This window comes from Drosophila elegans, unplaced genomic scaffold (genome assembly GCF_018152505.1).
Source record: "Drosophila elegans isolate 14027-0461.03 unplaced genomic scaffold, ASM1815250v1 contig_476, whole genome shotgun sequence".
Lineage (NCBI taxonomy): Eukaryota > Metazoa > Arthropoda > Insecta > Diptera > Drosophilidae > Drosophila > Drosophila elegans.
Window position 1 is genome coordinate 6656380 of NW_024545863.1, and position 102590 is coordinate 6758969.

Below are 102590 nucleotides of genomic sequence, written 5' to 3' on the forward strand. Positions count from 1 at the left end.
GGGTTAACATCGATATTCTTAGACATAGACACACTCAAATCGAGAGATAAACACATCTAGATGCGGTTGCTAGCCAAATAACTTGTATCAGAAGCCAATTGGGTTAAATGCTACACTTCAAACGAAGGGTGGGAAAGTGTGTCGGGTAAGAGTATGGGTATGGGTATGGGAGTTCGAGTGCCTAGTAATAGAAACATACGAACGTAGCTAAATATATGTATGTGTAAAATAATCACAATCGAATCGGAAACTATTTACATAAAATACTCAATCCAAGCCCCATCCTTTCGCGGAGCATGAGAACCCAGCCCGTTGTCCAGTTCGTTTTGGGCCTACAACTCAAGTGTTCAGCTTAAGCTTTAGCTTCGCCGCGGCCTGATGATTATGCCCGCTCCGGGCACTTGGTCTGGACGATCGGTGCCTTCACCTGTAGACCTGTGGTGCCGGCCTCCGCCAGCATGGCCGTGTGCACAATGATGGCCGGCTGGTCCTCGCTCTGGGGATGCAGCTCGTGCGACTCGCCGGGCGTGAGGCTGGCCAGGGCGGCCAGCAGGTCGTGGTTGACCAGGGGCTCGCCCTCCTCGCGTGGCTCCCAACCGGCTGGCGGCGAGGCGGGCGGCGAGATGAGGAACTGTTTGACCGGCGCCGGCGGCTGCAGGTTCTTGTTGCTGACCGGTGTCACCGGCTGGGCGAAGTAGCAGGTGATCACCGTCTTCTTGTTAAACTCGTACTGGTGCAGCTTGATCCGCGCATTGGCCGCCGCAATGGCGTTGTCATAGTTCACCCGCATGCGGCGGAAGCTGCGCAGCCACTGGAACGTGGCCGATTCGCTAAATGTGCGGAACAGCTCCTCCATGGCGTGCTTTAGCTCCGGATTGGTAAACACCTCCGAGTGGATGTTGGTCACGATGATCGAGGTGGGTAGGTCGTCGAACGAGTCCGCGTCCACCTCCGGCTCCGTGTCGCTGTCCACGTCCCCCTCCTTCGGCAGCGAGGGATGCTGGTTGGGCAGACCGTCGGCGGCGTTGATGAAGATGTCCTGATCTGGCGAAAGCTTGTCAATGCTCCCCCCGCCGCTGCTGTTCTGTGTTGACTTCAGTTTGTTCTTGCTTTTGCCGCTGCCGCTACCGTTGGCGCTGTTGTTGTTGTTGTGATTGCCACGTGGAGTTGTCGGAACGGCGTCATTGGCCTCGCCAGGTCCTCCAGCGACATCAGGAGTGGCCGGATCAGGTGCACCGGCAGACGCATTGTTGTTGGACTTGGCCGCGTCGGACATGATTGGCTGAAAGCAGAAAATAACAGTTTTAGGCCAGTTTGCTGAGCTATATCTACAAGCTTAAAGAGAAAACCATAAACTAGGTTAACAGAGTAATAATTCGCAATTGTAAGAATTTCCACTTAACAGCTTTTTAAACATTTTCATAACCTCTTAAAACATGCCAACAAAAAGTTGAGCATTATTATACCAGCTTTAATCGTGGAAAAGAAAATCAATAGTGCACTAAATACATTTTGCATAAACAGTTCACTTAAAATAAGTTATTAGCAAAAAAAAAAGGCTATTAAAAACAATTATCATAATTTTAAGGCAAATCGCTGTGGGAAGTCAACTGCTGTTTGAAAGTGTTATTTTTGTGAGCGGAATTACTGCTATACTTGGACACATACGGGGCCTTTAATTTTAGCCCTAAATGTAAAAACTTTACAGTAATTGGATTCAACAAGTCAGTGACATTTTCCGTAAATAGAACTGTCAGTGGGCTGCCCTTCACCTCCAACCATCTCTAAAAAATTGGTAAACAGTAAACAGCGCTTGCAAATTAATTTTACGCAAAAGCCGATGGTGTTGGGTAAACACCATCGACCAGCATTGTGCTAACGTTTTAGTTTACGTAACACCGTTTGTAACAAATTTCAAGCGCCACGCTACGACAATAAAAATTGCTTACTCCTTCCACGAGACCCGCAGCCCCTCAACCAATTACGGGACCGAAAACTACAGACTTGTCTGAGTTTGGTGAAAGGGCGGGAACCGGAGGAAGAGGAGCTCTGCAAGGCTCCTACTTAGGTATCGACACGTGAAGCCAATCAATAGGTCTGCCTTGGGGTTTGAGTGCCAGGGGGATCCGATGGTGACGCACTGTTGATTCACAACTGCTCTTGATTTTATTGTTATGCCTGTGTGGCACAAACTTACATTAACAGAGAGCGGGGAAAGCGCCAGACGGGTGATTAATAGTGGCCAATTTTTTGTGAATGAATGAATGAATGAGGAACTGGCGCCGCGTTTTAGGCGTCAGAACGAGAATGGTGACGTGTGTCAGCGTTCGCACCTGTGACCGACATGAAACCCATTCCCCGAAAATCCGCGGGAACTCTTTGTGTGTTTTATTATAATAATAGAACTAACTGCCAGTCGTGCTTCTAGATGGGCGCCCATTTGTATGCTATAAAAATAACATTTCTCCTATTGTTTTATTTTGACCCATGAATCAGCAATATGCAGTGAGTTAATTATACGCTATTTACTCCTGGAACGAGGCAGCTATTTTAGTTAAATGCAAATGGTTTTTTGTGTCTGTTTGTCTAAACCAAATTGACTTAGTTTCGGGCGAGCATTTTGCAAAGTTTTTCTGATTCACAATCACAATAATGGGTTTGGGGCCATGTTTGATATTCCTAGATTGAAACTTTTGCCATAAATTGAGACCCCGTTAATAACCTTTTTAATTTGCTTTTGGATTTTGTTGTTGTCATAATTAAATAATAATAATAATTCTTAATATTTTCAATTTCTTAAGAAAATTTAAATTGAGCCTTATAATTTTATTAATCTTAATATGCCATTAACTTTGTTTCATATGAATTTAATTTCATCATTAAGTTATCTTTATAAGTTGAAAAGTACTATGAAAAATAAAATAACTTCACAGTCGCTCCTAAGTAGTAAGTATTTTTCACAAGATCTTGATCAAAACTAAGCACGCAAATAAACGGTTCTTTCTGTGAAGTGGCTTGCTTTTTAATTTAATTAAACTGTAATAAACCATCTTATTTATGCACTCCGAAAAATGAATATCCACTTGAAGGGATGACAAGTCCAAGAGCTGGGTTTTGAAGCGCGCCAGACGGGACTTAATACCCCTTTCCCCAAATTGTTTTGTTCTCGTTTTCCCTTTCCTTTTTATGGCATCGTTTTTTTGTTGACTTTTACCTCAACACAGGTAACAGCAAAGCTTAGCTAACAATAAAAACAAAGGCCAAAAAAAGAACGCAACGACGAGTTGATCTATTTCGGGATGATTGATTTACTTGAAGGGACACACCCACACAATGGCTACTTCTGCTACCAGCGGAAATGTGGATGTGGTTGTATGGGTTTTGAATCCAGGGAAGTGGGTGAAACTTGTTCATGACGTGTGCACTTTGTTTGCAGAGGGGCTTGATCCCTATTTCAGGAGCAGGACGCGGACGATGGCAACTGCAAGTCAGCACAAACGAGCTGCTGGCATGCAAATCGCTTGTGACGTCATCGTTCCTGCACGCAACCCATAGACAGCGGGCCGTAAGCGCACTTTAAACTAGACAAAAGTAGCTCTCAGCCCCGCCCCCAAATTCTGGGGAGGCGGTGCCGTGGTTTCGGCATAATGATGAATTGCCTGCCGGTCGTTAGCCAGCGACCTTCACTCAGTCATAATTGCTGTCATCATTATATCAAGTGGTCGCCGCCCGTCCCAGGAATCCTGCTTCCTATCCAACCATACATATTTCCATTCATTCGGCAATCCATCCATCCTTCTGCTCATCCCGCCATGTGAGACTTTGCAGATTTTTAGTCGTAAGTAGTCTGCGCGCAAGCCACCGCAAATACACACAAGAGCTCTTTCAATCATATGAGACGGCTTCATTGAACCACTCAAAAAAACACAATACAATTTTTAAAGAAATATACAAAGCAAATTATAATCTGGGCAACAAATTTAAAAGCACACATCAGTAAAAACAGGAACAATAATGTATAATGAAAATGTCTTCTGATAAAACTATGCAAGGCTTTTAAGGAACCAATTAACCAAGCTATCCTTAAAATCGTTAAAATTTAAATCCTTGAATCGATTTCATTTTTAAATTGTAGTTTAATTGAAACTCGTCCACATTTAATCGATCGTCTGTGTATGTGAATATGTGTGAATTGTGGCCTTATTTACATTATCGTCTAGTTTTCGTGCCAAAAGGCAAATCCCACGAATGCATTTCCACTCTCAATTGCAACTGATGCTGAGTTTACCCTATTTCAATGCAAATACAAATATTGTAACGTTGGGACAAGATTAATTTGATTTTCTGCTGAAATTTTACAATTTCCCTCGATACATACTTCGCCTGAGCCAGATATTTGCGATTGATGTATTCCGCTTGGAATTTAATTATATTGTTCCTGGTCTTTTTGCAGAGTTCAAAGCGTGGTTTCGTTATTACAGCTCCTAGCGGTTACTGTGCAGGCGGTTGCTCATATTTAAGTCTGCAAGTGTCGGCTTCGTTTGCCGCATGTCACATACTGCTGTAACCGGAATCCACTCAAGGCGAACGCAAAAGGTCAGGCGGTTAGGTATGGTCTCTGGTCGTTAGACAGGTTAATCACGAGATTTGTGGCAGAGAAAGGTTCAGAAGTTCACGGGAATCATAAATGAAACTTAAACCACTGGTGAGAGCTTCTTTCAATTAATTAAATCCTAATTAGTTTGAAACTATCCTGGCTTATTTCACTTTTGGTACAATAGAAATTCAAATGCACCTACTTTTGCTGCACCCAAAAGTATGCTATTATTCCTACCATACAGCCCTCGGTAACTGAGCTCCACAAAAACCAACTTTGCTTGCACGGCTGCTGTGGTTGGATAATTACTGCCAAAGGTGAAACGTTCACCAAAAGCTTAGATAGCATGGGCGGTTTTTGCGTGGGGGTTACACAACCTTGGTGGGCGGTTGTAAGGGGAAGGGAACAAATACCGCTGATTGCCAGGACATTGATTGGTTGCATGTACCATGTGTGTAAAATGCAAAATGGCTGAGTTTGGGACTACGAATCAGCGGGAATTGAGTGCGTGCACAGCGTTATATTAATGTAAGGCCAATGTGAAAATTAACATGAATATCAAAGGGTAAGCTTAATGTATAGTGCAATTTATGTGAACTGCTAAATGCTTAGAGCAAATGGGAACCCATGCACAAAAAATATAAATGAAATGAATCGCTGTATTTAATAACATTTAATTTTAAACCAATTTCAGTAAGACTTTTTTCCCCTTGTATAGGAAATTCCAGAAGAATACACTCAGAAAATACCAATACCAATGGTCATTAAATCCCTAGCTTACATTATTCAATACACGGATTAATTAGGTTGAAAGTTAGCCTTATCTTTTCACGATAAGCTTTAATTTGCCTTTCAGTAACGCCTCGGACTGTACGTACTGAATGCTCTTACTAATTCAATAGGGAACTGAATGGCTCTGTATTGCGGACTCATTAAACCTAATCTCCGTATTCATTGGATAGCCAGTCACAAGGGGCATCCCTGACAACAACTGACTTTGTTGATATTGAGACAACTGTTAGCTGCGCACAGCATCCAGAGAAATATTACTGAATTTGCTGGAGTTACCTTTGGCATTGCATGACAATATCAGGTTTTCGTAATAACCCGACACTTCCAGGCATAAACTGTTAATTAAATCATTTACACGTCGTTGGCTTGCACCGCAAAAGGTTTGTAAACAAATTCGCACCAAGTGAGTATGAGAAATGCTTTTGGCCGATTGCCTTCAACTTTTCGAGTCGAAAATGCCTGGCATTTCCACTGACCTTTAATCGAAATTGCAAATACTGATGTGGCCCACACGCCCATCAAATCGCCACCCACCCCCGCCCACCACTTTTACAAATTGGATTGTTATCACTCAAAGTCCTTGTGCGATTCCAAGGAGTTCTCACTCGCCTCAGACCAGCCCCTTTGTTGTCGGCTGTCACCCGCAACTGTGCGCTTCCATGTGTTCATTTGTGGATTTCTGTGTGGGCCTGTCCTGTCAGCGATTTGACACGAAAATAGTTTGGCCAACTTAGCTATGCAAAAGCGATTTATATTAAGAGCAGCCATCGCCGACATGTGTTGCCGAAAAGTCGGTGATTTGCGGATAGCGCTTTTTGGTTCCAATATTGCCCCCAAATTTAAACTTTCTGTAAGCCAGTGCTATCAGCAGTTCAAGGATGGGTTCAACCAGTTTAAACCCACTGGTTATCATCATAAATCATGGCCACGGTAGTCCCCTTTTTTCTTATCGCTGACTGTCCCCACTGACGCACCTTCTAGCCCCCTAGTCCACAAAGATAACATTCGACCATTGTTACTATCGTTAATTGAGAGGTTTACGGCCCGCATATACCTCAAGTTCAGCCAAATCGCAAACGGTCGAATTGAATCGACGGCGATGCCTATCAAGTTGATGTGTTAAGTGAGTTAGGGGCACTTTTGCTGGGACGTGACGTCAGTGCAAGTGCAGCTAGATTCAGTCAAACCAATTGACGAAAGAGCCGACGGCAGCGGTCTGTACTCAATTCATCAATTGGCAGGCCCAGGCAAAAAGGCAGCACAACGGCAAAGAAGCTAGAAAACAAAACAAAAGCGAACGCAAACAGAAATAGCATAAAATGGACAACAGACGCGACAACAGATCCCAATCGCAAGGGGAAAAAGATGAGTTGCTTTTATTTTAAAATCGTTTCATTTATTTTGCGTCAGCAGCGCCGCTCAATGAGGAAACGCTGCGTATACATAATTTTCTGGGCAAATATACGCACTCCAATATCTGTCCGCCGCCGATTGTGGTCGGTCCCAATCAAAAGCACAGACGAGTGATCTTTCCTTGGCCTGTACGGCGGTCCATACACAATGCTGTATGAAATGCTTTTTGCAGGCTCTTAAAAATGGGTTCCTAGTATCATATTAATCGGAATGGTTTTAGGAATTTGTTTTTCAATTCCACCTCTATTACCATTTTTGACATATGGAAATACATTAAGTGACTATTTTTAAAAAACTACTTTCACACATATTTAGATTTAATCGCAATAATTGAGCTTTAATCAGTTTCTAATAATACTTGTATGATAGTAAAAAAGTTATTCACTCTTCTATACCACTTGAAATTTGTTGATTTTAAAATTACTTTTTTAAAGTATTTTAGCCCACGAATTTATTCAGATTAAACCTACCCAAATTATAATCTTAATTTTTATTGTATTTAGTTTTGTTTTCGTTTTCCTGATTTGAATATTTGGATTAGGCATTTATGATTTATGCCTAAGCTCAATAAAATAAATTTCTTTAGTAATGTATGATAATTCGTAAAGGTAGCTCTTTAAGTGTATGTAAGTGGAAGGAAATAATTCTAAAAACAGACTGAAAGTATAAAACCATGAAAAGAAATAAAACGTGTAATTAAACCAATTTTATTGTTCAAGCCTTTAATGTAATAATAACTTAATAGCTATCCACATATCTTTGCTAAATCTAATAGCTGGTATCAGCTGATTGTTGTTTCCCAGCTGCCTTCTATCTTTTTCTAAACATCTTTTACGCATCTGCCAGCCCGACACTACGATTAGCCCTTTTATTCTCAAGTATTAATTTGTCATGATTCTTTTGAACGTGCACTTTATCTGAAAGTCTGAGCAGCTGGCTGGGAAATGGAATCCGGATTGAAAATGGCGAGTGAATCTGTCCACGCCTCAGCGAAATGTGCGCCACTGGGCATTCGGTGGATATTTGTGGCATTGGGGATAAGGACAGAGCTACGCAAAGGTTGCTGTGCAAAGCCAAGGTCGAGTTTATAGCCAGGTCATTGTGTTGCGTTTCAGTGGCAACGCCCACGCAAACGACCATGTCAACTAGCCGGGTAAAAAATAGAATCAAATACATAGAACAGAACAGGAGCCACAGCAAGCAACGCTCGCATTTTATTTGCATTTATGAATGTATTGCTTTCGGTTACGCTTCGCATTGCCATTTTCCAACTCGATGTGCTGCTTGGGGAATTTTCGGAAACTCGATGGAATTGGGTTTGGAGCAGCCTGGGGCTTCTACTGTTGCTCAAAGCAATTAAAATTACAGAAAAACGAAAGCAGCAGCAACAAAGCGACCGCAACATTGGCAACAAACCCCTTCAATCGCCTCTGCTCATACGTCTTCATTTTTCAGGCCAGGACTTGGCACGTTTTAAAATCAGGCAGCAGTCGCAGAGAAAAGGCCGTGGACAGTGGGCGGAATTTCAAAAACTTGTACTTTATTGTTGACATGCTTGGCCACCTTTCGATTTAAGTCATCAACCTTAGAAATGTTTCTTTTATTAAAGACGCACAAGTTTATATACAGTAAAGGGAGTTTTCAACAAATTAAATCGTTTTAAATTAAAGCTTTGTTACAGATCTCTTGAACGTCAATAGTTTAGAAAGCATTTATAACACTATTTTTTAAGTACTCATTTTTTTATAATCAATAGCTAATTGAAACCAGAAATGTCATTCTTTTGTGTTTACATTCAAAATAGAAGCCCATATAAATGGTAAACGAACTCTTGGAATTTTAAATTATATTTTTGAATATGGCTAAAAGGGTGCTTGGAAAAACGTTTAAGCACTTCATTTATATTGGCCACAGTGCAGTGGTTGCAAAAGTATGCGATAACAATAACATCGGCCACTATGTGGTAGGTGTTGGGGTTACGGGCTGTCATTCACGGTCACGGCTGCCACCCCTCCCCTCCGCACCATTTGGGTCCGGCGAACAATCGCTGCGGGCAGGACGAAGGAGGCACAGCGGATGATGACCAAGGACGAAGGCGGGAAATTCAATAACAACAGCAACAAAAACAAACATTCTGCACCCACGCAAGAGAAGCAGGAACTGTGGCAACAACAGCTGCTGCATGATCAACGAAGTGGGAGTGGTTTTGACTCAAAACACGAGCAGGCCAAAAACAACGAGTTAGTTCAAAGCCAGAACACTCTGGGAAGGAGATTCGCTTGAATCATGGGGAGTTTTTAAAGTACTTGTACTGAATAATAAAGAATATCAAAGTTTAAACTGCTTTCCAGAACTCTCTAAAGATGCATCAGGATTTTAACTTAAACACTACTGGAAAAATGTCAGATTTGTTTCGAGAAGAATTCTTTAAGTTCTGTTTTTAGAAGTTTTGTTAAACCCTGAATATTTTATTTTCTTTGAAGAGGTTTCTTTGAAATTTTTGTGTGAGCCACGAACAAGTTAATTATTTAACCGTATAAGTAGTATAAGTATTTAAGCTTTATTGCTTAGAAATTAGTTCGAGAATCTTATTGAAAAAGTCTTCTGGATATTTAAAACCCCCTTTGATGACCTGCTGTGCACGCCACTGAAAGAGTGTAACATTAGAACAACAAAAACAGCATGGCATTATTGTTGGCAAATAATGGCGTGTGCATAGAAATGAGCAAATTGTGGGGTATGAAGGCTGCGGGGGATGTGATAAGCTTGTACTTCTTGTGATAAAAACAATTCGGGATTTTCTGTTGTTGCAGCGGCTTTCGTCTGAATGTTTATAAACAAATCGAGAGAGAGGGACGGCGAAGGTGACGAGAAGTGGTGGTTAAAAGAGGGTGACTTTTCGCAGACACTGCGGCACCAACACAAACACAAACAACACAGTGGCGCAACACAGCAACAATTTGCACGTAAAACTCAGCTGCTGCGTTACATAAGAAAACTCTTGCAAAAAATGCACAGTTCAATTCGGTATGTAAATGGACCGCAGCCCCTATTTACTTACCGTTTTAGAAAATGTTCACAGGCTAAATTGCGATTCTGCTTTATGCGTCAATAACAAAATTCCGTTCTTGTGTTCTTTGTTGTTGTTGTTACTGCTTTGCCGTTTGTCGCAGCTGTTGTTGTTTGCAAAGCTCGATGCAACGGTAATTTGCAAGTGCCCCACTATTGTTGAATGTTATTTAGCCGATTGTCATCCAAGTGGAAGCTTTTAGTCTGCGTCATTCGCGGAGGCGCGCTATTTTACGACCGACGACCACAACCGCTCGCTAAGAATTTTTTTTTGTTTTGCTATTCGGACTAGAGCTGGATTAGAAGGAAATTGCGACAATCGATAGTTCTGAAGTTTCACGGAAATTTGAGTAATATCGATAAATTAACCATTTTTGGTTTCATAAACGGTCACACTGGGAGTGTGCGATAGTAAGCCGGAATCGCATCGCTCCGCCGGCGCTTACCAACACTGTTTTTTTTAGGGAACAGCAAAGAGAAGCCCAAACATTGCGGATTAATAGTTAATTTTGTATTAAAACTCAGGAAATAGTGTAAAATTAAAGCGGATTTTAAAATCATGGCCAACGTGGAGTCAATGATAGTGGAGGAAAAGACGCAGGTCAAGCAGATTGATCGCGAGAAGGTTTGTTTGGTCGCCCGGCGATGTTTACCTCGCGTTTCCCCTGGAGATTTATTTCGTTTATATTGCTTTCTTAGACATGTCCGCTGCTGCTCCGTGTCTTCTGCTCTACGGGTCGCCACCACTCCGTTTCCGAGTACATGTTCGGCAATGTGCCTACCAACGAGCTGCAGATCTACACCTGGCAGGATGCCACCCTCCACGAACTGACCTCCCTGGTGCGCGACGTCAATCCAGATACCAGGAAAAAGGGCACCTACTTCGACTTTGCCGTGGTGTATCCAAACTTCCGGAACAACCACTTCCAGATGCGCGAAATCGGAGTGACCTGCACGGGTCAAAAGGGAATCGACGATAATAAGACGCTCGCCCAGGCCAAATTCAGCATCGGGGACTTCCTGGACATCTCGATAACGCCGCCCAACCGCCTGCCGCCCACTGCCAGGCGCCAACGCCCCTACTGATGCCGCATTACACTCTATTCTAATCATATTTAATCTTTCACTTGACACTCAATGGAGTATGGACATAATTATAAGTGGAATACAAGTAAGACGACCTACGAGCTGCTTGACTTAAGGGACTAAATGTGCTGGGGAGGATCAGTTCCTGTAGATGCCATTCGGGCGCTTTGACTTCTTTTTGCCCAGCTGCGTCATGTCGATCTCCAGGCCGTTGGGCAGCACGGCGCGGTTCTCCTCGTAGTTGATGAACCCGTTCTCCTGCAGCTCCTCCTCGTTGTTGCGGTTGTTGGGATCACATTTGATGCCCGTCTCGTAGTGGTACTCGCGTTTGTTGCCATCAGGATCGATGTATCCATATGTGCCCCTGTTGGTAGAAAATTTATGAGTTGCGCTTATATATCTTTTCTGAAGACTTATTCTAAAAAATATTATAGGTTTTGAAAGATCTAAATGATCAAGAGAAAACAATTATTTGTTTAGCATTCCGTTTAAAATGGGCATAACTTGCTCAGAACCACAGCAGACTTTCAATTCAGATTCCAATCAACTACTCACTTGGTGATGCAGTCGGTGCCGATCAACTCCTCCTTAAAGGAGCCATCGTCGTTCTCGTAGCCCCAGGTGATGCTGCCATCCTCGTTCTCCTCGCGCCACTTGCGAATGGTCTGGGAAACGGGTTGCCGGCGTCGCTGTTGCTGCTGCTGTTCGGCGCGGTCGTCCTGCAGTTGATTCTGATCAATAATGGGACGCGGCTGGACGGGCTTAGGGCGTGGCCTGGCCACAGGCTGTGGTGCTGGTGGCTCAGGACGCAGGGCTGCGGCGGATGCCGGTCTCGTTCGAACCACGGTGATCCGTTGGGGCTGAGGAGGCGGTGGTGGCGGAGCAGCTGCAGTAGGCGTTGGACGCTCCAGGCCAAATCTCTGAGAGTTCTCAAATCGACCGATGCCAAAGTCGTTGAAGGCGGCCGGACGGCTTAAAGGCGTCGGAATGGAGGGACGTTCGGCGGGGAAGCGAGCAGGAGGGGGCAAGATAGCGGCCGGCTGCGAGTCCTCGGTTTGGAGAAACTGCTGCACCGGCGAGGGTTGCTCAACGGGTTGCTGGCCAGCCAAGAAGGCGGCAGCTGCCTGCTGGAACTGCGACTGTTGAGCCTGGGCCAGCTGTTGCTCCCGCAGAATGTTTGGCAGATATGGTTCCGGTTGCTCATCCTCCGCCGACTCAGTCACTGGGCGCGGTTCCTCAAGGGAGATGCGTTGCGTAACCGCTGGTAGGATAACATTTTGCTGGCGCAGTGAAGGTCCAGGTCGACGGACCCTTAGCACAGGCTGACGGTGGGGCTGTGAACCAGGTGATGCAACCGCTCCGGGAATGCTTAAGCGTTGGGGATAGTTTTGGGCCTCGACCAAAGCGAGGGCGCCGCAAACGAGCTGTAAAATGGATGTCATTAGTACAAGTGGAGACCATATAGGGATCGACTGTCCCAATTGCCGGAACAAGTCGTTGCAGCCGCTTTGGCAACAGCATGCCGCACGTGGCCAATTTGCCAATTCATGGTATCTCGCTTTAGGCTTTGCCCCTCCTAATTATTTATTTATGGCCAGTTTAGGCATGCTGTTTTCCTAACGGCTTCTTAGAATTTTCATCACTCGACGACGGTTTTGGGGGTGGTCAACCCCATCGATTATGGTAAATGTGCACAGAACTTAATTGGTAAATGAGTTCACAAGAGGAACAGAACAACCAGGGCTTTTTAATAATGGATTAATGGATTTGACTGTTAATAGAGACCATTTAATCAAAAGGATTACCCGTCTTTTAAAACATTATCAAATAAAATGCAGCCATTATTATTTGGGTATTGCCGGAACTAACTCCGCAAGCTCTTTATGGTAGACTATTCATTAAAAAAAAATGTATTTTTGTGTTGGCATTGCGCTATTAATTAAAAAACTTCGTCACTTGCAGTCACCCATTTTTGTGGCACTTCTTGGTTAGCTGCTCACCTCACAACTCTGTAAACTGGTTTCAAATTTATCAATTGCTTATGTACTGGCGCAGCAATTTGTAATTGTAACGGTGTGGCGGCGGCAACAACAACAGCAACAACAACAATTGTGGCAATAGTGTAATGCCTGTAAATGTGGAACATAAAACAAATCGCGATTTCTGCCCCGCCTCGCTGCCGATCGATCATAAAAGCCAAAAGCAAAACCAAAACCAAATCCAAGCCAAAAGCCAGGCCAAGACAAGCCGAAGCCAAAAGCGAGACCAAAAACAGAAGAAAAACGAAAACATTTCAGTCTTGCCGCCTGGATTGCGTAATTTGCATGGCCGGAGCCGGAGTTATGCGACTCTCGTGGCGGCATGTGGCATGTGGCAAGCACATTGGTCAAAAGTTTCCGGTTCGCGCGAAAGAAGTCAAAGTCTAGGACAAGTGACCAACCGACTAGTCCGATACTTTATTTCTCGCACTATTTTGATGTGTGAACTTTTAATGAGTAGCCGCCATTACAACACAATTCTAAATTCATATATACCCGTCTTATGGTTTCTCGCCCTCAGCTTCGGTTTCCATCTGGCCACAGATCAGATAATTTTTTCCCTACTTTGCGGGGTAGCTTATAATAAAAGAACTAATGGCCGGGGAAGTGAATAAAAGTCGATATGGAATTATGTTTTCCATTAGAGTTCTTGACACAATTGGAAACCTGAGCTGGGTATTAGATACAAATTATTGGCCTATAAGGATTTATTTATGGGGTTTTTTAAGGCAGTATTAAGTTTGAAAAAATTCTTTACTTTTTTGGATTAAAATTCCAATTCAGGTTTTTGGGGCTAATAAAACTTATTATAGAATCCTAAATAGTTTTTAAGTCAACAACATCGGTTTTTATAATAGTGAAGAACTTCTTCATTGTACATATCTGACATTATAAATCCCTTACATTAACTAACTATTTCCTGGTACCAATAAAAGCGCTACAATTGGAGTTGTCGCCCATAATTCAATTGTTCAAACATGAATAACTATTTCAGCTTATGATAATCGATCGAATCAATGAAGCCTTCGGCTCATGCAGATTTTGTTATGCATGGAGTCAACACATTTTTCTGCTGTTGTTGCTGTGCTATTATTATCCATTACTTTCCTGAATCTGAGGCATTGGCTCTGTTTGTGTGCGGGGCCATTCAAGCCGAACGAACATTCCAGTGGCCAGCGGCTTGGCTGGCTGCCCAACTACCTGGTCAAGTGAACTACTTGGCTTTAAAACTAATGAAAAGCCAAGCCAAGCCAGATAAAGACAGAAACTGAGCAGCAACAAGGCCTGGCGCAGACACTTGCAGCTATTTATTTGGGTGCATTGCTCGGCAGGGGAACTTGATTTGATTTAATTGCTTTTATGACTCCGCCTTGCGTCTGCGTCGCAGTTCAAGGAAACCCAAAATTTCGTAGGCATGTGTGTAAGTGTAATGGAAGGTGTTCCCAACTCGAAACCGAAACTGAGACCGAAACCGAACCAGGTGAAGCAAAGCCAGGCCAAGCCCAGTTGGATACAGGCGTGGGTGTTCCTCTTTCGGAGCATCATCATCATTTTCATAATCAGTGAAAGACAACAATGTATGTTTATGCGTTGAATGGGGCTCCTGGTCATTAGTAACAATAACTTGGCTAAGGATATCTGGCCCGGCCTTGACTGCCAGATGGCCATTGACCGAACCGAGCGAAATCGAAAATATGTCCTATGCCAGCCAGGCATTCGCGGCTTTTTTCGTGTTGGCCGGACTCGTTGAGCTGGAATAGTTGTCAGTGCACTTTCGAGCCGGCTTCGGTCTCAAATATGTAACACTTTATGCATGTATAAAGGCTTATTTATGCAGGCACATTATTTACCCGTTCATTACGTAATCCCAGCACACTACGCCCAAATGCGTCGCGGTGTGGGCAAGTTTCTGTATCTGTACCTGTATCCGCAGCTAAATCTGCTGCAGCCACACCACTCCAACTGAATGGAGTGTGCGTGCCGAGAATTTGCATCGCCTTGGGTGCGTTTTGTGGATGTGGATCCCAATCGCCCATAACTAGTTATTAGCTGCGGTCACCAACGACCTTGATACACATAATCGGGGCTAGCACAACAACAACGTCTCGTGACGAACTGCACCCGAACAATACTCTCCGCAAATTGCCGGCAAATTAAGTGTTTCTTGTCATTAACAATTCATTTTCGGGTCCGAATTTTGGCAAACTCATTAGGCCGTATCCATAATTTGGCCAAGTCAATCAATCAATCAAGCAAAAGCATGAAAATCTGATTAAAGACGCTGATTTATGGTGATCTCAAGACCTGTTTTGGATTGAAAAATTAGAAGTAAAGCAGTTTTAAGTTTAATATTTATTAAAAATCTGTAATATTTTTAAATAACGTTTTCAGATTTATCCAGTGGGGATGACCATTTTTCACTGGATATTTTAACTTGACTGTTTTTTTAATGTAACGTATAATATTCAATGTGGCTATACACAATTCAGTTTTTTTTTGAAAGGTACAAAATTTAAATATTTTTGACACTTTTTAAAAATTAATCATAATCATAATTTTTCGATTTCACCGATTTAGTCGAAAATAACAAATATTATTTATCCCATAACTGACAATTGATCAGCTTTGCGCAGTAGCAAAATCCTTTGATAATCTTTGGCTGCACAACAAATTGAACTTAAGGCAATTGTAAGTCTATTTCGAGAGCCCAATATTCAGGTTAATAATGGAGGTTGAGAGGAATTTTGCAAAGTTAAGGCGGAGCTGGGCTTAAAGCCAACAAATGCTCGTTAAATTTCTGACCCGAGGGCTTGGTTTGGTAATTCCTCAGGCGGAATTCTTTGGCCACACAGTGCAAAACAAAACAATTGCTGGGTGATTGTATCGCATATTTATGATGCGAGTTCCTTTGTGCTCTTGCTCGATCTTTAGTCTTATGATGCCGAATGGAATGAAATGTCAATTGGCCAACACTAATTGCTAATTGCATTGCATTGAAACACAGGCACTGTCACAACTCGCGCACTTTCTATAAAATGCAAATACTCGTAAATAGCAATGTCTCAATCTGAAATCGACTATGGATCTTAAGCTGGCAACCGACCGATCGACCTTGATAGTCGCATATTTATGATTCACTTGCATGCATAGTTGTTGACTTGACCGAGATCACAAACGCGTTTGATCCTTAGATGGGTTTTCCTTTTAACTTACCGCAATAAGCTGAAGTTTCATGATGGAAATGGCCTTGGTATTCCCTCTTCTCTTTCCTGGCCTTTGGTTACAGTTCCGCAAGAGGAAAAAAAGCACTATTGATGGCGGGGAGAACAGACTTGTCCGCAGGGCACCTGGCTCTTATTGGCCAACCGTTGATCGCTCAAATGCTGGACCCGCCAGGTGCGCAGGCGGTTTTATAGCTCCAGCACCGTCGCCAATCGGAGCTTTGGCAAGCAGCGGAAAATTTATGTGAGGCATGTGTTTTGCATGGCGAGGCAAATAATGACCAAGCCGAAAGTGGAGCGCATCTCCCGATGAAGTAACGAAAGTGACAGGGCAGCCTTTTTTTGTTTTGCCCTCTTTTGTGGACATGAGAATGGTTGGTCTCGATCAGCTCCGGGAACGTGATTTAGTTTTAAATTACTTTTACCGCCTTTAACGGTCTGCTCAAAAATGTGTTTGGCTGGCAACGCTTTAACTCAAGCTTTAAGTTTAATTTTGAAATTCAAAAGTCTATCCAACATAGCGTATGCGTAATGGTAAGTGTATTGAGTAAGCTGACTTATGGAATGTTAGCAAGGTTCCCAACCATTCTTTTTTATAGGAACTTTTTAATTTTTTGGTAAACATTAATTAAATCCATTCAAAACATAGTTTTAATAAAATTCAACCCAAATTAAGAACTCATTCATTTTGCAAATCATAAAAATACTGCGTTTTTAGTGCATTGAAAGCATAAATAAAATAAAATCATAGGTTATGCTAGAATGAGAAAAACGATTTAGTGTGGGTGCGTAATGTCCCCCCAAAGGTCCAATATATATCACAGTTAGGCATGTCAAAACGGAAAGTCAGCTCCAGTTCCTCTAAAAAATTCCAATTCAAGCTCTGGGTTATTGCACATCCTTCATAAGACTAATGGCAATGGCGCCAATCAGGCCGCAAACTCCCATAACATTTAAGGGCAGCAGGGGATCAATGTGCTCCTTTTGAAATATACAGATACAGATTTGTAAAATTAAGATAATGGAGGAAAACGTTTTGAGGACCCACCAGTTGCCAGAGAAAGGGCACAAGGATTAGGGCAATACCCGATGCGAGGTTGCCCATGCCAACGCCAAAGTTTCGAACGATAGTGGGATACTGCATCGCAGTGTAGGTGGGAATGATGGCGTTGTTGGCACCAATAAGGCACTTGGCTGGAGGAGGTTAGTACATATTAGAGAAAAAGCTTCAAAGAAAGAATATAACTTACCTATGGTAGCCAAGGCAATCACACCCGTCTGATTCGGCACCAGGTTTGTGGCCAGACAACAGAGCCCCGGCAGCAGCATGTAACCAATTAAACTCCGCCGAATTCCGACCTTCAGGACCACCAGGATGCTGATGCAGATGGACACGGCCTCCACGGCTCCAGCCACGGCACTGTTGATGTAGATGTTTCCGCCCAAATTGCTGAGGTGCAGAGTGAGTCCGAAGTAGATGATGATCAGGGTGAGCCAGATGATCAGGGTGAGGCAGGTGGTGCGCCAATACTTGGCGCTGAACACCACCAGCAAGGGATTTACATGACCACTGGAGTCCGGATCTGGCGGATCCGCTTCAACTGCCTTCACCTCATCGCCAGTTCCCTCTGGTGGCGATTCGACCGCCCGTGGAACCGCCGCCTCGAGGGTCTTGCGATAGTTTCTGGGCAGGCTGCCGCTGGTGCCGTTCATTTGGGCCGCTCGCTCAATTAGCTCACACAACTCATCCAACCGGCCCTGGGCCAAAAGCCAGCGGGGCGACTCCGGCAGCCAGTACCTAAAACAGATGGAAAGGGCGGTGAGAATCAATGCCATGCCCCAGTATTTATTGGCTGTTAGGAATTTTTTCATTTGATTTCGAGAGCGGTCAGCTAATGTGGCTTGGCACCCAAGGATAAACACTGAGGAATTTCCTGGACAGGGGTTTCTTTGTCCCTGCCGGAATCTAATTGATCCCAAGCATTGTGTTGTGCTCGGTTTTCTGTTGTCAATTCATTTAGTTGACTGCCTGCTAAAAATGTAAACGCTTTGAAGTTGAAATGCTCTCGGCAAAGGGCCAACCAATAACAAATCGAAGTAACTTTTAGAAATAGGGTTTGATTTTTAAGCCCAGACTGGTTTTAAAGAGTAATCATTTTAGTTAATTTGCCATATAAAAATGTTACCATAATATATTTTAGCTGCAATTTTGGCAGTTATTGCATGCTAAAGACACAATTTTTCACGAATATAATAAACTTAAATAAATTATACAATATTATTTTTTTCGTTTGCAAATGCAACAAGTTAAAGTGATGAGTTAACATCAATTATAAAATACTTTAACACAAATCTTTAATTGAAAAAATTAAAGGAAGTGTAAAAAAGTACATTTTAAATTGAATTTAAAGTGTTTATCCATGCATAATAATTTAATTAATTAAGTAAAATATCATTAGGGCATTTATGAAATCAGAGCTGAAAGCAAAATGCATGAAGAGACCTCGATTTCCCTCCAGTTGGTTTTTCAATTACCAATTAAACGCCTCATAGTTGCAGAGCCTTCTGCAGGACTTAGCGCGCAGCCCAACTTACCAAATGCTGAGCATGATTAGCCATGGCCAGGAGATGGCCAGCTGCAGGTGACGCCAGTCGCGGATGAGGTAAGCCAGTCCGGCGGAGAGGACATAGGAGATGGCCACGGGCAGAATGTTGAGAATGCCGATTACGGTGCGCCACTTGCCGGAGACCAGCTCCACCACCAGCACGAAGCTCACAACAGTCACGGTCATTGATGCGAATCCAATTATAACACGTAGCGACATGAACATGGCCACCGATGTTGAGAAGGCCAAAATTCCACCTGTAACGGAGAGCAGAGAATGCAGGTGGCGGCCAAAAGGGTTTGGGCCGGGGTTGCAGAATGTGGCGGAATGTCAGTGGCAAGGTCGGGCACGTAAATAAGAGTGTAAAGTCAATTAAAATCCCAACCACCCGGACCAGGGAGCAGGACAAATGCAAATGCAGCTGTTAGCCCAACGATTCACGGACAAAGCTGCATATAAATGACAATTAGAAAATGGATTCCCACTCAAATTGCCATGGTCAAAGGAACTCTTTGTTCGGACAGTTGCAATTTTCCCTGTATAATCTACACAGGCAAAATGGGATCAAACTTTAGATCATTGAGAATAAAATTAAATTAAGTCATTATTAAGTAGATATACTCTATAAAATATTTTATACTCTATAAAATATTTATACTATTATATTATATAATTTTATTCACTCTGGTCTTTATTTTATTAAAATCTGGCAACTTCACTATTGTTTAACATATAGACATAAAAACCGGAATATTATTGTCAAAAGAAATATTTAATCTTTGCAAAAGCTGCAAGGGTATATAAACTCAAATTTACACAAAATAAATGCGTTCTTGGATACTAAAAAATTAATTTATTTAAGGAATAATGAATTTAACAGAGAATTAGGAAAAAATGACTTAAAAATGTCTAAAGCCGTCCATATAGCCTTTGGTAATTATTGTATTTCCCATTTACTCACCGAAAACGCTCTGGATAGTGACGAATGCCATAAGCGTGTGCCTTCTGCCGAAGCGGTCTGATATCCATCCGCTTAGTACCGCTCCCGCAGCAGCTCCCACCAGGAAGCAAGTTTCCACCAGGCTGAGGATGTCCCTGCCGCAAACCAGCTCGAACTCCTGCACCAAAGTCTTGGCCGTTCCTTCCTCGTCGGAGAACTCGAAGTGGCGGCATTGTCGGTAGCCCAACTCCGTGGCATTCGCCGGCCAGTTGATCAGCTGGTTATTCTCGTAGATCACTTGGGAATAGTCCATGTCGAGAAGCAGGCATCCATTGGAGGACTGACTCATGTTTCGCCATTCAGAAACGCTCATCTGCAGGAGGTTGTCCGGCCGGGCACACCAAAACTCTTTTGGGGCAATCTACAAAACGTAAAATATGTGGGATTTCTCAGGAAATCAAAAGTTAATCCTTAAAAGCAATTAGAGATAGCAATTACCATTAAAATATACTTATCCTAGTTTCAATATACTATCAACACATATGTTTCGGTTTTTTAGGACTCCAAAATTATTGCAGCAATCGGCCGGACACCGATTCGTAAAATACATATCTGTATTTGCCTAATTTAGTTTTTCTATGTGTGCTTTTAATTGCTGATAGGACCTTAAATTTATCACAACAACTTTTTTTTAATAAACTTGCTGATTGCAAATTTTAATAAACAAATATGAAACTTGACAACTTTTATGTGTCTATTAAATTGAGCATACAAGAACCACAAAATCATTATGCCAACTCTATAAAGGTTGATTATCATAAGCTCATAAATAACTTTGCATATAAATTATTGAGTTCTGAAGAAATAAACTTTTTCTAGAATTTTGGTAAAAACTTCTGATAGTAATTCTACAATTTGGCTTGCTTTGACATTCGATTCACGTTTGCAATTACGTGCACTACATGAGACATTTACTTCTTCCATACTTCCACCACAGCCAATCAAAGTTTAAGTGCGAAGCTATAAATCGAACCGGAGATCAGGCAGATTGGAAGCCATTTACCGCACAAATTTAAAATCGGTAGTAAGCCGTTTAAATTTCTTCCGCGTGTTGATTGCTGTTGGTTCGTAGTTAGTTTGTTTACAGCAGCCCCATTTGTCATTTGGGTTTCGATTGCGAATGTTTCGTGACAGGTTAACACGGCTGAAATTACTGAGTGTTGTTACAAAACGAACATCAGATTGATGATCGAATCAATGAGAGCGGCTTATCAATCGCGGGGTGTTGTTCACCACCGACCACTCCGATACCCCGCCCCATAAACAACTGCATACAACCCACAACAGGTTGATAGCCTCGGCCGACATTGAACGTGCCTCAATTAAACATTTAGTATGCGCTGCGAGGAAATGGTTTCAAGTTCAAGTTGAAGTGTAACAAGAAAGCGAAACATTTTCAATAATTAATGGTGAGTGAGAGCGGCGGTAAAAGGCGAGCATGTCTGGTTACGTTTTGGGTGAGGTTTTCCCCCAGCCTTTCCCCTGGTTTATGGCCAAAAGTCGACAAAAAGGCGACCGTTGATCGCGTGGCAGGCTCTGATGTCATTTGTGACAGCCGTGGCAGTTGTTCTCTTGCCAGTCGGTTACATGTCACGTTTCAGGCATTTGCATAGCGAAACAGACTCTCGGCAACAATATGATTTTGTGGCTTAACGTGGGCAGGTCTTGGTTTGCAGATATGCACGAGCTGCACCTGACATTGCGCTTTTTCTAATGATAGGCACACTGGTTAAGGCGTAAATTATTCCTAATCTTTAGATAGGTACTTTTAAGGCATTTTATTGCCCTTTAGTGATCACCACCATGTAGAATATTTAGCAGGTCAAGCACCCTAGCTTCTTTTTTTCAGCATAATAGAAATGTCAATTTAGATATTCAACTAACAGCACGATTAGCGACAATACATGAACTATTGTTTTTAACAAAAATACTGGCATATCCGTAATTGACTAGTTTGCTGAAGATCAATAAAATTTGCATTCAATTGCTTAGAAATGGAATGCTGAGTTATTAACTTATACCTAGAATGTTAAGCAGTCATGGGAATAATTTCCTGGTTCCTTAAAAAATAAAATCTATCTTATCCGTTAAAAGATCTTGCTCATAAATTTTGAATTTAAATGTAACAACATACTGAAATGATTTGGGATTCCCAAAGAGGGCATTTACCGGTCAATCACTTTTTCAAACTATTGCTTCTGAATAAAGTTTAAACTTAATCCGGAATTTTCTGTTTCCTAAAAAAAACACAAGCTCGTAGATGTTATTATATTGGGTTTCTTATTGTACATTAACATCTCCTACATCTTGGACTTGTCATGGCTTTTTAAATACAATTTTAAACAAATTCAATGTGAAGATCTCCTTGTAGTTAAATTAATTTTATACAATTAAATGGGAAAAAGGCTTGTCTAAAAATATTTCTATCTAGCCTTCTAGGAGATTTTCTGTTAAGATTGAACCGGACTGTTAAATATAGTGGAATACTTAAGTGGTTCAGGTGATCGTTAAGTTAATCGTTACAGGGTCATCTACTGACCCTAGGTAAGAAAGTATTTAAATTGCCATTTCAAATCTGAGTTCCAATCCGATTTGGTTTATCTAGCCGATTGAATGGAGACCAGTGTGCCAGGCTGAGTGTGGCTCACAAAGGTATTTCTATGCATTTTATTATTATTGTTTAATTAATATATTTAGACAGTTAGCGGTCAATCTTGGCCAATGGCAGAGAGTAACCATTCGAAGACAACCTTGGGCTGACTCAAAGTCGGGGCAAACCACCGACACCAACGGCACCACCTGATATGGATCAGTTGGGAGTGGAAACTAATTGAAAAGTCTTGCCAGCTCGATGGGAAATCGTGTTGGCATGGTGTCCGACCACAGAGCATAATCCACAAAACTGTCGTCTTCTAATAAATAACACAAAGCGTGCAATTTGCGAACATGACCAATTAAGATAAGGTAATCCAACACAAAGACTTTGTCAGATATATGGCATTAAATTAGTTTAAACAAATCAACGACTTTTGGGGTGAAGGGTGGGCAGATAGCAAACTCGTTTCGGCTTAAGCCAATTCAAATTTGCCGGTAAATATTGTGTGTCAATAATTAATGCCGAAAGTGGAACAATTAAAGTGGAAGAGTGCAAGGCGCATTTTAGTCTCATGAGTAGAAGTAGCTAATTACAAAAATAACATCAAGTATAACGTTTTTGCGGTTTTAAAACATGTTATAAAATGAAGTGAGCAACCACTTTGAAATTCGAATTTAAACTTGAAACAAAGAAATAAACAATTATAAACATTTAAGAGTTATACTAGGCCTCTTATTAACCGTATTAGTAATAATAACAAGTTAGCTGATAAAAAATAATATTATTAATGGGTAATATATTGAGACATCTAAGCAATGACTGAATTTTTATAAAACGTAAATTAAGGCCTTCATGTTTTCTCCCCCACATCAATCTTTGTAGTACAGGCAGTTCAATAAACACATTAATCGGGAGGCAGTTAAATGTATCTGTATTCCGCTCCCAAATTCGCTCAATGAAACTGTATCTTTTGCGGATTAGTAGGTAGCTGCACAGCTCACAAATAAATGGGGAGCGCGAACAGGGGCAACAGGTTTGAGCCACACACACACCTGCCATCCGAGTCACTCGAATTCACGTTATCACGAGTGCTGCCCGCTGATAGCTGACATTGGGGGAGGTACTTTATAGGTTGGCAAACAGAACCTTGTCAATTGTGTTGTTGTGGTGTAGTTGGCGTTGTCGCTGTCGCTGTCTTGATGCCTCAGCATTGGCCAGCATGAGTTGGCAGTGGCGGCGCCATGGTGCACATGTGGCAGGCGATGGAGCGCAACGATGGCTATTGTGGGTGGCTTGAGGCCGAGCAATCAACCCGACTCACCTGGAACACGTAGACGAATATGTGGAAGGTGCAGATGGCTTGGAAGATGGAGAGCAGGGCGCACCAGAGACCCTGCCAGGGACTCAAGCAGCCCAGGAGTCGCTCCAGCAGCTTGGTGTGCAACTGGTCCAGCTCCTCGATATCACTGGACTCCAGCATGGGCGAGGCCTCGCCTGGTCCAGCATCAGTTAGCTCCATTTTGAAACCGCCTCAAATTGCAACCACTTGCGCCTTGCAATGCAAGTGAACTGATTTAGAATGTTGGCTTTCGAAAATGTATCTTATGAATTTCAAATGGGTTTCAGATGCAAGTTTTTGGCTGGCCGGGGTATTGCTCTGAGGTGTCGTGAGCTGAGAGTGCGTATGCCTGAGAGTCTCGAATGCCGGGTCTCAGGTTTTTATGCAGGCGCGGCGTTATTTCAGATTTCTGTGGGGGCCCTGAGATAATGTCCAACACCAACCGCGATGTTACGATAGCCAAATTGCTTGTTAACTTCGTCTTCACACCCGACTAACTGAGTCATTAAAGAACCACTTGATGACTTTATAACTGTGGACCGACGACCTTTTTCGGGGAGTGCCTTGACCAACTCCTCCCACAAGGTTGATGCACACTTTTCGACACGTCAACTTCATTTGGTCTATCCCGTCAACATAAATATAACTCTTATAGAACCGAACTTTCTTTAGTGCGGCCTCGCAATCTTATCTACGACTGTCTATATTTGATTGGTTCATGTAAATAAAACGATGACTTGCCAAGATTACATTTTCTAACTATTGGTTAGTGTTTGTCTTCCCAAGATAACATTATGCTTATCAAGGAAATAGCACAGAAGCAATCAAATCAAAGTAGACCAACTCTTACTCTTATGCATTAAAGGTTATCAGAAGTGCTTAGTTATTGTATATTTCCCTACTTTTCAATTAATTCCCTATAAATTATTAAAAATACTTATTTTAGTTTGCATTGATAAAAATCCGGTGGCGTCTGGTAGATTGAAGTGCTTAGATTTTTTAATTTTAAGCTAATTATTTTATTTCTTAATTAACTTTAAAATTTTTTTTAAATTGCGTTCGAAAACTTGTATGTATGTTTTTGGTTCTAGCTTCTGCTAAGATATTCTTAGGCACCAAAACAATTATTTTAATTTTATAAGCACTGTGGTCAAACTTCAGAGTATTTTCTAAAACAACTGATCAAACACTTCCTCCCTCTTGCATCACACACGGTTTCTAAGGTTAACCAATCTCTATACTTGTTCCCCAATTCATGGGCTCTAAATTGGTATAATTAACCTCTGCAAAATAACTGTGCTGTAGTCGAACTTCTTGGGTTCTTGAATGACTATTGCAATTTCCATTGGTTCTTGCAAAGTACTATTAACCACCGATCTACCGATCCACCGATCGTGTGTGTCAAGGTCGCATGTGGTTTTTGCGCAGCTCCCTTCGATCTGGGGTTACTTTTTGTTGTGTGGGACACTAGCACGCTAGGCATTGATTACCTGGATTACCCTGATTGTCATTATAGTAGCATCGAACCGTTGAAAAATGATGCACACGCAACCTGTCCACCGATAAATGGCTCCAAGTGGCTGTGACAGCCTCCCCGAAAGTTGGTCAAAGGTGCCCGAAGGTCGCGAATCGCTTTCGAGAGGCATTTCAAACAATTCACTGGCGAAAAGGTTAAGTCAAGTGGGCCTGAAAATGTGTGGCCGAAATTGGCAAGCGTGTGTGGCTTTGATGGTCGGCCAGCCAACTCAAGTGGTGGCTCTCCAGAGTGTTATCAATAGTTATTGTCGTTGTTTACCATTTATATGTTGCTTGGCTTTGATTCAACGTTACTCATTTAACGCAAACTCATTTTCTGATAACGTTTTGTAATTTTAGACGCTGTTTCGCTTTTCACCCGGCAATTACTTCATTGTCAACACTTGCATCCAAGAGATACACAACCAATTAGCTGCCTATTATTAGTGCAAATCACTCACAAACTTTACAGCTATAAATCAATCAATCAATTGCACAATGTTTTCTTCCGGTCTAAACCCCAACTGGCCTACATCCGGGGCAGTTTTGTTGAGGGTGGTGAGGGGCTTACCTACCAAAATATTTGGTTTTGGTGTTTTCGTCGACGCAATCAACTTGGCAAATATTTGCGCAGCCATAAAACCGAAACTCACCTGGAAGACAAACATGAACAGGTGAAAAGTGGTGGGCAGCTGGAACAGGCAGAGGAGCAGGGTCCACAGGAAGCTCCAGCGAGTGTAGTGGCCCAGGAAGGTGGATATCACGTCGCTGTCTGCATCCTGGCTGAGGTCCCGGCTCGGCGGCGGGTCCCTGTCCGCGGAACCCTGCTCCGCCTTGGGCTTCTTCAGGTCCTCGGAGTAGCGACGGAAGTCCAATGCTATGACACTGATTTCCGGGGTCTTCGGGCCGGGCCTTGTCTCGCGATATCCGCCATACAGGTTCGCCTCCAGGCTGCCCCTGCCCTTGTCGCGCGGCCCGCCCACACAGTCGAAATTCAGGGAACCGCGACGCAGCACGCCACTCATTGCGAGGAGGTTTGTAAACGATATCTAACGATTTCCCAAGATTTCCGATTTTGTTGCTCCACTTTGCGTTGCGCCGATCGATAGATTGGAAATAAATAAAAACCTGCGTTGATAGTTTGTATCTCAACCGTCGGCGTCGATCTGGAACCGTTAAATGTTCGGCGGCTCTGTTATAAGCACTCTGTAAATCTGCAAAAGAGCGAAAGCTAAGGCCGAGGCATTGCCAGTATCGAAAAAGCTCAACTTAAAGCTCCAACTACCCCACGATCGATCGATTTGGCATAGGCCTTAGCAAGCTTTCGCTTAACTTGTTTGAGTTATGCTTCTTCCTTGGGAACCTTTCCTCCATCATTTCCAACCAGAAAACGGTCAATTTCAATTATTTATTTATTTATTTATATGATTTATTTTGACACTATAATTGCGTTTGCTTTGGTAATTTTGATTTACAACAAGTTGTTTCAAGTGTTTCGCTTAACAGTGTTGAGCAAGTGAGCTTTCTCCACCTTAACGATTAATTTAATTTTGTTTTAGATTCGGGTATTCCGTCTATTTGAAGCTTAAACAAATCTCCTACTTATGACAAATACATAACGAAGCTGATCGGATCCTAGCGGGTAAGTACAATAGGCAACAAAAATAAACTTAAAATAAGCGAAATAAAAATACGGAAAATAATACAAAATACAAATGAGCAAATAACAACTTGGTAGGTAAGTACAACAAGTAATTCAACAGGTTTGTTTCTTCTAATTTGATTGTTTTTTTTTCACAACATATACATACACAAACGCACACATATCCATATACACATAATTGTATACATTGTTAAATGCATTATATTGGAAATTTATTTTGTTCATTTCATATACATATAATCTTTGATGACTCCAAACAATAAAACTCCTTGTATGTTCTGTGTCCCTATAAACAAACACATATATATACAAATCCATAATTGACCGTTACTTACTGAGTGATCTGTTGTATATAAGTTTAGGGGTACGGATAGACTAAGGATTAATTGACTACAATTACAAGAGATTAGAATTTGTTGCTTGAATCTGAATCTGACACTTTCTTTTCTCTGGAAGATTTTTATCCTTTTTAATTGATCTCGTATTTGGAAAACATTTATTAATAGACAACAAGAAAACGACGACGACGAGATTATGCATACGTTGAGATATTGTCAAGTCATATTGACAACAATATAATTTGAGTTTTGCATTGACTTGTGTTTGTCTGTGCGAACATTGATTCGTTTTCAATTATAGTAGCATTACAGAAGTAGTTATCTTTATAGTCAGCGTTTTTAACTGGGAAATTTGAAAAATTTGTATCAGGTAAAATTTTCCTAGGGAGGTGCCAAATATTACAATACAAAAATAAAACGAAATTTAAAATTAAGCAACAGGGTAAAATAAAAGTGATTTTAAGCAATGCAGACAGAGGTATACAATTAAAAACCTCCCTATTATCTTCGATGGAAACCGAAGAACTTAAGCTACTTCGAGTGCTTCTGGTGACATTTTGGGTGTTGTGTGTGTTTTCAGTACTTAGACTATGACATAAGCTACAAGCCATTGCTGTTAGTTAATTGTTAAGATACATACTCACTACGTGCTACGCAAACAAGGTCCTGCCTGACATATGACATTCTCTAGCGAATTGGCATTGCTCTTGGACATTTCATCGAAACGATGCCATACATTTGAGGTGGCTTCAGGCGGTGGATATGTCGGGGGGCTTGGCAGGTCAGGGGTTAAGTGGGTTAAGAGAGACAGCAGCTGCGATGGCTAATCTGACTTCAAATCGGCATACTTTGGACCAGCCAAAATACTTTGTTCCTGGGGTGGCTTAGCAGGTTGGGATTGGCCACAGCGGTCATTACACCTGTTTGGCGGCACTGGCATTGACATTGGCATTGGCATTGGCATTTTCGCCTCCCTGGTTGGTGGCCTTCGTACGCACAGCGGTCTCGGGCAGGAAGAGCACCACAAAGCCGCCGAAGATGCTCCAGGCGGTCAGTAGGGTCATCAACAGGTGGCCCTCGATCTTGTTCTGGAAGAGATCGATACAGGGTTAATAAGACTCCTTAAAGAACCATCTGTTAACCATCATAACTCACCAGCAGTGACAGATAGGGAGTGAGGATCAGGGCCAGACCGGCGGCCACATTGCAGGCACCCACGCCCACATTGCGTATGGGCGTGGGATAAAGCTCCGCCGTGTACACCGGCATTATGGTGTTGCCCGCACTAATGGTGAACTTGCCCATCATCAGGAATGTGATCTTCAGCCAGAGCAAGTCCGCGTGCCCCTCGGTGATCGCCGCACAGCAGCAGGCGACGCCGGCACAGATCAAAGTGGCGCAGAAGAGCCACTTCTTGCCCACCTTGGTGATGATGTACATGGCCACGGCGATGGCGGGTATTTCGACTAGGCCAGCTAGCGCCTGTGAAAGAGGAGGAGGAGGCGATGGATCAGTGGGTGCTGAGGCGGAGCAGGGCAAGCGAACAAGATGTCAACTGTCGGCGGGGCGCATTAAATCAGAACGGCATCAAAGGTGCGCACGGCGTTGTCAAAATAAATTATGCTATAAATTAGCTGAAAAGCTCGCTGGCATGTCCATTGTCGGTTGCTGGACAGTGGTGAGCAATTGGCTCGGAAAACTTATAAAAAATCTAAGAAGTTGTTTGAGTTTAAACAACCGATGGATTTATTAGGAATTATAACTTTTGATGTTTGTTGCATATTTTTAGACATCTGTTTTTTTCTCTGGCACTCCTGCCTAAACAGGATTAAGTTATAATCAAAAGTAACTCAATTAATATCAATATGGCTTACAACTTATTGCAGGATATTATAACGAAAAATTACAAATAGTTTAATTAAAAAAAACATTTCGCCAATTTTTCGGTATGTAAATTTTTAGTTTAAGATTTTACACCACTTATTTCATCAAAGTGCTCGTGCAAAAGCAAACAAACATGGAGATCAGACAACATTAAGCACCTTAGCATTTTAAAACAATCAAAATCCTGAACAAATGCCAAACATGTTTGGCATGCTGTGTGTGATCCAAGGCCCATCAGCACTGTGCTCAACATTCTGCTGGCCAACTGCCAGATGGAGGGGCTGAGGCTGGGGATGAGATAGCTGCGGCTGGCGCTGCGGCCGCGACAGGATTTATCTACTATATTATAGATTGTAGGAGAAGTGGGGGGCCGTAACATCATAATTCGATTGCAAACACATTTTCAACACATTTTCGCACCGTCCAGCAGTCGGACGGTCGAGAAACACTTGACATCGGACAGACAATCTTCATTCATCGGCTAATGGAATTGCTGACAAATTCAATTAGGCGGCCATCAGCACCAAACGCTGCCGGGCATTGTGCACCACTTGTCACTTGCTAAATGCTTTATTGATTCTATATGCTGACAAGATTACGGATTTCGGATGAATTTATCCATGCTTAAGTGGCCCACGATGCGTATACTTAATTCTGAGAAACAAAACTCACCGAATTCAAGTAGACATTGCCGCCGAAGGAGCTCATGTTGAGAATGATGCCGTAGTAGACCAGATTCATGGTGAACCAGATGCAGAAGAAGCAGATGGAGATGCGACGCAGGTAGCTGGAGCGGAACAAGTAGGTGACGTCCTGTGAGCTGCTCTCCTGCGTCGGCGGCGTTAGCTGATAATCGGCGGGCAGCTGGCGACCATTGAACTTGGCGGCCGCCTCGATGATGCGACGTACCTCGTCGATTCGACCCTTGACCAGCAGCCAGCGTGGCGATTCCGGGACCACAAACCTGCCGAACAACAGAACCCAAGAAAATTTAAAGTAAATCAAACGACGATACAAGGTAGGAAACATGTGCGGCGGCAATTATGCCACTCTGTTTATAGTGGGAGAACACCCACGCTCTTTTTTTCCATTTATTCACAAGTCTATGATCTAAACACGCAGGGGGATTTGTTTGCTATATTTATATGCTGTTTGTTTACCTGATACATCGATCAGAGTCTTACCAGAGGAAGCACAAGAAGATCCCTGGAATTCCGATGCACAGCTGCAGGCGCTGGTAATCCTGAGTGAGATAGGCCAGACCCGAGATAATCATATAGGAAATTGGCAGTGGAAAGAGGTTGTACATCCCGGCAATAGTCCTCCACTTGCCATCCACATACTCGATGGCCAGGATAAGGCCCGAGTAGGTGACCGATACGGATACCAAACCCAGCAGTGCGCGAAGTGTCAAATAAAGCTCAAAGGAGTTGCAAATATAGAGCCAGAGACCTGTGTAGGAAATAAAAGGACCATTTGCTTACATTACTTAAATGTCATTTTGTAGAACTCATCTAGGGAATGGAATTAAATAAGTAGAGTAGTTCATGGCACTTTGTTGGACAAGTTAATCATATGTCAAATTAACACGAGCTAAATTAATTAAATAAATATTATTAAAAAGGTAAGGTAATATTTTCTAAATGATTTTAAGTGAAAAAGCAGGCTATTTGCTGCAATCAACAATTATACATAGCTAAGAAAGTTAAGGTGATAATTAGCTTATAAGTTAATGCAAAAATCATTACAACATTTTATAGAATTTCCCTAGTTTTCCTCATACGAACCAGCCTTGCAATCAAAAGCCATTCCGCACACGTGCCCGCCCTCGATTTCGGTCCCTCATTAGTAATGTCTTTTTGGAATGCAAATTTCAATTATACATTGTGAGAGATTTAATCAACAAGGACAACAAGGCCGGCAAGAGCCTGGCAGCAACAACTGCAGCTCGAGTGCCCAACCGACTACGACTACGACTACGACCACCTCCACCGCCACCTGACAGCCAGACCCCTCAGACCCTACAGAACCCACAAAGAGGCACTCGATGTGCTCGTGCTGACCCCCGACATGGCCAAGTTCACAGTCACCGGAGGAGGACATCGTCAGGGCCAACGTCGCAGTGACTTCCGCATGTTCAGGGGTAAATGTAAGTGCTATGATGGGTGGGGGTGTGTATGTGGAATGGCAAGGAATGGCCTTTGGGAGCCGAGAGCCTCTCACCGAATATGGTCTGCAGCACGGCCGATATGAAGAGCATTGTCTTGCGGCCGAACTTGTCCGATAAATATCCGGAGATAATGCCACCTGTTGCCACGCCCAGCAGGAAGAACATCTCGGCCACGTTCTTCAGGTGCTCCTTCTCGCACACCAGATCCCACTCCGATGTCCAGGTGTTCCCGACGTTGTCGTTGGTTTCGTACTCCCACTTCTCGCAGGCCACCATCTTTCTGTCCACCTCCATTGATATCTGTAAGAATAGTAATTCTGCTTTTGAAAGATTTCGTTCATTAATGAAAATAAAACAACCAGCAGTAATTGTGAAAAGGTTTACTTTAAACTCAGACACCTAACTCAAAATGATTAAAATTTCAAGCCAGATAGATTACAACAGGTACAGTCGACTCCATCAGGTGCAGTACTTATATATATATTTTATGTGCCAAAAACCGAATTCCGTGATTTTATAAAAAATTATGCTCTCATGTTTATTAAGAAATAATTACCTAAAAATTGAGCTGAGCCCATATGGCTTGTTAATTTAACTTTAAGACCATGTTTGGTCCTTTTTTTCTTAAATTAATGAAATTTGCCTAAAACTAAGGAATTTTCGATTTTTTTGAGTGTAGCCCAAACTTACCTTCCACTCCGATGGCTGCGTGGTCTCATTGCCCACCTGACTCCAGTCGATGCCCGCCCATCGCTGGCAGTTGTCGACGGAGCCGCTCACGTTGCGCCAAATGGCCACCGGCATCTGCTGGAATTGCGCCGGTCGCTGGCACCAGAAGTCCTTGTTGGCCGCCTGGTAGATGGAAGATGATATGTGGAAGGTATTCGGGACCTGGAAGAGCGACAGCAGCACCGTCATCAGCAGCTGCCACTTGCCGTAGTGGCCCATCAGGTCGCCGATCACGTCGGTCTCGTCCTCATCGTCCGCCGGAACCAGTCCGCTGACAGCCGCCGCCGCCGCCGGCGACTGGGCCGTCGCTGCCTGCTGTTTGGGCGGGATGGTGGGGCTGGTTGCGGGAGACGGCTTGCCGGAGTCGTGCATAATGCACAAAGGAACTGGAAAAAGATGTGAGAAACAACATTAGCTCTATTTTGAAAATTTAATGTGAAATATAATTTTGAAGAAATTTGCTCTGATGCGTTTAGTTAGTTGGATTCTTTTTTGACAGTCAAAATCGAAAACAGGACCGCACAACAGAAAATAGAACTAGTGTTTACAATTGTTTAAAAGAATGTATTTTGCTGTGCAAACAAACGTATGGCTATTAAACAACTAAATAAATTATTTAAGTTTCACCTACCGGATCAACGGAATCGAAAATTTATTATTAAAAGCGTAACGGTTTAAAATCTGTAACATCACAGTAGCGTTTAAAAACAAAATAACATTCGACGTAAAAGCAAACATGTATCAACGTTGTTTATAAGCATTTTGGCCCATTAAAGGTATAGAGATTGCTTCCGTTCATGGTAAAGTGAAACTTGTTTTTATTGCCTGAGCCAACTGAACCTTTAATGTGTTTACTGCGTACAAAAACATCTGAACATTTGTTGGCAAATATCCAACAAAAATCACTGTTCTATTAGTATTAATTTGAGAAGAGGACTTGTTGACCGTCTACAATATTTTTAACGCCAATTAGAACGAATTGGATGGTCTTTATAACGCTGTCGTATCATGCAGTATTCTACATCGCTTTAAAGTGGTGACGATGGATTTGATTTAACCATTTAAATGGTAACTGAATAAAATTTTTAATTTTTTTAATTGTATTTTGGAAATGCGCAATTATATTATTTTGAAATCATGTGTGTATTTCGCTAAGGTCCTTAAAATAATAAAAGATAAACATTTGAGCTAACAAATCTTTAAATTATTAAATTTAATTGATTTCGAATATATTTTAATAATGTATATTTTTAAAATTCTAAAATTGTATGTTTTTTTATTTAGTTTTTTTTTTTTTTAATAGAAAAAGCTCATTTGTAAACATTTGAATCACAAAATTTTTTTGGTTTGTTTCTAGAAAAATTTTCCCATTCGTTAACAACCAAAAATAGTTAAATGCCGAGGATGCAGATTTTTCAAATTCGAAAGAGGGGAGCATGCAAATAATTGACTTAGATGAAAGCGGAACGGATTCTGCGGGCGGGGGAATTAATTTTATTGCCCGTGTCAGGAGCACACAAAGGAGCAATTAGTTAAGTGGCCAGTGACTGGACATAAACCAACTGGGAGACTGAGTCTGAGTCGGAGTCGGAGGCGAAAGCCTCTTAGAAACAGTCCGAATGCAGTCAAGTCAAGCGGCTCTATTTCATTTATTAGGACAACCCCCCGCGTCCCGCGAAGAATGCCCGAGTCCGGTCATTGGTCAACCTGCGTTCGATGGAATTCAATCACGTTGGAGGCGATTAACTACAGCAGCCGGAGACCGGCAAAAGTTGCTGCTGAGCACCGAGAACGAACCGAACGGAGCCAGCTCTACAAAGTAAAAGAATAATAGCCAAGATTTAATGTAATTGCGTCGGGATGGGCGGAAGGTGGAGGTTGCTCCTGCCCCTGCTTCTGCTCCTGCTCCTGCCACTTTCATGTCCTTTGCTCAGTTTGCCAGTTGAACTTTCCCCTCTTCCCTCCCCCTCTCCTACTGTTCGCATCCTTTCTTCGCTTTGCCCTGTTTGCGTTTTTCTTTTGTGGCCCTGGCCAGCGAGTCTTTTGTAGCGTATTGGCTTTGTCTGGGATTTGCCCGGAATGGGTCCACACACATACTATATAAGTAGTAGAGTATAGTTGAACCCGGGGGCAAAGTAGCCAAAGGTATCAATGCCCAAAAGTAGGCAGCAGACTAGCGAACTTTCCGACTTTAGTTGGCCGGACTTAAATGCTTAATTCTTTTCAGTTGATTTACCAGTGGGGTTTTATTAAGCCAAATTAAGCGATTCCCCACACGGAAAAGGGGAATCAGAGGGAGCGTTAGTGGAAGCGAAGAGAATTTGGGGACCATTTAGTATAAATACTTTTGGAGACCAAAGCAAGTCTTAAAACTAGTTTGATTCAACTTGTCCGTTGATAGCAATTACTACTAAATTATACTGGGTACTTTATGGAAGCAATACAAATAAAAATAAACTAGGTATAATTAAATACTCAATATTTTATATAAAGTGTAGCCTTAAAAGTAAATTAAATATATTTAAATAACATAAAACAAAAAAAAATTACAGACTAAGTTAATAAATGTCAAACTTCGGATTTATGCACTAATCAACAACTACCCTTATTGTCTAAACATAAAAATGCATATAAATAAAAATTTATTTAATAAAGTTCTTAAATGTAAAGCAACTACATAATACATAACATACATAATACATTCTATAGAAAACTGTATTGCTGATTTATTTTAAACTCTATTATTCACATAACTTGTCAACAGACGCTATACACCACATGAATCAAATACTCGCACATATCAATCAACAAAGCTAACATTTATGGCACATGTCCTGGGAGCCGGAGCTGGGAGTTAAATTTGCATATGCCCAAGCGCGGGGGGCGTGTCCGAGCCCCCCGAAGAGATATACCATTTAGGAGGGGGATTAGGCACATGTGGCCACTGGGCATTGCATCGCACCGCACCGCACCACTGTGGCAGCAGCAGCATAAGCTGCGGCTGTGGCAGTGGTGGTGGCAGTAAAATTCACGCCATACGCCGCACGTGATAAGCAGTTGAGCGCACATTTTCACGCACTTGTAAACAGGAATAAGCGAAGCGTGTTCGCGAAAGCCGTGGGCTGGAGGAGCCCTCCGCCCCGACACAGTGCCACTCCCATACGCAGGAACCCTATCCCGCTGCCAGGCAGGATAATTAATTATCAATTTTATAGGCAGCCCCTGCATTTGCAGTCGGGCTTAGCTTTTGGACAGCGGAGTTACTGGGCGGTCGCTGCCGCAGATGCAACTGCTGCTCTGGTGTCCACCGAAGGTCGTCGCCATGTCGTGTGGGCACAACGGCTCAATTTCAATGCTATAAACTACGTCGTCGCCGTTTACCTTCAACTAGTGGCGCACATGGCGTATGTGCAATATCATGGCACGCTGAAAATAACGCTAATTGCATTCTGCAGCTGTTGGCGCCCTGGTCACACCCCAGCTGCCCATTCCTGGCCCCCTTCCTGCTCTCGGTTCCCCTTCGCCAATAATTGCTGGTCTGAAAAATCGACAGGTTCCTAGTTTCGAGATTAAATTATTTTAATAAATTAATTGGAAGCTGTCGAAGATGAAATACTTTTACACGTGAACTGACATTCAAAATGAATAAATTAATTGGTTCGTAAATCGCAGATTTATCTAGGTAATTGGGAATTACTCTAACTACTTAGACACACAACAAGAGACATTTCGAAGTAAGCATTAAGTGGTTTTATAGTGATAAACAATTCACTTTCAAAGTGTGGTCTTTAATTTTAATTGAATTTAATTGTTTTTATTTACATTAAGTTATTCCAGCAAAAGGTGAATGTGTTCTACTCAATCAATTGCCTTTCTATCTATCTGACAGCTATCCATAAGAAGCAGTGCTAGTCACTGACGCAATACCTACTCAGTCTAGTTAGCGCTTTTTCATGTTTTGTATGCATATCAGGGGCTCATTGTACTACCAAAGATAGTACTATAAAGACAGTTTCACACACTGTTCAAATCCAACTGCAATGGCCCATGTCCAATTGGTAATTACGTTTACATTGCAGCCATAAATAACGAATTATAGTGCCAGGCACGTTCATAATAATGCATGCTCCTATCCGCGGCCCTAAATGTCCATATATCGGCGGGTTCCCAGGGAGATTCACCAGCTCTGGAGGCGGATGCCTTTGGGTGCGATCTCTTGACACGCTCCACCAGCGCCAGGGCGCCCCAATTGAACACGATCCACACAAGCTCCTCTAATAATGAATTGTTTCAATTGAAAAGTCAATGCCAGAGCTCCCTCTCCCACTGGCCATTAATAATTTGCTTAGCTTCCATTCGTGGTTAATTAAAAATAGCGACGAATAAACGGCGCTAAAGACAATTGACAATGGGTGAAAGAGAGTGCGAGGCTTTCTTGTTACTCATATTTGCATAAATATGCGAGAAATTGCTCCCGCTGGTCGTAAAATATTTATGAATATTAAATTTAATTAACCCAAAGTTTGTACGAGCGGAGTTTCCCTCACTTAAGTAATTTTGTTATTCACACACATTTTTCAAACTTTAGCTAATTACAAGAATTTTACACCATTTTTAAATTTTAAATTTAAATTCTAGTTAAACAAAAGAATTATTTCGACAGAATATATAAACAATTAAATTATATTTAAGCTTAATTAATGGTTTGAGAAAAATTTAAATTTGTTTGATATAAAATTACTTATTATACCTATACGCTTAATGTTAAATAATAATTTGGCGAGCTTCAATCATTTTGTGTTTCTCGTACCTCTATATTTTAAATTTAATCCAAGTCCATGTTTTCACATGACTAACTTTAATGCCAGAAGAAGAAACCATGTTTTTTATTGCCTCTAATTCATTTAATAGATTACTAAAAAAATAGTTCATTAATGAGCTGATAATAAGAAGCACCTATCAAATAATTTCTTTTGAAAATTGTTTATTTAATCACAGCCATAAATAATGGGATTAAAAAAGCCATCTCTTAGCATTTACCTAACTATTCTACATTACTGCTTCGTAATACTTCAGCTAAATTCTCTGGCAGTTTAAGCAGCACAATGATAAATCGAGGGGGGTTTCCCCAGACAATTACGACCGGCCGAGTGAAAATATACAGAAATGGGAAGGAAGGAATCTCGCAAGCGTCATAATCACAAAAGCCGAAATGTGCTAAATATTTTTAATACAAAGGCAAGCGTTTAGCTCTGGGGAGCCAAGAGATGCGCTGGTCGGGTTTGGATGGCAGTGCCAGAGGCAGAGGCAGACAAATTGCCGCTGTAATTAGCCGTCATGCATATAAAAGTGCATTCACTTTCATGCCATGATAGAAAAGAAAAAAAAATAGTGCGGAGGGGCGTGATGCGGTTGGGTGGGCAGATTATAATGATGACGCCTGCATCTGCATTTGTGCAAGTATGGCTCGGTGACGTTGCCAACTAATTTGCACATTTATAGGATTTGATTTGTTTATTATGCATTCGCCTCTGGGGAGGTGGGAAAAGCAAGGGGAGGACGCGGCGGCATGGCACACAGAGTGCTGCCAAGTGGGTAATAGTAATCTTCAGACACTTGCACGCAGCAACGAGCTGCGCTTCCGCTGCGCCGACAAGTGCCCTCAGTGCGGATGAGCGATGGCGATGGCGATGGCTGGGAGCCGCGGGGGTGGGAACAACTTGTGAGCCGCCGGATGTCGGCTCGTCATCGTATAGCATTGGCCAGCCACACTTCATCACTCGTCAGACTAATTGCAGCTGTATGACAGCCGCTTTCGGATAAGTAACAGCACCATTATACCACGGGGCGTATGCGCAACGTCTGGCGAATTGCATTTAATGCGGCGACCCGCGGCGATTGTAAATAATGGCAATTCAAATTCGATTTTCGCCCGCGCATCGCACCATCCTCATGGTAAACAATTCAACATTAACTTACTATATCGACGATTTGCGCACGAACGTGCCTGAACTGACCATCCATGGCGAGATCTTTCGGTGGGTGAAATTTACGATTTCACGCCTTGCCATTAACACAATTGATTTTGGCACTGGGTAAACAAATTCAAAAACGAACTCATAAACAACACGAATTCGATCCGGCCGCTTGATTCAGAAAACTAATGCGACTAATTGCGAAGTAAATCAGCCAATAAACGACCTAAATTTTTTCTATGTTTCGCACAAGCCTTGTATTTTATGACTGTTTTCCTGAGAACAACAAAGCCAACTAAAATATACAAAACGAATACCAATAGACTAGTATCGCGTACAAAGAAAACTTTGAAAGTCATTAAAATGCAGATTTTAGGCATCATTAGCTATGATAGAAGCAAATCCATGTAATTTTTCACACTCAAACCTTAAACATTTATTCTACTCTCTACTCTATGAATAAACTATTTACAACTGTAAACAATTTAAAATGCTAAAAATAAAGTTAAGTTATAAACATTCCACACCTAAAATATTTTTCTAAATAGACTCTCAAGCTGATGAGCAATAAAAATACCATAAATTCCCGGCAAATGAAGACAAGACAACAAAAACGAGCAGTTGTCAGCGATTTTCATATCGATACGAGAACACATTTGCAACTTTATAAGCCCGACAAAAGCCACAAAACCCCTCGAACACATTTGATTGCCACAAAATGGCGGCAGCTTGACATTTTTTGTGATCGGATTGGTAAAACGGCACATTTTGACAAATTTTCAAATGCCAAAATCATTACAATGAAGTGGGCTTCCCTCCACACGCACACACAAGGATCAAATCAATTCGAATCAATTGAAAGGCAGCCACAAAGTATTATAAAGTTTTTATGAGGTGGGCGTGCTGCGTCCCCTCGTTTCCACATGTGTGTTTGTTTGCTGATGTATTATGCAAATTTTAGCTACCTTTGGGTGGCTCCCGCCCTATCATCCCCCCTGAATTTCATCTCGAAATCGTTCATCTGTGGATATCTTTTATTTAGCAAGAATGACGAATCCAGCAGAAGGGAAGAGGGTCCGGGGGAAGGTAAAAAGAAACATTGCAATACGGCAATTCCGTTTCGTTCTCGTTCACATTTAAAGGGTCCTTACTGGCTTCCTTCCGCTTGCCGCCTACCTCGCAGCTGCTGCTGCTGGAATGTGCTGCCCGGTTAGTTCAGTTCAGTTCGGTTCAGTTGAGTCTGGCCATAGCTGCATTTTGCTGTAAGCAAAGTCAGAGATGCACAGGATACAGCCGGACTCGCAGCCGGAATTGGTCCAGTGTTGTAGCGAAACAAAAGAATATAGGTCATCAGCCATGGGCAAAAATGCGCTAACAAAAGGTATATAGGTACTCCATTTAAATTTCAGATGCTCTCTATCAAGTGTGTTAACTTTAAACTACACCAATTGTAAATAAATTATAAACTAAATAAATAAATGTAAGTATTTGCATATTTTAAATGCTTGCTTCTAAGAAACAATAAAGTGTCTTAATATTAGCACGCTGTCAATCAAACACTTCTTTTGCAGAGGGTATTCCCAATTTCGTTAGCCAGACCATTTAGAGAATCATATTTGGTTTCTATTTAGCTTCACTCTTAATGTAAATCCGTATGGATGTTTAAGTGAATGCTGCTGCTGATCCATTGTTGTCAACATGAATTCACAAATCTATTTCCATTTCGACTTGTCGGTTGTCGGCTCTGATGATGGGTCCTTTCCCCGCGGCTCGCAACCCGCAACCCGCGGCTCGCAACCCGCAACCCGCGGCTCGTGTCTTGTTAATCGAATAGCAAATCGTTTGGCAATTTCAAATTTAGCCAGCTAAGCAGCAGGGAGAGCCCTCTGCCCCCACCATCAACACCACCCATCTATTGTGAGGAAGCGCGCCTTTTTGATTAGAATTTCCATTTCAAAGTGCGCACTGATTTGCTACTTTTATGCGCTTCCAATCAGTGGCAAGTCGAGAGTCAAAGCATCCGCCATTAGCATAACCTTACGGCAAAGAGTGGGTGGGGCAGGCGCCAGGTGATTGCCAGTAATGTTTGTTTGTTCCCCCTCCCCTTTGACCTCCGCCTGCGAGTCCCTCGCATGCATTGTCAGGATTCCCATGCCCATTCCGATATGCTTATGAGCTACTCAATATGCTCAATGCTTCTTTATGAGGCTTGGCGCTCAGCCATGTGGAGTTTTCAATTTCATTTTCATTGGGGGCCTGCTCGTGTCTCTGGCTACTTAGATTTTCGCCTTGAGTAACCTTTAATCCTCAGAGAAATGGTAAAGTCTTTTGAGGTGGAATTTTATCTGAACATGAATCCATCGACGTCTAAGTAAACTGTGTTTATTCAGTTTATTCTAAGGAACTTTTATTTTCAAGATGCTAGTGAAAAAAACTGCCTGTTCATAAATAGTTTAACTTTTAGATTTGAATAAAGCAACTCATTACTTTTTTTAAATGATAGTACACAATTTAGTTCCAATTCGATGAAATTTCGTAGATTCTTAAGTTTTAAATTTAAAACAAAAAGAATAATACGTTACATTTTTTTTTGATCGAAGAAAATTGTTAATAACAGAACCCTTTCAAGCACTTTTACTTTCCTTACACATCAATTTATTCTTTATTGCTCTTTAATGGAAAGTTTTCTCTTTTTGCATTAGTGCACTCTTAACCATGCATCCATTACATGTTATTAGTTCATAAAAGTATACAACATTTTTAAAATTGCTTAATATGGGCCGACTACTTTTAAAGGTCATTTCCGTTTATGTCATTTACGGTAAACATTTGCAGGAAAATCCTCGAAGCAAATTCTGATGCCTGGAGTGGGCTTGCAGATTCTACCAGAGGGCCTAAAGCTGGTTTCAACAATCTGTCAGGATAAAGTCATTGTCGTTGTCCTTGTTGTTATCCTCATTGTTGTTATCCTGCCTCTGTAGTTGTTGTTGCAAGAGCCAAACAAATAGACTCGGGCGGTGAAAAAAAAGAAAGACACGGACCCACACACAAAAAAAGAAAAAATCAAAAAAGGCGCATAAATAAATAAACAAAGGAGAGCGAAGCAAACGTCGCTGGCGGCACGTCCGCGAGCAAGAATGCCAGGACTCCACCACACACACACAGTGGCATTAATTCACACATTCCCCCACTGAATTCAGTTGAGTCCTGCCGTGTTGTCGACGTCGCCCAGCAGCCAGTGTGCGTAATGAGCTTACCTTATGGATAGACAAAACAAGTTGCTGTTGTGTTGCTGCTGGTGTTGCCGCTGGTGTTGCCGCAGGTGTTGCTGCTGTGTTGCCACTGATGTTGCTGCTGTGGCAGACTCAGGCGCAGGCAATCCTGCAGCACGCGTCCTGCTGCACAATTGGCAGTGCTGATGGCAACTTCCTAGCCCGTTTCCTGTTGCTGGAGCTTTGTTTTGATGGTGTCTGTCTATCTGGGCGCGGAAATCCGTCGCACGTTCCTCGTTTTTTTTTTACTTTTGGAATAAATTTACAGCCTGAAGCGCTCTAAACGGAAACTGACACATAAAACGCTGTCTGATTTTACGAGCATCTGCGGCTGTCTCTGCGGAATATACGATACGTTTAACGGCGTTACGCCTTCGACACGTGGTCAGGTGGGGTGCACGAACTTCCTAATTTTCGATGCATTTCGCGGATTGCTCATACGCAACGTGGTACGGTGATACGCGGGCATGGGATGGGAAGTAATTCGCGCGCGTTTTCCGCTGAAACAACAGCAATTTGCAATGTGATGTGGACAACGGCAAAAAAGAGGCAGAGAGCAGCAGCAGCACTCTAGTAAATAATAACGTCAACTAATAATAATAATAATAATAAAGTGATATTATGAAATTTCAAGCTGTTCTGTGTGGGCTGCTGCCCGCTCGCCTTATTTATGGGTTGTCCAAACATTGTCTGGCGGCCCGTCTTCAGACGGAATCATGGGTCCCAGCGTCTATATATTAGCACATCTCATCTGAACTCAGTATATATAGAGCATTATTGTTGGCACTCGCATTTGTTGCTGTTCTTTCGTTTGTTTAATTTAATACTATGCGCACTCACGCACCCACACCTCGGACACCTCGGGGATCTCGGACCTCGTACCGCACTCGTACCGCTTGTCTTTGGCTGCTCGCGGCAACAACAACACGCTTCCTGCTCTTGATTCGCACTATTTCCTAGGCGCTGAGGCTGAGAATGCGATTCGACTGGCGACGGCGAAGGCGATGGCGACGGGCGGCTGTTGTGACGTTCAAGTTCATCACACAACGACTGACCAAGAGCAACTGAGCGCTCGTCTCCACAGCGAAGAACTTTTATAACCTTCCCCCCATTGCCGCGTCCCTTTTCTCCGCCGCCCCCAGCCGACTGCGACGCTGACAGCGACGCCGGCAGTGGCTGATGCTCGGATGCTGCCAGCTTGGACCATTCTTTGCCAGCCGACGACGTCGATGTCGTGTGTGCTTGTGTTGTTGCTCCTGCCGCTGCCGCCCCCTGCTGCTCCTGATGTGCATTCTCTTCCGCCGCTCTCTTAAGCTCTCTTTGGCTCTCTCTTCGGCTCTCGTTTCGCGTGGCGCGCAAAACTGTTGCTGTTGTTATTAAACGCCGGCACGGCACTTACTGGCTTACACTGCCCCCAAAGCGGAGTCCCCCGAAATGTCGATGCTCTCGAGCAGAAAATAACTAACCGAAATTATTTATGATTTTATATGCAGTTCTTTTAACCATTTTTAAAAACAATTTAGTAGTAAACAAGTTGTGTGACAATTTTATTAAGAATATTTACTGAACTATGAAGCGCTTCCGGTATTTTTCTTCATAAATTATATTTTATTAGGCTGATGAACTGTATTTATATCGTTACATGTACATTTTATATATCTTGTAAATTTGGTTAATTTGTCATGCTACTATAAATTTCTGCGCTAATTCCAAGACCTATGTATTAAATATTTTAGCTTCCACAAAAAGTAAAGTAAGAGTGTGCGCACTTCTCCATCATAGCAAGGTTATTCTCCTCTTGCATTTCCGTCTGAGGTGTAATGATATAAATCAACTGATCAGGGGGTATTACTATAGCCGTCTCCACTGTGGGAACTGCAGTTACACTGACATTAGACCAGCGGAATGGGGTAGAGATCCGCGGCAAATCGGCGGAGCGTGCCGATAGATCGCTCGACACTCGGTGATCTCGGGTGTTTGGGCTAATGTATTTGTCGGTCGGCGGTTGCGAACAATTTGGCTGATAGATCACATCAAATATAGTTCTGACAATTTGTTGACACTTTTGTATGTATTTGGGCCTTTTGTTTTGTTTGGCGTATTTATTTTGGGTTGGTTAGTTGACGATGGTTGTTTAATGGCAAACTGGGCCGCGTTGTCCGCAGCGTAATGATTACACGATTGACAGAGAGATCTCTCCATCATTTCAGCCTCATTTTTCTCTCGGCGATGGCCGAATAGTAGCTGTCGGAATTCGGCAACTGAGTGTGCCGGTTTATGATTGATTTATTACTGTGGGGTCCGTGGGGTCTGTCGCATGTTTATTGTTATTTTGTCTTATTACGCGAAAATTTGTTATTTATTTGCTTTGAATAAAACGAATGAAGACAAAGTTGCCGAGGCAGCAACGCTCTCGTCGAAGATAACAAACAAGACTCTTTGTTCGGTGGCTAAATTGTTGCTAATTGAATGCCATAAATGGTGCTAATTGTGAAATCAAGCCTGAAGTCTAAATAACTATTAGCGAAAAAGATTAGGATATCTTCTGGCGGTTTATCTTCATTAAATATTTCCAAGGGCTATCAGACTGTGTGCTAACAGTCTATCTTTAACATAAGGTCAATGCTTTGATTAAATGTGTCATTCACTTTAGACTAACCCATTTATATTCAACGTAAATGATGTCATGACTCATGCATCCTGTTGATTTCGGAAACGCCCTAATTCTGAAGGTAAATATTTTCAAAGAAAGCCGAAATGTTCTTTAAAAAATGTGAAATAAATTTGTCATCGCCTCGGACATTTTGTCAATAGTGAATTTTGAGTGATTAAATATAGAACTCAACATAGAATTTGAATTGACAGAATTCTAATTAAAAATTGTTAAATGATGATTGATTGGCTATTAATTCAAAAATGTATAGTTTTATTTTAGATTAAATGTTTAAAACTTATTTTCTTCAATATTAATTAAGTGTGCTTGGTATGACTTCTTAATTTGTATTTATTTATTTATTCCGTTTCTATTCATAAGCATGCTTTTTAGTTTCATATCTCATTTTCAATCACAGCGGAAAAACCAATTTGCAAAAAATATCGCATGCAATTTTCAGCATTGCCTGGGATAAAAAGTTCGCCTTTATATCGTTTAAATGCTCATACAATAAACGTTTATTATTTTATTTGCAGTTGTTTTTGTTCGATTTTATTGTTTTTGTAGCTGGACAAATAATATGCAAATTGTGCAGGGTTTATTTATAATTCACCAACGACAGAAATAATTAGCTATTGAGTGGGAAAACAAATGACACCGAGCTTTTATCAATGAACCAAACGAAAAGGGGTGGGGTGTTTCGATATAGGATATAGGAAAAGCAACAAGGGAGGGGCTCGACTTTGCTTAGCTGCTTGAAACGGTTCAGTTTCAATTTTAGGCGAGAGTTACTTTTTTTTATTATTTATCCAATATTCTAATTGGATTGGCGCTACACGGTTTCCATAAATTAAGTGTTATTCAAATAATTCGCAATCACAGTCGATCGGGGGGAACAGGAATGAATATAAGAAAACAAAGTCCGCAGTGGAGTCGGCCCCTGCCTGAATCCCCTGCCCCCAAAACTCCGGCTATAATGCAACGTGCAAGTGTCACTGATTTATGGACAAGTGTGAGCGTGTGTGTGGTGTGCCAGTTAGCTTGTTTTGACCAAGTTAACTGGTTTAATGGCCCAGTGGGGAGGGCGAGGACGCAACGGTGCTGGCATACTCACTTGTTCCGCTCCTGCTCCGCTGACTCCGCTCCTGCGGCGCCAGCAACGGCAGCTCCAGTTCCAGCGCCGGGCTGTCATGGGTTAAGCTCGCACGCTTAGACATCGTACTTCTTCGACGCTCTGTTTATACTTTTAATATTGGCTTTGATTAATTTGATTTGATCGTATACTAATTATTGCGATACGCGGAATGGCAATGCCAGTGCCGATTTGATTTCGATTTCTATTTCTATTTTAGTTTTAGCAGAGGCAGAGGCAGAGGCAGAAACAGAAGCAGAAGCTCGCTTAATTTACGACTTGGCGCCTTTTTGGCGCTCTTATCACGCTCGCGGCGCTTATCAACCCGGCATTGAGTGGATTCCGCTGGTGACTGGACCGAGCAGCTAGGGCACTGGGAATCGGAACCGCACTCCGTTGCCCCACATAAATCACGTTCCAATTACCCGAAATTGGCCAGACGTGTTGGCATTCGCTGGCATTACTATCCAGTAGTGCCAGAACAACGGGTTAATGTTTTCCCGATAAAACTCGGGATGAGCCAGTCACTCGAACTTGGGTACTTTGGAGCGGGATTGCTTCTGTTCGCGACGTGTGAACTGAACGGCGGACGGTGGCTAACTGACTGAGTGGACTGGCCAGCCAGCAAAAGCCCCAGAGTCTGAAACGATTGGCGTCGCCTTCGGCTGTGGCTACCGAAATTTACGATTCAACGGCGACATGCCGCTGCAGAGGGTATGGGTATTATGGGATTTTCATTTGCTTGCAGCACACCGAATCGAAACCTGGCTGACAGCCTGGGTTATTAACACTTCATCAAAAACTAAAAAAAAAAATACTAAAATTTGTGCAAAATAATCCAGCTAGGGTATTCAACAGTGTCTAAGGCATAGTGCGATTCACATGTGTCGTATGCCAAAGACAATAACAGTTAGTTTAAGCGGTCTTCTTTTCACACAATCAGCATTTCTTTACTGGATAAATACACTAACAATTTTATGAGAAAATAATAACAGACATTTATTCAACATCACTTTCCTAATCTATACAAAATTTCAAATTTGTTTTTTTTTTCAAGAAATCTAAATAACTAAGAGTATTTAATCAAAGGAAGATCTTACTTTAATAACTTTTTTAAATAAACATAGAGTTGGCTAGACATTTGAGAGTATTCAAACTTCGACAAGGATTAAAGGTGCATACATTTTTTTTGCACGTCTTGTTTGTTTTGTTTCTGTTTTATAATTAACAACACAAAGAACAGCAGCAAGTTCGTTTATTTGGGGGTTCATTAAAATGTATTTACACGTTCATTGATCAATAGTTTTGAACTGAAAGCTCGCTTGTTTGCCCATTGAGAAGTAATGTGAAGTGCGCAGGCGACAGCTGAATGTCAACCCCGAGTGAATCTGTGAACCTCATTGAACCCGGGCATCAATATTTTCCTGTGCTTTAAGTTGGTCTGAATGATCGCGACTTGACAGGCATTTATCGCAAGATATGCAAATTTTAGAGAAGCGCGTTGAAGTCAGCCAGCTTCGAGGACAGGTTAATCTACCTAAAAACCTAGATATTTCCGAAGTATTTCTCTTTGTGTTTTGTTTTTTGTACTTTGTTTTTATTATTTAGCTTAAAATATGCCCGTAAGATTGCGCAGTTTGGGCCTGCAAATTTAGTTCTAATAATTATTAGTATTAATCTTTTTGTTTGGGAACCTGTTTTCGGAAACTTGCCGGGATAGTCCCAAGTATTTGCCCCAGAAAGCACAGGAATATCCCCTGCATATAAAGCTAAGGCGAAACCCGGAAGATAATTTGCCAACCAATTTTCCTTTTTTAAGCTTTCGTGAAAAGCTTTCACTTTTCGAGCTGAAACTCACCTCAGCCGCTGGCGCCAAGGATGTTTGCTTTTCCCAGGATACTCTGGCACGGCGAATCCGAGCGCATGAAATGGCAGGGACTTAGCACGCATTAAACAACATCAAAATAAACAAACAATTTCGCAGACAATTGCTCCGGGCAGTTTGAAGCAGCCGCAGCGAATTGCGGTCGAAGTTCCGCTGGGGGTTGGGGCGGGATTATCCTTGCGGAAAAGTGGTCGTGTGCCGCTACAGAGATTCACAGAATGGATTTACTCTGGTTTGGATGCCAGGCGCTAATCGATATGTACCAGACAAGGGTCCTGAGCCCTGTCAGCCACTCCAGATGGGGTGGCCTGCGGTTGATGGCTGCGTTTGCAGCTCCTTGACACTATCAATCTGTTTTACGTACTTGCCCAGTGTGTGAGAACCATTTGATTCAATTATGCCAACTGACTGATCTCAGATAATCTTGGGGTTTTCACAACAAAAAAATCTCAGCTAGATAAAGCTAGTGCCAACCTTGATTACCATTGCACTTTGAGTTAAACGCTTGCGAAATTTAACTCTTTTATTAGCTACGTCAGCTCTGGAGATGATTAAAAAATTTGTACTCAATCAACTTGATTATCAAATTAAAAATACATAATCTGATTTTAAAGTTCAAAGTTGGTTTGATTTTAGTGGGTGGTTTGGTTTTATTTTAGATACTTCTAAGTTAGTTTTAAAAAGATTATTGGATTAGATTCATTTAGTGTTGATGTTTAATTATTTTTAAGCTAAAATCATATGAAGGGCAAAGCAAACTAATTTTTGCACTTTAACTTATTCCCACAAAGTCTGCTACTTAATTATCCGCCTCACTTTAAGGTTATAGCCCTTACTTAAATTAGCATGTTCCGTCCAGCTTAGACCCATTGGACTTCTCCAGTAATACTCTTATATGCAAATCAAATGGGCTCAGGATATTCATTCTATTTATTTTTGGTTTTCCCACAGTCCGCGATTTACAATTCTTTCGGTGCACTCGTTTTGAAATGCGATAATTTAATTGTGGTGCGATGACAAGTCCACCTCACTGGTTTAGGGTTAGGTTTAGGATTAGGGGGAGGCTATACGGGAAGTACCAGTCTATAGGGCGGTTTTCCTGCGGCAATTGCAAAAGTTAAATTAACAATCGTGTTTACATTGGTTGGTAACAAGATTTCACTTAAGGATGTCAGCTTTGTTCGCGGCACCACACATTCCTATCTGCCGCTCAATCGCTTTGGACTTGAATTGTGCCCCGGATTCGGGCACTTACCCTCCATCAGAACTGATTACTGTCATCAGACCCCGGAGTTCTGGGTGCGAGGGGTGTGCGAAGTGTGCGCCGACGCGTGCGACAAGCAAATTTGTCTGGTAATGAAAAGGTTTGCGCATCCGCCCTGACATATTGCCGGCTCTTTGTTCTCGGGATCGGACTGCTCGGGATTTTCGCGCCTCGGGTTAGGGCACGCGACCTGGTCGCCTGACTGGGCGGGGACCTCTCCGCTCTGACGTGGCTGACGAAACTGACGTAGCTAATTTGCGACAAACCAAAACATCAAATAAACATAATTCAATTTCAACAATTGCCCCGTGACGTCTGTTGACAAAGACTGCGGCTTCGAGTGGTTCCTGATCCTGATCCCGTTTCTGGTTCTGGTTGGGTTAAATGATCCGTGAAATGTAGCGACCAGTCCTATCTGCGTTGGATCTAATTGCCCTGGTTCTGCTTGGTCCGCATCCCGTGGGAATCAAACTCCAGTTGAGTCGGATCAACAGGTTCTCGGACCCCTATATCGCACTCCGATTACTGGCAGACTTTTCGACTCCCATTTGCCCGTAGAACTGTACTTTAAGGGGAGCACGATAGGGTTATCTGGGGTAGGTCCCCCATCCTTAAAGCATCCTTTCTTGCTCTCCCACGTCATCAAAGCGGTGGACACAAACATGGCGGCTCCCTGCTGTGCGAAATATAATGGCAGTCTGTCAAAAACAGGTGAAGGAAGCACAAAGCGAATGCTGGAGCTGAAGCCAAAACTGAGGGGGAGTGACTGGAATTTTGGAATGTCGGTAAGAGCGAATTAAAGATACCCTCCAATCAACAAGGATATGTTTGATGTTTGGATTAAAAGTGATATAAAAAATTATTAATATTTCTAAATCTACTGGCTTAAATTAAAAAAAAATTATTAAATGTTACTTAGGAAAGAAAAATGCAAGGGACGAAACGCCACTGACAAGCGCTTGAAATAATATTTTACAGCTTTAGCCCAAGATCAAATAACATATCTAATAAACCCAAGAAATCAATTATCATAATTAACTCCAAATCCAGAACTACGCCCAGCAATCGACGGTCAGCCAGAGGCGAGTAAATCCTGCGAACTTCCCACAGCATCCGCTCCCTTTACATGGGCAAACACCCTGTACTTGGCAGGCTCCGCCCATCGAGTTCAAAACGCACGGCGACTGGCTGCAAGGATACTTAGGGGTTGTTCATGTCCTTACCAGAGTTGCGGCATTTCCAATTGGATCTGCAGCACTATAAAAGGCTCGCAATTCCCGGGAGATGGACTCATTAAAGTTTTTAACTTATTGGACAGCGGAAGTGCGTAAAGGTGTCGGAAAAAAAAAACTTTTAATTTATTAAATTAATAGAATAATCTTAAGTAAGGAAAGTTCAAGAAAAAATGTCGCGAAACCAATTGCCGGACTCCTCTTCCTCACCACCCATAAGGTACGGTCTTTAAACACACAAAATTAATTATTAAAACATAAAACATATATGGTCAAAAAGTCAGTGATTGAAGTACGACATGCGTAATGCTAGATCTCAACAATTATAACTTATTAAGTATTAAATAATGGAAAAACGTTATGAACCAAAGTTAACATTGATAATATTCCTTAATAACTAAGCTTTAACAAAAGTGCGGCCACGCCCAAAAACTGTGTTGACTCTTGCTGTGCCGTCGGAAACTCAACGAATTGCAGTTTTTAGAAAAAATGTATAGCTGTATTTTTGAATGAAAAACGAATTCTAAAGTGGCTACTACCACTAAAATACTATTTTCATGACCGCAGCTACATTACATGAATTAATTATATATATATTATAACGGTTTTAGGTCCTATTTTTTCAATTAATAGTTGAAGCTTACATTTAAAACAAGATTTTGCCTTTTTTAAATAAACCATTCCTTATTTTTACCCATAGTCATTTACCCTTTCACAACTTTGACGATGATCTGATTAACGATCTGCCCTCCTGCATTTATGCGGGCCAGCATCAGGGTGGAAGCGCCACCGGAGGAGGCGGCGGTGGGTCAGGAGGAGCCGGTGGCAACTCCGGGCTACGTCTCAGCTCGAATAATCTACGTCACATCCAACAGCATTATATGCAGCACAGCGGAGGTAAGAACTTAATATATATTTACAATGAATTTTTCCTCAGGTGTATTTAAATATTCCAGAGAACATGCTAGACTCCTCAACGAATCCCATGGGGGTGCACAATTCCGGGGGTGGAGCACCCCTGATGTGCAACAGTCCCAGTGCCAGCAGCAGCGGAGGAGGCGGCGCCAACGGAGGATCAGCCACTCCGGGCGGAGGAAGTGGCCCCAATCCCGGGTACGGATCCGTGGGAGCCACAGCTGCGTCCAACTACAAAATGCAGCGACAAGCGGCCAATGTGCGGGAAAGGAAACGCATCCAGAGGTCCGCCCCAACTGGGTACACCAAATGGTCTTTTCCATTTTACAACTTCCTAACAACTGCTATCCATAACATGGATTTTGTAACTAACGGGCTTTCCTTTTTTTTCGAATTTTCCTTGCGCTTTGCAGTAGCATCAATTCGGCCTTCGATGAGTTAAGGGTCCATGTGCCCACTTTTCCGTACGAGAAACGTTTGAGCAAGATCGACACTTTGCGCCTGGCCATCGCCTATATATCCTTGCTCCGTGAAGTGCTCCAAACTGACTACGACCCATTAACCTATGTGGAGAAGTGTCTGCGGGGGGAGATCAAAGCGGATCGGGCTAACTGGAATACAAGTGGTGAGTGGAGGAGTTCTCCGGATTATCAATGTTTGTTAAACTGTTCGATTTGCAGATCTAACAGCACGCCTCTCCTGGATCAATTGGGAGAACCTCGGCGTCCATCCTGGCAGGCGAACGCTGCTCACATCACTGGCTTTATCCTCGGATCCTCTGTGCGGTGCCCACTGTGGAATGCCATAAATATATTCTGAAATTCATAGGCTTAGCCTGTCGACTGCTTAAAGCACTTACCACTTAAACTTTTGATCTTCCCTAGAATACACCAAAGTCTTCCCTTTATGGTTTTAATCTCCCAATTTAGTTAAAGACTGTATAAATTTCTACAGTAACTAACAGTTAGCAATAGTTTTATTTGAAAAGCATGTAGGCTGCATCAAATACAAAACCCATCAGCCATTGAAACCCTCTTCCGTGTAAGGAAATAGTTTTGGGTTCAATGACTTGCGGGGTAATGCATTTACAAATCAATTCCTCAAATTATATTTCAGGATAAATCTTTTGTAAATAGTATTGAGTATTGGGCAACCGATTCGAGACAAACCGGTTGCGGCTAACAGACGTTTTACAGTTAGTCAACTATGTAACAACTTTAAAAGCATTTATATATATAAAAGTAAATACATGTTTTATCTAGACGTAGACATTTACATAGCTTCCTATCAAAGTACATACATATACTCGAAAATAAATACTTCATTGATCAACAAGATAACTTAGAACACAAATTGTTTGTTGTTGGGTGAAACGTGGGCTAAATGCGCTTATAGTCTACATGCGGAAGATATCAACTAGAAACTTTTGGCTACTACTTCTACTACAAAAGGTACGTACACATGCGGTAAAACTAATCTGATCTTTTCTGTTCCATTTTAAATTTCGCTTTGGTAACTCAATTTGATTTCGTTGGCTAATACTCGAATTATTTTGGCCTTAACTACAATTGGGCTACAATGGTAATACAAATGCGCGCACATATAAATACGTTCTATATAGAAACGATTACATAATGCACACTCACAATCATGAACATAAAAACAATGACACGGGTGAACTACGCTCCTAATAATTGAATTTTTCGATTGCTTCTCCAATTTGATTTTGGGTTTGTTGCTTTTGTTTGATCTGTTGGTCATAAAGCCCCATTCTAATGAGCTTTTTAGGCCGGATTGAGCACAGCTACCTTGCGCAGGCTCTCCAGCTCACTTTTTTTTAGGCGCAGACTGAACATGGCCTCCACAAAGCCATGACAGTCTGTCACGATGCTGTCCTGGATCATGGTGTCCCGGAATAAGTTGGCCAGGGCCGCAATGTCGTCGCAGGCCAGAATGTCATTCTTGTGGGTGACGAACATGGCCAGGGCAGCACGGAAAACAATTTTATAGCCCTCAGCGAAGACGCAGTCCCAGATACGCAGCACCGTCTCCACGGGCAGCACTTCGGCAAAGATGCAGATAAACCATTTGCTGGCAATCACCGGATAGGGCAGGCCTTGAAATAAAAACGAGTTATAAATGAGTTGGCAAAGGCAGAGAGTAAACTTACCCAAGTTATCCACTTGTCGGTTCACAGCGGGAATCCGCCGGATGACCAACTCCCGAAATACGGCAAGGTCCCTCAGCAGATTAGCCATGTTGTGCGAGTGATACTGCGGCACGATGTTCTCCACGATATGCTTGAGCAGCCAGAAGGACTTTTCCTCGTCGTCGGTGACGATCAGCAGCAGGCCGGCTATGTAGTTGAGCCCCTGGCAGTAGCCCACGTCCCGGTTGTGGTGGGCGTAGGCGATGAGGATGTTGTACAGGCGTTGCTTCTTCGTGTCGAAGTGAATATTGTCGGGGAAGGTACGAGGTAGATCGATTGATATGGAATCGCTGATTTCCTTGTCGAATGGCTCGATGCGCAGCAGGTTGCGAAAGAGATCCGGAGAGCGTCGTTGGGCGGCGGCGGCGCCGGATATCTTCATCCAGACGTCTGGACGGTACGGACCAGGGATGCCCTTTCGTATGTACCGCTTCAGCTTGGCGTCCATTTGGGTGAGATCGGTGTTCTGCTGGAGTATAGCCTCCCATTTCATGCGGCGTCGCGTGAGCGTCTTTAAATAACCATCCATGAACTTGGAGTAGTTGTTGTAGTCGAAGTGGTCGCCACGCTTGAAGCCATACTCGTCCACATCGCTAACCACGTGCGGTTAGGGTGGGGAAAATAGTGAAATTAGTGAAAATGAGTGAAATTCGAAGCTATAAACGGGCTGCTCACCTGAACTTTGAACTTGCGGTAGCATCCATATGAACTAATGACTAGAGTTTCTATTGCTCACAGTGAGGAAGTGTGGTTTTGTTTGGTCGCTGGCCACGATTTCCTGTCAGCCGCTCGACGTCCGTGGCATTGGCATGGCCCGAAAAAAAAGGTTTTAGTATTCAGGGCACGTTGCGCGGTTACGTCGCTGCTTATTTCGCTGCCGCTTCCACTTCTACTGCAACTGCAAGCAAATCGAATTGAACCTGCGTTAAACGTCAATAAACATTGCCTGATACTTGGGCCCTTCGTTTATTTATAAGACAAGTTAGCCTTGCGGGCACTACCTTTGCCTACGCCTCGTCCTTGAGCGGTGGGTGGCCTTTTGTGCGCGCCCACTCGATGTTGCTGCCTCTGCTGCAGAACTGATAACATTAACGGACCGACGGCCGAAGTGGGTGGGCGGCCGACGCACAGATGTGGGAGTGTGGGCGGTCGGACGGGGCTGTTCCGCTGGGCGTGCGCTTGCAGGTGGTCGATGGCAGTTTATCTGACGGTAGTGATTTCATTGAAGATTGCTGGTCCGCTTATCAGTGGGCTTAAGTTGGTTTATTTTGGTTTTTATTGTATAGCGAATAAAATAGAGGTGGAGAAACATGGCTGTCATCGACGATATCAAAACATCGTTAATATCGATGTTCCTTTCCGCGATATATCGATTAGCATAAATAACCGTTTTAAATTAGGCTTGAATTGAAATATAAACTAGGTTTTAAAACAAACTAATTGTATTTTAACGAATATTTTTAGAAGAGTATATAAGAACAGTAAACAAATATATATTTTATTATATTGGACATTAAAGTGGTGGCATTTTAAGTGCTTCAGTTAAAATAAGTATATTGAACGGTTTTCCAAATCTAATATTTTAGGAATTTGATTTAGTATCTATAAAATAAATTTTAATAAGCACCTGATTTTTTATTAACCATTTTGTGTTAAACGGTTTGACTAACCGTATGCCGATATATCGGAAACGGACCACCCACACGTGACCCCAGCGAACATCTGTTGCACGAATCACCCGATGCCGTCATTCCGCGTCATTCAGTCGTATCGTGCCCTGACAAATTACGCAATGTCTAACAACTGATGTAAAACATAAGCAATTTTACCTAACAGTTGACTAAATTCCGTGTGTACACACGCTCCGATCGACCCAGCGAGGCACTTCATCCAGCGCTGACCACTTCGAGATGCTGCGCACGACGGCGACGATGGGAATCATGGCGGCGGTGGCCGTGAAAGCGGCTGCCGAGCCCCAAAAACCCGCCTCCAGTGCGGCTGATTGCAGCCTGGTGTGCCGGCCCAGCGAACTGCCTATCTACGGCAGTCTGCGCAAGACAGAGTGAGTAATCCGCATTTGGACAGGATCGCATTCTAATCTTGCCTCCTTTAACTTCCCCAAAGACCCAAGCCAGAGCGGCATCCTCCACAGGATTCGGTGCTGCACAAGAACATTGAAGCCGGAGTACGTTTCGTCCGCGAGGAGGTCCAGTCTGGCTACAAGGCTGTGGCCGACCAGGCCGGCATTGTGGGACATTACGTGGAAACGGCCAAGGCTCACACGCAGCACACCATCGACCTCCTCAACGAGCCCCAGAACTCGCTGCACCGCAGCGGAGCCATCGTGGTGGGCGGCCTTGCCGGATTCATCTTCGCCGCCCGCGGAGGCTTCATCAAGAAGGTGGTGTACACCGGCATCGGAGCCGGAGCGGTGGCCTCCCTCTGCTATCCCCGCCAGGCGGAGGAGAACTGCCGCGTGGTGCTGTACGAGGGCCGCAAGATCTTCGCCGTGGCCTACAACTTCATCAAGGGCGTCAAGCCCGGCGAGGAGGTGGCCATCGAGCCCATCCAAAAGTTCCCCACATCGCTGGAGGACCTCAAGTATTTGGCCGGTGACTTGTACGATGAGGCCAAGGACCTGATCTTCCCCAAGAAGAAGTAGGCGAGCCCCCGAAAAAACCTCCATCCGGCCGTGAAGTGTGCATCGATTTAAGTTCAGTGAAGCTTGGATTCTTTCCGATTATGTGATCAAGCTGGAAGTAGTTATCTCTTTTCTTGTTGCCAGAAATAAATGGCCTCGCGTCGAAAAAGTGAAAACCCCCCGAAAATATGTTGGCTTATGTGTGTGGGCCGTGGCCAGAACCCGCTGCTCTCACATGAATCTTCGAGTGATTAATTGGGCGGCTGACCGGAGGTGTTGGGTGTCAAGTCAAATGTCACGCCAGTGAGCTGTTGAAAAGTGAAATCCGGAGGAAAGTGGCCACTGCGGATGATGTCTCACATCTCGCATCTCCCCACGTGCAAATCGATTGTGCCAATCATCTTCAATGGCCCGCAGCCGAACATGGCGATGGCGATGGCGATGACTGCAAATTGTGTGAATGGTTTTGGACCCTCGGGGCCTAAAATTGTTGAGGAGGAAATCGGCTCTTATGGCGATGGGTATCTGTATCTCCACTGGACCAGTTCACCGAGGTCTGCCTTATTATTTATTAGACTATATTTTCAGTAATCTTTTATTGCTCTCGAGCTTTCGCATCGCTATAGATAAACTTGTTCTTTGGGCAAGATACAAACAACGTTAAGATGTCTGCATGCATTTGTTTACAATAAATATAGATTTAGTTAATTGTTAAATATAACTACTATTTCTAAAATACCAACAACTTGTGGACATGCAAATGACTCTCCATCTCCCCTTCCCGTTTCCCATTCCCATCCCCCTATTCCCGCTCTTTTCGGCTATGTACAATTAGAGAATCTCCCGAATCGAAATCCGACCGTTTTCCGTGTTAGACAACTTACGGCTCTAACATTTTCGCTAGACTAACTTAGTGGGCGTTGACTGTGTTTGTGTGGGTGAGTGAGTGCGAATAGGGGTGTGGCAGTGGCCCACAAGGCCAAGTCAAGGTCAATGCTGTTAAAATTGTTAAATTGAAGCTAACTACGCTTAACATTCTTTTAAGATAAATCACACAAGACTTAAAGCTACAACTGATAAATTAAAACAATAACAAAAGTCGAGCTGCCATTATCATAATCGCCACGATCTCCAGACTGATCATCATCTGACATGCTCCAGTATCCACGGCGTGAACTTGGAGATGCGCGTACAGACCCCGGGCAGATTGGCCTCGGCGCAGCCAATGCCCCAGGATATGATCCCGGCCAGAAAGAAGCGGCCATCCTGCGACTTGGCCTGGAGTAGTAGATTAAGATTTTGGCTTAGCAAACATTTGATTGGACTAACAGTTTCCAGACACTCACCTGCAGTGGTCCTCCCGAATCGCCCTGACAGGAGTCCTGGCCTCCGGTCTCATAGCCCGCACACAGGAATATATCCGGAATGAATTCCTGGCGACCGGCGCGCATGAACATAGATTTGCAATTGTCGTTACTTACAATCGGCACAGAGACCTATTCGTCGTGAATTAAGTGAATAAAATGGATTAGAATAATACTACCAAAAAAATATTACTAATTAAAAACAAAAACTTTTAATAGAATGACACAATTTTGAAAATATCTCGAATTTCGTCATCTTTAAAATTGGTTAATATAACATTAGGTATGAAAATAGTATTTCAGTTTTGGTTTGAAAATTCCTTAACCATTATTTTGTTAGATTTTAAATGTAGTACGTAAGTAATTTCATCCAATTTAAAGCTTTTACTTGTTTGAGGGTCTTTCTGACTTATTGATTTTCTTAACACTATGTCATATTTTAAGTTCTCACCCATTTATTTACATATATCTCAATTTGAAGTTTTTACTCCTTAGGTTCGCAATGTGTAGCCCTTGACTATCTTTAATTTTTTTAAAAATATTTTGTCATACTTAAAGTTATTACACATTTATTTTCATCTTGTTTGAAGCTTTTGCTGTCCATGTAAATCCTTTTATGATCATACTGTATAACCCTAATTGCTATCTCCCCCATCATACCCATACCCCACCCAAGACATTCATTTGCCTGCACAGCATTCGCTACGGTTTTCATTGTCGCTGGGGTTTGAAATGGAGCTTAAGCCGAAGCAATACTCACCTCTTGGAGGACGGAGGGCAGGGTGCCGCCCTCGCTGAGACGACCCCAGCCGGTGACCGTGGCGTTCATGCCAATTAGAAGGCTCTCCGTTTCGGGCAGGCAAATGGGACTGACATGCGGAGCGAATTCGAGCGGCTGCTCCAGCTTGACCAGCGCCAGGTCGTACTCGTACGTGAGGAAGCTGTACTTGGGATGCACCACCTTCTTGGCCACCCCGCGCTCGATGTAGGGCAGCTGCTCCTGCACATGCGAGAAGTCGTACTCGCCCACGCGGATGCGTATTTGCGAGATTAGTAGGCTGCGGATGGAACAGGACAAAACAGAACAGATTAGCTCGATCTGGATCTGGATCTAGTCCGGTTTGGGTCGCTGTCGATCCACTCACTCGTCCACGCAGTGTCCGGCGGTGGCTATCCAGTTCTCGTTGATCAAAGCGCCACCGCAACGGTGGGTGCTGGAGAATCCGAAGAAGGAGGTGCGCCGCACCGACACCTGCCAGGGCCAACGACCGAAGGCCGCGCTCTTGCCGCCCACGATCCGCGTCTCTGGACGCGCCAGCGTCGGCACTCCGCACTCTGCAATTGCGGCAATAACAAATTGCATTGTCAGTTGGGTGCTTGGAACGGCCTGCACATACTAGCCACTACATATCAATTCGGACTTGTCTCTGCTTTTTGGGAAGCTGTATCTCGGACTTCACAAATTGAATCTTTATCTGTCTAAGAAATTACTTTTTCGCAATCAGAAATTGCACTCAACAGTGTTCAAATATTATCAAAATTAAAGTAATTTTGGTTTATTTTTCACCATTTAACAAAATACTCACATATATATATTACCGTTTAATATATAATTCAAAACTAAACTAACGATTTTAGTTAATACCCAATACTTGTATCTTCATTTGACATTATTACTGTTAATATATTTCAAAATATATTAAAATCAAGGATCAAAAATGATCGCTTTTGATATGTAAATATCTCTATAAAGGAATTGAGCTAGACCTATGTTCTAAAAAATAACTATAATCGTTACGGTCAATGCTTTTTTACATGATCTGAAATTTACTCATTGCAAAGTTATGGATTATTTCTTTAAATTTTAAGAATGAACCTTTTCTGAAATCCTCCAGAGAGTACTATTAAAAATTGCGAGCCGATATTCTTTTGTTTTGTTCTTTTTTCTTTTAGAAACCTCTTTCTATTTCTGTGAGTGCAGGGGCTTGGCACTTACCGCTGCGCGCCGCCGAAATGGTCTTCACATGGCCAAGAGCTCCGGAGTCGGGGCTGGAGGAGGAGGAGGAGGAGGAGGAGAAGGAGGAGGAGGAGGAGGAGGAGTCCGTTATCTCGTTGGTCTCGATGCCGGTGGTGGCCAGGACCGGCGGTCGGTGCGTGGGCTGCGTTGGCCGTTGGCTAGAGCTGGAGCTGGTGACGATTCCGCTGCTGCTGCTGCTGGTGGAACTGGAAGCGCTGGGGATCGGCCTGGTCGTGGTGGGTGTCTTGCCCGAGGTGGAGCTGGAGATCGCCGTGGTGGGCCGCTGGTAGGGTCTCGTGGGCTTGCTGGTCGTGGTTCTCCTTGATGTGGTTGCCGGCGTGGTTGTTCGTCGAGTGGTGGTCGTCGTTGTTGTTGTGGATGTGGATGTGGATGTGGATGTCGTCGAGGTGCTTGGCGATGGCCAAACCGAGGACGAGGATGCGGCTAATGATGTGCCCGGCGACAGCTGCAAGGCAGGCCAAAGTGGTAAACATTATGCTAAAATACTCGACCAGACTAGAGCGGCAAATCATTCTCCATTGCCATTCTCATTCTCAATCCCCATTTCCATTGCCATTCCCATTCCACGCAAAGAATCAATTTTTCATTTCGCCGCTTAATCTGCATTAAGTGGAAAACTTTAAAGTGGTGAAATCCGGATGCTCTTACTGGGTTCCCAACTATTTATGGATTAAAAAATTCCATCTCAAAAATTAATGAAATCTAAGGCTATTTTTTTCAGACGTATTCTAATTAAAACTTTTTAATTTTTTAATATTATGCTTAAACTATTTTATAATCAAATATTTATCTAATATCTAACCCAAATATTTTAATGGGTTCAATAAAATACAAGGTTATTTTTGTTTTTACTTGTCTACTACTATTCAAATCCTTTTCATTTTTAATTTTATGCTTAAACTATTTTACTTCCAAATATTTCTGTACATTGATTATTAACTTCATGACTAAAATGATCTATGTAAGGAATAGTTGTGTTTTATCTTAATAATATTAGGCCTGAGTAAGTAACAGAGTGAATAACAAAGTGAGTAATTATTACTCTACAAATTTATTGCTATTTTCGTATTAGCCTGTAAGTGATCATTTATATGTTTCTCGAAACCGAACTTTATCCCTTTATGGAATTCGCACTAGCAAGTTGCTTGTTCTGTTTGTGGTACCCTTTCATGGAAGAGTCCTAAATTCCACACACACCCCTGAGAGCGGCAGGCGAATCTTACATCAACTTTTGGCTCCGGCTCTGCATTGTGCAAACAATAAAATGTCCCCCAAGGCTGTGGCCTGCCATTATGGGGCTGAGGTTGGGGCTGCGGCTGCGGCTGCGGCTGAGACTAAGACTGAGGCACAGTCCCAGTCGAGGAGTAAATGACCTCGTGGCTCGTTTGTTTCGCTTTCGACATCAATGCATCACCCAGACTAAGTCAAAGAACCTGAACCTGAACCTGAAACTGAACCTGAGCCTGGACTCGTATTTACATACCTGCGGCCTGGTGGGGAGTTGCGGCTGGGGGGGATGCGTCTGGTCCGGCCAAATCAGCGACGTCGATGTCGTCGAGGTGGACGGCAACGGCACGGCGGTCGGAGGCGGCGGTGTCCGCTCGTAGACAATCGGTTTCTTTGTGGGCTTCGACGGCTTGGAGGGTCGCGCGGGCATTGGCAAATTGACGATGCCGGGCTTGGTCCAGCCGGTGGGTCGCGGCTTGGTAATAAAGCTCGGCTCGGTGGTCATCTGCCAGTGGTTCTGCTGATTCTGCTGATGCTGCTGCTGCTGCTGGGTCGATGTATGCCAAATGCTATCTGCGGATGGTATTTGTTTGTTACAATTCCTGCTAACAATGTACCACAGTTGGGCGGGGGCGCCAGGCCCCCTTTTCTATAGTCCATTGCCAATTTCACTTACTTTGACTCGAACTAGAACTGGAGCTGGAGCTGGAGCTGGAGCTGGAGCTCTGCGAGGCAGAGCTCTGCAGATCCGAGGCCGTGGTGGGCTTGCTCAGATAGGGCGGTGGATGCGGGCGCGCCAGAGTTCCCTGGTGGTGTGGGCCCGAAGGACGAATCACGAGGGTGCCAGCGCCATGGGGACGCTCAATGGTGGTCATACCGCTGGAGATGATAAGACAACGGAATCAATAAGTAAGGCACAGAAAAATTCAAAGTTAGTTGACTCTTCTTGTTAAATTATTAATTAATAAACACACAAATTCAATATAAAATCATTGCACTTTGCACTATTCAAGAAATGCAATAACATATGTTTATTTAAATTTAAGTGAACCACTAACCACACTTAGAAAAATCCTTAAGTCCAATGACCTAATGAGTATCAAAAGGACCTAAAAAGTGTCTAAACTTCTCTAACTACCTAAAAAGTAGGTAATTTAAATACTCTTTTGGTTTTTGAGTGTTTTCTGAGTGCTTAGCTATAGTTATCAAGATTATAAAACCCTTAAATCAAAAGCTTTGAAAAGTTCTTTCGTACTTTGAAGTAATAAAATTTAAAACTCCTAAGCTGATTGTAAAAGTAGGTCAAAAGTTATGTCATAATTAAATAATGTCATCATTATTTAAATTAATAAAATGAGTGATTTTAGTTCAATGCATATTTAGTAACGTGCTTAATGCATAATGACTAGTTCCTATTGGGCCATAATATAAAAGTTACTTTTTTTGATGTATTAGTATTACACAGCAAAAACTAGCTAGACTTTTATGTGCAAAAACAGGATCGGAACATTTTGAAAAGTTTGTATTCAAAATCGTTTTTAAGATTTGTAAAGTTCCGTTTTTCTGTGCAGCTATAATTCGTTAGTTAGGCTAAAACCTTTACTAATATTTATTTAGTACTTATTTATAAATAATTTGTTTTGGTTTTTTTTGCCATCAATAAAGGCAGTCGCTTACCTGATCATGGGCTTGTAGGGCGACGGCGGTCGCGGGCGGAGCGTGAGCGGCTTGGTGGGCCTCGTGTAGGAGAAGGCCGTCTGCGGCAGGACGATGTTGTCGGTGTAGTTGTGCGTGCAGCAGGAGCCGAACATGAAGGAGTCGACGCACATGCCCACGTGCCGGCCCTCGGACTTGATGCACTCCCACACGAACATGCAGGTGCCCTCGACGCGCCCAAAGGAGCACGGCTTGGGGCTGATCTTGAAGTTGTGGCCGCGCTGCAGCTGCTGCATCTGCGGGTAGCCCTCCAGGCGGTGCGGGCTGCGGTAGAAGCCGCCGGTCATGTCGTCGTCCTCGGAGGAGGAGGTGGATGGGGAGTCCAGGGACAGCGACTCGAGACTGTCGGGCGGTGTGATCAGCACCGCTGCCGCCGTGGCCAGGCAATTGACTAAGACTAAGGCTACTAATACTTCTACTATTTGGTCTAGACTGCGCCTGCTCCTCGCCGCAGCTCCTCCAGAGCCTCCCGATCCTCCCGATCCTCCGGAGCCCGCTGCTCTGTCGTTGACTAGCCAATGCCGTTTGGGACACATCTTGGTGGTTGCCGCTGTGCTGCTTCTGCAAGGAACAAGGCATGACAGTTTTCGGACATTAGTCTTGTTTCGCCTGCCGGAAACCATCCACCAGAACCCTGTTTGGTTTGGCCCTTCCCTCGCCGCTTGGTCCCCCCTCCCCCCACTAATTAAGCGCACTTGTCGCAACAAAAAGTGGCAGAAAAAAGCCAAAGTCAGGCAGCGATTTCTACTCTTTATGATTGTTGCTGCTGCTGCTGCTGTTGCTGTTGCTGCTGCTGCTGCTGCAGTTGTTGCTGCTGTCGCTGCAGTTTGTTTTTGTGTGTTGTTGCTGCTGGTGCTGTGCAGTCAGTGACTGGTTTAATTACAACTTTTCACTTTTGCTTCATAATCAGCTTTTTTCGTGGCTGTTGTCTTGTTTTATTGTTGAACAAGACTGGAAAAAATTTATTGCGATCGCACGACGGCGACGACGACGACGACGTCAAACGACACATGCTACAATTAATAATTTCTTGTCCCAAAAGCAAGTGCACTGCTGCCCAACCCCTTCTCAGCCTTTCAGCTTTTCAGCTGCAGCCCATCAAAGCGGAATCGTTGTGTTCGTTTTTTCTTGGTTATTTGAGCAAATTTAATTAAAGTTTAGCCAATCCATTGCTGGCCAAATTAGATGTTTGTAACCTAAACTGGTAGCACACATCGCTGCCTTCGGTTGCACCAGCCGCAACTTCACAATCCCCCCTCGGGATGTCAACTCACCTGTGTCTGAGACTGGGTCTGATTAAAGTCGCTTGCTTCATCGGTAACGTGCCGGGCGCATGTCTGCAATGGATTGCACGGAGAATGGTTAATAATCAGTATGGTTAGCAGAAGTCGGCTGTTAGAAAATCGTATGCTTTTTTTATTGTACCTTGTCTATGCTCTATGCTGTCGAGAATGCCGGGCAGAATGTGCCCGGCTGTAATTAGTGGTGTATGGGTATCTAACTATATGCGGTCATGCATACGGTGCTGCAGGCGGCCCACCCACCAGACAACCCACACTCACGGGATTGCGGTTAGCCGGCAACAGATCGTATTCACAAGATCGCCATCCATATGAATGTGATGATGATGATAATGGAGGCTTGCGGAAGGAAATGTGACAGGAGTTGGGGTCCGCGATGTGGATGTGCTGACAACACTTTGTGGGCGGGTTTGGGGCAATTATACGACACATGGGGGTATTACGCAATTTATGGAAGTTGAGATGAAGGATCTTTCGATTGGGAAGAGTTGGAGGGGTCTTAATGGTTACTGATCTATAAAATCATACATAAATTATTTAATTGACACTTTTATAATTTATAGATAGGCGATGTTGTACAGATGTGATAATTTTAGCATTGCCATTGATAATTTTTAAACTGACATATATAAAGTAAAAAATATTAAGTTTAAAAAAAAAAATAAATATGTATTTAATACGTCTTATTCTTGAACCTAGTTTTTAATTATTCTATTCTTTCCTTGGTTATTTTTATTTTTTACAAATCAACAAACCCTTAAACAAAAAAAACGTATCTGTAATACGTTACTCACGACCTAGAAACAATTTTTAAGTTTAAGAATTAAGAAATTTAAGCTTGCAATTTTAATTCCGCTATTTGTAAAAGTTTATCATGGTGTTATTGTCAAAAAAATGAACCATCATTTTTGATTAACCCAAGCTATAATCAAATTTTTAATGATGTTCATTAAACGTTTATTGGAAAATGCATATACCCCAAAATGTTACATTCGACACACTCAGACAAGATTAACTCATACAAGATGTTGCTCAAAGCTGGCTCCAAACAAATCCCGTTTATCGCCTCATCATCTTTATATTGATTATAACTACAAATCGTTTGAATGCAATTTGATACCAAATACTTTGTGCACATCATTGGCTTGGAAAACGCTTCATGTCCATGTTGATTGAAACCGAAATTGATATTGATGTTGATGTTGGAGTTGAGCTGGATGTGGATGTGGATGTGGGCTGTGTAGCGGATGATCATGTGCCTCGAGATTAATTTCAGCTTTAGCCCCGAACATATTCCCCACATCACGGTCGACTTCGTGCCGAGTTCTCGGCGGGCCTCTCGAATCGTATCGTCAATTGACCGACCGGCCTACCGACTCCGACTGCTCACTGGAGTCCAATGAGCCAGAAACGTAAGCGAAACGTTAGCGTTAACGCTCACTCCTAATAACTCTATTTCCAATTGCGGGCGGCCAGGGGCGGGGGCGGGGCTGGGGTAAAGATGTGCTTGCTCCGGCTGCACGCCGGCTATATAGCGATCCATTCGGCGCATGAACCGTTGGAAATCGATTTCGTTACGTTTTCATTTCCTCAACGAAAGCGGCAGCGGCAGCATTTAGTTGTTACTTCTTTGCCTTCTGTACTTTGGGCTTGGTTTTTTCGCAGAGAGCCGGTCGAAAAATACCCGAAACATAATTACCCCGTTTAAACGCCCCAAAACAGAAGCAGGCGAAAAGGTAGCAAGTCGGAGTAGCAACAGCAATCTCTCGTGCTAATGACTATCTTTAAGAGCCCAAAACGAGCCAAAGACGGGTAGCAGCAGCGGACTGACACAGTCAACAGTCAAATGGCCAGACATCGACTCAGGCCCAGACCCAGACAGACAGAGACTCAAATCCAGCCAGAGGCCAAATAATTTTACAGCAAAATGCCACAACTATTAGAAAAATGTTAACCGAACTTGGCTGCGTTTCGGCATGACCTGCCGGAGTTACGGCACTCACTGCCAACAATTCTCTAGGTTTCAATTAATTAGAGTTAAGAAATGGAAATAATACTTAAGATCCGACAAATATAATTTGTAATTAAAATTTCTTTGGGTTCAATCAGCATTGAAGCGCAAATGGGAGTTTTTTTTTGAAGATTTTAATAAATGGTTCTGCTCTGGTTTTCACTTTCATTAATTGTAAAATAAATTGATAAAAAAATGTTAGGTCCGAGTTTTATAACTTTAAGTATGTTACTTGAAGTTATGGAATCGTCTTATATATTTTTTTTGTATTATTGTGTGACTAAAACCCCACTCTTTCGCCCAGTGCAAGTACGTGCTGAGTAGCTGAGCTCAACTCAAAGTTGGGCCTGCAGCAGGAGGCAACTTAGTGGAAGAGAGTAATTGTAATAACAATTGCGCAATTTGCGTCAGTCACTTAACTTCCTCCGCTTCCCCGGCCCTTCCCCACCGCTGTTGGCGTGTGGTAAGGCGAGGAAAAGTCTCAGCCCGTTTAGTTAAGAGCACTAGCACTAGCACTCCTGGCCGGGGGCATCGGCATCTGGCTGCAGCATCTGGTATCAACTTTGGAGGCTGAGGAAACGCTTACCCGGTAGGCGTTTTGTCAATCGGCTGGCGATCGACAGGCGACGGCACAGATGACAGGCCGCCCAGGCTAATGAAAAAGATAAACAACTGGATCACACAAGCCACGAGCGACTTAAACAGCCTGACACGCAGCCAACTGATGCACGGTACGAAATTGCTCATTTCTCATAATTTAATTTATTGTTTTTGGTTTTAAGAACGCGAGTATGGCAAAAAAAAACCGTAACATATCAGAAAATATAAATTAATAAGCTAAAAATACTACATTTATTACATTTATATTCTAAAAGTCTTCTAAACAATGAAGTTATGGTTTTTAAACATTGTCTTAAGAAATTTGTTTTTTTTATTGTTGATTTTGATCAATAAGAAGTTTGTATTGAAGCAAAAACTCCAAAGACATTCAGAAATAATGACTCTGCTTTTCTCTCAGTGAAGATGAGAAGGGCATCTTTCTAGAGGGCAGGGGGCAACTCCAGCTGAAGCTGTGGCTGGCGGCATCTTTTGAGATAGTGACTGAGGGATGGTGAGCGAGAAAAAGTGAAGAAGGGGCTCGGAGCTTGTTATAATCACTGCGCGTAACGCAAACACATTTTTTGAGTGGCCGGGCCATGTGAAATCCATTCCATCCATACCTGGAGGCGGTCACTCGATGCTGACGGTACGACTACAACCTCGGACTGGGAATACCAGTAAGAGTAAGAGAATCTCAGGGAGTGCGACGTGTGAGTACTGAGAACAGTGAGGGGGAAAAGTCGTTGCACCTGAGCCGACCGCTTATCAATGTGAAAATCAAAAAAGCTAAGCGAACGAGTCTCGAACAGCGGAAGCAGCGCAGTAAATTGAAAGAAGTGTTTAAAATCTCGTTATAACTGGGGATAGCTGTAGGAAATATGGAGCTAAAATATAGCATGATAAATGACGGCCATTTGATATAGGGATTAATGGCCAGAAACCGTTTTACGTGCCAACGAAAAGTTCATCTAACTAGTTATAATTACTGAACAAAAATGCGTATGTTTACAGTACATAAATTGAGCCGTAAAACAGTAAGATTTGCAATAAACTCAACCCTTAAATTTAATGAACAAAAAATGCTGATTTTATGTGTGTGTGTGCTGAGCCAGGCAATATTTATGGATCTATAAACTTGTTAATTTTTTTTTACAAAAAATTTTTGATTTTACTTTGTACGTTGAAAGCAAAAATTTAATCCCTGAACACTTTCTAAGTCTCGTTTTTTTCACGATTTGCTTTAAATTATTTCGTTAACAAGTAGTAAATATCACAGGATGCTGTTTATTCCCCAACTTTCTTTTTGTTTATACCTCGTCAGCAAACTTTGTGGAGCGAGTGTGCTGGCCTGGCGCCTGTTGGCTGATTGAAAACATATGCTCGCTGAGAGCGTTAATTAATTGGGTTGCAGCCAGATCGGGGCATTACGCATACGCCATGTGGAACGCATCCTACGGCGTGGCATTAGCCGGGCATCAATTTCGGCTGTGGTCGCTCGGTCGGCCGGTCGGGCCAAAATAAAAGCAACACGTTCCCAACCTGTTAAGTGTCCGAGACTGGGCCACAAACATAAATCACCGTCAGAGCGGGCTCGGCTCGGCTTGCCTTCCCCTGGTTTATTAACCTCACGCGGCTAATGGCTAATGGCTAATGGCTAGTGGCCAGTGGCCAGTGGCCAGTGGCTCGATTGCCATTGGTCAAGTGCTATGCAACCTGTGGCTGCCTCTCTGCTGCACTTGCACCTCCAACTGACCACAGAGGGCCCCCAGCTGTTATTGCTGTTTTCTTGTTTTGTTTGTTTGTTTTCCCTCCTTTCTTCTTCATCGCTCTTGTGAGATTTCCCACTGCCAAAGAAAAACCAACAAAAAGGGGGGAGCTGGCCCATTGTCCAAATATTTACTTTGTCTTGGCACAGACTCAAGCCGCATGACGCTGCAGCTTTTAAGGTCGGGTTCTAAAGTGACTTCTCGTAATTTATTTTCCACTCCACGGCATAATTAATTCGGATTTTCATTTCCAGTTTGCTTTTCTCCCAGCACCTATTCTAAATAGCTTCATTTTCGATTTCATAACGGTGGCTGAAGGGAGTTGAATGGATTGGTAAATTGAAAGGCCCCATTTCGGCCACGATCATGCTCTGGCCCAGTCCCTTGAGGAAGTTACGGCAACGGCAACACGTGCGTAACCGTAACGCTCCGAATTGGCCATAAATTAGGGCCCCAATCGAGGCGAAAAAGTAACAGCAAGCGTAACATTTTCAGCCAGCCAAAAATATTTAAGCCAAAGTCGTGCCAGCGCAAACACCTCTTAGCTTCATAGCTTCAATTGGTGTGTGACAATTTGACAGATTGAAAGTGAAAAGAGCTCAAAGTAAATGTCCCTAAGTGCTGGTAAAGGGATGGCTGTCATTAATTTGCATGAAGTGCACGTTGCCATCACTTGGAGCACGCCCCGAGCGGAGTCCCATGGATGTGGATCCAGTGGGTCAATCAGCATTCACTTGTCCCATTCGCAGGCAACTCGAGTGGCAGTGGCAGTGGCAGCAAATAGGGCCTCCGGGCAGATGAGCTGCAGAAAGTTAGAAAAGAAAAGTGGCGAAAATAGAATGGCACAGACATCAAATGATCCGATCCGATGGATCCATTCACACCTCCAAACCCAGACTCATTTCAACTAGATCTCTGGCCCGGCAAAGAGTGTCAAGAGTGTTAATTGCTGTGTCCGCAATTAATGCAGAAATAATTACACATCTGCCGCTGGATGTTTGCCATTCATAATCACAGGCCGTTCATTCATTAATTCATTTACTCCCATCTTTTGCCACTCATTCGGAGGCATGGTTGGCCAATGATTAATTCAGCGATTGCATTGGTCGTCTAGACTTTAATTGCGGCTTATAGCTGTAAACTGTATCCATGTTGATGTTATAAAATCAGCTTAATGAATATTAATCGGAGGCCAGAGTTATGTTCGATTCGAAGCCACTACGATGTGTGTTTTGGTGTGACCCAAAACTGGCAAACTTTTGTTCTCATTTATTGATTGACGGCGAACGACATTTATGGAGTAACAATGACGCCACTTAGATAATTCTCAAAAGGGGGCATTTCTCTTGACCCTGATTATATGTTTCATTGGCATTGTTTTGGTGAGAATTTCTTGGCTAACTCTTGAATAATACATTTTTTGGGCTCAAGGGCAGAAACAAACCACAACAAATGCCTCCTATATGTTAAGTTCTGAGTTTTGGTAAAGTTTTTGTTCGACATGACATGCAGAAGTTGTAGAAAAGCCATGATATGTAATATGGCAACTACTACATTTTTTTCCCAAAACTTATTCTGAACAAGAAAGAAAGCAAACTTCGGCAAGCCGAAGTTCATATACCCTTGCAGCTATCGCAAGAATTAAATATTTTTGAAAACATTAAAATTATGATTTACTTGCGTATATGTTTAAAAACATTGAAGCTATGACGATTTGCAGCATAATTATTTGATTGTTCTTTTATATATTTTTATTATTTGTATGGGAGCTATATGATATAGTCGTCCGATTTTGATGAAATTTAAACCATAATTCTGAAATATTTAACCATTGCTATATGTCGAAGAACTAAAAAAAAAATTAAAAAACAGCAAAGTTATAATTTTTTTCAATTATTTTTCCGATTGTTCCTATGGGAGCTATATGCTATAGTCGTCCGATTTTGATGAAATTTTTACCATAATTCTGAAATATTTAACCATTGCTTTATGTCGAAGAACAAAACAAAAAATTAAAAAACAGCAAAGTTATAATTTTTTTTCAATTATTTTTCCGATTGTTCCTATGGGAGCTATATGCTATAGTCGTCCGATTTTGATGAAATTTAAATCATAATTCTGAAATATTTAACCATTGCTATATGTCGAAGAACTAAACAAAAAATTAAAAAACAGCAAAGTTATAATTTTTTTTCATTTATTTTTCCGATTGTTCCTATGGGAGCTATATGCTATAGTCGTCCGATCCGGCTCGTTCCGACTTATATACTACCTGCAATAGAAAGACAACTTTTGGGAAAGTTTCATGCAGATAGCTTTAAAACTGAGAGACTAGTTTGCATATAAACGGACGGACAGACGGACAGACGGACAGACGGACATGGCTAGATCGACTCGCCTAGTGATGCTGATCAAGAATATATATACTTTATAGGGTCGGAGATGTCTCCTTCACTGCGTTGCAAACTTCTGACTGAAATTATAATACCCTCTGCAAGGGTATAAAAATGTAAATGTAAACAAAAAACATAGTTCATAAACTAGCAATCGTTAAAACTAAAAATTTGGTTGTTTATTAAAGCAAGCGAAAGCACTTTTTTGTTGTCAAAGAGTTCATTGTAAGAGCAAACAATTAATTTGGCCAATTGCGCCCTAAGGCCACTGCACTTTTATTGTATAACTGCCCCCCAAGCCAAGGTCTTTCCCAATCTCCGTAATAACCAGAAATTAAACTATCGCTCTGATATTATTTCACCATTTCCCAAAAGCGACAGAAATTTTTGACGCATTTAAATAATTTTGCGCCTGAAGTTGTACAAATGGAATAATGGGTTAAGAAAATTATATAACTGCTGGAAGCAGCCAAAAGACGGTCACAGTTTGCTGACTGCTGAGCTGCTTGCCAACATTGGGCCGAAAGGCCCAGAGACACCGAACCGAAATTGGTTAAGACCAAGAGGACAAATTTGGTTTTCCGCGCAAGTGAATTGCGCTTTACGAGCGCGCACTTTGATTGCCGCACGATGGAATGGTATGGTATGGGATATTATGGGATGGTATGGCATTTGGGAATGAAAGATGGAACCGGAGGGGAAGAGACATCCACATTGCAACAATTATTCTGCTCGATGACTTTCGCTAATAAAACGACACACGCTGTGGCAGAAGATGGCCCGAGGTTGACACAACCCAGACAAGCTGGAGCTGTAGCTGTAGCTTTAGCTGGAGATGACTTCGACTGGGGCTTTATAACACTGCGAGCTGGATAATCGCATGCCATCTGGCAGACTATGATTTAGTGACAAGCCTCGATACGGCAACTATTGCGAAATTAGAATGGCTGGGCGAATTAAGCGAGGCCAACAGCACTATCAAATTGGTTGGGAAAATTACACTGGCCAAAGGTGCCAACCATTCGGTGCGATTATAAAACAAATGCTGGTGTTAATTTCGTGGTAAACGCATATATTAAGGGAGTTCTCTTGATTCTAGAAACTAAATTAGACATCAGACCTAACGGACGATTCCCTAATTAAGAGAGTTGGAAAAATAGAAAGGGAGCAAACGAGTGATTATTAATATATAAGCCTGAGATGAGAACAGTAAACAGAAGGGCTTTTAAAATATATATCAAAAAATGGTTTCGGGTTATATTGAAGTTAATGCTGTTTCTTATCTGCGAAGAGCATCGTTAATTTTGACGCTTGGTGAAAGCTTAGACAATAAAAAGAATAAATACTTCAACTTACTAGACTCCCTGTTCAGTTTCGGTTGTGCTATCTGGTTGCGATCGTAAAACTTGCGACTTCTTTAAAGTGTCTGTTTGTTGTTTAACTATTTATATAGAACGGCCAACTGTAGATGGATTATTAAATTTGATTTTCACTCATTGCCATTTTGGTCACTTGGCCGTTTTCCCATTTACGATTTATCTCTCCTTGCTTTTGCTTGAGATATTTGCACGCACACTTTGAAGACACCTCGTTAATTATTATTATTTTTCTTTATTTTAAATCGCTAACTTTCCATCGTTTTCATGGTCAATAAAACACATTTACTCCCCGGGTAATGGCAAATCAAACTGTAACAGAAATTTCTTTTCGTTTTCGGATTTTTTGTTTCTTCCTTTAACAATAATATTTTTAATTGATTTGCATTTCACTGCGAAGCCGTAAAAAGCTTTTGTAAATATATGTGAACGAGTTTTATTTTTATTTTTTTTTTCTTGTAGTTGCAACAACAATCACGGGCACCCTCTTAATTAATTGTTGCTGGAACCTTTTACTCTCGGGCTTTATTTGTTTTCTTTATTGCTGCGGCTCGAACTGAAAATATTTATTTCGCTTTGTGATTGAGCTAAGCTTTTATTGCACCGCGATTTTCCTTGGCCTTTATTGTTTTTCACTTTTGTTTGGGTTGATTTCTTTTTATTTTCTCACCGCCTCTCCGTCGTGGGCGTTTTGTGGGCTGCAAAACAAAACAGAAGTAGAGCTGTTAATGGAAATGGGCCAACGATCGAATTAGAAATCACATGCCTAGCATCAATTTTCGGCTTCGCTCTTGGCCAGCCGAAATTTATGCAAAAAGCCCTCGACAGCCATGTGATTAGGCCAACCACGCTCCGCTCTGCGGACCCTATTTGCATTCGATTCGCTGGTAGCCGAACGGAATTGCCAAAAATCGATGCATATCAGTTGGCGGGGAGTCCGATCCGCTCTACCGAACAGGTTGGAACTGCCCAGGCTGCCAGTCGGGCAGTTAGCCAGTTAGCCAGCTAGCCAGTTAGCCAAAGACCCAAATTGACGGCTATCTTGAGTTATGAGGCGTTATGAAAATGGAAATTGCATTTTACATTCGCGGACCACTCAAAAGTGACAGTTGAAAGCGACGACGATTTAACGAATTAATGTTTCGTGTTTATAATTTCGGATCTGTGATTCGAAAGTGACAACCAATGGGGTCCCCTCCCAATTGACGGTCTTTAAATTCAAAGATGCTTAACTGGGTGGGAGAAACATTATCGCGCCAGTAATTGGGCTAACAAATTGAGTTTTCTCTGTCCAAATAGAAGCAACATAAAAAGAGAACTTGATTTATTTTGGGAAAAGGTCTGAGGTACACAAAGAGCAATCAAAACTCTAACCCAAAATAAAATAAATGGTGTTGTAGGTTTAAGCTATGTTCAGGTGAGATAGCAGCCAGTAAGATAGTTTACACTTTTCAGCTTGAAATTTATTTTACTATTTAATAAAATTATATTTTCCATTTAAGCTGACTGCCATTTAAGTTTAATGCTTAAACGTTATTTAAAAACCACCAACTGAGCAACTGAGAACAGGATTTTTAATCTGAATTGTTTTATCTTTACCACTTTAATCAAAACAAATCGATGGCACTTAATTCTGATGAGCTGAACAATTATTTGTATGCTTATTTTATCTTTTTAATAATTACCTCTTAAATGAAAGAAGTATTAAAGATCATATAACGGTAAAAAAGCTTGGGTAAAATGTAAAAAATATTCATGTTATTAGTTTTTTCATAGTTACAATTTGCAGTTTACCACTTATTTCCCTTGTTTATCTTTTCTCTTTGGCAATTGCACTTGCGACCGCTGAGATTCCACAACTCCAAGACACCGCAAGAATCACTTTCAGCTGGCTCAGACCGCAGCTTCCTGCCCCTTCTCCCCCATTTTCCCCCCCTTTTTCCCTACCCCTGCCAGTGGCTCATTAAATGTGAATTTGCACTTCTTTGCCGCTTAATGGTATGCTTCCTTGTGGCACGACGGCGAGTGGAAGTTGTCAACGGCCAACAATTAACTGGTGCAGAACCCAGTCGCCTTGCTGCTGGACAGTTGGCTCTCTTTTGTTACCAACTTCAGCTCCAGCCCCTTTCCTTAATTGTGCCAAAGTGCTGCCAATTTTTATTGCCGACTTATCGCTTGATTTCCCATTTGCCCCTGCCCTCGCACTTCGCCACTGCCTCTGTTGTAATTCACTTAATGAATCCCGTTAGGCAGTTGCAGCCACAAGTTGATTTTTCGCAACGCATTCGCAGAACAAACATCAACCTACTGCTGCTGGGGACTTCATGGAGCGCTATCAAAACTAATTTATATGCAAATGCAGTTCAAGTAGCTGCAACAAAAGGCAAAGTCAAAGACGTCGGAGTGGAGTCCCTGGTGGAAAATTCACCGGCTTCGGTGGCGGAAAAGTCTTCAATAAACACTTCTGCTTCTTCTGCTTTCGCTGCACAGCTAAAAATGGAATCATTTTGGATTTAAATTAAGAAAATCCGGATACAAAAGGACTATAGAAATTAGTTGGGAAAGGAACTTGAATCTCTTTTTTGGTTAGAATTACTTTTCGTATCTAATCGAAAACTGGAAAATAATTATTTCGTATTTTTATAAATGCTTAAGAAGCGACAGAAAAAAAAAACTTAACAAGAAATTGCTTAAGCCAACCAAAACTGTTTTCAAATTCACTCTTACAATTTTAATGTGATATTTTGCTTTTGAGTTTTAAAAACTTTTAATTGGTTGTGCACTTTTTAAATTAAAAGTGTTGGAAATAATTTTTTTGTTTTTAGATACCTATACAAAACGTGATTGAAAAAACTTTAAAACGTATTTTCTTTTCTGATTCGATGTATTTTTTAAAGAACCATTTAGAATTGAATGCATTCACATTTTTCCGAGTGCCACTCGTACTTTCTGTGCGAAAATTCTGGCGAAGAAGCAAAGAACCAGCACACACGGCATGATTTACCGTAGAGAACAACAAAGAAATTAATTAACTGCACTTGTATTAGATCCCTGGCCGGCCCGCTGCGCGTGTGTTGGTGAGTGTCTGTGAGTGAGTGCATTAGCTTGGCAGTTAAATGCCCCACGAGCAAGTCGCCCAGCCCGCGAGTTGGCATTTGACAGTGTCGGGAGCAGGAAAAACTGGCTGCCGCGGCATTAACTCACTTTGCATTTGCAGCTGAAGCTGAAGCTGAAGCCAAAGTCGAAGCGTTTTTCGTTGTTCTCGCTTCGTGATTTTTTGTTTTTTTTTTGCCAGCCAACAAGTGCCAAGTTGAGCGGCGATTGCCGTTGCTGTTTGCATTTAGCATTTAGCAAAGGCTGCGACTAATTAGTGCTCATGTCGCCTGCCAAAAGTTATCGACTGGCACTGGCACTGGCACTGGCACAGGTACTAGCAACTGAGCCGAGGTCATTATCCTGGCTGGCTGTTATCCTGCTGTCAGCATTTGCTGAGGCTCTGATAAGGCTTTATTTCTTAATTAGCAGCCAGAGGTGCTCCAGTTTGTGGCCCCTCGGGGTGTTAATTTCAAAATCTTAACGCGTGCCGCAAGCAGAAGTTGCTGCTGCTGCTGCAATGCGTTGACAGCGAATGCAATTTGAACTTGATGGCCGGCAACGTGACACGCATATTAAGCAGACTCCGGAGCTCCGGTTTTGTAATATGCCAGTATGCATCGTTGTCGAGGCGGCGCTTTAAATACGCACAAAGCGGGCCCGCATGCGCAATTAGTCGTGATTGAGTCGCAAGTTTGTTTAACCATCGAGAAGAGGGAGCACAAGATGAAGAAACTACGGCAAAATTACTTCGAAACATGGGCACGAACGTGGAAAACTCTCACTTTTCGACGGCTCGGTCTTTTGGCTTTATGTCCTAACAGTTTTTTCCATTTTGTGTAATTTTCGATTAACAATTTCGACTAGGTTTTGCGTCTTTTTGATTGATTGAAATGTCTGTTCGGTTTCGGTTACTTCTTTTTTGTTTCTTGATTTTTATTTTATTTTATTTCTTTTCCTTTTTTTTTTTTTTGGTTTCTAGCCTCTGGGCTGAATGTTAAAGTGTGTAACAAAATTAAGCACCTTTTTGTAAATTTCGTCTGGTTGCTTGTTTCTTTTTTTTTTTGTAGAATCGAACTGCAAGTGTGCGAACCGAAAAGCGAACAGAAAACAGCAAACAGCGAAATCGAAACCGAATCCGAATCGGAAACCGATCTGAACCGCACTCGAGCGCTGTGAAAACCAAACTGCGACCGGCAAAGCAGCAGCCAGCGCATAAAACTGCGCCAGGTGCCAAGAGAAAAGCCCGCTCGAAGAGTTTCTGGCAAAAGAGAAACGGGCCATAGAAGCAAAGACGGGTCTTCGTCTTCGAGCTCCGAAGAGAGATTTATGACGGGCAAGTTTGTGCCTTAAGTCTTTCGTTTGAACAGCTGATTGCGAGCTCTTCGGCTGCGGCTGGCAAATTGATAAGTGCACAAATGTTTACGGCCGCGGCGACCTCGACCCCCCAGGCTGGCTGGTAAACAAATAGCCGTGCGCGCATACACACATTGCCCATCAATTTCGGCCCCAATGCTTTTGGCCACTTTCCCGCCCATTCCCAGACTTTGTCACTGCTGTCGCCCGCCTCCAAAAGCTCACCCCCACCTTCTTCGGGATCAGTGATTCATGGATCGGCGATTATTTAATCTGCGTATTAGCGCAAGCTCTTTTATTTTCGACCCGTGTGCGGTTTCTTTATTGACTCACCGACTCTTGAATGTGGGTCAGTGTTAAAGATCTGTCGCCCCGCATTCGCTGGGAATTTTTATGAGTTATCAGTATAACTGTTACGTAACGCTGAGTGCAGTCTATTGTTACCGTTTTACGGGGGACGCCAAGAGCGGCCGAGCCGATGATTCAGTTTGATTCACGCTTGGATGCTGAAATATTGGCAGCAAAAGGGGAATCGTTAAAGCAAATATATGTGTTAGTCGTGGTTTAGCTATCATGGGGGGATTTAATGCATTTTTCAAAGAAGAGATAAAAACTACAGCATATAGAATGGTATTTTAATTAGTAATGAATACTATTTCATTCTTGTGTACAGTTAGTAGTAAGCTTTAATCAATAAATAAAGTTTTTAAGTGATCAGTTCTCCTTCAAAAATAAAAAGATTAATACCCACCAATAAGTTACAAATCGCCACACCTTGAGGGTTCAGGTTCAGTTAATCAACAACATTGGTAATTAGTAATCCAAAGTCTCCCGATGTTTATAGTTTCACACAGATCACCGATCACTGCGGATTACTACGAACCAATACAATTTGCATGATGGTATCGACCAATTCCTATCAAATTTAGCTCAAATTGCCAACAGTCTCCACAGCTAACCGGCTTGAAAAATTAACACTCGAACATTGTAAATGGCCTAGCAATCGGTTTAGTGCAGTTCAACGAACGTTGCTGGGTTCTCGATCGGTGATCTTGGCGAAATGAAGAGAAACATTCATTCATGCCTGACTGCGCGCTGATAGATGGATCTTCCATTGGATTCCTGCACCGCAGAGCAGTTCAATGACAGAATACTCAACGCTGATCGTTGATCGTTGATCGTCGACGAACTGGGGATCGTGGATCCACTCCGATTGCTGGGATCTTACTACTGAATTACTCAGACATCGATTGAGCCAAGATCATTTAACACTGTCATCGCTAAGCGATCATAAATCAGCTGCGAATGAAGTTGTATATAGTAGGTAATCAAGGGTGATCAGAGAAAACAAGAGATTGGGTTTCGGGAAAGAAAGGAGCGAAAGTTGGAATAATTGAAGATATAAAAAGTTCTTTAAAATTCAGAACTCTTTCGCTTCATCATTTTATGGCACTCTCTAATGGTCTTTAAATCGTTCCTCTTAATGATAAAATATATATTTATATATATATATATATTATCTTAACTTATAAACTTATCTACTACTAATTTAGCTTATCCGGTTTAATGGGTCTGGTTTTACGCTCTTTCCTTCTACCCACATTTTTTCCATCTAATAATTCCAACTGTTATGGGTCTGCCAATTTAGCCCGAAACTTAAATATCTCAATTCTGCCATAAAAACTCCCCATGACATCTTTTTCTTTACCAATATTTAATTTGGCTCTAAGCGTTCGATGTAAGCCGAAAATCGAATTCCACCTTACTGACCCATTTAGCCAGCTCCTCAGTCCCGCGGCTGGCTAACAAAACGCAGCAAGTGGCACTCTTCGACTGGCGAAGAGGAAGTAGAGGCAAGAGGCAGGAGGCAGAAGGACGGGACACAGCCAGCTGGAGTTGGACTTACTGCTTGGAACTTGATTAATCGTTTACACGTGAATCAAATCTCGAATCGTTAATTTAAATGGGTAACACAATGGCCGGGGCTTGGAACAAAATGTTGCCAATATATTTGCCAATTATGCTGGCTCTCAGCGATACAGGCAACGTAAATTTCCATTACTTAACAAAAAATGTTGTTTAAAATAAAAGTCTAACAAAAAACTGGCAAAAGTAAAATAAAACTTTGCTCTGAATTACTTTACCTAATCCTTAAGGTTAAGCCAAAAGTATAAATTAAAAGGCAAACATTTATTTATTAAAATTCTGATAATTTGCAAAATATTTGTGCCCTTACTTAAAATTAGAGTAATTTTGAAAACCGAAAATATTAACTAACAAAAAATGTAAGAGCCCAGCCTTACCCTCAAATTAAAGTGTATGCCTTGGTTTTTAGCATCCTGTCAACGCTTCTCTGATTGACATTTGCATAATATGAACCCAGCGAAGATCTCGTGAGCCGTGTGTGAACTACGGGGCTTGGGTCTGGGCTGGGGCTGGGGCTAGGGCAAAGTGAAAGTCCGTGTCAAGATTAATGGGTCGCAATTTGTCATGCCAATGAGGCCTCACTCCACTCCACTCCACTCTACCTAACATAACTTAACTTAACTCCAGCCGGTCTTATGGCCGATAAAAGAGTGTGCTCTGGTTAAGACCGATCTTGGCGTGCACATCATGTCATTTTCATTCGGAATCGTTTTGTGCTGTCAACAATGCCACAAAAGCGCTACAAATGACATGTACGAACTCAATCGATTATCGAGTAGGAAGTGGAAAGCGAGGCGATCTTGTGCCTTGAGTCTTTCGTTTGGGTTCCGCAAATAGAGAAACGGATCGTCGGATGGGAGATGAAATGGCGCGATGGCGATGGCTAAAGTCGATGGAATGCGGTAATTAATTAAGCCAAAAGCAAGAACTGCCAACGGCTGCTGTCGAAGAATTTTTCTTTCATTTCCAGCTGGAAAAGCTGTGCGCCACGAAGCTTCGCTGCGAAAGGGCGACGAAGGGTGGGACATGGTGGGCGGTCGATTCCCGGGAATCCAAACATTGCATGCATGAAATGAGCGTAATTATTAAGTACAAGCCAGGCAGCTGGGCCTTGGCTCTGGGCCGGTCGTCTTGGCCATGTCTTTATTTAATAGTTGTGTAAGTATTTTTCACAGCAATATTGAATTTTCCGCACACACATGTGACATGGGTCAGTAACCTAGAAATGAAAATAACACCTTGCTGTGGCTATGGCTGTGGCCGTGGCCGTGGCTGCCAACTGCCATAAATGTGGACGGAATGGAGATGGACATGGGATGAAGCCGGGACTGGAGCTAGAGCTAGAGCTGTAGTTGGAACTATGGAGCTACATTGCCTCGCTGCAAACGAAACGAACCCACCTAGCCACCACCAACGACCCCCCTCCGGTGTGTGTGCGAGTTTGCTAACGTTTCAAGACCATATCTATATCTAAGCAAGTGTACGGCAACCCAGGAAAAACACACTGCCAGCGCAAAAGAGACGGCGAGAACCTGTATGGAGAGACAAGACCAAGACCAAGACAAGACCCAAGCCAGGCCAAGCCGAGCCACATCTCCAGAAAATTTGTTAAACCGCAGCAGAGAAAAGTTGAAAACATAAACCCAAAACCGCAAAATGTGGCAAATAAAAAAAAATACATACCCAGTGGAAAACCAGCAGCAACAACAGCAGAAACAATACAAAGAACAATAACAACAATAAAATGGCAGCGAACTCTTGAGGCAAATTAAATTAAAAGCACTCACAAATGTAACCCTAAACATCGTCTAATGGCCAAAAAGAATACAAAAGGCCCAAAATGTGTGGCAATGCGAGGGAATGAGCATCCAAATGGGAATGACAACAGGAAGCCAAACTGGGAGTGGAATAAAACGACGATCGGATGCTCTACTAACTTAGTGCTCTAAAATAAGTAAGCAATAATAAGAGACAAACATACTTCAAATATATATTGTATTTATTTTATTTTTTACAACAAATGCTATTTGTTTTTATAAGCTCACTAAAAATTCATAAGATCACTTAAAATTCTTACGCAAGTATTCCCTCCCTATGCAAACCTATGATTAATGTACAACAGTAAGGTCTATTAATTACATCCAAGCTGTTCTAGTTTTGATAACACCACCTCTCCACAGAGTTTCCATACCATGCGCTAAACCCCCAGATCGGAGGCCGAACTGCCAGAGTATAACCGCCGGGGCAGTGACTCTCTTGGTGAACTCTTGGTCGGAGGCAGACGGTCACGGCCAGTTAACAGTTGGCGTTATGATGATATAATAAACAATGACGGAGGAGGAGTGCTAGAGCAGATAGACGGGGCAGATTGAAGCCAGGTCATGTCAGGGAAGAGACGGAGTCAGCAGTCAGCAGTCAGCGCTTTGGCATGCGTTTCAATTTGGGTGTCAGACCGGGCAGAGACTCAAACAAATCACCCAACACCCCGGCGGACTGGTGTTGGACTGCCTTTGGAGTGGCGTTGGACTCAGATTAATTTCAGGTGACAAATTACACATGAATTTCTAACGGCAGTCCAATATTTATGGGAATCTTCCCACTGCCCCGCCACGTCATGCGTGCGCCCCAACCCAACAACAGCCAAAGCAGCCACATAGATGCAACCTGAAGTGGAGCGCTGGCCAAGAGTCGTCGCTGCCTGGTTCCTACTCCGGTTGACAGCTGAAATTGAGATTAATTGTGCTAAATTAAGTGAGTGAGAAATTACGAAATTATTGCAGCGTGTGTTGCAGTTGCAAGTCGCAATCAGTTGGCCCGAATCAGCTGGTTAAGGCCGGCCCCAGAGGGTCCTACAAATTGTCTTCGTCGCGTTCCGTGGTCTGGAACTGGAGCTGAAGCTGGAACTGGTGAAAATTACAGGTGTGTGTATTGGCCAGCGCGAAAGGTGTGAAGCCGGATGAGATCCCGATCCCGATCCCTACCCCGATCCCGAATCCCTCTCCCCAAGCTTAAGCTCCAGTTGAGGGAGAAGACCGATGCAATTGGGTGAACGCCCAGTTTTCGAACGTGGAATGGGGCAGCTGATGACTGATGATAGAGTTGATTGAAAGTTAACAGCCAGGGAAGGGATACCTGGGCAGGCATTATCTCTAAATGCGCCTAGCCAGCCCGCTGAATCTCCAACTTCTTTCTCTAATGGTCAGCATGGAATTTTACGGAGCCAAGAAGGCTAGTTGTAGAGTTAATCAGATAACCCCGTATCGTAAGTCCGTAATTTTACATATTTAATTTCTATTAGAGGTAATTAGAAATACTTAAGAGAATCTGCATGTAAGACTTCCGTCTTCATAGAAGTAACTATCAACGCACTTAGATTGATGATAGAGCTGATTGAAGGTTGTACACGCTGTGAGAAATGCCAGGCAGGTAATTAAATCGTGCTAGATCTGAGATATTTGAATTCTTGAAAGCTTGTAGGTTTTTCGATCTCGTTCTGATTTATTTGTATTTGTCTCTGTTGATAAAACTGAATGAGTGTTGTGAGAGTTGATTGCAGCGAAGCTATTCCCTTTACAGTTTTGACTCAAAGACTTCCTATTCTTATGTCTAGAACCGCATTCCACGTGCCACAAAATGCAGCCGAGGCAACACCCACCAGGCCCAAAGGTGACACATCACAATCGGAGCAGCCCATTGGAAATGGGTTTTGGCAAGGGATGGGCCTGGTTCGGTGGCAGTTCCAGGTGCAGCTCCCGGCTGAAGGTGTCATGGGGGCAGGTGGCAGGTAGCAGGGGCATGTAGTATGGGCAGATGGCAGGGGGCAGCAACCGTCAAAAGCTGTTACAAATTGTGCAATTGGTTTTGGGCTAATGCCAGGCACAAGCAAAAGCCAACTTGCTGCTGCTGCATATAGGAAGCGCAGCAAGCCGAAAATGGTATACGACCACTGCAACCTGTTTAGGCCATGGCCATGGAGCTGCTGCAGATGGAGCTAAGGCTAAAGCTGGCGAGTCGGAGCTGGAGTTGGAGTCAGAGACCGCGTCGCACTTTACAGTTTGATTTCTCACGAGGCAGACGCGGCATCTGCCGCAGGACCGTTACTTACATGCATCTGGTTCCGCACTTCAAGTTCAGGTTTCGGGCCAGGCCACTTTTTGGGTTGACGAAGGGGGGAGTGGGAGGGGCGAAGGTGGGGGAACACTGCTAGGTTTATGGAGGGAGCGATTTGAATAGGGATTTTGTTTTCACTTGTGTCTGGGTCGCAGCCAGCCACATCAAGTGGCACAAGGTCAGCTGTGCGGCGAGATGAAGTTGTTTTCGGGCCAGGGGAGAGATGTTTTGGCACGGGCAAACCTGCCCGGATACATCTTCATCTTCATCTTCAGCGTCATCGCCAGCCCATCTCCTTCGGCGCTCGCAACGATGATGATGATTATGATGGTGGGGATGGCGGCGGGGCAGCGTAATGAGTTCAAATCACAGTTGCAACCATGAGATATCGCTGCTCGGGTAATTGTTGGCATTGGCATTTGTCAAACGTTTTGCCCAGCAACGAGCCAAGAGACCGACCGACTGGCAGATGCAGTGCAGCAATTAAAAAAGAAATAGAAGAGAGTCCAGCACTGGGATTCGAACTGGGATGTTGGGATGTTGGGATGCTGGGAACTTCAGGCTGAGGCTCTGGCTGAGGCTGCAAAAGACGGACGTGATTGAACTGCAAGTGGGGAACCTGTTTGCTTGTCTATATTAGATATGAGGCAGCGATAAGTGGAGCGTTCTCTCTCTGTCGCCCGGTTGAAGCCAGAGTTGAGATCGTCAATACAAACATGGCCAAGATATCAGCGACAAGCTGACATTCTCTAATAATTGGCCACTGGCATTCCTTCGCGCTTTGAATTTACAGAATTTATGGTCAAAGAGGAAAGATCCCAGGCGATGGCTCACCCAAATCCAATTCCCATCGTTTGAAGCATCCGCTGCTAAGCTCGATCCCCTCTCCCCTCTTTTCGTAACCCCCTTTCCAGACAAATAAGTGCAAGGCCATTACTCCAACGAAGCCGTATGCAAGTTTAGAGCCTCACAACCCATTAACAACCAACTCCTGAACTCTCATGGGCCCGCTTTTTAGCGCTTCTGAGCGCTTCTGATGTCAGGAGGCGCCTCCAGCTAGGATCTCAGCCAGGGAGCTGCCATAAATGCAGGTATGAATATATGGCCCCATATCCATGTTGGTCACATCACTCAACGCCACTCTGGGCAATTAGCCGAGTGAAATTCAACACTCCCCGGTGGTACAATTGTCCAAATGGAGCTGGGCTTGGCCGGGAGATTTGGTCATCGGGCGAATGCCTCTCGGAAAAGTTGATCCAGGCCGCTCACACTTGGTTGCCCGCCTCCTGTTCGGCATTTTTTGGATATTTAACACTTGACTGTGATCTGATGATGGGTAAATCTTCTTAACGTTTTAAACAGGTGCTTTTAAGTTGGATTGTTTGTATAATTTCAACTTGAACAAATAACACTTTGATGGGAAAGCGAACGAATTATTTCAAAGAATTTAATAGTTGTTTTTATTTATGGTTATTTTCTATCAGGTTTGAAATGAACTATATAATTAACATATTTTGGGAAAACACGTATTATTACTTTCCCTCACACTACATTTAAGGCTGTTAATGATTGATTAAGAATGCCCACCTCAAACATAAGTTAGTTTATTAAATCTATAATAAAATTTTTACAACATTTATTATAATACAACCAAATACCAATTAGTAAACTACTAAGGGCAGCTTGTTAATTAAATTCAAAAAATAAATATAAAATCTTAACTAGTCTTTCAAAATTCAGAGGCACAGATCATCATTCCAAGAACTCCCTTGGTAAACTTGTTACCTTTGAACAAACCACCAAGACAGTCGTATCTAAAGTAACTTGGCAATGGCAACAACTTCATTTGCTGCTGTGGTCGGCATCTATTTTTATTAGCCAGGCAATTTGGCCAAAGGCAACAGGAAAAATAATAAAATAAGCCCGTCACGAGAAGAGGCAGCAAGATGGCAAGACCCCAATTCAATCCGAACCAAGGAAACCCATAACCAAACCAAAACCAAAACCACTGGGACACACAAAACGGTTCCGAGCTGCAGAGACACCTGTCATGAGAGCCTCTTAACAACGGCCATCAGCGGAGGCAACAGCAACACCTCTATTCAAATAAGCCACAGACTCAGATTTAGGATGGGCTTGGATCGACTCCGTGGTCGCCAGCACTTGTCGTGTGTTGTGTGTTGTGTGTTGAGTGCCGAGTAGTAGACTTGGACTTGCCGTGGACTTTAGTGGACTTTAGTGGCATGTTGTCTGGGCCATGCGTGGTCCCATTTCCCAGCGAAACCACTCGCGGTTGACCCAATGCTAAGCGGTCTAAGTTGGACAATGGCCCACAGCGCAGTTTAACGGATGCTTCCACATCGCCGTTGCGGTGGAGAACATAAAGGGTGGAACGGGTCTGGAGGCAAGTTCTGCGGCTCTTTGGCTCTGTTGCTCCATAGAGCTCAGCAGATCGCCACTCGAACTCGTTCCGCGGAAACGTGTTTGCTGTTTGCTGTTTGGTGTTTGGTGGCTATTGCCTAGTGCCTACTGCCTGGTTGACCACGCGAGCGTCCGGGCCAGGCCAAGTCGCAGTACCACTACCAGACGGTCCCACTGTCGTCTTGGACCAGTTGTATATGGCCAGTTGGCCTGTGCCTCGAAGTGTGGCCACAAATCGAATTGTTGTTAATTAATAACAGCGAAACACCTTTGTCTGGGCCCCCATTTTTGCCTCGTACTTGCAGCAGGTGCTCCTAATTTGGGGTGGCGCCCCACCGTTGACGCCCTTTTCTGGCTCAATATCGTATTGCATCTACGATTTGGCCATGCTGGGGCTTGTTAGCATGAACTTTTGGCCACAAAGTCCAGTTAGCCAAGCGCTCGCAATCGCCCCGTCTATCGCCATCTCTGTCGCTTAGTTTGTGGCATAACTCGTTTCGTAATTGAGAATTACATTAGATTCGTGACGAGTGCGTGCAACAGAACTAGTTCCACCAGCAACGACTATTGAGTCATTTGGCAGCACGGAAAAGAAAACAAGAAAGGCAATTGTCCGGAGGCATCGAATCTTTGATACCGAGTAATGGGTACTATAACAATATGGCATTGTAATGTAAAATCCTGTTATAGTTTAATCATTTGATTGTTGTTTTACAATTCTGTACGACTAATTAACCTATTTGAAGGTAATGAATACTCTTTTAACGAATTTCATTTCTATTTCCTTTTACAATTCCTATTTTACTTTGGCTAAAATAAGAATACCATGCCCCTTGGCAGAGTGTGCAAGGAACGTGGCCATAAATTGACCAAGATAAGCAGAGCGTATGCCAATATTTATACGTATTCGTGGTGCTCTACGCTCTTTCTGATGATCAACGGCCGATAGTCGGGCCCCAAACATATCTATCTTTTATTGCACGCAATTTCCTTCCAGCTCAATTCGTTCGCCAAATCATTCCCCCCTGGTCTGGGCAAACATTTTGAGTGCTTCTCGGGCCGCTCGCGGAGATAATCAGCGGTTGGAGCGGGGTCCGCTACCAAAACGAGCTACCTGATTGCCCCCGGAGTGAGAGTGCGGAAAGGAATGATGGCCAAGTGCCAAGTGGCTCTCGCTCTGTGTGGGTATTAGCATGGGTAATCAGAGATGGGGCACAGCGCTCATAGAACAGGGCAAGCTGATGGAACCTGCCGACCGGAGATAATGAGCGCCCTGTCCCAAGGATACACAAAATATTCTGTAGATGGGAAAGCATTAGATCTGATCAGCTACAAGTGTTTTCATCATTAGAAAATTTAAGAATAATGGGATTTCTCTATCGATAGACTTCATAAAATTAAGTGAGTTGAACGCACAAACAAAGTTAGTTCCAAAAAAAAACTAGTTTACTTAAAATATTTAAAACCTATAAAAACCCAAGCCGTTATGACAAAAGCTGACAGGAGTGATGAGAAACAAACTTCAACATTTCCATCTTGATTTTTTACCACAAGGTGAAAGAAACCAGTATCATTCATCAATAGCCGTCTCACCCAATCGTTTTGAACTTCCTGCGTGCCAGTGGCTTCATCTGCTGCAACCGCATGTCCACCGATACCCACATCCACGAACTTGCCCACCCTTACTACGGCTAACTACCAGTCACTTGGATATGGGCCGCCAATTGATTCCATTTCTAATGACTGCTAACGGTTCCACAGACACCTGCCGCAGCTTCGATTGCGGCTGCGGAAAGGAAGCCAGCGGTTACCGATGAAACGCCCAAGTCGACGGCCCTCTCTTCCAGGTGCAGATCTTGACGCACTTCATCTGCAGCACAGTCGGGACAAGAGTGATGGATTTAAGAGTAATTTGACACATTTTTATAATTAAAAAAAAATAAACATTTGGCGACAAGTACAAAAAAATGTACATAGACAAAAATATGACAGCTTTAAAACATTAAGTTCCCCTTAACATTTTTAAAGACCTGCAGAGGCATTTAAACGAAGAGACAAAAGATTTTTTATATAGACAAAAATAAAAGAGCTTTAATACATTAAGTTCGCCTTAAAATAAATTTTAACATTTTTAAAAGCCTGCAGAGGTATTCGCAAAAGAGACAGACGGAATTTAATAAAATTAATAGTTAAAAACTATTCAATATCACTAAGAAAACGCAGTAAAACCTCTTTTCCTGAACTGTTGCTTTAAGAAAAAAAAGCAAATATGAAAGACGGTAAAACGAACTTTTTAATTTATCATATTACTATTTTTATACCGCTCTATCATCGTGCTTTGTCCTAACATTCGTCAAATCATTAAATAAATCATAAAATTAAGCATGATAAAGCTATTAAGAATCCAAATATGTTGTCATTAAGCAAATGATGAAATGTAGCCTACGTATGTGTAATAAACCTAGCTTTATGTATGCGAAATCTTTTTTGCCACATTCGAAGTCGTCGTGCTGGAGGTTTCACTGTCGCTGGGCTGCAGCACGTTTGCGTGTGGCTTCCGCGGCCGCCAGTCCGAGATTGATTGGACACTCGTTTATTGTCAGTGGAGCTGGCTTATCGCATCGGTGCAATTTGCTTGTGGTGCTGATGCTGGTGGTGCTGGTGGTGCTGAATCCCGATCCCGCCGTTAGAGTGCAGCCCCAACGAGGGGCTGTGGCGCAACAAGTGGATTTCTGGCAGGCATCGAGGAGGACGGAAGACGGAGGACTCACTGCCAATGGGCACGCACGCAACGCAGCTTAATGACCCCGCGAGCCTTAATTAAGGCCCGAACTAAAGCACTTTGATTGATTTACGTTTGCCAAGCGCCCGAGAACGGGCACAGTGAGATGGAGAGTGCCACAATTAGGAGTGCGGAGGGGCTGGCCGACGATTCCGGGTGCTTGCATAATTACCCCATAAGACTCAATTAACTGTAAATTAAAGAAAATGCTCGCTTACATTATGGCTGCACTTAATGTCGCGTGTGATAATGGTGCAGATCTTCTCTGGCACTCGACGCGTCTCGGCAAACTGAGACTTGGTGAAAAGCCGAAGCGGGGGATACCTAAACTATGATTTTTATTGGACCACAAAAGTCCGTTTCTATCATCAGTTTTTGTTGTTCTCGAACGTAACAGTAACTATTACAAAAAAAAATTAATTTCTTTATAGTCAATATAGTTTTTTACTCCCTTGACCCAATATATGAGGTAAATTATTTCTTCTTATTTTATTTTAATGGCACAGTAATGCATATTTAAGGCCACACAGAAAATTAATGTCTATGTCAATTTAATATTCGTAAGTCAATAAACACATATCATTAAATATTCTAACCAAAATGGCAGGCAAATAAAACTACCCAGAGATAGAGGGAGAACACTTTGCCCTGGCATTCGAACGTATTAAATGGATGCGACAAGTAAGAAGACCAAATTGTTATGGAATTTTATCAATACGAGTATTATTTCTTATCAAATTTTATTTCTGTGCACCTAATGCAACGATTTACTTTAATTAAAGCGTGCAGCAAATATCGATTTTCTCGAAAACCAATAAAACAAGCAATTAAACGCGATACATGGGTAATTTGGTGTAAACTGCTGAGCATATGTAAACCAAATGGGATCTTCACTTTCTACAACGCCTTGCGAACCGGTTGAGAAGGCCCTATACCTCGTGATAGGGTATATTAAGATCATCGCAGAGTAAAAGCATTTTTTGTGGCTTCCTCTTCGGCCTTTGTTTTTGCTGCTGAGCGAAGAGGCACACACATGGAATTAGAGCGGGTAAAAATGTACGAGGAGATAAAAGAGAGACGAATTAAGTAACAAGGCACTTAACGTTAACACTTAACAAGGCAATGTCGTGGCTGTCTGAGACTGAGACCTAGGGTATGCACCGTCCACGGGGAAGTTGGCCATAAAACGGAGCTGGAAGCTGCTGTTGCAACTTGAGCGCCGAGTCCCGGAGCTGGCCACGAAATGCCATTAAGTGTCATTGCTCATTCCTGCGAAAGATTGATATCGGGCCTTAAATATGCGTACTCCAGCAACGGGCACATGGGCAGATGGGTAGATGGGCAGATGGGTAGATGGGTAGATGGGTAGATGGGTAGATGGGCGATGGGATGGCAGGAACATCAACACTGTCACGGGGTCGCAAGAAGTGTGAGTGACTGCATATCCATCCCCGGATACTTTAGCCAAACTTCCCATAAAAACAGCAGGCGAAAGACATTCCGAACGGAAGCTACGAGCTCGTAATTACAGACTTTCCGATGAAGTATAATTCATTCTTTGGAATTCACTCTCGACGTTCTCGGGCTTAATAACTTTCTTCTCTCAGTTCTCAGTTTATGCATAGTAACGGCAGGTGTACATAAATCACACCTCGAGGAATTAACACTTTAAAAATCAACGAAGAATAAAAAAAAACATAAAATATAAAACGTGAAGATTTTAAAATCAATATAAAAAAATGGTTTAAAAGAAGAAATCTTCAAAAAGACTAGTGGTTTTATTTTTCTTTTAAACCCCTTATCCAATAAAATATAAAATGTTCTTGTAATTTCTTGAAACAATATTTTTGCACTTAGGTACATTAACTTTTGTATGCTTTTTCTATTGAATCAAATTAAAAAGCATCCAAAAATTCAGAAATATATATGAAGTTTAAAAAAATATTAAGCTTAAGATTTTTTTCTTTTGGAAAAGAATTTTTACTGCAATACAAGAATGTAGTATCTGGAAAATACGAAACCTGCCCACAAGTTCGCCCAAACATTGATTGATCGCAGCTTAACAAGCCGCAAGGTTGGCGTACGATACATACCAAAAAGTGACCGTCAGGTGGGGTCGCAATTGTTGGCCCGCAATGAACTGCAAGCTGGCTCCGAGTGTCAGCCAAAGGCAGCTTGCGGTTAAAGCGGCTTATCACATTAGCACACTTCCAGAGTTACAAAGTTTTCGAGCTACAGGCCTTCGACCGGAGACAGATAGACTCGAACCGGGCTAAAAGAGCCGCTGGAGAACCGTTAGCGCGATCGCGACATTCGCATCCTGCTTGGGATCCTTCGCACACACGCACCGAACCGAACACAAGATATACGTACAGATATAATAGGCGGAGATAGCACACAGATACGAGTACCGGCCGGCTGCACTTAACTCTTCGCCTGGACGAGATCTTAACAAAACTAACTCGATCGCCATTGATCGGACGCATTTCAACTGAAAGTCAGGTGGAGAATGCCGGCGCTGGCGTAGACGTAGACGTCGACTGAGGCAGCGGCAGCGCCAGCGGCAGCGAACTGCATTCCCAGCCCGAGTCGCGGCTTACTCAAAAAATAAATAAAACAGAATGATACAAGCACAAAAAAAATAACTAAGCCAATCCAATCCGAACCGAACTGTGTGCAGAATTTATGGCTTGGGCTGTGGCCGTCCGGAGAAATGCTCTACACGGCGGCCACTCAATAGATCTCGGGTCTCCCCAATGAATCAATAGCTTTCCCGGAGTCACTAAATGCACGTCGCTTGCGTAAGACAAAAGAAACTGAGGAAAGCCCCCGCCTAAATTCAAGATCAATCTCTAAGGTCCCAAAGAAAGTGGCGCTCGGATGGGGGACCACCCTATAGGAGTGATGGAAGACAGAAGATTGGAGATCTCGGGTAACAGTTGCTATTGTTAGCATTTGTAGGAGAAAAGAACAGATCTCTTGGAAGCTATGTCAGTTTGTTAGTGTGTAGCTTTGAAAAACAGTCTTTTAGTTATATATTTTCTAAACAGTGTTGGGGAAAGTTATTAGTGTTTTTGATCTAGGTAAGTTTCAAGGTAGGTGCGAAAATGAGTACTTATGTAAGGTTAAGGATAAACCTTTTGCAAGTACTTAAAAGAAAAAAACGGTTTAAGAATAAGAAATTTTGAAATTCAATTTATGCATATGCGGTGGAATTATCTTATCTTCAAGTTTGAGTAAAATGATGCTTTTTTATTAGCATATTATCGAAAATATTACAAAATTTAGTGGTATCAAGCTAATTTGAAAATAAAAATAAATAATAATACCTAAAAATCTTTACCTGTAGGTAAGGTAAAGATAGTCTTACATATTAAAATTGTATACGTACATAGATACAAGTATCTAGGTACACCCTTATACTGATTCTTGATACTTGAAGGTCATGTTTAATCTCTTAAAAAAATATTCGAAAAAAATTCTTTCCAAGATATCGCAAGTGATCGAGTCCTGAGTTGGCATAAAACGTCTTCTTTGACATAATTCAAATGGAAAACCAGAATAAATTCCCGCCATGTCATAACTCGCATACTTTGTGTTGATCCTCCATTGACATTATTTATGGAACCTCTTACGAAACCAAGGAACCCAAAATACCTCCATGTAGCGCACAACAAAGTGTGGAAGAAAAGCAACGTTCTGCGGCGATCCGTGGTGCTGCTCATTTTGTGTGGTTGCACGGTTGTGGTGCAGGTGGGGCAGATGAAACAGATGGGGCTGATGGGAATAGGTGGGGCAGGGGTAAGAGCAACGGGCCAGCAGCACAATCGAGTTTCCACCAATGTGAATTAAATAGTTGGCCAAAAGAGAGGCGACAGAGAGCTCAAATGCCGCTAAAACGCAACAAATCCCAGACGTTGGCCACAAAGTAATGGAAATATTGAGAATTCCTTAGCCGCAACTTCGACGGGGACTCCATCTCGCTTAGAGTCTGGGTCTGAGTCTTGGATGTGGCATAGCCGTAACTCAAACCGACCATTAGAAACGAACATTAGCTGAAGACGTCCAAGAGCTGCAAAGGCTGCAAACGCTGCAAAGGAAAAAGAACTAACGAACCTTGACAATTAAGTTTGCGCCACTCTGCCAAACCCAATTGGAATTCAATGTGCATGCAATGCCACAAGCAGAAGCAGTGGAGGAGGATGTGGATGAGGATGAGGCTGAGGCCGAGGAGGAGGATCTGCAGCCGCAAATGACGTTGATGATGCTCCCCTGGCCTCCCCATTCTCCCCATCATAACGAAGCCGGAGTCTCCGGAACCCAAGCTCCAAGCTTCAGACTGCAGTCGCTGTCTGTCGCTTTGCTAATTCCCCAACAAATGTTTGCTGTTGCTGTTGGCGGCTTCTGCAACATGTGTTGCAACAAATCGGCAACCAACTGCAGCTGGAAAGTCGCGTGATGATGCACCAAGTGGAGAGGAAAAATCTCGTTAAAGGTCGTGTCACAAATTCTGCACTGCAGCTAAAAGAGGACAATGTCAAGTGCCAAAAAGCAGCAGCAGCAACAACAGCCACATGCACAGCAGTAACATTAGTTGCAGCAACAGCAACAGCAGATGCAAACTCGTGCCACAGCTAACACAATAAATTTTCTCTTTCGCGGTGAGCTGCGTACATGGGTGGCCAAGTGGTGCCGCTCCTCCAGCTCCTCCTCTAACTTCCTAGCCTCCACTAAATGGTAGCAGAAACAATCTGAATAAATTTGTCGCTAACTTTAGACTTTGTTCACGGGAGCGGGTGAAGAATTTATAAACTCGATGATAGGCGGAGATGGAGATCTTTCGGAGAAATGTTTAGATGACAGAAAATGGCAGATGACTCTTATTGAGTATTATATTGGATTGAGGTATGCCTTTTTATTGATTTATTGTATAACATTCAATTCTGGAATGTAACATTTAAAAATTTAAAAAGAACATCTTATTAGAACTAACATTTTTCAAATTATATTAGGCTTTTTTAAAGCCTTTTTTATGGCAGCATAATTTTAAACGAGTTACGAGACCGACAATGGGATATCTAGGGGCTAGCTATTAATAATATTGTCGATCCTAACATAGTCTTGACTTTTAATAGCCCCCATTTAATGTAAGCCATTTCGTTTGATTTCAGCTTTGATTTAACCCCACCCATTAATAATATCCTTAATACAGTGCAAATTCCGCCTTAAGTACTTGCCATTAAGCATCATTGCAGTAACTTTGTCTTGGCTTCGAGTATTTCATCGGGGTCTTTAATCTCCCGCGGTCCGGCCGCCGTCAACCGAGCCCCATGCCTCATGCCCCATGCCACATGCCACATGCCCCATCCTCCAGACTTTCCACGTCCGCAGCTTCATGCGTGACCCCGATTCCCACAAGACTGGAAATGTTTCTGAAGGAGGCGGGGGGCAAAGAAATAGAAGGCAGAGGATCGGGATTGGGTTAGGGATATGGATGGGCTGCGATAAGCGATCACGGAATGAGGGATAACTGGTCGGTTAATGAATGGGTTCGCAATAATTGATGCCACTTTAAATTGGCCAAATGTTGATGGCCCCGGCTGGCCGAGAACAGCCAGGAAGGGAAAGTTGGCCAAGGGACTGGACTGGAGGCTGTCTGTCCCAGCAAGTGTTGCAGGTGATACTCGGACATGCGGACATGGAGTCAGAGTGATATTTCAACCTTTCTCCCGCTACCCAAAAGCGAAAACATTTTGCGAACGTGATGGGGGATGGGGATGCAGTGGATGTGGCTTTGGCTGTGGCTGTTTGGACAGGGCCTTTTAATCAAGCCCACATTGCGAGGCAAGTGATTTTATGCCTTGCATTTCTGCGCTCACTGACCAATTTAGCCGGCTGAGCACAAAATTTCACCGCAAGATCATCGCACTTGGCACGCAACCCGAAAGCCAGGCCCAAAAATCCCAAGTTGGCACTGGACGCCGCGGCCAGATGTTTATGTATGAGTTCAGTCACATTTTGGGCCAAGCCAAACGGTTAGTTGGATGCACAAAATTTGGAAATGGGATCACTGCTGCGCTGCACTGGCTCGCTGACTGCCTGACTGGCACTCGCATGCTCCAATTAGTGCCGCAATGGGATGGAATCGAATGGAATAGGATGGGATGGGATAGGATAGATTCGCTGTCCAGCCGTTCAGCTGTCACTCCCGGTTATATCACCGAAATGGGAGTTGAATGCACCCGCCAGCGGGAAAACGCGAATTCCATTGGCCTCTGACTCCTGGGAAGCTGTGGAAATCGAATGCATCATACTATATACATCATATGTGTATAAACATTGCAGACCAACAGACAACATCACTCAAACGTGAATGATTCAATGATTGCATGATCACGAGGCAGATGCACCAGCCCCAGCCACCAGCCACCACCCACCTGTCCATCTTCATCGCCATCTCCATCACCATCTCCATCTTCATATTCGCCTGGCCGCTGGGGTGTTGCATGAATTTGCGCAAATCTCTTAAAATTTAATTAAAAACAATTATTTAAAAATAAAATTTAATTAATTGCAATGTTGCATGAGTAGACACCCCGCTGCTGATACTGTAACGGTGGCACTGGCCTCGCCGTATGGGGCATCCACACCTTCAGCTCATGGGTGGCACTACTCCTCCTTCAGACGCCCCCATCCTCCCCTGCACCATTCGAAATGAAATGCAATGTGCTATATATGGCCTATATAGCCAAGTCGGTGTGGCACGGGAATAATTAAGTTATGCTATCTGCCGCCTCGTTGCATAATCGGCAGGGGTAAGGTATGAGGGGGGCTTCGGTCTCGCGATTGGAGCTAATGCCATAAATTACATTCTTCGGATTAGGATTAGTCTTCGTCTTGTTTATTGAGCGGAGAGAAATGAATAAGAAAATGCAGAACAAAGAAGCATAAAGTAGCCAAGCCAAGCTAAATTGATTTTTTATGACATGCAAAAGATTGAAATACAAAAATAGATAGGTAAGCTAATTTAATTTATTCAAGCTTTTGAAAGATAATCCTATTATAAAACTGCTTACAAATAAACGAAGATAATCAAATGCAGACAAATTTAGATATTTTAATTTAAAATATTAATTAAATAAATATGTTTAAAAATAACAGATATCTCAATAAAAACGTTACCTTGTGTTACCTTAATGTAAACTTAATATAAATAAAACTTAATATGAACAAAATGGAATAATTTGATAATTCATAATACAAAATGTTTTACTTATTAAGAATATTCCGAAAAATTAAATATGGAATGATTTTTAACTTTATTGTGAGTACAATGCAAATGAAAACACCCAACAGGTGTGATGAAGAAAGTAGTAACAACATCTCAAGTAAACATGACAAAATTAAGAGAACAAAATGTATTTTATTACGCAGTTGATACCACAGTGTTAAGCTTGTGATAACAAATCGCAGCTGTCAGTGCTAAATTAGATTAAATCGCTTATTTACATACTTCAGAAGTGAAATCCAAGAACTAACCACCGGAGGAAATCTGCCCTCACCCAAAAACACATGCTGTCCGAGGTTGGGAATAAAGAAATTAACATGTTGCCACAAAACTGCAGTTATGCCCTGAAACAACCAACAAGCCAGAATCAGAGCTCTAACCACTGATATTGGCCCACGGGGGCCAGTGCACAGCACACATTTAAGAAATGCTCCCAAAATATGCCGAGAACAAGGAAATGTTTACTTTGGCAGTTAACGTGCCCGCTCCACTTGGACCCAATAATTGCCGACCAGAACCAAAATAACAGCCCAACTTGGTCTTGGCCGAATGCTGTACGCATAAATTTAGCCTTAATTGGCTTTAATATTATGTTGTCAGACAAAAAAACAACAAAAAAAAACCGAAATCAGCAACGCCAATCAAAAAGGGCCAGGATGGGAAACGGAATTCGGACAGGATCGGGAATGGGAATGGGAATGAGAATGGGACTGGGACAAGACTCGCCAAATGTGGCACGTTTTCGGATGGCCACGGTGTTGGGCCTAATCAGCGGTTTCCAGGCAATTGCCAAAAAAATGTCTTACACAAAAGAGGTGGAATGGGGCGAAAGATGCAGATATGCATGTGAAAGTAAAGAACAGGCCCTTAAATAAGCCCAGATCACAGTGATTGCCAGGCCAATGATGATGATGATGGGTCAGGCATCGGAATCGAAGTCGGAGTCGGAGTAGGAATCGGACCCTTGCCACCACGCTCCCCTTGCTGGCCAACAATCTGTTGGCATTTTTGGCGCATTAACGGCTAACCAGAGTGACGGTGGAGCAGATTGAGAAGGGGCGGACTCGGATGATGGAGCAACCTTTTGGACAGTCAGGTTCAATGCCACCCAATGCGACGAAGGCAATAAAAACAAACTACCAAATTTGAAAGAAAAAAGCCCCAGCTAGACAACCAGCACAAGTGGAAAGCGAAAAAACTACACAACGTTTATATAGCAATTACCAACGCTGCTCGTGGTTCGGATCATATGCAAGCCGCACTCTTTTAGCGGTGACTGTGTGAGTGTTACATCAGAGCTAGAGATGATCCAGTGATCAATGCTGAGCATAATAGTTTTTTCAACGCCTTATTTTATTACCTCTATTCAGTAGAAAAGTGTTGTCAATTTTTGGCATATTGCCTTTTAATAATTCGGTTTTATGCGGTTTGAAATTAACGAACCAAACATTTAATAATAACTTAATGACACTATTCTTTGACCAAATGTAATATATATTTCAAAAAATTCATTTTTGTCTCATAGACTAGAGTTCATATACCTTAATTTAAGTTTTTTGATTTATGGACAGACATAAAGAAGTGGCCCTACATTGTATAGGCTTATAAATGATTAAAAGTCCTTTGGTGCGGATTAAGTTCTAATGTTGCACTCAAGTACATCACTCTCCCAGCAGGAATTAGCCTATTTCACTTACTCATCTCTGGCGATGGTCAGCTGCTACTTGGTGGGGTTTACTTTGTGGCTGCTGGGCTATAGATATATATGTAGATGCAGATGCACCAGAAACCACCCAGTGGAGGGGTGTGTGTGTGTGTGTGTGTGTGTGTGTGTGTGTGTGCTGGCATCCATATGCTGGTGGTTTTGGCTCTGGCTAGCAACAACATCAAAAGTTCATTATGCGCGCTCGCGAATCGTGACATTGCATAATGGCAGCTGCAAGTGGACTGCGAGTGGCCATACGGACATGCAAGGCGCCGCCGACGTCTTCGTCTTGGCCGTTCCCCAGTCAAAGGTGGTGTTCTTCTTCTTGGTCCACCGAGCACACACTTTTGGAGAGTGGAGCTGGAGTTGGAGTTGGCGTTGGAGTTGGTGCTGGTGGTGGTGGTGGTGGTGGATGCCACACCTGCCTAGAAGAAGCCACAGCTCGGGTTGCGAAATTGATTCTCCGGCTAACGGCAGATCTGTGTCCACATCTCCATCGCATCGCCATCAGTCAGCTCGTCATCTTGAGGAGCTACCACACACAGTACATAGTACGGGGCATATTCCATCGAGTATAGGTCAACCTTAGCCTCGTGCTCCGCTTTGGACTCCTGCAATGTAAATAAGGAAATAGCTGTAAATTATAGCAAAGTCCATAACTTTATATTTTGTTCAACAACTTCAGATCGTTTTAATTAAAAAATTAATCATTTAAGACATAGCACATCTATAATAAATGCATCACACTATCTAAAATGTACAAAAAAGCAAGAGTAGCTCAAAATTTAGAAGCTTTATTGTACTAAGAAGCGTCTTCCTGATCAACCATTAACTTTGAATGATAAATTTCTTGTTTAAATAATATAAGCTCTCAAATCCTCTATATCTTCACTATCCAATGTGGCATTGACCTGTGGCTAAGTTAAATATATTGTTAATCTCTAAAAGAATTCGATATTTCTAACTGAACTGACTGAATGTATACATAATGGTATAAAACAGTTCAAGTTTACAATCAATTCTTGGGACACTTTTCTCCATGTGCCTCCTGGCCTTCCATCCTTGGACCAGGCTGCAATTAGAATCTTTGTCGTGTCGCCGGCTTATCGGCGCACACTTTCCGACATTTTCGAGGTGTGTTCGGCCAGCTTTCTTCTGTCTTGCCAGCCCATTCTAGCCCATCTGAGACCATCCCATGCCATCCCATACCATACCATACCATACCATTCCGATTCCCATTCCCATTCGCATTTCCCCTCCTGCAAGAGATAAAAAAAAATATGTTGCGGGTATTTTTTCCCATTTCTCTTTCTAGGTTATCGCTTATAACAACTCGTACATGGCTCTGTTTTTTGTCATACTCCATGGCCTGCGACTATGAGTTTAGACGGAGTCATATAATAAAGGCGTTCCGAGGCTTGCTCGGAAATTGTCCAACGTCTATATTTGGCGTCTGTGCTGTGTTCTTTTGCACCCCGGATCCCCTTTTCGCGGGATGCCGCCAATCTGCTGACCACAACTTGACCACGGAGCCAGAGTCGGAGCCAAAGACTCGCCTTCGGAATGGGAGTAGAGATGTGTGCCATGTTGACCCGTTTTTATTATGTTTAACATGCGGGAGGAAAAGCGGGGACTGAAACGCTTGACATGTGCACCGAAGCCAATCCAAAATGCTGTTGAACATGGCCAAAATATTCGCAATGCGGTCAAAGTTGAAAAGGTTGCCGCGATCTGGAGTGAGTGCATCAAGCTGGTCAGTGTGGAGTGGATGATGGTAGATAAACAAATGTTTGCTACCGAATCGGAATCTAGAGTGTGTGATGTTGTTTGTTCTAGTAGCAATTGCCCAGATAGTTGTTACGTTTTTGGTACATGTAGGTGGCGATAAAAATTGATATAAAATATGCTGGTTAAGACTTTGAAAACCACATCATGTCTTCTCTGGTAGATTCAGATGGTTTGAAGAATTGGCTAAATTATATCTTAACCAATGAATATTGGGGAAATGGGCTTTATATAATACTAATTATATTATCTTAATCAATCAACATCTAATAAAATCAAATCCTTCACCTAATTATTATGTAAAATTCAAAAACATTCGTAAATAAAAAATCGAATAGCACTAATGAGCTTTTGGTACAACTAACCACGTAACTTGTATTTCCTGGTAAGCCCCGTTTTATCTAAGTGATAATCTACAGACGAATGGCAAAGTAGTTCATCGTTAGGCCATTAGTTGATCATTAGCGGATCACACATAACTCATCTCGAAAAAAAGTGGATCACTTGTCGCCACACTTTCCCCCACTCCGGCAGCAATTAGCCGCCGGATTGGAGAGCCATCAATTCCCCGTTCGATTGGACGGATTGAATGCCGGGCTAACGCCGGGCTACCCCATCTCAATCAGCCTCAATCAACGATTGTCCGATGTATGTACCGATCCCCTTAAAAGCGAACAAACGAAAATTGCAGCGAAATCGGCGAATAATGCGCGAAACAAATAAATAATTACCCGCTAAAAAGTCAAACAAATCTTTGGCTACACCAAAAAGGAGTAACAACAGCCAAATACTGACAGCGCCGATTGCTATATAAACTACAAGCGGCAAATAATATTAACAACAAACAAACAGACAAACGCCGATCAATCAATCAATCATTTTCACTCAGATGTCGATGGCGATGGCGATGGCGAAGTCGTTGCTGGATTGAGTTGGATCCAGCCAGCTAGTCTTGCCCTATGGATTTGATATGGCCATAACCCATAAGCCTGCCCCCTACTTCTGGGCCATCTTCTGCCTGGTCTAAGCGGCTGTGCAATTAAATAAACGAAAGTTTTTCATTAATTTCGATTGCAGCCAGACGACACTTAGGCCAGGGCCTCCCCTCCTCTCCCCTTCTCTCCTCGGCACATCCTCCCCCCGATCCCTGAACAATCCCAATCCCAATCCCAATTCATTAGCCACGCTTTGGCTGGGCTTTGGGCCAGCTTGGCCATGGCTGGAAGCCTGTTTTCGGTGGACATGGTCTTGGTATTGGTCTTGGTCCAAGACCTGATCCGCTCTGGAGTGGGGCGTGCTCTGTGCTGCTCATAAATGTCTGATGGATGTGACGTGCCTTGATGTATTTCACTTTTCTTCTCCGCTTTTCCTAGACTCCGAGCTGGAGTTGTTAAGTGCCAGCACATACTCACGTTGCCAGCCGAGGCTGATGATGCTGCCGCTGATGCTGCTGATGGTGCTGATGCTGCTGCTGATGCTGCTGCTGCCCAACAGCAACAACAAATAGTTGTTTGTTATTTTTCTAGTTTCAGAAATTTTCACATTACTATAAAGCAAAGAGAGCCCCGAGAGCTTGAGGTGAAAATAGAAAAATCGTTTGGCAAATGAAAAGCGCGAAAAACGCGCGTAGCGAACAAAGCAAACGAGCCGCTTCCCTCTAGCCAACACACTTTGCAGGGACGAGAGGGTATTAAGTTGATGAGAAAACACTGAGGCACTGATGGTTTCAGTACACATTTTCGAAAACGTACCCGATTTCCCAACTGCACTTGTCTTTCATTAGCGTTTGTTTTTGGTATCTTAAAGGTAAGTTTAGAGTATTTTGAGTTAATACATTTTTTAAATAATATACAAGTTTTTTTAAGCCTTAGATTTCATATTATCTAATTTTATATATTATATATAATGTTAGCCTAAACTTTAATAACCTTTTTGAAATATTGTTCAAACAATGTTCTTAATAAGAAACATCTTCACAATAATGGTAAAAGGTACCAAAATGAAAAATAAATTAATACATCAACATAAAAGTTAAAAAACAACCTTGATTTATCCTAGTCTTATAAAGATCTCTGATTACTAAGGCCTAATATCTAAGGCCTTTGGCCAAACAATTTTTGATATACGTATATAGTCTAATTTCAAGTTTGAAGTTTTCCCAAGGGCATCTATGATTCGATGCAACTATTTAAAATCACTGGCTTTCATTTGGTTTCGGTGTTTGCCATTTCATTTGTCGACTTATCCGTCATAAGCTCTCCACCTCGGCTCAGTTTAGCTCAACTTGGCTTGGACAGCTCCGAAAAGGGAAAGTACAAATCGCACTTTTCCTAAGCACTTAGGGCTTGTCACAAGCCAATGCAGCCAGTATTGGCCCAAGGATGCAACTAAACAAGCCCAGCCCAGAAACAACCTCGACACGAACCAAACCCAGCCCATAAAACCCATCTCAAGTCCAATATGATTCACTTTGATTCACTTTCGCTTTCGTTGCGTTCGAAATTTAATTTCATCGCTTTGTCTCGGCTATTTTGTTGGGCGCAGTTGCTAAAAATTAATAGCTTTGTGTCGCGCTAAATACGCGCTTACATCCGCCGGCTATAGCGACACACATTCGCAAACACATACTACAGTATACCCATACCGTACCGTATGTACTCGAGGTTGGGGGAAAGCTGCCATCACAGCGGCGGCGACTCTGTGGCCTCCAAGATTGCGTTGCAATTAATCATCGGACAAAACGCATTGTTCGCGTTCCCCAGTACTGGCGATGGGATCGGGAAACTTGGGCGACGATGGGCGGTGGGTTTGGGAGGTGGTAGTCGAAGTCGAACCCGAAGCCGGGGCCTGTCACGCACCACTCGCGTCTAGAACTGCCCACTCCTCGGTCTCCAGCTGCTGCTCCCGAATATTTAAGTCGGTCATTGGCGCTTGTCCAGTGGGTTTTTTATGCTTCCTCCATTTCCACATCCAACTCAGATGGTCCCTCGTTTTCGCATAGTTTTCCTGACCCAATTTTTTTTCCGTAAGAAGAGGTGAAAAGAATTCTTATTGTGGAGAGTTTTCCGCACGAGTTGTGTAATCTGAAAAGAAGCTTAACATTTAAACTGTTAAGCTAGGAACTAGAATAATTTTAAAGTAGTTAAGATACCAAAAGATAACACAAGATAAATAAACAGAAAAGGTATTATCAAATGCAATTTATTATAAGTCTAAAATTCCAATTACTTCCAACGCCCTCCAAAAAAACTTCGTTATATTTAATTTATTTTTATTTACTTTTATTATTATGTTTTCACAGTATAATAAACTTGGTTTGAATGCATGTATAAGATACATACACATCTTATATTTTATATATATCCTGTATATATATATATATATATTTCTCATAATGTATGCATGTTGGTATGCGTAAGCGCGTATAAATTAATCGTAATCATTATAGTACTTATGCAGATAGTACATTATCTACATGGTTGCTGCTCAGTTGATGTTAGTCCTCTTTGAATATACATAGTGCTGTATATGTTGGGTTTTTGCTCGATCTTGAATCGATTTATAAATCAGCTTAATCATTATTATCATTATTTAGTATTATTAATAATTAAAACTGTGCGAAATCCGCAGTTTCGCCTATAAAAAATTACACCTAATCAGATATTAGGTTATTATTGGATCTGGATCTGGATGTATGTAGGATGTGGGAACAGGGTCTATGTGTTTCTTTCTACAATACAAAAACAACTCAAGTTGCTCGACTTGATCTACGATCTGACTGGATATATCTCTCTCGGTTTCTGTCTATATATAGTCATCTTTTAAACCATTTTGTTTTATTATTTTGCTTTAGAACACATTGTAGTTCGCAGTTCGTGAGTGTATGTTAAGATATTGAAATCAAAACTGTCTTACAAAAATCTATTAACTTAGACAACTATTTTAATAGATTTCTTCCCGCCCGTCGGCGAGGGAAAAATGCTTCGATTTGGGATACTAGAGATGGTCACGCTAGTATTCAGTTTCCTAAATGTTTTCTAGCTGGTTCCCCTTATTCGGTCTAACTTTTTGCCTAACGAGTCTATCGAAGTGTTGCTAGGGACTCGTCGTTTACAGTCGTTCTCGGGTTGTATGCCTAGTAAGCCATGCTTAGGGGGTTCTATATTTTGTCTATGTATTGCTTGATCGATCTGAGATTGATATTGGCTAGCCTAGACGTCAGCCGCAAGCTTGGGCAGCAGAAAGCAAGACCCTCCAAGCTGTTCAAAGATATAGTGATTGGTTAAATCGAAGCTATCTGATATCTTTCGTTGGCTTAAGCTGCTTAAGCTAGTTAGTTCGTTCCCAGTCATGATTTGGAACCATCAACCAGTCCAAGACTCTTACCGAACTAGCCCGACTGGCTGTTAACTGTCGGTTCTCTTCGAGTTCCTCCTAACTCTGCCGTTTCTTTGGCATTTGTATCGTTTCGTTATCGCTTCGTTTCTAATTTGCTGTTTATTGTGTTCATCGATTGATAGGTTTTGTTTATCATTTAGAAGAGAGATTATGCTTTCATTTCTTTGTTTTCAGTTGAAATGCCAGAACGTGATTTTGCTTAATTTTTTATTTACAAAATTTATTTTGCGTTTCTTTTTGAAATATAAAATAACTTTTTTGTTTGTTTTTTTTTTTTTTTGTATTTTCTTGATTTGTGTTTTTATTGCGCATATAAAAATATCAAAAATTCTTTTCTTTTTTTTAAAGTTTTTCTGTTTTATATAATTTATCTTCCTTGTGGAACTATATTTAAGTCTGTTGTGGTTGATTTATATAAATTTTTTGCCTGACTTGCTCTAAGTATACAAAACTTGTTATGAACTTTTCAAACCAAAAACTAAATGACAAAGTTAAAATTTTTTTCTTGTGTCAAAGGTTAAACCTTTTATGAGGCCTCAAAACGGAGACATTAATATTCCACCAGATACTTTTTTTCACTTAAAAAGTTTTTGCTTTTTTTTATAAATATGTACAAATATATTTTTTGTAAAAAATTATAATAAAAATGGCGTCAATTGTAATTATTTTGTTGTTATTGTTTTCGAAATATTTTTCTGC

General features: G+C 42.6%; 9 protein-coding genes across 19 annotated transcripts; 3 read left to right on the top strand and 6 right to left on the bottom strand.

The window, feature by feature from the left end:
• Window positions 1-200: 200 nt before the first annotated feature.
• LOC108140610 (protein sarah) lies at window positions 201-10175 on the bottom strand. The gene is made up of 2 exons (XM_017263523.2): window positions 9864-10175; window positions 201-1282 (listed from the first exon to the last, which is right to left on the bottom strand). Exon 2 carries the CDS (start codon window positions 1274-1276, stop codon window positions 383-385), a length of 894 nt encoding a protein of 297 aa, XP_017119012.2. The 5' UTR covers window positions 1277-1282; window positions 9864-10175; the 3' UTR covers window positions 201-382.
• Window positions 10176-10305: 130 nt separating this feature from the next.
• On the top strand, window positions 10306-11046 carry LOC108140611 (histone deacetylase complex subunit SAP18). The gene is made up of 2 exons (XM_017263524.2): window positions 10306-10496; window positions 10571-11046. The coding sequence occupies exons 1-2, from the start codon at window positions 10431-10433 to the stop codon at window positions 10955-10957; spliced, it is 453 nt and encodes a 150-aa protein (XP_017119013.1). The 5' UTR covers window positions 10306-10430; the 3' UTR covers window positions 10958-11046.
• LOC108140609 (formin-like protein 16) lies at window positions 10970-16388 on the bottom strand. Its single transcript, XM_017263522.1, has 3 exons — window positions 16210-16388; window positions 11513-12381; window positions 10970-11321 (listed from the first exon to the last, which is right to left on the bottom strand). Exons 1-3 carry the CDS (start codon window positions 16228-16230, stop codon window positions 11096-11098), a joined length of 1116 nt encoding a protein of 371 aa, XP_017119011.1. The 5' UTR covers window positions 16231-16388; the 3' UTR covers window positions 10970-11095.
• A 515-nt stretch (window positions 16389-16903) lies between these two features.
• Window positions 16904-26439, bottom strand: LOC108140608 (organic cation transporter protein). 2 transcript variants are annotated; one of them, XM_017263520.2, is made up of 7 exons: window positions 25927-26439; window positions 23741-23932; window positions 19785-20184; window positions 18813-19080; window positions 17468-18015; window positions 17266-17411; window positions 16904-17198 (listed from the first exon to the last, which is right to left on the bottom strand). In XM_017263520.2, exons 1-7 carry the CDS (start codon window positions 26296-26298, stop codon window positions 17106-17108), a joined length of 2019 nt encoding a protein of 672 aa, XP_017119009.1. In that variant the 5' UTR covers window positions 26299-26439; the 3' UTR covers window positions 16904-17105. The 2 variants fall into 2 exon arrangements, with proteins under 2 accessions (XP_017119009.1, XP_017119008.1); XM_017263519.2 differs by lacking the exon at window positions 23741-23932 and having other exon boundaries at window positions 25927-26438.
• Window positions 26440-26671: 232 nt separating this feature from the next.
• Window positions 26672-45680, bottom strand: LOC108140698 (organic cation transporter protein). Of its 4 annotated transcripts, none has more exons than XM_017263651.2 (8): window positions 42155-42361; window positions 41290-41641; window positions 32019-32443; window positions 31382-31628; window positions 30343-30610; window positions 29831-30122; window positions 28430-28756; window positions 26672-28362 (listed from the first exon to the last, which is right to left on the bottom strand). In XM_017263651.2, the coding sequence occupies exons 3-8, from the start codon at window positions 32427-32429 to the stop codon at window positions 28189-28191; spliced, it is 1719 nt and encodes a 572-aa protein (XP_017119140.1). In that variant the 5' UTR covers window positions 32430-32443; window positions 41290-41641; window positions 42155-42361; the 3' UTR covers window positions 26672-28188. The 4 variants fall into 4 exon arrangements, with proteins under 4 accessions (XP_017119140.1, XP_017119141.1, XP_017119139.1 ...); XM_017263652.2 differs by having other exon boundaries at window positions 42149-42361; XM_017263650.2 differs by having other exon boundaries at window positions 42145-42361.
• A 3875-nt stretch (window positions 45681-49555) lies between these two features.
• LOC108140783 (twist-related protein 1) lies at window positions 49556-51239 on the top strand. Of its 3 annotated transcripts, none has more exons than XM_017263773.2 (5): window positions 49556-49690; window positions 50171-50367; window positions 50427-50697; window positions 50799-51010; window positions 51066-51239. In XM_017263773.2, the coding sequence occupies exons 1-5, from the start codon at window positions 49644-49646 to the stop codon at window positions 51191-51193; spliced, it is 855 nt and encodes a 284-aa protein (XP_017119262.1). In that variant the 5' UTR covers window positions 49556-49643; the 3' UTR covers window positions 51194-51239. The 3 variants fall into 3 exon arrangements, with proteins under 3 accessions (XP_017119262.1, XP_017119263.1, XP_017119264.1); XM_017263774.2 differs by having other exon boundaries at window positions 50427-50685; XM_017263775.2 differs by having other exon boundaries at window positions 50427-50670.
• A 104-nt stretch (window positions 51240-51343) lies between these two features.
• On the bottom strand, window positions 51344-53921 carry LOC108140782 (growth hormone-regulated TBC protein 1-A). Of its 2 annotated transcripts, none has more exons than XM_017263772.2 (4): window positions 53596-53921; window positions 53270-53492; window positions 52556-53187; window positions 51344-52501 (listed from the first exon to the last, which is right to left on the bottom strand). In XM_017263772.2, exons 2-4 carry the CDS (start codon window positions 53296-53298, stop codon window positions 52170-52172), a joined length of 993 nt encoding a protein of 330 aa, XP_017119261.1. In that variant the 5' UTR covers window positions 53299-53492; window positions 53596-53921; the 3' UTR covers window positions 51344-52169. The 2 variants fall into 2 exon arrangements, with proteins under 2 accessions (XP_017119261.1, XP_017119260.1); XM_017263771.2 differs by having other exon boundaries at window positions 53270-53514.
• Window positions 53922-54349: 428 nt separating this feature from the next.
• On the top strand, window positions 54350-55411 carry LOC108140648 (MICOS complex subunit MIC27). The gene is made up of 2 exons (XM_017263574.2): window positions 54350-54656; window positions 54719-55411. Exons 1-2 carry the CDS (start codon window positions 54505-54507, stop codon window positions 55254-55256), a joined length of 690 nt encoding a protein of 229 aa, XP_017119063.1. The 5' UTR covers window positions 54350-54504; the 3' UTR covers window positions 55257-55411.
• Window positions 55412-55816: 405 nt separating this feature from the next.
• LOC108140647 (serine proteinase stubble) lies at window positions 55817-88825 on the bottom strand. Of its 4 annotated transcripts, none has more exons than XM_017263573.2 (11): window positions 88809-88825; window positions 71008-71725; window positions 62855-62917; window positions 61542-62141; window positions 60541-60743; window positions 60121-60437; window positions 58596-59082; window positions 57745-57934; window positions 57360-57657; window positions 56582-56731; window positions 55817-56513 (listed from the first exon to the last, which is right to left on the bottom strand). In XM_017263573.2, the coding sequence occupies exons 3-11, from the start codon at window positions 62893-62895 to the stop codon at window positions 56379-56381; spliced, it is 2421 nt and encodes an 806-aa protein (XP_017119062.1). In that variant the 5' UTR covers window positions 62896-62917; window positions 71008-71725; window positions 88809-88825; the 3' UTR covers window positions 55817-56378. The 4 variants fall into 4 exon arrangements, with proteins under 4 accessions (XP_017119062.1, XP_041565204.1, XP_017119061.1 ...); XM_041709270.1 differs by lacking the exon at window positions 88809-88825 and adding an exon at window positions 75144-75295 and having other exon boundaries at window positions 71008-71339; XM_017263572.2 differs by lacking the exon at window positions 88809-88825 and adding an exon at window positions 75144-75295.
• Between the last annotated feature and the right edge of the window lie 13765 nt (window positions 88826-102590).

What these genes read in the sequence shown, in the direction of transcription:
- LOC108140647 (XM_017263573.2), bottom strand. Translation starts at nt 62,895, where the DNA reads ATGAAGCAAGCGACTTTAATCAGACCCAGTCTCAGACACAG. An exon ending in AGACCCAGTCTCAGACACAG is followed by an intron (nt 62,142 to 62,854) that starts GTGAGTTGACAT and finishes TGTTCCTTGCAG; the next exon opens with AAGCAGCACAGCGGCAACCA. An exon ending in GCCGGACACTGCGTGGACGA is followed by an intron (nt 57,658 to 57,744) that starts GTGAGTGGATCG and finishes TTCCATCCGCAG; the next exon opens with CCTACTAATCTCGCAAATAC.
- LOC108140698 (XM_017263649.2), bottom strand. Translation starts at nt 45,174, where the DNA reads ATGTCTAAGCGTGCGAGCTTAACCCATGACAGCCCGGCGCTGGAACTG. An exon ending in GCGGAGCAGGAGCGGAACAA is followed by an intron (nt 32,444 to 45,071) that starts GTGAGTATGCCA and finishes ATCTTTTTCCAG; the next exon opens with TTCCTTTGTGCATTATGCAC. An exon ending in CGTGCTGCAGACCATATTCG is followed by an intron (nt 30,611 to 31,381) that starts GTGAGAGGCTCT and finishes TTTCCTACACAG; the next exon opens with GTCTCTGGCTCTATATTTGC.
- LOC108140610 (XM_017263523.2), bottom strand. Translation starts at nt 1,276, where the DNA reads ATGTCCGACGCGGCCAAGTCCAACAACAATGCGTCTGCCGGTGCACCT.
- LOC108140608 (XM_017263520.2), bottom strand. Translation starts at nt 26,298, where the DNA reads ATGAGTGGCGTGCTGCGTCGCGGTTCCCTGAATTTCGACTGTGTGGGC. An exon ending in CTAATCATGCTCAGCATTTG is followed by an intron (nt 18,016 to 18,812) that starts GTAAGTTGGGCT and finishes CATCTGTTTTAG; the next exon opens with GTACTGGCTGCCGGAGTCGC. An exon ending in TGCCCTTTCTCTGGCAACTG is followed by an intron (nt 17,199 to 17,265) that starts GTGGGTCCTCAA and finishes ATATTTCAAAAG; the next exon opens with GAGCACATTGATCCCCTGCT.
- LOC108140609 (XM_017263522.1), bottom strand. Translation starts at nt 16,230, where the DNA reads ATGAAACTTCAGCTTATTGCG. An exon ending in TGAAACTTCAGCTTATTGCG is followed by an intron (nt 12,382 to 16,209) that starts GTAAGTTAAAAG and finishes TCCATTTTACAG; the next exon opens with CTCGTTTGCGGCGCCCTCGC. An exon ending in GGCACCGACTGCATCACCAA is followed by an intron (nt 11,322 to 11,512) that starts GTGAGTAGTTGA and finishes TTCTACCAACAG; the next exon opens with GGGCACATATGGATACATCG.
- LOC108140782 (XM_017263772.2), bottom strand. Translation starts at nt 53,298, where the DNA reads ATGGATGCTACCGCAAGTTCAAAGTTCAG. An exon ending in ACCGCAAGTTCAAAGTTCAG is followed by an intron (nt 53,188 to 53,269) that starts GTGAGCAGCCCG and finishes GCACGTGGTTAG; the next exon opens with CGATGTGGACGAGTATGGCT. An exon ending in CCGACAAGTGGATAACTTGG is followed by an intron (nt 52,502 to 52,555) that starts GTAAGTTTACTC and finishes TTTTATTTCAAG; the next exon opens with GCCTGCCCTATCCGGTGATT.
- LOC108140783 (XM_017263773.2), top strand. Translation starts at nt 49,644, where the DNA reads ATGTCGCGAAACCAATTGCCGGACTCCTCTTCCTCACCACCCATAAG. An exon ending in TTATATGCAGCACAGCGGAG is followed by an intron (nt 50,368 to 50,426) that starts GTAAGAACTTAA and finishes TAAATATTCCAG; the next exon opens with AGAACATGCTAGACTCCTCA. An exon ending in CCAACTGGGTACACCAAATG is followed by an intron (nt 50,698 to 50,798) that starts GTCTTTTCCATT and finishes TGCGCTTTGCAG; the next exon opens with TAGCATCAATTCGGCCTTCG.
- LOC108140648 (XM_017263574.2), top strand. Translation starts at nt 54,505, where the DNA reads ATGCTGCGCACGACGGCGACGATGGGAATCATGGCGGCGGTGGCCGTG. An exon ending in GGCAGTCTGCGCAAGACAGA is followed by an intron (nt 54,657 to 54,718) that starts GTGAGTAATCCG and finishes ACTTCCCCAAAG; the next exon opens with ACCCAAGCCAGAGCGGCATC.
- LOC108140611 (XM_017263524.2), top strand. Translation starts at nt 10,431, where the DNA reads ATGGCCAACGTGGAGTCAATGATAGTGGAGGAAAAGACGCAGGTCAAG. An exon ending in AGCAGATTGATCGCGAGAAG is followed by an intron (nt 10,497 to 10,570) that starts GTTTGTTTGGTC and finishes TTGCTTTCTTAG; the next exon opens with ACATGTCCGCTGCTGCTCCG.